Genomic DNA, 104,776 nt, shown 5'->3' with positions numbered 1-104,776 from the left:
TTATGCCTGGTTTGTGGTCTGGTCCCATGTTTAGAACATACCTTACACCCCAAAAGTGTTTCAAGGAGTCAATGATCCATAGCATTAGTTTGCTTGAAAGAATTACTTTGCACTGTTTTGGGGGTTATATGGAATTCTGCTGCCTGGTGTGTATGTTGTTGTTGTTATTTGTTTATTTTTGTTTTCTGAGTCAGAGGGTTTGTTTGTTTTGCTCTTCTTCCCTTCCTTCCCCCCTTCCTCTTTCTTCCTTCTTCCCTTCCTTCCTTCCTTCCTTCCTTCCTTCCTTCCTTCCTTCCTTTCTTTTTCTGTCTTGTTTCTCTGTGTAGCCTTGGCTGTCCTGGAACTTAGATAAGCCTGGCCTCACAGAGATCCTCCTGCCTCTGCCTCCTGAGTGCTGGGATTAAAGGCGTGCGCCACCACACCTGGCTTCTGAGACAGCTTTTTGTAACTCGGGCTGGCCTGGAACTTGCTGTGTAGCTAAGAATGACCACACACTTCTGACCCTCCTGCTTCTGCCTCCCAAGCAGGTTTAGGTATTTTCTGTTGCTGGGATAAAAGCACCATGACCAAGGCAACTTATAGAAGGAAGAGTTTATTTGGCTTTAAGGCTCCAGAGAGTTAAGGGTCAACCAGGGGACTCATGAAGACACGGCAGCAGGGGAGGAGGCCTGAATCACCAGCGTGAAGCAGAGAGGAGCGGCCAGGGCGGGGTGCTAGTAACAAACCCCTTCCTGCAAGACCTTCTGCCCCCACCCCAGACAAACAGTGCCACCAGCTGGGGACCAAGCATTCAGTGCCCACCTGTGGGGGGCACTTCTCACTCAAACCAGCGCAGCGTGCCCCACCGGGCCTGGCTGGAGTCTACCTTTGGAGTGTCCCAGACGTTCTACAGGCTGTCACTGCCACTGCACGAGGTGCTGAGTCAGCCCCGCAGAGGTCACACCCTGCAGGAGAACGGGGTGTGGGCAGGGGTAGGCCAGGGAGGACGGGATGGACTGACTGTGTGTCCAGGAGAGCAGGGTGTGGGCAGGGGTAGGCCAGGGAGGACGGGACACTGACTGTGTGTCCCACTACAGATCCAATGAAGAAGGAGAGTCACAATCTGAGCAGAGCCCCCAAGGAAGGGCTTAAGGGGAACTGTACTGTAGCGGCTGGGTAAAAACATCACCCCTGATGCTTTTACTAGACATCGGCCACATCTGGAGTCTCCCGGGATAGCCCACTTGGGAGAACTGAGGAAGAGGGAATTGAAGATCTGTAGAGGTCAGGCAAACCTCTTAGCCCTATGCCTTTGAGCTTTCACCCTGTCCTATGGAAGAAAATGTACCCTTAACCCCAAAGGCCACAGAGCTGTCAGTCTCTGTGACTGTGACAACCAGGGCTGCATCTACACGAAGCCTAAGACTTGGCAACCCCACAGTCTTTGCATAAGGTGTGTGTGAGTGGGTGGGACTGCCCAGCAGGAAGCGTCCTCCGACACTCAGTGCCCACTCCTGGGCCCTTCCCATGTCCGGTCTCCCTGTGGGGGCCCTGTAGCAGCTCTTCCCTGTAGCTCTGGGGAGACGTTCATTCAGGACCGGGCTCCCCCCGCCCCCAGGGTCCATTTCTAGTGAGCGCCTTTTTGTGCAATGTTTTTAACAAGGGCTATTAAGAGTGCCTCCCTGAAATTCCTAGGTTTTGTACAAGATGCCCTTGCTTCACTAGCAGAACCTTCACAGTCCCCTGGTGGTTGAGGCTGAGCATCTTTGCTGGGGTGGGGTAGGGAGGGCTGGTGGGGGAGGGGCAGCCTCAGCCTAAATCCTGCAGTCCATCGGGACTGTGACATGATATGACTGTGCTCCCTGAAGGAAGCATTCCTTTCTTGGACCTTAGCCCAAGGTCACAGGAAGGAAAGCTGTGTGTTAGCTGGTGTTGGGAGGGAGGGCTTCCTCCGAGGCTTGGTTCCGGACTCATCATATGCTGGACTCTCGGGGCATGGCACCTTGAGAAGCCTTCTGGGGAAGGGATAGATCACACCCTGCAGGATGGGCCTGACGGTGAGGCATGTGGTAGTCAGGGGATTTCACAGGCATGAGCCCTCTACCAAACTTCCTTCTCCATAAAATGGATCCTACTGCTCCCGGTGATGTTGTTTGAGTTGCTATGGTGACCGATAAATAAAGCATTCTCAAAGCCCAAAAATGGTGGTGCTGGTAGAAGTGAGTTGTCTGGGGAAGCCTTTCCTTGCCCGCTGTGTTGGAAGCAGGGTAATGTCGTGCCCTGGAGAGGGCATCAGATGGACAGCACCACCTGGGCCCCTGTTGTGAAGTGTGGGCTATGTGCCATGAGTAAAGCCCATCCAGTCTGGGTGAGGGGGGTGTGTGGTCCTTTGAACCAGCGCTGGGGCAGGGAGCAGGGGAGGAACAAGCTGGCATCTTCAGAAGGGTCACCTGTCTGTGTGACTTCTGAGAGCCTCCCCTCCCCACCCCCACAACCTTGCTGGGTGAATCTTCACTCTCAGGCTGGCGTGTTATGCCTATCCTGAGAAGTACACGCAGATCGCCACCCACTCCCGAGGGGTGCACCTTTCAAAGCCTGCGGTTGGCCTTTCACCTGGGAGAATTCCTCTTCAGTGTTGTCTTTTAGGAACTCGCCTCACTGGGCCCAACCACCACTAACTGAAGCCATCATCCCCTCCCTGGAAGCAGTCTTTACTCCAGCCCCGCCCTGTACTGACCGAGGTGAGGTCACAGCTGTGGGTAAGAAGAGTTTGCAGACAGTAGGAGCAAATCCATGGGCCGTGCTACCCTCTCCCTTCTCCTACAGATATCGTGGTCCAGTGTCATGTTACCACGGAATGCTGTTTGTTGTGCATACTTGGTTTTGTGGTATCGTGGATGACATCGACGTTTTGATGAACAGATAAATTGGGTTGAATAGTTTCTTGGTATCCATGGCCAAGCAGTGACCTTTATTAAGCCAGTTCTAAGTAAGCCAGTAGGAGCCCTTGAAATGGAGAACAGTCATTGGGAGAAGAAATGGATTTATTCCACCGCCTGGAGTGTCCGTCCAGTGTAATGGTTCTCCTACCAGGACTGGCTATACTCTGACTGCCCTACACATATGTACACATACACACGTGTGTATTGCACATGCGTGCACATGTGAACATATACGTGGAGACCAGAGGAAATTTGGGTCCTTGAGTGTCATTTCTCAGGAATTGTCCACCTTTTTTTTTTTTTTTTAACCACACTAGTCCAATTCTTGGTCCATTGTGACACAGAGCCCACCTCACCTTTTTTCTGTTAAAGACGTGGTCTCTGCTGGAACTCACAGAAGCAGGCTGGGCTGGGTGGCTGTCTTTTGAGTCCAGGAATCCTCCCGTCTCTGCTTCCCCAGTGGAGATTGCAAGGGCCACTTTTGCTCATGAGAGTTCTGGGAACCAACACATGTCCCTGTGTCTGTGAGCACTTTACCAACGGAGCTATATGCATAATCTCACAGTTCCAAAGCTTGCTGGGTCATCAGGCTGAAGCAGCAGGTGACCTTCACGGAACCTGCACCTGGCCACCCCCTGGCGTTGCTCTGGTTTCCACCCAAAGCTGGCAGCCTTCAAAGATGCCCAGCAAATGAACCAGGGAAGACCATGCAAGGAAGTGACTGTTACCTGGAAAATGTCAGCATGCGTTACCCCAAGCCAAAGAGCCTTCATCTCTCTTTTCCATGGTGGGGTTTTATGTACCTGAAATATTTCCCCTTCTGTCTTGGAAAGATGTTCTAGCTGAGTATAAAATGTTAGGTCAGAATTCTCTTTCCTTCTGGTGCTTTAAAGTGTTGCTTCAAAGCTGGGCAGTGGTGGCGCATGCCTTTAATCCCAGCACTCAGGAGGCAGAGGCAGGTGGATCTCTGTGAGTTCGAGGCCAGCCTGGTCTACAGAGTGAGTTCCAGGACAGCCACAGCTACACAGAGAAATCCTGTCTCAAAAACAAAAAAAGCAAACCAACAACAAAAAAAATATTCCTTTTGCTTTTTGAGGTTGTAATTGTACCATTTCCCTTTTTCCTTTCTCCTCCTAGAATCCTTCTATATACCCCTCCTCTCTCCCTTTCAAACTCATGCTTTTTCATTCATTGTCATTACATACACATATGTATGTCTATATACATATATGTTTTTAAATACATAAATACATAAATACAACCTGCTCCGTCTATAGGATGTGATTTGTGTGTGTTTCTGCAGGGCTTACAATTGGTATAGGATAACCAATTGGTGTGCTCCTCTCTGGGGAAGGCCACGCCTCCTGCTCTCCACATCCCTTAGTTGCCTGTGGTTCTGTTAAGTCTGGAGCTTGGTGGGCTTGATGTCCTGGTTCAGATCACATTTGGGCAGTCACGTTGGTGAGACTGTATGGGTGTAGCTTCTGATATTGCAGCAGAATTCCTGGTCCTCTGGCTTTTACAGCCTTTCTGTCCCCTCTCAGTGACCGCTGGGTTTAGGAGTTGCTTTTACAGTTGTATCTGTTGTGATTGGGCTCCACAACTCTCCGTTTTGATTGCTTGTGGTTTCCCTTAATGGTCTCTGTCTATTGTGAAGAGGAGTTCCCGTGACGAGGGTTGAGATCCCCACTTACCATGGCTGAAGACTGGGAACTATAGAAGCCTCAGGTGAGAGAGAGCCTGTGACATGTCTCTCTGTTCTGGGTTGCCTCACTCAGAATGATCTTTTCTAGTTCCATTTCACTGCAAAGTTCATGATCCCAGTTTTCTTTACAACTGAAGAGTATTTCATAGTGTATGTTGTCATGTTTTCATTATTCACTCATTGGCTAAAGCACATTGACGTTGTTTCCATTTTCTGGCCATTAGTTCATCACCTGCTGTTGTCCCAGAGTTCACAAGTGCTCCATTCGTGTGTGTGTGTGTGTGTGTGTGTGTGTGTGTGTGTGTGTGTGTGTGCATGTGTGGGTAGAGGTCAGAGGACCTACTTTTGGGAGTTACTACTCTGCTCACATGGACGACCCTAGGGGTCAAACTGAGGTTCCCGGGCTGGGTGGCAAGCCCCCTTATCAGCTGATCTACCTCACTGTCTCCCCTGAATCATTCTATTTTTAAGCTTTTAATTTCCTGAACTGTAAGTAATATCTAATCTGTTATTAGTTACATATAGCACATTTTCACTGGGCGGGGCTGTAGCTTTCATCATTCAGTGTTAAACTAAAAATTAAAAGGACTTTGTTAACTTTTGGACACAGGGAAGGTAGTTCCAATTGCTGCTTTGAATCCTTCTGCCGAGTCTCCTGTGGTGTAAACTGTAGGCTGTGTTTGACTCAGTCTCTTCACTGGGCTGTGCTTTCCCGCGGGCTCCTTTGAAAGCTTGGTTTACCCTGGACAGGACGCCAGGCATTGTGATGTTGCCATTTGGGATGTTGGGTATTTTTGTCTCCAGTAAATGTTTTGTAGCTTTGTTCTGGGATGTGGTTGAATTACTTGTAAAGAGTTTGATATTACTGCCTTGTTTTGAGGGTTTACTTGGCTGACCGGAAGCATGCTCAGTCGAGAGCCCCCCCCCCCCCTTTTGGACTGAACTCAGGGACTCACATTTGCTAGACCAGAGTTCTACAGGAACCCAAACCCCAAATCTTCAGCCTGAGACTTTAATCTAGGAGGTCTAGCAGTGCTGAACCCACCACTACTGTTTGCCATTTGGGCCTGAAGATTCCCCCCAAGGCCCGGATGTTGAATGCCTGCTCCCCAGCTGGTGTCACTAGTGGGGGGTGACAGAACCCTTAGCAATCGGGGCCTAGTTAGTACAAGTAGGTCAGGGTGGCCATGCTCACGGAGGGTATCCTGGGAACCTGCTCCTTCCTCTCCTCCTCTCTGCTTCCTGGTTGCCATGGTTAAAGATCTGTTCTCTGCTATATGCTCCTTCCCATAATACTCTGCTTCACCTTGGGCCTAGAAACAATAGTCCCGTGGCCACAGAATCAACAGCGAACGCTTCTCCCCTTAAGCTATCTTTTTTCCTTAGCCATTTCCCCCCCACAATGACAGAAGGCTGCCGAACACAGCAATCTTCCTGAGAATTCTATCCAGTGTCTGCGAATTATGGCGTTTTCTGGTCTGGCTCGTGGGAAACATTTATCTTTTTGTCTGTTAGTGCGCCAGATACTATTCCTCCTCTAATCTTTTGGAAGGCTCTTTTCCTGGCGCTGGATGTTTTCTTCCCTGTGAGCACTGGTAAGTAGGCCGCTGGATTCCTGAGGGCACCTTGAAGCTCTTCGGAGTGTCCTTGCCCCTCAGTGCCATCCTGAGTGTCATCCTTGGCCCCAACCATCTTGAAGCCTCAGGCAGCTCGCAGGGCTCCGCCCCAGTTCCCTGTGGCTGGAAGGGTCAGAACATTCATCTCTGGTTAAGTATATCCCAAGGATAGGGAGGGATCTTTCACTGTCACAGAATTCCTTATTTCATGCACCCTGTGTGTACTTGTTATGTAGAAGAATAATTGTGATCTCTGTCGCCCCTTGGTTTTTTAGGACAGGGTCTCACATATTCTGTCTTTGAACTTGAAATAGCCAAGGAGAGCCTTGAACTTCTGACCCTATTGTCTTCACCTCTAGAAGGTTGGGATTATGGGATTGCAGGCTTGTCTGGTTACACAGTGCCATGGACAGAGCCCCGGAATGGGCACATGCTAAGCAAACACTCCATCAACTAAACCACATCACCCTTCCCCAGAGCCCTTGAGACAGGATCTTACTCTGTAGTCCAAGCTGGCCTCCCAGTCATCTTGGCTCCCTCTCTTGAGTGCTGGAATTAAGGCAGGAACCACCACAGCCCATTCCATCTTGCCTGGAAGCAGAAGTTTGGGGCTTTTTTTTTTTTTTTTTTTTTTTTTTTAATAAATAAACACTAGATGAAGCAAATGCTCATCTGTCTATTGATTCTTTGTGTTTTCTTCCTGCATAATTAATTATTCCTATTGTTTGTTCCTTTCTGTTTGGGATTATCTCCTGTTGTTCTTTGTGATCTGGAAGGATACTTTCAGGCACAAACTAAAATCCCTTTCTCACACAGATTTAAAGAGAAAAGGAAACTTTGTTGCCTGTATTCAGAGCCCTCATTCTCAAACAAGGGTTGCATCTCTGGATCTGAAATCCTGCTGGTGCTATGAAGCAGGAGTCAGCAAACTACAGCCCCACAAACCACTGGCACAGAGCCACCCTCACCTACAAGGATGTGGAACTCTCAAGATCTGAGAGTTAATCCTCCAGATTGCCTATGTAGATTATCAAGGGAAATGCTTGGGGACCTTTTCCTTTTTCTGGACCAAGTCTTTGTTTGTGGCTTGAGGTTACTACATTGTGTACATTTTGAGGTGCTGGGACGGGCTAGGTTGGAGTAGAGTTGGTGTGTTGATCTAAAAGCTCACAAATACGTCAGCAAGTCCAGTTTACTGGTAAGTGTGTTCTCATGGATGCCAGAAAAGATATATGTAGGCTTCCTCCGTCTAGGGGCCAAGAGCCAGTGCCCAAGACTGTTTCAGCCATCAGCTGGTCACAGACCTTGTTTTCTAAAGTATTAACCCTACAGCTCAATAGCAGCCGCCAAAGAAAGAGTAGCAATGAACTGGGCAAAGTGCTCCCTGGATCACTCAGAGTCCCTTCCCAAACTGGCTGAAACGCACAGGAGATAACTCATTCTTTTTACATCCGAGGAACAGAAATATTCAGAGGAAGTCTACAGAGCACACACTGGAGTTAGCTGGGAGAGGCACCGCACACTGGCATGGGGGAGACGGGCAGGTACAAAGTTCTAATCTGGAGTGATTAAATACTCCAGAGGCAAGCAACCAGAGGGTGGACTCAGGGACTCCAGTGGGAGGGTCTGTCTGGAAGGCTGAAAGGGGGCCAGCCAGAGAAGACACTCTGTAAAGGGGACACTTATGGTCACACTCTATTGGGTCTTTGCCGTACAAACATTGCTCAGGTTTTAGTTTTGTGTAGGGCGACCTTAGTAATTGGGCATCACACACAAGCAGTAACTAGTACACATTCCCTCGCAGTAATACTGCCCTGAAGAGGGTTCGCTCTCTACCCAACCTACTATATCGGGCCATTTTGCCTACGTTTAAAAAACTAAGACTAGATACACACACGTATGTATGCTTGTGTAACCACAACCAAGTCATACATCATCCCCAGCAGCCCAGAAGGCTCCGGGGACCCTCCCTTCGGTTGCTTCCTGCGCTGGAATCGCCATTCGCCGTCGTCTTTCCAGCCAGCCTTTAGCCTCGGACTCCACTCCTTGCGGCTTGCAGACCCCGCCTGGCCCCGCTGAACCCTAAGCCCTCACTGTTGAAGCAATCCTGGGGTCCACAAAGGGCTCGTCCTCTGCGGAGGCCGGGCGTCTGCCGCAAGGGACGTCCTCCATCAACCGTTTCAGCGGCCGAGGCCACTGAGAGCGGCGCGTCGCCTGGAGACAGGCGTCTTCCCCGCCCCAGGCCGACTCCCTAGCACTCAGTCGGGGGCTTTGGAATCACAACCGCCGAGGCCGGACGCTGCGCATCCAGCGCACCCCGGAGTCTTCCGGCAGGTGCCCCGCCCGCGCCTCGCGTGCGCACTCGTGCACGGGGCTCGGACGGAGCCGCTCCAGGGCCGGCGCCAGGCAGCCGCCTCGCCGGGCCTCGAGGGTCGGTCCCGAGGCCGGGGACAGAGCCGCGCGAGCGGCGGGGTCCAGGGCGCACCCGGCGCCCCGCCCGGGCCCCTGTGCGCCTGCGCCACCCGCAATCTCGGTGTCGCACTTGGCTCCCCGCCCCGCACCGTTGCTACGGCGAACCGCGAGGCCCAAAGAGCCGCGGGCCGAGGGCGGGGCGTCGCGCTGAGGTCAGCGCGGCGGCGGTCGGCCCCGCGGTGGTTGGCTGCGCGGTGCTGGCCGCGCCCTGGTTGGCTTGCGGGTCGCGGGCTGGGGCGGCCGGCCGGGCTGAGGTCGGGGCTCGGGCGCCGGCCCGGTTTGCGCTGCGCTCGGCTCCGCCGCGGTCCAGGTCGGCGCCGGCGCCGGCGCGCGCGAGGGCGCGGCCAGGCGACTGAGGGCGGGGACGGCGTGCGGGCGTGCGGGCGGCGCCTAGGGGAGGAGACCGGCCCATGGACCCGCGGGGCCCGGCGCCCCAGACTCGGTGCCGCCGGGACGGAGCCCAAGATGTCGGCCTAGGCCCGGCTGCGGCGACAAGGACTTTGCGGCTCCCGGACGCCGGCGCGCGCGGCCGCTGGGCCGGGGGGTGCTGGCCCTGACGCCGGGGCGCACGGGCGGCGAGAGGCCGGCGCGTGGGGAGCGGGCCGCGCGGCACCATGTCGGCCAAGGTGCGGCTCAAGAAGCTGGAGCAGCTGCTCCTGGACGGGCCGTGGCGCAACGAGAGCGCCCTGAGCGTGGAGACGCTGCTGGACGTGCTGGTGTGCCTCTACACCGAGTGCAGCCACTCGGCGCTGCGCCGCGACAAGTATGTGGCCGAGTTCCTCGACTGGGGTGAGTACGGCGCCGCTCGCCCCTCGGCGCTCCTCGCTCCGCGCACCCGCGCCGGGCCTCTCTGGTCCTGCGCTCCGGAGCCACATCCTCCGCTCGCGCTCCCCCCACTCCCGGCCATCGCCCTGGCTGCTTCCTAGACCCACCCTCCGAGTCTGGATATCATTTCCTGCAGCGCTCCCTGGGACATCCGCCCTGCCGCCGCCCGGGACTAGCCTTTGGGGTCCAGAGTCGGGCCTGGAGTTACCCCTCCAGCCCCGTGCTCTGCCGGGTGGGAGGCCGCCCCGGTGCCTTTTGCATCTCCTCAGCCCCCGCCTCCGCCCGGTGGGCCTAAGAGTGCATCGCCCCACCGGCCAGCCCCGAGGGCTCCTCCCAGGTGACAGCCTGGCCGCATCCCCTTGATGTCCAGGGCCTGAGCCTCCTCTCTGCTGTAGTACCTCCAAGCGAATTTTAACGCTGAAGGCTTTATTTCAAACACACCGTGCAGGAGCAAATGGATACTCCCTCGTCCCCGAATTAAAGTCGTGTCAGGCCCTTGTGATGTTGGTGGTGGTGGTGGTGGGGGGCAGCTGGAACTTTTCTTCATCTGACCTTGCTGCTGTTCGGTTCATTTAGGGGTCGGATGCAGCAATCATAGGTCGGATAACCTATTGTGCTCCCTTAGGACGCACGCTTGCTTAAGTCATTTGTTGATAGGCGTTCCCAGGACAGGTTAGAGACACTTGCTTCAGACCTCCCTCACAGACATTGCCCCTCAAGACCCCCAGTTCCCTCCCAAGGACTGGCTGAGTAGGAGGAAGTGAGGCTTAGCTCAGGTCATACTCGTAAATCTTAGCCTGGGGTTGCTGTCGTCATTGGGCTAGCACTGCAGTTCGAACCAGTCATTTCTAATCTTTGGGGCTGATAAGGCTGATAGCTACACGAGGGAACGCATGTGTTCCACACGGAGGCCTCCTACTCTCACAGCGGTCACTGGGATCTAGAGCTCTGTTAGAACGTAAACTGCAATAATCATCTTTGGAGGGCTTCCGTCTGGATGCTGTTCAGGGAGGTGTTGCTGCCAGTGCGTGAGCAGCTGGAGGAGGAACCCTGCCCCAGGAAACTCGGGGGCTTTGTTTTGTGGGGCCTCTGCTCTTGGTTACATAGAGGCTTGAGCCCTTACTCCAGCGCACTGGCTTTCCGGGGACCTTTATCAGTGACATGATTTCCAGTTGGATAATTAACTGACTTCAGAGTTGTTTTGAAAGAGAGGTCTCTAGTGCATGCTGCAGTCTGAGACTTCTCCATACTGTATTTGCCGTTCTTTTCCGAACTCCGGATCTTGAAATCCAGGCAATTCCACAGTCAGGTTCAACTGGGTGCATAGCTTATGAGTAATGTGATGACGAGAGGAAGCAGCAAAGGAAGGCTTATTTCAATGATGAGGTGTGGTCCAGGTGTCCCGGGGACTCGCACAGTACCTGGTGGGGATGGGCCGGAAGGCTGGGTGCACACTGCTAGGTGCTCCGGACTTCCCCGGAGGAAGCTCTCCTTGGCCTGTGAAGGGGGAGGGTTGTGTAAGATCTGACCATTCCAAATCTAAACAGAAGCTGTGTGCTATAATGTAAGCATAGTTTAAAAATTATGTTTTGGTCCTTGGAAATTGTGATTACAAATGAATTACCCTCTTAGCTCAGTTCCTGCAGCTTTAATTAGGAGCAGACCTTGGGTGTGATGGCACACCGGTAATCCCAGCATTTGGGAAGCAGAGACAGGAGGATGAGGACTTGAAGGTCAGCCTTAGCTACATTGTGAGTTTGAAGCCTATTAAATGCGAGGTAGACTTTTAATGAAGTAACATTGAAATGGTGATGTACCAGTAAAAGTACACGTGCAGTCATTGTTTGGTGTGCTGGTGACAAGGCAAAGACGGCTTTCCTAATAAGACTGTTCTAGAATTCCGGTAGGTCTCCTGACTTCACAGTGAGGGGCTTCGGCTCAGGAAGCATCAGGCATGTTGGGATTTGGGGTTCCTCCTTCTGCCTCTTTGGAGGTCTCTGATACCTTGAAAATGCAAAGAGCCAAGCCAGTCTCTCCTTACCACACAAGAGCATCTAGTGACAAGTATAGGACTCTTGAGACTCAGGAAACAGCCACTCCGCCCTTAAGAAACTTAAGGGAAACCTTTGAGGAAATTTGGGAAATAAAAGTAATAAAAAGCTTTTAAAATTTAAAGCTTATCCCTGGCTTTTCGTGGCCACTGTGTTTGTGTTGGATGGGTCGCTGCTGCTTTTACTGTGGGGGTGCTGTGTGACTTTACTTTTCCTCTGATTATGTTTATCGTTTGATTGGTTTCCTCTGTGAAATTCCGGACCGTAATTAAAAGTTGGAAATAACTGTGTTGTGTGTGTGTGTGTGTGTGTGTGTGTGTGTGTGTGTGTGTGTGTCTTTTTTGTCTTTCAAGTCAGGGTTTCTCTGTGTAGTTTTGGAACCTGTTCTGGCACTAGCTCTGTAGTCCAGGCTGGCCTGTAACTCACAGAGATCTGCCTGTCTCTGCCTCCTGAGTGCTGGGATTAAAGGCATGTGCCGTCAACACCCGGCTGTTTGTGTTTCTTAAAAAGGTAAAGAGAAACCATTTGAAGGACAGCATATGAAACACCTTAGCGTTCCCACTGGTAAATAGTACCTAATACAAGTGTCCCAGTGTGAGGTCTTTCCTCTTTGTTACACAGTCCGGGTGGTTTTGAAGGAGCTGTTGTTGGAAGCTCAGCTTGCCTCGCTGTACAGGCCGCTGTGTGGCTTGTAGACCAGGAGACAGGTATCATGGCTTCCCAGTTTCCTGTCAGGCATCTTTTGCTATGTGCTACCTCCTAATAAATAGAGCTAATCTTTTTACCCTCTGAGTAGGTAATTCCTTGTGGTTTTCCCCTTTTTTCTTTTGGTTTTACAAGACGAGGATTTTCTGTGCAGATCAGGCTGACCTTGAACTCACAGAGATCCCCCTGCCTCTGCCTCTTGAGCACTGGGATTAAAGGTGAGCGCCACCACACCCAGAAAGCAGCTGCTCTTGTCTTTAATTCCCCCCTTCTTAATGTGTGTTCACGATGTATGGGTGCTCGATTCAGGCATGCATGCATGTATGTGCACCATGGCCGTGCCCTCCAGTCAGAAGAGGCTGTCAGAAACCCTGGACTTATAGACGGTTGTGAGCTGTCCTGTGGGTACTCTGGAAGAGTAAGTAGCCAGCGCTCTTAACCTTCGAGTCATCTCTCCAGCCCCTTTAAAATTAAAAACAATCTTTTTTTTTAAATCTTGTGTGCACAGAGGCATATTTACCTTAGTATGCGTGTGGAGGTCAGAGGTCGTCTAGCTGGCATCAGCTCACTCCACGGTGAGGGTCCTGGGGATGGAACTCAGGTAGCCAAGCTTGATGGCAATGACTTTTGAGACACTCACTTCATCCTTCCCTCCCTCCCTCCATCCCTCCCCCCTCCTCTGCCCCAAGTCCCTGCTTTGCTATTGACTGTTCAGGTTTCTACTGCATCAATCACAGCAATACATTTTCACACAGTGTACAATATCCTACAACAGTAGAACACGAAATTTTTTTTCTAGACAGGGCCTCTCTGTGTAGCCCCAGCTGTCCTATAACTCACTCTGTAGACCAGGCTGGCCTCGAACTCACAGAGATCCTTCTGCCTCTGCCTCCGCCTCTCAAGTACTGGGATTAAAGGCATGCACCACCACTGCCTAGCTAAAATTGCAGTGTTTCTGTCTTTTTGTTTGTTTCATCCAGCAAAAATACTTTTTAAAATAAGAGTTTAAGAAATTCTTTAATAAGATCTAAATTGGAAGAAAATGCTGGAATTGCATGATTTAAAAAAAAAAGGCTAGCATAATTTCGATTTTATAAATAGCTTTCAACCTGAAGTGCATATTGACACTGAGTTCAAGTCGTGAGATAGGACAGTGGAAACCATTAAACATTAACAGGGCTGGTCCTGGCTGTCCCCCTCACACTTCAGACAGTTGGCAACGTCTGTTAACTCCTCAAACACAGTCAGAGTTGAGGATTGTCCGTGGGAGCCACTGTCAGGGAACCACTGTGGGCCCCTCACCTGTTGGAAGTTGTGCTGTGTGGGGAAGTGCCCTTTGGCACAGTCCTCAAGTGTGAGTGTGTGAGTGAGCTGCGCCTACGGCGGCCTGCTGGACAGGCCCTCGCCTGCCTCCTGCTTCTCATCAGTCTCTTGTTGGGGAACCAGGAGCTCAGGTTGCTTATCTGGACAACAGAGATAATGTCATTAGCTGGCAATACTGCTCTAACAAATAGTGCAAAAAGGCTAAGAAGATGCAGTGTATTTCTTATTAAAGAGAAGAAGGTGGGCTGGGCGGCGGTGGGCATACCTTTAGACCCAGCACTCGGGAGGCAGAGGCAGGGGGATCCCTGTGAGTTCAAGGCCAGCCTGGTCTACAGAGTGAGTTCCAGGACAGCCAGGGCTACACAAAGAAACCTTGTCTTGAAGAAAAAGGAGAAGGTATTTTTAAATTTAAAAATTTTTATATATTTTGTGCATATATAATATATATACATACATATATACACACACATATACATATACATACATGCATACATACATACATACATATGTGCCACCATGTGTGGAGGTCAGCGTACAGCATGTGGGGGTAAGCTCTCTCCTTTCACTGCCGAGTTCTGGGGTCTCCTAGGGAGCCTCTGCACTAGCTGAGCCAGCCATCTCAACTGGCCCCAGGAAGTACTTTTTGAGACTGATAACATGAACGAACAGGTTCTTGTGACATGAGACCAAATGTACACTTTACCTTTTTTTTTAAAGAATTTGAAAACTGGGTAGGGACTTGTCTTAGTTGGTAGAGTATTTGCCTAGCATGTACGAAATCCTGGCTTCTGTTGCTAATATTGCATATAAACTTGGCATGGTGGTACCTGCCTGTGAGCCTAGTGTTGAGGAGGTGGAGAAAGGAAGGTCAGAATTCAGGGTCATCCTTAACTGCATAGTGAGTTCAAGATGAGCCAGGGCTATGCGAGACCCTGTCAAACAAAGAAAAAGACAAAAACAGAACTTTTAAGCACTAAAATAACACAACCACATAGTTTTACCTGAACTTGTGACAAGACACACCTTGGGAATTCTCTCTTTGCTTTTATTACTTACTTTTAAAAATGTTATTTTGGTCGGGTGGTGGTGGTGCATGCCTTTAGTCCCAGCACTCAGGAGACAGAGGCAGGCGGATCTCTGTGAGTTCGAGACCAGCCTGGTCTACAAGAGCTAGTTCCAGGACAGCCTCCAAAGCCACAGAGAAACTGTCTCGAAAAAAAAAAAAAACCAAAAAAAAAAGTTATTTTGTGTGTAGCTGGATTGGGTGTACCAGGACCACAGTGCTTGTGTGCGGAAGTCAAAGGGTGACCTATGAACTCTGTTTCTCTCCCCACAGAAGGGCCCTGGGGATTAAATGTAAGATCATCAGGTTTGGTGGCAAGTACCTTTACCTACCCTGTGAGCCCCTCAGATAGCCCAAGCTTCACAACTGCCTCCCACATATGGAGGGCCTGGCTCAGCCCCCAGGACTCCCCACAGCTGCTGGTCTAGAGTTCATTAGTTTCCACGAGCTTGGTTCAGCTGTCTGTCGATTTCTCTATCAAGATCTTGACCTCCCTCATTCACGTATTTTCTCCTCCCTCTCTCCGACTAGATTCCCGGAGCTCGGCCTGGTCCTTGGTTGTGGATCCTGCATCTGGTTCCATCAGTTACTGGTTGAAGGTTCTATGGTGACAGCTAGGGTAATCACCAATCTGAGTATAGGGTAGGCCAGTTCAGGCACCCTCTCCACTATTGCTAGGAGTCTTAGCTTAGCTGGGGTCATCATTGTGGATCCTTGGGAGTTTCCCTAGCATCAGGTTTCTCCCTAACCCCATAGTGGCTCCTCCATTAAGATATCTCTTTCATTGACCCCCTCCCCCCATCCTGTGTTGCCTTTTTAAATGGTCTGGAACCCACTCCAGTGGTTGAGTTTAAAATGGACTTAGACAGTCCTGTGTAACCCTTGTTTTAAAATTAGGGTTAACATTCCTGTTGAAACACCTGGAGTGATTTTCTTCACACTTAAACTTACCTGTATTCGTATGGCCCCTTTATATAAAGCGGGGCAGAGCTGTGGAATTGAACCTCGGACCAGCAGCCTCAGATTCGCGTGTCTCCTGTTTCTGTGTGTAAGTTAGGGTCTCGCCACACTGCTAGCCGAGGGGAGGAACACTGAGAAACATAAATGCTTTGATCACTGTCACCTACAACTGGGATGTCATAGTTCAGGGCTAATGGGACACCTTGTTCTTAGAAGAGATGGCTACACAGTTAAGAGCGCTGGCTGCTTTCCCAGAGGACCTAAGTTCCATTCCTGGCATCCAAGGTGGGCCATAACTACCTGTGCTTGCCGTTCCAGAGGATCTGATGCCCTCTTCTGGCCTCTGAGGGTACCACCACCACATTTGATATGGAAAAACACATGCACTCACATGTTTAAAAAGAAAAAAAAAAGTGTCAGGATTTGGGCCTCTCTTGATTGCAGTACCTGTCAGGCGGTGGCCAGCATTCCCAATCTCAGGCAGTAGGGTGGGTTACTATGAAAACACCTTGGCTGTCTGCTGCAGCTTTCACTGGTCCCTGGCGCACTCCTGCCGAGCTCCCTTTGAGCATCACCTGCTTGCTGCTTGCTGCATCCCTTTCCTCCACTGCCCTGGAGGACAGGCTTTCCAAACACTGCTACTTACTTGGGCTCAGGTTGATACTCTGTTGCCATTCTTACCAACAGACGTGCATGCTCTCACAGCTAACCTATAAAGAGTAGGGTTAATTTGGGTGTCTAAGACAGGGAAGTTTTTGTGTGAATAGTGTGAATTATCTGCTCTTTAGCTTGAATTTTATACTAGGTTTTTATTTTATTTTATTTTATTTACTAGAAATAGGGTCCCACTATGTAGTCCTGGCTGGCCTTGAGCTGGCTGTGGAGACCAGGCTGGCTTTGAACTTACAGAGATCCTGCTGTCTCTGCCTCCTGAGTGCTGGGAGGAAAGGTGCTGGCTGCCATGCCTGGTTCCATGTTAGGGTTATAAATGTGACATCAGTGTAGTCACATGCTCTCCTAGTCTTATTTCTTCTAGAGCCTTCCAGGTTTTCTGCTGTATTCTATGCTGTATTGTAGGTCGTTGCTGAGCTGCTGTCCATCTTTTAATTTTAATTGGACTTTTCTCTTTTGGGGATGGGGTGGGGGAGGGTCTGAGATTGGCCTGGAAGTTGATACATCTGCCCAGACTGGCCTCAGACTTGCGCTGTCTCCTGTGGTCGCCTCCTGAGTGCTCTGCCTCGCCTGGCTTTAGTGGGGTTGCTGTCTGCATTCTGTCCTCCCCCTTTGTTGTTTTTTTCTAGTAGCTTCCTGAGAGGTAAATGTTTGAAGCCGGGTCTGCCTAAAGATGCCTCTCCCTCCCCACTAGGGTGACCGTTTGCCTGGGCATGGGGTGCTAGGTTGGAAAGGATTTCCCTGAGCTGTTTTAGGAATTGTGTTGCTGCTCCTGTTGCTGGTAACCAGCACTGAGGACCACTGAGGCTCTGTGGCCTTCATGTGACGGTTGGATCTGGAGGCTTCTGTCTGTGCTGTCGGGTGGGAACCTGGGGTCCTAGGACTCTGTCAGTCAGGGGCTCTCTGCTCATGGGGTCCCCATCGCGTGCTGCTTGAGCTGCAGTCACTCGGACGGCAGTGAGGCCGTTCGGTTGCATCTTCGAGACTGTTTCTGTGGTGCCGGTGGCTGTCACATGTAGGCGCTCAAGCTCACCAGTATACTTCTCTCAGAACATCTTGTTTTTGTTTTGTGAAGGCAATATCTTTTAAACACTTTTGTGTTTTTATTGATGTGTCTACACATTTGTGTTGCACAGGCATTTTCTTTATTCGTCCTTGTTTCTCTTTGTGTGGTAAGTGTATGCGTGTGTTCCTGTGTGTGCATGTATGTATGTGGGTATGCATGTGTGAGCACATCCCTGTGTAGAGGCCACAGAGACATTGGGCGTCTTTTTCTGTTGTTTTTACCTTATTTTTTGAAACTGACTTTTTACTAGCCCTGGAGCTCACAGACTGCTCGGCTAGTTGGCCAAGTAGACCAGGGGACACATCCGTCCCCGCTTCCCCAGGGTAGTTCCACGTGGGTGCTGGGGGGACACAGCCGTCCCCGCTTCCCCAGGCTAGTTCCACGTGGGTGCTGGGCTCTGAACAAGGGTCCTCACTCTTCATTCTTGCACAGTGTGCACTTACCCACTGAGCCCTCCCCACCCCTGTCCCCCGTCTCCTCCTAATACGGGCTGCCCATGGGCTGCTGGTTCTCTCCACAGCTCTGGGGTAGGTAGCACTCCCAACCCTCCAATTTCCACCTCCCAGCTCTGAGATGTGCATCACCCCACCAGCTGCAGGGGGAGGGGGGAGAGAGAGAGAGAGAGAGGAGAGAGAGAGAGAGATCCAGCCTAGGTGCACAATGAGACCCTACTTCAAACACATATATGCATGAACATATGTACATGCGTATACACACACAGATGAAGGAAAGGAAGATATCTTTCCCACTAAAATGAACAATCAGCCATATATAACTCAATTTAAAATTCTCTCATTTGTAATAGGCTTCCAGTTTTAATTGAACATACTTTTAAAATATTTCGAAGAGCTATTTAAGCTTCATGAACTTATAAACCTTGTTAAATAAACAAGTAAATAAATAAATGTGATGAAGGGACTGTATCTGGGTTTATCATTTTGGTCACATAAAGCTGTGCTGGTGCCTGGTTTGAGAACACCATCTATATGTGTAGTAAAATGCTCTCCTGGTGCCTGAACTAACAACCAGCAAAGCTGAAGGCGAACACCCAGCAACACGTCCACCTGCCATTCACACAGCGGTTTTTGTGTTTCCTCGAGGCTGCCCACACCAATTTTAACTGTACACTAGAAAGCTGCTGTTAATACTCTTAAAAGACTCAACAGTTTGACGTCAAATACTTAGGGTTAAAAGGCATACACATGTGACTGAGCTGAAAAGTACTTTAAGCAGGCGTGGTGGTTCTTAAATCCCAGCACTGGGAGGCAGAAGCAGGTGGATATCTGTGAGTTAGAGGCAAGGACTATATGGTGAGTTCCAGGCCAGTCAAGGATATACAGTGAGACCCTGTCTTAAAAAAATGAAATAACTTTAAGGATTGCTATCCATCCACCAGTTATAAAATCAGCATCTTTCTCAATAGCAAACAATCAGTACAAAATGGTCTTTGGAATTAAAGAAATGGCATCTATTAAACAGAGCTGCGGAGCTCATTTACTTCAGCTCACTTCTTGTGCTATCCAGGCACCAGAGGAATGGCCTTGCAACAGCCATGGCTGAAGGTAAGGGAGGTCTATTTACCTTTGACTTCACTTCTGTTGTTCTGTGTTTTAAAAAGTTTCTTGTTGCCCCCTTGTTTATTTCCAAGTGATCTCTCCTACAGACCAGAAGCTCAGGCAATAGACAAACTCAGCTCCACGTGTCTCGACAGCTTACACACACGTGCTGTGCCACAGACGGCACCCTTGAGTCCCGTACTTGTTTTTCTGGCCACCCCAGGAAACAGGAACTGTCAGGTACATCTTTTACCTGCAGTCACACACGCGTGCGTACACACACACACACACACACACACACACACACACACACACACACACGAGTGTTTTTCCTGCTCTGCAGAAGAGGGCAGTGGATCCCCAGGACTGGAGTTGCAGTCAGTTGTGAGCTGCTGTTGGGGTGCTGGGAACTGAACTCCAGTTCTTTAGAAGAACAATTTGTGCTTTTAACCACCAAGCCATCTCTCTAGCCTCCAATGCTGAGAATTTTTAATCTGTAAAATGAGGCCGGGTGTGGTGGAGCACGCTCTGGGCCAGCTTGGTCTACACAGTGAAACCTTTGTTGAGAAGCAAGACAAAGCAGCCCAGCAGCTCTCTCCTGAAGTCTGCCAATTCACAACTTGGGTCCAGCTTGTTTCTTCATTTGTCCTGGCTGGGGACTGGGTTCACTATGAAGCAAGTAGCAAGAATAGTCCCTGTCCTTGTTGGACTGTAGAGCATCCGCGTGTGATGACAGTGTTGTGTTTCTACCTTGCACGTTTTCTGCATCTGTGCAATCACTGTTGGTTACATATCACATTGTAAGTAGAGCCGGGTAAGCTCACGGGTGTGGTCCTCATGCTCTGGGTTGGTGGCGTGTTGTTGGTGCTGTGTTTTGTTCAGGAGTTTTACATCTGCATTCATAAGAGATAATGGGTCTAGTTCCCACATTTCATCTTTGGTTTGTATGGGGGCAGTGTTGGACCTGAACACAACTAAGGAAGCATTTCCTTTTTGATGAGTTGGAAGAATTGCTACTCTTTTTTAACTTAGCTAACATTATTTATTTATCCGTGTGCATGCGTGTGTATTTATGGGTGTACGTGTGCAATGGCTGACCCGTGGAGGTCAGAGGACAGCTTGTGGGAGCGGGTTCTTTCCTTCCACCGTGGGCGTCCTGGCGCTTGAACTCGAGTCATCAGTCCTGGGGGCAAGTGCACAGCTTTGTCCACTAGAGCCCTGGTGCGATGCTTTAAACATTTGCGGGCTGCACCTGTGATGTGATTGGGCCTGGCCTTCCGTGGTAATTTTTTGATTGCTCACTCAATCTTTGTATTTATATTCACATTTCCGTTTCTTCTTTGGTCACTTTTGGCAGTGCCTTTTAAGGAGCCTGTGCCTTTCAACTGGTGTTTGCAGCGTTTCTTAGTTCTCTTTCTCTCTGCCTTCCCTGTGCTGGGGATAGAATCCAGGGTCTTATGCATGAGTGCTTTGCCCTCCGCCTACCCCATCCTCTTCATTTCTGTAACGGCAGGGTCCCTTTATTGCCACCCTAGCCGTGGATGTTCCTGCTCTTTTTTCTTAGTTAACCTTAAAAGTGGTTGACTAGCATGTTCCATAAATAGGTTTTTGGAGATGGGGACAGGGTCTCACAGTATAGCCCAGGCTTGCCTGGAGCCCTCCATCCTTCTCCTTAGCCTCCCAATGCTATGAGTAGGGTTTCCATCACCTGGCCTGGTAGATACATTTACCACAAAAAAAGTAATGGCAGAGCTGGCATTCATGTCTGTCCGTCCGTCCATCCGTCTGTCTCCTCTCTGTCTCTGCCCCCCCCCCACAGAGTTTTAAGTTTTAAAGCTAAAGATGGCTCAGTAGTGATTAAGAATACTCACTGCACTTACAGAGGACCAGGGTTCAATCTCTGACACCCACACAGTGGCCCACAACCATTTGTGACACCAGTTCCAGGGGATCCAATCCCCTGCTCAAACTCATGTGGTGTACAGTCAAGCAGGCAGACAAAATACTCAAAGATAATAATACATTAAGCTGGGTGGTGGTAGCACACACTTTTAATTGCAGCGCTTGGGAGTCAGGGGCAGTGGAGCTCTGAGTTCAAGGCCAGCCTGGTCTACAGAGCGAGTTCCAGGACAACCAGGGATGCACAGAGAAACCCTGTCTTGAAAATCCATAATAATAGCAACACAACAACAATAAATATATTTTTGAAAGTAATTGTAGTCGGGTGTGGGTGCCATGGTGAGCCTTCCCCTAAAGACAAAGCCAAACAAAACGGAAGTGATTGTAAGTAAAAGTGGCTGAGTGCGCTCTGCCGGTGCTGTTGAGTGAAGCCATGACGGTCCCTTCTGCTGCTGGGCAATGTCGCTCTGTCTGCTAACCCATCCCCGCTGTTTGCTCCTGGTCTGGATCTCCCGGTGGGTTCAGAAATGAACAGCGCGGTGGTCACAGATTGTTCTGGTATTTAAAATTTGCCAGAAAGCTAGCAGTGTCTGTAAATTCAAATTCAATCTGTCCTGTTGTTAGTAGGTTTTTGTTGTTGTTTTAATTTCTCTTCAGATCTTTCTCACCACCCCCCCCCTTGGTATTTTGGGTTTTTTTTTTTTTGTGTGTGTGTGTGTGTGTGTTTTTTTTTTTTTTTTGGAAACAGGGTTTCTTTTTCTTTTATTGGGTTTTGGAGACAGGGTTTCTTTGTGTATCCCTGGCTGTCCTGGAACTGTAGACCAGGCTGGCCTTGAACTCAGAGATCCACTGCCTCTGCCTCCTGAGTTGGTAGGTTTCGCAGATGGTCCAGTCACCAGTTTGATTTAGGGCTGCCTCCTTCCAAGCATCACAGTATTGGAATATAGGACATAGAAACTGCATTAGGCAAGTACTGTTTCAAAAGGGCTGCTAATTTTTGTGGCAAGGAGAATGGGGACTTGCTTTTTTGTTCACACTGGTCTTGAACTTGGGGATGGAAGTGATCCTGCTATCTCAGCCTTCCAAGTGTCTGGGACTATAGTTACCTGTTGCTGTGCCTACCTTTACGTGTGTGTGCGCGTGTGCGTGTGTGTGTCACACCTCAGTGTGTGTGTGGAGGTCAGAGGACAACTTGCTGAAGTTGCTCCTCTCCTCTCCTTTTCTCATGCACATAGCTCATGGGGACTCTACCCCAGGTCCTCAGGCCTAGTGACAGGTCCCTTTGCCACTGAGCTGTCTCATTATTTATTATGTACAGTGTTCTGCCTGCATGTATCCCTGCAAGCCAGAAGAAGGCACCAGATCTCATTACAGATGGTTGCTAGGAATTGAACTCAGGACCTTGGAAAAGCAGCCTGTGCTGTTAACCTCTGAGCCATCTCTCCAGCCCCTGCTTTATTTTTTAAATAAATTATGGAAATAACTTGAACTCATAGCTACATAAATTTAAATAATACAAAATGATAATTCATAAAAGCATCTCTTTCCTCACCTGCATTACTGTAATGGTTTACCTTTTAGATGTTAAACATATTCTAAGTAGTTTCTCTTAGAGGTGAATATTCTTTTGGAATATTTGAAATATTAAAATGTACTTAAATGTCTTTAGAGATGTCTAATATCTTTCTATTCATAGTTAAGACTTTTTACGAGAAGTTGGTGTCAGCATTTAGAGGGTTTGGTTTTTGCTTGTGACTACTTTTATTGTTACGTTATCATGCGTAGTGTCGCTGTCTGACTCCCAGGGTCAGACCCTACAGTGCCATTTTATACTCTGATAATGTAGTGAGCCTGTATGTTTATGCTTTTAGAATAGGATTTAAAGTTTATTGTACTGTTCCTTAAAAACTTTTATGTGTGTGTGTTTTGCCGGTATGTATCTGGTGCCTGCAGAAGCTGGACTGGTGTTACAAACAATTGTGAACTTCCATGTGGATGCTGAACTCAGGGCCTCTAGAAGAGCAGCCCGTGCTTAACCACCGTCGTGTGTGTGTGTGTGTGTGTGTGTGTGTGTGCGTGCGCGCGCGCGTGCGTGCGTGCATGTGTGTGTTGCAAGTTTGTCCAGGGGCAGAGCCATCTCTCCACTCCTGATTTGTGTGTGTTTGGGGGGGAGGGATGATTCTCCTCCTGACCCTCTCCTCCCCGTTCTCCTGTTTTTTGTTTTTTTAAGGCAGGTTTCTCTGTGAATGAGTTTTGGGACTCCTGGCACTCAGTCTGTAGACCAGGCTGGCCTGGAACTCTCGGAGATCCGCCTGCCTCTGCCTCCCAAGGGCTGGGGTTACAGCAGTGTGCCACCACGACCCAGCTCCTCTTCATTTTTATTTTCATATTTATTTATTTATTTTTTTAAAATTTGAGACAGGATCTCACTATATAACCCTGGCCGTCCTGGAACTTGGTAGTAGACCAGGCTTGCCTCTGCCTCTGGAATGGTGGGGTTAAAAAGCTGATTTTGATTAATAATTTTCTCTTAGAACCATATCAACTTTTTCAGTAATTTCTGGTATTAACATGAATTGTCTAAAATGTATTAGATTTGATCTTTATACCTTTAGTTTATATTTGAGTTAGAGACTCAGTTGATGACATCCATGTTGTGTAACTACAGTGGTTCAAAGGTGGGGATGTCAGGGAAGTACTCTACCATAGCTGAAGCCTGAGCTATGAAGTCTCTACGTTGAATCAAAGAAGTGACAGCCAGTGAGAACTTTTCTGGCAGCCACAGTGACAAAGTTTCCGTTATAAAGCCGTTGTCCTATGACTGCGTCCCGTGTGTGTGAGGCCGCTAGCCATCCGCTCTGACGAGCACCTCCCTCTGGCCCTGGCTTTCTTCCGTCGGCTGAGCCCACTCGGCGGCTGCTGTCTTGTGTTCCCCTTTTTCTTGGATTCCGTTTTTGATATTTTTATATATGTGTGTATGTGTGTCTTTATACGGTCTATGCATACATTGCACATGTGTGTGTATGTATAACTGATACTGGGCGTTTGCCTCTGGGGATTGAGGGTGTCTTCTGTTCTCAGTTGACTTTGAGCAAATGGATCTAGAGTAGAAGTACCTCTAGAGAGCCTGCTTGGCGCTCACGTGGTTGCCGGGGTGGGTGAAGAATGCTGTAAACGCCTCTCTCTGAGGGTAATGATTCGAATTTCGTTATTTTCTTCTCTGATGTTCAGTCTCCTCTAGACACAGCTCTTTGTTGCCACTGGGACGTCAAAGGGTGCCAGTGCTTGTGGTGTGGCCAGCGGTGGCCCCTCTTGGTGCTGCTCTGCAGTACTGTGACCCGCCAGGGCTAGTCTTTCTCCAGGAGCATTGTGACGGCAGTGGGCTGTAATGTAGCTTAAAATGCACGCTGCTGTCCATTACTGTCGACTCATGTCGACCATAGCAGCTCTTGCTGATAGCCTGAAGATTCCCGTAAAGTATTGCATTTACACTCTTAGAGAAAAATTCTCAGTACAGTAAGCTTACATTTTCTTTTAAGCTGGTGTGGAGGATTTTTATGGTTGCTTCTCATTTCATAAAGAAGTCTGCATGTTGAACAGTAGGAGAATCTGCACAGACGTTGAAATCAAGTTCAGCATGTGGCTGAGCTGCATTGACCAAGTTTGGGAAGTGTAGATGCTCTATGCGGAGTACCGAGACCATCCATCACGTTCGCTCTGCAGGATCTGCACGCAAGTTTTACCAGCTCGTAAAGGTTTTATGTCCCAGAAGGAATGCTAGCAATAAACAAACCGAATTCATAGCAGCTCAGGTGGGCATGGAGCTGGCTGTCCTGATGTGCTTCCATTGGAGATGTCCTGATGTGCTTCTATTGGAGATGCTGTCCCTTGAGCTATGGGGCTGGCAGCCATGGGGTTCAGGCCTGGAGAATGTGTGCAGTTAGTGTTGTGCCCTGCAGAACCCTGTCTGTCTCCCTTTACACCATGACGTCTGAGTGGACCTTCCCAGACACCTGATCTGGTTAGTTGGGGCCCTCCTCCATGTGATGGGAAATTTGGAGTACAAGGGGGCTGTCTGGGAGGGTGTACTCCACCTTCCCTGGCCCGACCACCACCCAAGAGCTATAGGGCAGCTTCCTTGGGACCTCCTGTCTATGGAACCACGGACTGTTCCTTGCTGTCCCCAGCCAGAGCACTCTGTCCCTCCTTCCCCTGGGTTAAGGGTGGTGGCTGCCCCCTTTGCCAGGGGTGACTGGCAGACCTGCTCTGGGGGAGCAGAGAGAACAGAAGTGTATGGTATTTTCTAGCACCCCTCTCCCCTGCCAACGTTAGAAGTGTGTCAGCTGAACACATGGGCTCACGCCATGCCCTGCGCTCCTGCTCGGGGTTGCACTGCAGGCTGGAGACTCCCTTGCTGAAGGGAGGGAGGGCTCTGATTGCTTTGAAAAAGGATCTCATGTTCACACCCCTCTTCTCACCTCAGCCACCGTGCCCAGCAGGACTTGGCTTTGTGGTTTTAGCTGAGTCTAGGAACACAAGTTGGCACTTGCCCGTCTCTAGGGTGTTCAGCCTCCTCTGCTGTGTTTCCCTGTGCCTAGCTCTTCCGGTTTAGATCCTCCAGATGCTTGTTTGCAGATGAGTCCAGACGGCAGGGCTGCAGCCTGGAGCCAGGAGCAGTGCGGCCCAGAGGTGCGGGTCCAGCACACTGCATCCCGTGTGCCTTTTCCTGTTGACTGCTCTGCGTTGCTTTGGAGACGTTATTCTGAAGCTTCGCACTGTTTTAAACTGGGGTTCAGTATTTTCCTTTTAGTCAACCATGAAAGTCTCTTTTCCATATTCTAAAAAGATTTAAATCCCTTATCAGGTATACGATTTACAAATGTTTTTTGACTCTGGGATGTCATTTCCTTCCCTCCTTCCCAGTTTTTGGCATTTGCCACCGTACCCCCGACCCCACCACGGGACATTATCGTGGGTGTGTTACCCAGCCTGGGTTAACCAGGCTCTTCCCTCAGCCTTGCAAGTGTCTGGGACTGCAAGTACCCCACTGCCCCCCTCCCCTGCCCCCTCCCTCCCCTGCCCCCCCTCCCCTGCCCCCTCCCTCCCCTGCCCCCTCCCTCCCCTGCCCCCTCCCTCCCCTGCCCCCTCCCCTGCCCCCCTCCCCTGCATCCCTCCTCCCCTGCGTCCCTCCCCTGCGTCCCTCCCTCCTCTCCCCTGCCCCCTCCCTCCCCTGCCCCCCTCCCCTGCGTCCCTCCTCCCCTGCGTCCCTCCCTCCCTCCCCTGCGTCCCTCCCTCCCTCCCCTGCCCCCTCCCCTGCCTCCCTCCCCTCCCCTGCCCCCTCCCCTGCCCCCCTCCCCTGCATTACTCCTCTTCTTCCTCTTCCTCCTTTTGCTTTTTTGAGATAGAGTCTGTGTAGCCCAGGCTGGCCTCAAACTTGTGGTCTCTTGCCTCAGCCTTTCCAATGCTGGTATTATAGATGTGCGCCACCATTTGTCTTAATGATGTCTTTTGACTCTCCTATAATCTGGATCCGTTCTCCAGCACTGGGAGAAATAGCTCACCGTCAGCTGGTTTCTGGCTGAATAGTTTTAAATACGTTTTTATGCTTATAGTCCAAATATACAACTGTTAGTTTTTTTGTTTGTTTGGATTTTGTGTTTTGGCTTTTTGAGACAGGGTCTTAATAAGCAGTCTTGGCCACTCTAGACCAGGCTGGCCTTGAACTCACAGATCTGCCTGTCTCTGCCTCCGGCTGTTCATGGTGTCTGCTACTATGCCTTGCATTCTGTTTTGATGACGTCCAGTTTGTCTGTTTTTGCTTGTGTTTTTGGTTTCATATCTAAAATTGTCACCAAACTCAAGGTTGCCAAGATTGGGACTGGCCAGTGTTTGTTCTAAGTGTTTTATAGTTTTAACTCTTGGAGGAGATTGCCCTCCTTTATGTACTGAAGAGGCCATTGTTTCCTCTTGGACTCATGGAGTCACGTGCCTGGTTTCGTGTGGATGTTGATGCATGGCCATTCCACCCTAGCTTCAGAGGTGTGGAGTTGTGTGAACCTGGTGTTTACCGATGGAGCCGGATTGGCTGGCCACAAGTCTGAGGAATCCTCCTGTCTGGTCTCTTTTAGTTTTTTCTTTTTGAGACAGGTTGTAGCCCAACCTGGCATTGAACCCATGATTTCTGCCTCAGCCACTCCAACGCTAGGAGCTACATGAGCTCCTATGCCCAACTTTAGCTTCACACGGTGTTCCCCAGATACTCGAGTCTGTCTAGCAGTAACCCAGTCCCTGGTGAAGTGTAGTGATAGTATTTATTATATGGACAGATAGCCCTTTCACCTGTTAGGGAATGTCTGGATACCCTTGTATTTTGATAGTTACAAATAAAGGCGCTGTGAACATTGATAGATACTCCCCTGGTTTCCCTTGGAGTTACCTAATCTAGAATTCAGGTTTTGGGCTGCACCTGTGTTAGCCAAAGAGCTTCCTGCCCAGGTTTTCAATGGTGGCAGTCAGATATGCTTAGAGTGAGAGAATCTCCTGAAGTCAAACTTCCCTCTTAAACTAAGGCGTGCCCCCCTCTGATGGGCGGTGCTAGGACAGGGCTCATCATACCTGAAAGCTGTTGTCAGAGCACAGGGTATTTGATAATGTGCTGTTTATTAAATGATTGTGTTAAAAAATAACAAAGAACTACACTCCCTTAACATAGGTGACAATGGTGTGACTGGGACAATGTATGAGGTCACTGGCAGCGGGTCCAATATCTAACTCTAATGCACAAACTGACTTCGTGGAGCCCATTCTGTGTGGAGAGACGCCTTGTCCCACCTTGACACAGGGGTGTGGGGGTAGAGATGTGCCATGGTCCTGCCTCAACTAGATGATGGGACAGACTTAGTAGACTTCCTAGGGGAGGCCTTACCCTCTCTGAGGGTGTGGGGGGGGCAGGAAGGGAGGGGAAACTGGGATTGAATGTAAAAGATAAATTAATAAGTTTTTTAAAATGTAAAAAAAAAATTAAGCAGAAAAAATAAGGAGATAATTTCTTCCCTGGCTTTTAAAATAGAAGTGTTTTAGTGTTACAGGAAATATAAGACTTGGATGTGGGAGATGAAAACAAATGATAGCAGATATAAATACCAAGTGTCACCATGAACTTGGACCTCACATTTCCTCAGTTTGCTTAGATAGTACCCTGCAGGTTTCCAGTGTGACATCCCTGACACTTAAATGTTCAGAAAACAATAGCTGCTGCCAGCTAATACTTACCTAATAATTGGGATTCAGCAAGCAAACGGTTTTTAGAGTATTAGATGAGTCCTGCCTTAGGTGTCTAAGTTTAGATAGAAAAGACGGATTCCGAATGAGTCTTTGCAGGCTGGTAGTACTTAGTGGCGCCTGGAGAAATGTTCCTGTGGGCGAGGGCTAGGATCTTGTCTGGATCAGACCCTTGGGTGCCAGAAAAACCTTGGCTGCATGAGAAGGACCTGTTGACAGCCTCTGAATGGACCTGCACACCCCTTATTCACACATTTTCCAGATTATGAAGTTTAGCCGCCTGCATTTCACTTCTAATTTGTTGGCGCCTACAGACTGGCCTTCCTGGTTAATCTCCCTACTTCCTTTCTGGTGCAGTTTCTGCTTTAAGTGCCAGTTTAGCAAATGCACTCTGTCCTAGCCTGTGGCTGCTGTCGCTGGAAGCATGTTAGAGAGTCACTTGGACTCTTGGACTGGAGCTGGAAGACTTGAGTTGTATTCTGTCAGAGATCCCTAGCAGCCAAAGTCTTTCAGTAGAGAACTCGTGAGCGTCACCCTGGAAGGAAAGAGAGCAGACAGTTCCTTCCTCAGAGTCATTGTCCTTCCTGCCATAGCTGGTCCCAGCCCATTGTGGCACAGGGAGCATCACTGTGTATATTTAGAGTGGCTCAACCCAGCGCTGGGAAGAGGGGGAGTTTGTAGTTAGGCTCATGTCCCATGTTGCTGCCCTGGAGACAGGCATCGTCCTAGGTTCTGTCTGTGTGCTAAATCCAGTCCATTTGAATGAGGGACCACTCTGTAAGGGTGATTTTTGACTGTAAAGTAATTGCATGGAACCCAAGGGTAGGAGTCAGTAACCATAATTTCAGATATTTAGTTCATAAGTAAGATTGGAATTAGAAACCTGGCTGCAATTCTCCTGCTGTTCTGTCTTGCTCAGCTATGGAGAGATTGCATCCCATGGTACAAGATCCAAAATGACTCTGTTTGGCATGCTGTGGGATCTTTGACTACCAGATAATCCCAGGGTCTGGCTTTGAAAACCTGTATGTGCTGTACATCACCTTTGTTGCTAACCTGGGAGGGCTTAGCCTATAAAGTCCGCCAAGGGCTCTGCTCAATAAATATGGCCAGAGTTAAATCTAGACTGGATGCCTTTATTTTTCAGATCAGATGTTAAGGGGGATAATTGAATTGGGTCAAAACCAGGGACCTTTGTCTCTGTGTCCCTATTAGAATACACTGTTTGAGTAGAAGTGATTTTCCGGTTAGCTGGTGCCTGCAGACAGAAGGGCTCTGGGTGGATGCCACAGAAGATGTGAGGCTCTCTCAGCCTGCAGAGCTGGCCCTTGTACTCTGACCTCGAGGGGATAATTCCAGATAGTGAATGAAACTCTTTGGAATTGTTGTTTTTGAGGAGCGGTAGAGATGAAGAGTTTGGGGAATTACTGAATGAAATTTGGAGTGGGCTTCCGTCACAGGACAACAGAAACAAGACTTTCCCCCGAATCTTGCCTGTTGAACTCCAGAGCAGGAAGGTGGCTGTGGGGATTGAGAAGCAGCTGGAAATGCCCTTGCGGCAGGGATGACAGGGATGTGACACCATCTAAGCCTTCACCTCTGCATGTACTGCCCTAGCTTGTCCCCTGGAAGAAGGTGACCCTCGGGGAATTCGGATCTTTGATTTAGCCTTGACCTGGGGTCAAGAAGCTCTGCTATTTCCTGTTGGTGTGATGTGGCCACAGCCTTTAGTATCTACCTGTCAGCCTTTAGTATCTACCTGTCGGGCTTGGATGCCGCTGCATAGCCACATTGCCGGTGGATGGGGCGGTAGCAAAGTCTGATTCACACCTGCTCGGAGGCTGTGTGTCATCTCAATGGAAGGTTGCTCTACACATGTGTGATGCTGTTTACTTTCCCTGCTCAGCTTAAGTTTTCCCCCATGTCTGTCTTTGTAAAACAAGGTTAAATAAAACAATATTAGAGCTCTTACATTAAAGATTCTACTTGAGCTGGGTGTTGGTGGCACTTGGGAGGTAGAGGCAGGAGGACCTGTGTGAGTTCAAGGCCAGCCTGGTCTACAGAGTGAGTTCCAAGACAGCCAGGGCTACATAGAGAAACTCTTGCCTTGAAAAACGAAAACAAACAGGCAAATAAATAAAAATTATACTTGCTACAGGAAAAAGAACATATTTTTTTTTTTTCAAGTGATTTTTGTCCTCTTATCCACAAAGCAGCAGGGCACTGGACCTTACTCTGCCCTTGGGTACCTCTCTCGTTGTTGGGGTTTTTGGGAGGGCTCCACCCCCCACCCAGTGAGTGTCCATTGGCCAACACTGACAGTCTCTTAAAACAAGGTGCATGAAATACTTTGCTGCAGTGTGAGGACCCGTAAAGAGCAGGTGTGGTGACACACGCCCATAATTGCGGTGCTGGTGGCAGACAGGTGGATGCCTTAGCTCGTCCAGACAGAGTGTGTGTGTTTGTGCGTGTGTGTATGTGTTTGTGTGTGTATGTGTTTGTGTGTGTGTATGTGTGTGTTTGCGTGTGTGTATGTGTGTGTATGTGTTTGTGTGTGTATGTGTTTGCGCATGTGTGTATGTGTTTGTGTGTGTGTGTTTGTGTTTGTGTGTGTATGTGTTTGCACATGTGTGTATGTGTTTGTGTGTGTGTGCGCGCGCGTGTGTGTGCCTGCGCGCGCGCATGCGCGCGCGCACAGGCACACACAAGCACCCGCGCGCTTGTACGCACAGGTTGGGGAGCTAAAGCACTCTAAGTCACAAGTTGCTCAGTGCTGCCACCCCTGCTGCTCCTGACTTGAACATCCCACTTCTAAAACCACCAGTGTCGTGGTTTAACATTCATTTAAAACCGCCAGTGTTGTGGTTTAACATTCATTTACTTATTTGTGCGTGTTTGGCTGGGGACTGGCAATGGTGCAGACCACAGACTGCACGTGGAGGTCAGAGGGCGGGCTGTGAGAATTGGTTCTTTTTCTGTGTGGGTTATTTCCCATCTTAAGTTTTTGGGGCAGAGAGGCAGTGCTGGATAGGGAACCAGCTTCATACAGCTGGGCAAGGCTCTGTACTGAACACATCCCGGCCCTGGCATTTTAAATTACATCTGTTTAAGCAGGACTAGCCTTAGCCTTACTGTGAAGTTACTCATTCAGCAGAGGGTCTTCTCTTTGTCGAAGGACCGCTACAGGACAGTGCTGCACGTCACTGGGATCGCTGCCTCCTTGGGTTCAAGTGGGAAGCACCGTCCGTGGGCAGGAAGTCGGGACACTGCAGGGCGGTGCACAGTGAGGCGATGAGGCTTGTTTCTGTAATAACAAAGCAGCTTCAGCCGAGTGTCTGAGTGGAGAAAACGGAGCCGGCAGACACCGAGTGCAGGTTAGCGAGGGAGGGAGATAGGTGTGCATGGCTTCGTCTAGGGGCATGGGCGGCTCCTCCATGACTGTATTCTGCTGGAATGAAGGCTTCCCATCTGGTGTTGACTCAGCCCTCCCTACCCCAGTGGACTTTCACTGCCCAAGCCTGTAGCTGGCGTGACTCCTGACTCACTTTAAAAGCTTCCTCTTTGCTGCGAAGTCTCATGTGGAGCATAGTTCAATTCACTGTTCACTATGGGTGTTGCAGCCTGGGCGGGAGGGTTCTGGGGCAGGGAGGTGGAGGTGGAGCCAGTTGCCACTGGGACTTGGAAGAGGCAGTTCAGTTCCCTCCAGCTCATGGGTCATGGGATTTGCTTGTCTGGGAGGTAGACTGCTGTCATTTTACAAATACCCAGTTATCTGTACAAGTGAGTGCGATTTTTATAATTTGAGCACATTTTTTTCGGAACCCTTATGGTGAATATTAATCTTTTGTGCCCTCACTAGAAGCAGGTGACTTCAGGGAGCTGCCCACGCGCCCGGCGGCCACCCTGTGTCTCATGAAGGGCCTTTAGAAAGGAGAGGCCTGTCAGAAGCAGAGAGCCTGCAGGTGGCGTTCACGTCTATCTTGTGTGCTCACATATGTGAGCCCCTGCTTCCCTGTGATAGCATGCTAGATGATCTCCAAGATGGTTTCACTCGCAGACATAATGGTACAGCCACAGCCACAGAGACAGAAGACCAGACACTGACTGACGCCAGGCACTGTGGGTAGAGCAGCTCGATGGGGCGAGGGAAACGTGCCTGCCTTCTGTGGGCTGTGACTTTGACCATGGCACTGGCTCCCTCTCCCTGCTATATGCTCGCTCGCTTCATTTAATCTGACCTTACTTCCTCTCTTGGTGAACAAGCCAGGGTAGGCGGCACCAGTCTCTCAGTTGGATCTTCGCTGTACTTCCTCTAGCTCTTCCTGGCAAGCCTGCCTGTTGAGAGGAACTCTAGGCTTCAGTTTCTCTCACAGTTTGCATCTCATATTTATCGGTACTTTCTTTCTGTGCTTGTGTGTGGTGTGTGGCATGTTCTCATGTGAATGTGCTGCTGTGAGAGCATACAAAGGCCAGAGGAGGGTGTCAGGTGTCTTTCTGCTGTTCTTTGCCTTTTTTTTCTAGAGACTGGCTAGGTTGGCTGTCTGGCCATTGAGCTCCTGGGATCTGCCTGTCTCTGCCCCATCTGCCTGGGCACACAGAGCCGGGCCTGCCCAGAAGCAGTCTTACTTTTAATGAGCCATCTTCTCAGCCATAGTTGTTATCTTGATTGATGAATTCATTACTTTTTGGGCAACAAGAGAGGTTCAGGGTCCAACAGAGATCTACAGCTCAGTGTAGAACACTTGCATGGGACTCTAGGTTTGACCTCTAGCTCTGCAAAAAGAGGAAAAGTTCAGTCGGGTCTGGAGAAGTAGGAAGTTTAGCTGTCGAGTAGACAGCGGTGTAAGCCTTCCATATGGAGAAGGTAAATCTTTTTGATGGCTTGTCAGAGTGACCATCCGTCATCACAAGTTTGTGGCTGTGCTAGGGAGAAAGCGGGGGTTAACCCATGGGACACAGACCTAGGCTTCAACCCCGCTGTGTGGGGTGGCGCTTGGTATGCCGGAGTGTTTCAGGGCTCCCAGAGTCTAAGGCTGAGTGCTGGTACTGGAGTGAACCATCGTGGGCTCTACTCCAGGTGGAAGTTAAAGCCGTAAGTGCCCACCCCGGTCCTCTGCACTTGCAGGTTCCCTGTGGGCATTTCCTGCCCTGGTAGCATTTAGTGTTTAGATACAGATAGGTATTAACAGACTACTATGCAAAAAAGTTCTGTTGTAGTGTGTTTTTTAAGACGGTCTGTCTTTGTGTAACCCATCCATCTGCTTCTGCCTCTGCCTCCTGAGTCTGGCATCACAGGTGTTAGTCCCCTCGCAGCTCTACTCTCTTAGACTGAGGGTTGTTCACGTGGTCGGTCTTCCTGCTCTACTTGTGCACAGCACCTTGAGAGTCAGCATCATCACCGGCTGTAGCTGACTGACCATACGTCTTCCTTTTAAAAGTGTGTTGTGTGAGTGTTGTATGAGCTGGACAGATGGCTGGAGGAAGGTCAGGAGCACTGGCTGCTCTTCAGAGAACCTGGGCTTTATTCATTCACCAATAAGAGAAACATATTTACAGAGTGACATCTCCCATCAATACCCATTTATGTCTGTGTTCATGTTCATCTGTGTTCCCCTCAGTGTGTGTATTTGACACAGGATCTCACTGCCCTCTCTGTATGATGGAAGCCGGGAGTTCATACTGACCCTGTTAGAGTCCCCACATATTCTCACTTCCTTCCCACCCTTCCTACGCCTGCGCCATCCCACCCCTCCATCCTCAGCCTGCTCCCAAGCACAGACACCTTTGTTCTGTCACCACAGCGTGTGAGCTCTGATTCCTTTATTCTTTGGCCTAGAGAAAGTGCTAGATAAACCTCCAGGGCTTTCTTCCCAGGCTGCCCTTGTCTCACTGGTTAAACTGACTTCCTGGCTTTACGCTGGTAGTTCTTTTGCCTTGTCAAGCTCTCCCCGTAGGTTTGTTTCTGTAGTTATCCAGTACTGACCCTGATAACTCCACTTGAGCCTTTGAGGACACCTGAACAAGACTGTTGAAGTGCACAAGCAACAAGAAAGGTTTGGTCGAAGAGTAGAAGGAAAGCCTGACAAGGGCGGCTAGGTCACCTTACTGCAGCTGGCGTGCAAGGGTCACCTGGAAACAGGGACCTGGAGGTGACAGCCTGGGTGTGGGCTCCCGTGTGTCTGATAGCCGAACCCTTGAAAGAGCTTTGTGTTGCAGAAAGAAGAAATCTGTTCCTGAAGTGGAGGGCGGCCGCTAAGATGGCGCAGCCATCGGGTTATCACTGGGTGTCCCTATGACCTGAGTCTGATGGAGGCCAGAGCTTTTCTCTAGGACCCCACAGTAGAGGTGGCTTCTTCCTGCCTGAGGAGGGATATTTGAGCAGAATTAGGCAAACCATTTTCAGACTACTTAAATACGTGAAGGTGATTAAAACCAAGCATTAAAATCTGCATTTCATGCCTGCTAAGAGACGATCAAATAGTAGGTGGCATAAAGGGTTAAGTGTTTTTGAAAGCCATTTAACAGAAAATGGGATTAAATAGGATCTTCACAGGGTTAGTTTGTTAAACCTTAATACAATGATAGGAGAAAAAAGAACCAATTAAAATTGGTTAAGATAATTTTCTACCCTGTCTCAAAACCAAAATAAATAAATACATAGATATATTTTTCCTAGTGGGTGTTGGTGGCACACGCCTTTAGCCCCAGCCAGCACTTGGAAAGCAGAGGCAGGCAGATCTCTGTGAGTTTGAGGACAGCCTGGTCTGTAAAGTTCCAGGACAGGTTTCAAAGCTACACAGAAAAATTTTGTCTCAAAAATCAAAAACAAAACAAAAAAGTTTTTTTTTTTTAAACTAATTTTTATAAAATGGAAAATAGTGTAATTCATTAAAAAAAAAAGCCATTTCATTTTCAGCTGTTACATCTTGACAGAGCATACCAGTACGCAGTGAGCGCAGAGCACAGCAGTGAGCAGTGAGCACAGCAGTGAGCGGTGAGCACAGCAGTGAGCACAGCAGTGAGCAGTGAGCACAGCAGTGAGCGGTGAGCACAGCAGTGAGCAGTGAGCATAGCAGTGAGCAGTGAGCACAGCAGTGAGCAGTGAGCGCAGAGCACAGCAGTGAGCAGTGAGCACAGCAGTGAGCAGTGAGCGCAGTGCACAGCAGTGAGCAGTGAGCACTGCTGTGAGCAGTGAGCACTGCAGTGAGCAGTGAGTGCAGTGCACAGCAGTGAGCAGTGAGCACTGCTGTGAGCAGTGAGCGCAGAGCACAGCAGTGAGCGGTGAGCACAGCAGTGAGCACAGCAGTGAGCAGTGAGCACAGCAGTGAGCAGTGAGCACAGCAGTGAGCAGTGAGCGCAGAGCACAGCAGTGAGCAGTGAGCGCAGAGCACAGCAGTGAGCGCAGAGCACAGCAGTGAGCAGTGAGCGCAGAGCACAGCAGTGAGCACAGCAGTGAGCAGTGAGCACAGCAGTGAGCAGTGAGCGCAGTGCACAGGAGGAGGAGGAGGTTTCCCTCTCCCAGTGGCATTGAGAGCTGTGGTACTGAGCGTGTGATACAGCTGGGTTAGGTTTGCTTGGGAAGGCATCTTAGGAGGTAGAAAACATTTCTGAGAGTCCAGGGATTTCATCCTGAACATTAATTAAAACAATACAAAGTTAGTATGTATGCAAATGATCATTGTAAATTTATTCACTCTATGAAAATAATGTTTATTACAATTAACATATTCAATAAACTCATCTGTTAGTGTGATCTTTGATATAAAACACGAAAATCACAAGTAAACTAAAAATGGAACCAGTGGGGTTATAGCAATCAGGTATGTCCCGGGACAAGAATTGAAATGACGACATGGGCAGTTCAGTGCACGCGTGAGACTTACAGGTGGATCCCCCCCCCAGTGTCTCAGTGTGAGACTTACAGGTGGATCCCCCCCAGTGTCTCAGTGTGAGACTTACAGGTGGATCCCCTTCCCGAGTGTCTCAGTGTGAGACTTACAGGTGGATCCCCTTCCCGAGTGTCTCAGTGTGAGACTTACAGGTGGATCCCCCCCCCAGTGTCTCAGTGTGAGACTTACAGGTGGATCCCCCCCCAGTGTCTCAGTGTGAGACTTACAGGTGGATCCCCCCCCCAGTGTCTCTGTGTGAGACTTACAGGTGGATCCCCCCCCCAGTGTCTCAGTGTGAGACTTACAGGTGGATCCCCTTCCCGAGTGTCTCAGTGTGAGACTTACAGGTGGATCCCCCCCAGTGTCTCTGTGTGAGACTTACAGGTGGATCCTCCCCAGTGCCTCAGTGTGGCCCCATGGCTGACTTGATGGCTGGAGTTCTGTGGGGTCCAGAAAGCCCGACTGCTGGTCCGTGTGCTCTCCAATGGCTGTGGTGTAGTTGCCGGCACGCTCCCTTCCCAAACACCCATTTCTCCTGGTCTATACAGAAGTTCGGTCCCCTCACAGTAGAGTGGAAGGAGCTGTGTGGTTCCCCTGAAAGACACCAAGAGCTGGTACCCAGTCAGTGGCTGTCTAAAAGACCCGTTTCCTTCAGGGTTTTAAGAGTGGTTATTTTTGGTGATATTTGAAAGAAACAAGCATGAACTGTAGGTGACCCTTTAGTTCTACCTCGAGGCTTTCCTGTTAGACAGCCCTTAAAATCCGGGCTTTGTGCCTTCAGCTTTCTGAGCTCTGTGCTGCTGTTACAGCCATGGGCCAGAGTCCACTGCTCAGCCTCTGAAGAGAGCCAAGAATCTTCTGTTGCTTCCAGTATTGCTGAGAACAGCAAGTAATAGTGAACCTTAATAGTACTGAGAAATACGGAACAATATGGCCGTCAATGTAAACCCTTTAAAATACATGCTACACATTTCGGCAGAGCTAGTTTTAGATATTAATACAAATGCAGTGATAAGAAGCAATACATTTGCCTAACTGCCTAACATTCTAGAAACCTCGGGGAGCCGGCAGTGGTGGTGCCGCCTTTAATCCCAGCACTGCAGAGGCAATGGCAGAGGCAGGTGGATCTCTGTGAGTTCAAGGCCAGCCTGGTCTACAAATCCAGGACAGTCAGGACTACACAGAGAAACCCTGTTTCAAACAAAGAAGAAAGAAACCTCTAGTATTAGGGCAAATGGAAATGTGGGTTTGAGTGTGACGGCGAAAACAGGCAGGCATACAGAGCCAACATATTTATTTGCCAGGTAGGCCAGACTGTGGGCGGGGGAGGGCTGTGAGAGCACACTTTGTCAGAGCCTTGTTCTGGCGCTTACTCTGTCCTGGGGAGAAACGAGCACCCCTCTGTGTGACTTTCTGGGGTAACCTTGCTGGTGGAAGTGGAGGGCAGAGCTTGAGTGACAGCCTGTTTCCCTGAAGACTAGGGAGGAGCTTGTTCTGCGTTTCCAGCTCCTAGTGGCTACCAGCGTTCCGTGGTGTTACCTGGTGTGTGCTCTCCCGCCATCCTCTGTCTTCATGTGGCCTTTCCTCCTTCCTGCTGCTGTGCACACCAGTCTTACTGGCTTTAGGGCCCATCCTGTTACAGTATGTGACCTCATGTTAACTTGGTTATATCTGCGAAGACATTGTTTCCAAGTAAAGTCATGTTTTGGGGGAACTTCATTCCAGTACTACACCTTCTAACAACCTAGCTATTACGTCTGTGGGACGTGGACAGTGATGGAGTTACTCTCAAAGGGTTGCTCTGAAGACTGCACCCTGACACAAAGTGTCTGACTGGCAAATGCCAGCAGAGATGGCCTGCCTACCAGGACCATTTGCAGCTAGCTGTCTGAGAATGCTAAGTATCTTCGCGTCTCACTGTCCAGCACGAGTCTTCTGTCCCCTGGCTGTCTGGGGTCATCAGGCAGGGCTGTCCCTTATGATGATTGGGGACATGCCAGTTGCCACCTCAGTGGACCAGCCTTGGATCTGACCAGGAAATTTACAGTTTTTTGTTTTGTTGTTTTAACCATGAGATTTTCACAGTAGTGGTATTTACTACAGTATATACAGAAGTGTAACTGTTGACAAACGTCCACACTCCGAGAAACCTGTAATGCAGTATGCTGCCTCCATCATGGAGGTTTTAAGAGAGTGTTACTGTGTTGGACTGAATTGGTGTTTTTCTTTCTGCTTGTAGCGAAGCCATTCACACAGCTTGTGAAGGACATGCAGCTTCATCGGGAAGACTTCGAGATCATCAAAGTGATTGGAAGAGGGGCTTTTGGTGAGGTAAGAGGGACCCTCTGCTTGGCACGGCATTGCCGGCCTGGTACTTCCTAGACACCTGTCCATTGGCATCGTCTGGGGAGCTCTGAGTGGGTAAACTCTGAAACAGAAGTAAGAAAACAAAGTTTATTGTTGGTGAATTACCCTGTATATTTTGGGGCCCCCAAAAATAGTTGAAGATAATATAAATAAGTTTTCAATTGGTTGGTTGAAATTTCTTTTTGGAATTCTCCCTCTCCCCTTTTCTGTTCTTTATTGCCGTGAAGGGGCTCAAGATCTCATACAGCCCAGGCTGTCCTTGAACTGCGCAGTTGAACTTTTGATCATTTCGTTTTTGCCTCCCCAAGTGCCGGGATTCCTGGCTCTTGACATTTTCCAAAAACTGTAGAAGGGGCTGAGTCAGATTTACTCTGGGGCATCAGTGCCTGTCCTGTATGTCTGTCTGTCCTGTCCTGTCTGTTCTGTCTGTCCTGTCTGTCTGTCTGTCCTGTCCTGTCTGTTCTGTCTGTCCTGTCTGTCTGTCTGTCTGTCCTGTCCTGTCCTGTCCTGTCCTGTCCTGTCCTGTCCTGTCCTGTCTGTCCTGTCCTGTCTGTTCTGTCTGTCCTGTCCTGTCTGTCTGTCCTGTCTGTTCTGTCTGTCCTGTCTTGTCCTGTCCTGTCTGTCTGTCCGTCCTGTCTGTCTGTTCTGTCCTGTCTGTCCTGTGCTGTCTGTCCTGTCCTGTCTGTCCTGTGCTGTCTGTCCTGTGCTGTCTGTCCTGTCCTGTCATCCTGTCTGTCCTGTCCTGTCATCCTGTCTGTCTGCCTGTCTGTCCTGTCCTGTCATCCTGTCTGTCTGTCTGTCCTGTCCGTCCTGTCTGTCCTGTCTGTCTTGTCCTGTCCTGGAGGAACTTTTTATTTGAAGGAGCCACAAGTAAAACCTGAATTCCACATGAAGTCAGATTCTTGATGGTGTGAGTGAGTGTGTGTGTTTGTAGTGAGGTGCAGAGAAAGTCTGGTAGAGTCACCCAGCTTCCACCCAGCTTACGTCCGCCTGCAGAGGTGAGGAGCCCACCAGGGCCAGCTGCACCGTAGCCACAGCACCCCTGCCTGAGGGAGGAAGCATCAGGTGGGAACAGGATTGATAGGTAAATGAAAGAAGGAAAATTCCTTTGCCAAAATAGTTATCATGTATGCCCTTGGCAGGGGGTGCTGAGAATTTGTTGCAAAACTGAGAGTTTTTAACGCGTTTCAGAGACGACACGTAGCAGTATAGGCTCCTTCCAGGCGAAGAGAATCAGACATCCCAGGCTGGGCCCTGTCCTTTGTCTTCTCCATTCTCTCCCTTTCGTGTTGTGATGCTGGGCTCAGCGCAGGGCCTCACAACTTTTTTTCTTCTTTTGCATTTCTGGTGTTTGAGGCAGGGCAGGGTGTCTCTCTATGTAGCCCTTGCTGTCCTGGAAATCTCAGAGATCCTCTTGCCTCTGTCTCTGAATGCTGGGATTAAAGACGTATACCACCATGTCTGGCTATTTGTTGTTGTTGTTGTTGTTTTAAAGGTTTATCTCTTTGGTTTTGTGTGTGTGTGAGTAAGGCTATATGAATTTATGCACACTGTGTATATACAGGTGCCCCTGGGGGCAGATCTTCTCAAGAATTTGGGCCACCTGGTATGGGTGCTGGGAACTGAATCTGGGTCCTCTATGAGAACAGTTTTTAACTGCTGAGCCTTCTCTTCAGCCCCTTGGCCTTATAACTTTTACCACCTCCACCCCACTCCCATAAGGTGTAGTAGCCCATGCCTGTAATGCAGCGTTGGGAGACTAAGGCAGGAGGATTGCCATGAGTTTATGTCCAGCCTGGGCCAGATAATCCTATCTCAAAAAACAACAAAAAACAAACAAACCCCTCTTCTCTTTGTGTACTCCTGGTTGTCTGTTGGTGGCCTATCTTTCCAGGTCCCTGTGGCCGGGGAGCTGAGCCCAGCCCCCTTTCTCAGCCTCCCAGCCAATCTGCTTGTTTTCCTGTGCCCATACACTCTTAGGCTCCCCTGCCATAAACTAAACGTTTGGCTTCTGGCTGAGGTTGCCCAGCCTTATGTCCCTGCAGTGTGCCAATCTTTGTACCTGTCTCTGTAAGCACTGAGCAAGTCACAGAAGGTGTGGACAGCTGCCAGCCATTGTTGGGAGAAATATGTTCTTCCTATGATCCGTTTGTTTATGGGTGTTTATGTGTGTTTATGGGTGGAAGAGCACAGGGTGCTGGTCATCCTGAGTCTTTGATGTGTTCCCATCAAATTGGAGGCCTTGGCATGTCCTTGTCTGTCATTTGTGATCACAGCCCTCAACTCCTCTCTTCAGCTCCCCGGAAAGTACATTCTGGGTCAGGCTGTTACTTGCCACCAATCTGCCTGTCTGCTTTGCAGCACCGCCTGAGACCCTGTCCTCAGGCAAGAACACACAGATCCAGTGTCCTAGTCAGGGTCGCCATTGCTGTGATGAGACCATGAGCAAAGCAAAATGGGGAGGAACAGGTTTATTCGGCTTAGACTTCGCATCATAGTCCATCATTGAGAGATGTCAGGACAGGAGCTCACACAGGGCGGGGACCTGGAGGCAGGAGCTGATGCAGAGGTCATGGACGGTGCTGCTCACTGGCTTGCTCCCCATGACTTGCTCAGCCTGCTTTCTTATAGAACCCAGGTCCTTCCTACATCATTCACTAATTAAGAAAATGGCATATAGGCTACCTACAGTCAGATCTTATGGAGGCAGTTTTCTTAATTGTGTTTTCTCCTCAGATGGCTTTAACTTGTGTCAAGCTGACATAGAACTCTCCAGCACCTGTGTGCAGAGGGGTCTCTGGGTAATGACTGTTGTGGGGTCAGGGCGTGCTTATCTGCTGCCCCCTCTCCCTCACAGGAGCAGCCTTGTATAGGGGACTCTGTGACAGGAACTCTGTCCCCTGCCCAGAAGCCGGCTTGGGACACGTGCCTGAGGGGTTATGGAGCCAACAGCTGACTTGGCCCTGGGCAGCCCTGGGATCTCACAGAAACCTCCCACTGCTGGCCACAGTAGTGTGGCACCTGTTGTCTGGGATGGATCAGAGTGGGAGCCAGGCTTGAACCTGTGAGCCCAGCTCTCTGTGCCTTCCTGGAGTCACATTAAAACCAGATGAACACAATTGTAAGAAACCACTTCACTCTAACTATGCTGCAAGCAGCACGGCCCTGGTAGCCCCTTCTCCCAGAGTCTTGTGTGCGTGTGTGTGCGTGTGTGGGCATGTGGGTGGTGGTGCTGGAGAGAGGATCCAGGGCCTTGCAAGTGAGTTAAGTGAAGGGCCCCTTAGCCACTTCCCAGCCCGAGTGACTGTTTGTCAAAGGGACCGTGTTTTCCACTCACAGTAGAACATACATACAGTCCATGCAGTTCATTTAAAACAGGGGTTTGTTTTTTATTTTATTTTTGTCTCCTTTTTTTCTTCCGGCACAGAACTAGCATGAAATCTTAACTTTGTTCTCATGTTCCACGGTTAATCTTTAATACTTCATCAAATTCCTCTGCTGACATGTCTAATTTCAGACATAGTTTTAGAATGGTAACCGTGTGTGGGGTTGGGGGATAGTACAGGCCAAAGGTTGACATCACCTGTTTTCTACGTGTTCTTAACAGGCGTTTTGTTCTGACAAACATGTCCTTCCATGCATTTCACTGACTGTTTTGTATGTCCCCAAACATTAGTTTGTGCAGGATGGGCATCTTGTGGGCCTGGGGTCTGTCCGGCAAGAGTCCTGATGCCATGGGTCTTGTTCTCGTCATCTTCACAGTGTCGGGTTTTTCTGAAGGAGCTGCTCTGCCGCCTCTGCAGCAGGACAGTTTCTGTAGTGAAGCCCTGGCTTCCAATGGCAGTGCCTCATCACCAGCAGTGGGCCTGCCCCCCCAGCTGCCCCCACAGGAACTCACTGCAGGCACTGTTTTCTGTTTGCTCAGATTGCAGCAAGCGTGGCTGTTGGTTTCTAAGCTGTAGCTACAGAGCACAGGAAAGACCATCATGAGGGGCCACCGGTGCTGATACTGTGGGGAGCATTGCAGTGCAGGGAGTGTGTCCTTGACTCAGACGGCCTGGGGTCCGCTCAGGGTATGCTCATCGTGGAAGAGCCATTGTCACCCAGGGAAGACATTGAATTTGGCTGTAGGCTTTATGTTTTAATGTAGGCTTTGAAAGCTTGTGCCCGAGAGTGAGACCCCACCATCTCTTGGGCTGTCATTCAGACCCTCCCAGCATCCTAACCACTGACCAAGTGTTTATAGTGCTCAGCATCGTTCCCAGCACATGACACATGTTGGGACGCATGCGTTCTCATGGTCTCTTGGTGGCATTGTGATGTGGGCGCTATTTAAGAAAGTAGGGAAGTAGGTGGTTTCATCAAAGAACTTTTTTTCCATGGCTGTTATGTTCAAAGAGACGCTTGCCAGAGGGTAGCTCACAGTGCCTTGAAGGAGATGTAGATTGGTGGACGAGGAGGCATCTGTAGAACGTGTAAATCAGTGGCACATCTTGATGCTACTCATCATGATGCAGTTCGTTCAGGATGCGGCAGAGCCTGGAAGGCCGGGAAGACTCCTGAAGGAGGTGGCGGTACAGTCATGCCTGAAGTGTGCTCTTAGCCTTTTTGTTGTAGAGTATGAGACCCAAAGAGTGAATCGTTTGTGATACTCTAGCCCCCACATGCCGCCTGACTCTGTGGAGCACAGATTCTGATGAGTGACTGTAGGGGCTGACAGGGAAGGTGTTCATGGGCAGGTGGCGGAGGCGGAGGCGGAGGCGGAGGGGGAGGCGGGAGGAGACCCTAAGTGCAGGGAGAAAGGGCCGTTTCTTTTCACTGAAAATCTTCAAACGTTGCCCCAGTGGAAGGCGGTGAACTCCGGTTCCCATCGCTTAGTGCTGAAGTGTTTTTTACAACTGAGCCAGGTGGTCCCATCCAAGCTACAGTGTAAAGCCAAGTTTTGTTGTTTAAAAGGCAAATGTTTCTTTATATAGACGACTTCTCTGTTTTTGACTTCTCGTTTCTCGGAGTTCCCAGGCAGTTAGGATTGCCATTTAAATGTCCAAGGCTTTTGAACCATTAACTAAATTTTTGTTAAATTCAAATTTATATTCTAGGTTGCTGTTGTCAAAATGAAGAGCACCGAACGAATTTATGCAATGAAAATTCTCAACAAGTGGGAGATGCTGAAGAGAGCAGAGGTATGTGTGGCGTGCAGTGAGTGGGGTGTGTACACCTGGCTGGCCGCACTGGTCACTGCAGCCACCCGAGACGCTCCAGCCACCACCACTGTCCTCTTCCATGTGCACATGAAACCAGCCCTTGGTTGGGAGCCTTCATGTCCGCATAGTGCAGATACCTCTGTTCCCTCTTTGGGGTGGTAGAAACGAAGGATCAGGTAAAGGGTCTGGTGGAAGGAACTGCTTGGCCCCCTTGACATCCTTCCTTTCGTCCCTGAATCCCCACGCCCGGCCTCCGGTTCAGCCCTCCTAAGTGCCAGGTCATCTCCTCTGGGCTCCGGTCCATCCAGCATGCTCACTCCTCTCCTCTCCTTACTCTGCCAGGCTCCCTTGGCTCCCCCTCTTTGCAGATCCCACCTCTGGCCAGGCGCCTTAACTTGCCCAGGGCAGGCAGCTGGGCTTCAGTGGGGCTGCAGCCAGTGGCCGTGCTCTGCCTGTGCTGTGGGAAACTTCCTGATGGACACACACACACCCCCTTTGGAAGACCTTCTGTAGTTTCTAATGTCTCTGCATCTCACTACTCAGACCTTTCCTGTCACTTGTTGCATGTTTTGTCATTGGTAGCTACCACCTGGGGCAGGTAATAATATGCAAAACCCTTGGGGGGGGAGGGGAAGGGAGGGAGGTTGGTTTGGGGAAGAAAGAGTCTTGCTATGTAGCCCTGGCTGGCCCAGAACTCAGCATTATTAGGTCAGCCTCTAAGTCAGAGAGATCTTCCTGCCTCTGCCTCCCAAGTGCCACCACTTGGGCAATGGCTAGGTCTGTCTAGCCTCAGATTTTGTGGACTGGGGAATGTTGGCCATTCTCCCACAGACACTTCATGCTCCTGATGCCTAAACTGTCAATGTGCGGCTCTCCTCCAGTGTTCATCTCCTCTTTGTGACATAGTCCCACACGTTGCTCAAGAAGTGAGTGTAGGTTGCCTGAGTTGTCCCTATTTCTCAGGTACCTGGTGCCCCGTGTGCATCCCCAGCCTCGGAATGATACCCAGTGGCTTCCCTCCATTCTCTCGATGCTTTCTGTCCCCACATATTTTGTGTTGTGTTTGCCTCCTGTTGCTGTGATAAAACACTGACCACAATCAGCTTAGGGAGCGAAGGGTTTGTTTGGCTATCATTTCCCTGTCACGGTCCTTCGTTAAAGTCAGGACAGGAACTGAATTGGAGATGGTGGAGGATCTCTGCTCACTGTCTTGCTCTCCATGGGTTGCTCAGCCTGCTTTCTTACAGAACCCAGGGTCACAGCCCACAGTGAGCAGAGCCTCCCACAGCACTCAGTGATCAAGAAAACTCCCCACAGGTGTGCCCACAGTGAGCAGAGCCTCCCACAGCACTCAGTGATCAAGAAAACTCCCCACAGGTGTGCCCACAGTGAGCAGAGCCTCCCACAGCACTCAGTGATCAAGAAAACTCCCCACAGGTGTGCCCACAGTGAGCAGAGCCTCCCACAGCACTCAGTGATGTGTCCACAGGCCAGTCTGGTTGATGGAGCCAGTTCCTTGGTTGAGGTCCTCCTTCCCAGATGATTCTAGCTGGTGTCAGGTTAACAAAAGCACTAACCGACCGACGTGCTCTGGCAAATATGGGAATTACTGAGGCAGCTGAGGAAAAAGCAGCATCTGGGGATCCATTAGTGTGGGAGTGGTCCAGAGCGTGGTGGGAGAGCCCGTTTAAGACTTGCTACAGCTGATTCAGGTTGTCACACAGCTTCAGTTGAAGTGGCCACTGAGAAGAGGCTGAAATATTGTGTGAGTGTGTGTGTCTGTGTGTTTTTTTATCTATGTGTGCACGCATGTGTCTGTGTGTGTTTGCATGTGTGTGTGTGTGTGTGCTTGTGCTTGCTAACTTACAGGCCAAAAGCCTTTTTACCCGTGTGCTCACAGCCATCAGGGTTGCTATAGAAGTGTCCCCTGGTTGTGGTTGTTAATCAACAGACTGAATAAACAGTCTTTCACATCAGGAAGTGGCCTTGTCCCCATCTTGCCGGCCATGTTCTCAGAGGGAGGTGTGCATTTGGGCACCGTGTGAGCCACACACAGGGCATGTGAAAAGGCTATTAGTAAAGGGTGTGAGGATGTGTTGCAGTGGATGGTGAGGCGTGCAGCTGAGAGCAGCCACTGACTCCGTGTGTGCATCACTTCAGGGTGACCCCAGGTGTGGGCCACAGAGGTGTGGTCATTGGGGAAGGCATTTGTGTTCTCTGTGACCACTGCCCTTACCTTGGGCTGCAGACAGGAAAAGTGCAGATATATTCAGCCTCTTGGCTTCTGCAGAAGTCACTGTGGACAGCGAAGCCATTTGGTTCCAGGTGAGGTAAAAAGATCAGGTTCCAGGCAGTCAGGAGGACTGGGGTACAGTCAGGACAGGGGTACAGTCAGGAGGACAGGGGTACAGTCTACAGTCAGGACAGGGGTACTGTCTACAGTCAGGACAGGGGTACTGTCTACAGTCAGGACAGGGGTACTGTCTACAGTCAGGACAGGGGTACTGTCTACAGTCAGGACAGGGGTACTGTCTACAGTCAGGACAGGGGTACTGTCTACAGTCAGGACAGGGGTACTGTCTACAGTCAGGACGGGTACTGTCTACAGTCAGGAGGACAGGGGTACTGTCTACAGTCAGGAGGACAGGGGTACTGTCTACAGTCAGGACAGGGGTACAGTCTACAGTCAGGACGGGTACTGTCTACAGTCAGGAGGACAGGGGTACTGTCTACAGTCAGGACAGGGGTACTGTCTACAGTCAGGACAGGGGTACTGTCTACAGTCAGGACGGGTACTGTCTACAGTCAGGAGGACAGGGGTACTGTCTATAGTCAGGACAGGGGTACTGTCTACAGTCAGGACTGGGGCACAGTTAGGACAGGGGTACAGTCAGGACTGGGGTACTGTCTGCAGATCATGGTCACAGCAGAGACTACGAGTTTCAGGAATATGTTCTATAGGACATCCCTAGATCAGTGGTTCTCAACCTGTGGGTCCTGACCCCTCTGGGGAGTTAAATGACCCTTTTACAGGGGTCTCCTAAGACCCTCAGAAAACACACTACAATTCACAACAGTAGCAAACTTACTGTTCTGAAGTAAAACAATTTTATGGTTGGGGTCACCATAACGTGAGGAACTATATTTAGGGGTCGCAGCAGTGGACAGTTGGGAACCGCTGCTGTCACGGACACAGACTGACTGTCTGCTCATCCCTCACAGACAGCTTGTTTCCGAGAAGAGCGCGATGTGCTGGTGAACGGTGACTGTCAGTGGATCACTGCGCTGCACTACGCCTTTCAGGATGAGAACTACCTGGTAGGTCTGGGCATGCCGGGCACACCGCTGGGGTCTTTCCCCTTACACTGTTGGCTCCTCCTTGCTGCCACTCGGTGTAAAACTGTGGCGTGGACATCGTCAAGTCAATGCTAACCTACATAAAACAGGGGTTTGTTCAGTTTTATAACCCTCGGGTAGAATTTTTAACACTATAAGCTTTTCAAAGTCTGTACAACATTTTTCTCAAGCCTTTAGTTTACGGCATGACTTGGTTCTTAAAACAGTGTTTTTTGTTTTGTTTTTTTCGTTTTCTATTTTGAATTGTGTATAACAATAAATAACAGTAAGAAACACAGCTGCGAGGTAACGTACCTGTGGTCCCAGCAATACGAAAGCTGAGGCGTTGGATCAGGAGTCTTAGGGAAAAGCAGCATCGTGTGGGGATGTTAGATGTTCCAGCTCTGTGTACGTAACTGTTTCTTCCCTTCTCCTGCGAGGGGACACTCGCTGCCATGCGAGTCTCCAGAGGGCACGAGTCCCTTGGCAGGCTTCTCAGGGTCTCGGGGACTCAGGTACTCCTGAGCCAGCACTCACTCTGACTCGGCGCTCTGTGAGCGCTTTGGAAGTACACCTTCAGTCAGATTTGTTGTCCGCACGCGTGTGGGTTTGAGTGTGGACGGCTGTGAAGCACCTGAAGCACCCAGCTCAGAAGTGACGGCCTTCGGGGCGGCCTTGTTTAGGGTTCCCTCCAGGGTGACTTTGCAGGTGCCCTAAGCTGGCCCTGCTTGGACTCTGGGAAGGAACTTCTGACCAGTGCTTTTGCCTCCGCTGCGGCTGAGCAGGGTGTAATTGCCATTGTCCCCAGCCTCCAAGTGGGGATCTGAGGTCCTTCCGTGTAATGTACCTCCTTTATCTGTTTGCCCTGTGACACTACTTGGTTAAGTGTCCGTTTGCTTACTAATCTTAAGACATCTTAAGACAATCTCTGTTAAACAACAAAAATCCCTGAGATTTGAACACCCAGGATGTGGTAAATGTTTCTGTCATATTTTTTGTTTACAGAGGTGTGTTTTGTCCCGGCAGAGGGCAGCTGGTGCCTGCTGGGTACCCTGTGATACATTAGCTGTGGCCAGCTGTGGCCAGCCTTCTCAGTGACTCGCCTTTGTGAATACCTTCTCCTTAGAAGTGGGTGTCTGGGGCACAGAGGGTGTGGCTGTGTGTTCACAGCCCTCGTACAGATGACAGCAGCCGTGTCAGGGTCCCCGAGCTGGTTTTCGGGGACAGGTGGTTGGTTTGCTCAGTTCCTGATGAGGGGGCATCCCCCAGAGCTCTTCCTCTTCTGGTAGGAACTACTGGAGCTTTGTAGGCAGCATGGGTCTGTCCAAAAGATGACAGTTTTGTTTCAGGGTTCATTCTCACATATCCGTTAGAAATCTCCAGTCACGATGCCAGTTCCCGGGTCAGCTTGTAGGATGTGGCTTTGGTGAGTCAGCGGGCCTGCTGCCTGGGCCAGAGCCTAGAGGAATTGCTGGGTTTGGGAGGGCCCAGGTGCTGGGAGTGGCTGTTGTGGTGCTGATGGCCAGCAGGAAGTCTTGTCAGAGTTAGCCTGTGCACAGACACCAGCTGAAGGAGTCCACTGCCACCCCTGTGTGACAGCAGAGGGTACCAAACTCAGTTTCCTTGGGTCTGTCCTATATCAGCTGTTAGTGTCTTTCAGCAGCTTGTTTTCCAGGAAGCCATCGCTCAGAGCAGCCTTGTTACCGCTGCACTGTAGCTCTCCTTAGACCCCTGGGTAGACGAGAGGCGCCCGGAGCCCACTGTACACAGTGCTGCCTCTCACTCACCCTCTGTTCTACTCGGGGTGCTCTTTCGTTTCTCCTGCTCTCCAAGAGCGTCCTTCGGCAGCCCTGGCTCTCTTCCGGCAGGGTCTCTGGAGTGTCTACCCTCTGTCTTCCGTGTCCACTACTCCCACACAGACTGCCTGCCTGAGTGGCCTCACGGTCTCAGGGATCTCCGCTGTAGCGTTGAGCTTTGGCTACAAGCTCTGCCTTCCCCTCCCTGCCATTGCTCCAGCTACCACACCGCATTTATCTCTTCCCCCCTGGCCTACACACACTCACTCACACTCACACACTCTCATACACTCACACACACTCACACACGCTCACACACATTCACAGTCTCAACTCTCTCACACACACTCATACAGTCTCACACTCACACACACTCACTCACCACTCTCATACACACACACGCTCACACACATTCACAGTCTCAACTCTCTCACACACACTCACACAAGTCTCTCACACTCACACACTCACTCACACTCACACATGCTCACACACATTCACACACGCTCACACATTCACAAGTCTCAACACTCACTCACTCACACTCACACACACTCACTCACACACAGTCTCTCACACAGTCTCTCACACTCACAGTCTCTCACACTCTCACACATTCACACAGTCTCAACTCACACTCACTCACACACTCACTCACACTCACACTCTCATACACACACATGCTCACACACATTCACACAGTCTCAACTCTCTCACACACTCACAGTCTCACACTCACACAGTCTCTCACACACACACACACACACTCACAGTCTCTCACACTCTCTCACATTCACACAGTCTCAACTCACACTCACTCACACACTCACTCACACTCACACTCTCATACACACACATGCTCACACACATTCACACAGTCTCAACTCTCTCACACACTCACAGTCTCACACTCACACAGTCTCTCACACACACACACACACTCACAGTCTCTCACACTCTCTCACACACTCACACTCTCACACACACTCACACACTCTCTCACACTCACACTCTCTCACACACTCACACAGTCTCTCACAGTCTCTCACACTCTCTCACACACTCACACTCTCTCACACAGTCTCACACAGTCTCACACACTCTCACACTCTCTCACTCACTCACACTCTCACACACACTCACACTCTCTCACACACTCACACTCTCTCACACAGTCTCACACACTCTCACACTCTCTCACTCACTCACACTCTCACACACACTCACACTCTCTCACACACTCACACTCTCACACTCTCACACACACTCACAGTCTCTCACACTCTCTCACACACTCACACTCACACACTCTCTCACACTCACACACTCTCACACACACTCACACACTCTCACACACACTCACAGTCTCTCACAGTCTCTCACACACTCACACACTCACACGCTTACACACTCTCACACACTCACACAGTCTCTCACACACTCTCACACTCTCTCACACTCTCACACTCTCTCACTCACTCACACTCTCACACACACTCACACTCTCTCACACACTCACACTCACACACTCACACACTCACACACACTCCCTCTGCCCCACAGGTGTGTTTTCTGCCCTTCCATTGCTCCTCTGCTGTGGTCTCCTTAGTAATACGAACCCTGCTGAGCCAGGACTTTGCCATTTCCTCCGCTCCCAGCCCCACCTCCCAAGGGTATTAACAGGCTAAGTGTAGAGGCGGGGTGTGATGCCAACAGGTAGTTTAGCGCATGCTCCCTCGGGGTTTGTGCGGCAGAGGTTGAGCAGGGTGTGAGGAGCCAGGACTTGCCGTGGGAAGCAGGCTGAGGTGGCCTTCACAGGGTGGGGACACAGGAGGAAGAAGGGCTCTGTGGAGGAGAGGGGACACCTGTGGAAACAGGGTGAGCGTTGTTGGCTGCACTCTAAGACGGGGTGCCCTGGCTTGCTCACCCCCGGCAGGCCACTCTGTGACGGTGGGTTAGTGTCACTTGACTTTGGTAGGGCGGACACCCTGTGTCCTATGCAGACTGTGGGCCCTGAGTGGAGGAGAGGACTGTGTTGAGGACTGGCTCAGGCAGCTGAAGGCTCAGAGTGCAGTTGTCACACAGAGTAGATGTTTCACTGTATTAGATCTCCATGCTAGCTTGCTGAATGTGGTTTCCCTGGCTGGGTTACCCAGGCTGTGTAATTCCTTATATGGCAGTGATTTAAAGTTAGGTTGACATGGAGATGGAGCTGCCTTCTCTGTGTGTCCCAGGCTGAATAGTCCCCAGGAGTGGAGCTGTGGACGGCCACCCTCACTGTGGCCTGCAGTGACCCTCCCGTCCCAGACCTCTCTGCTGGAATGAGACGCTTCCATTGCAGCCTCTGCTGTTCCGGGATTCCCCGGCATGAGCCTCTCAGTGGTCCATGGGAGAGGCTGTCGTTAAGCAGCCTGTCTGTGCAGGCCCACTGTGTTCCTGACAGACACACTGTTTGTGACAGACAGACACACTGTTCCTGACAGACAGACACTCTGTGTTCCTGACAGACAGACACACTGTTCCTGACAGACACACTGTTCCTGACAGACAGACACTCTGTGTTCCTGACAGACACACTGTTCCTGACAGACACACTGTTCCTGACAGACAGACACACTGTGTTCCTGACTGACAGGCACACTGCGTTCCTGACACTGTGTTCCTGACAGACAGACACACCGTTCCTGACAGACAGACACACTGTTCCTGACAGACAGACACACTGTTCCTGACAGACACACTGTTCGTGACAGACAGACACACTGTTCCTGACAGACAGACACTCTGTGTTCCTGACAGACACACTGTTCCTGACACACTGTTCCTGACAGACAGACACACTGTTCCTGACAGACAGACACACTGTGTTCCTGACTGACAGACACACTGTGTTCCTGACTGACAGGCACACTGTGTTCCTGACTGACAGGCACACTGCGTTCCTGACACTGTGTTCCTGACAGACAGACACACTGTGTTCCTGACTGACAGACGCACTGTTCCTGACAGACAGACACACTGGGTGCCTGACTGACAGACACACTGCGTTCCTGACTGATAGACACACTGTGTTCCTGACTGACAGACACACTGGGTGCCTGACTGACAGACACACTAGGTGCCTGACTGACAGACACACTGTTCCTGACAGACAGACACACTGTGTTCCTGACTGACAGACGCACTGTTCCTGACTGACAGACACACTGGGTGCCTGACTGACAGACACACTGCGTTCTTGACACTGTGTTCCTGACAGGCACACTGCGTTCCTGACACTGTGTTCCTGACAGACAGACACACTGGGTGCCTGACACACCGGTCTTGGGCCTAACGAGTGACGGGAAGCACTCCACTCACTAGCAGATGACACTTCTCACCGTTAGGGGAACTGTCTGACTTGCTGTGTCCAAGCATGAGGACCTCCCTTCCTGCATTTGATGACATTCTCTTCTCAGCAGGAGCTCTTGGTGGCGGTGGGTTTAGATTGCCCTCTTCCCTCTGATCAGGGTCCTCCTGTGACTCAAGGACCTGGAGGACTAAACCCTACCGAGCTGGAGAGTCTGTTTAGGAACTGAGCTCCTGCTTCAGCTCCTGGCTCTAAATGGGCTCTCTGTGAGCAATGCCGTCAGCCCTTCTCCATGGACTAGCTGTGCTGCTCAGTGAACTCTGCTCTCTGCCGTGTGTGCATTTGGATTGCAGCAACACCACAGCGTCAGAAAGAGAGGGCGTATGCTTGCACTGGGGCCTGGGGCGGGATGCCAGCCTGCCTGCACGTCAGACTCAGCCTTGGCCGCACAGCTCCCATGTAGTTAGGGTCAGGGTTGATGATGTAGTTAGCTGTCAGGGTTGATGATGTAGTTAGCTGTCAGGGTTGATGATGTAGTTAGCTGTCAGGGTTGATGATGTAGTTGGCTGTCAGGGTTGATGATGTCGTTAGCTGTCAGGGTTGATGATGTAGTTGGCTGTCAGGGTTGATGATGTAGTTAGCTGTCAGGGTTGATGATGTAGTTGGCTGTCAGGGTTGATGATGTAGTTAGCTGTCAGGGTTGATGATGTAGTTGGCTGTCAGGGTTGATGATGTAGTTAGCTGTCAGGGTTGATGATGTAGTTGGCTGTCAGGGTTGATGATGTGGTTAGCTGTCAGGGTTGATGATGTTGTTAGCTGTCAGGGTTGATGATGTAGTTAGCTGTCAGGGTTGATGATGTAGTTAGCTGTCAGGGTTGATGATGTAGTTAGCTGTCAGGGTTGATGATGTAGGTAGCTGTCAGGGTTGATGATGTGGTTAGCTGTCAGGGTTGATGATGTAGTTAGGGTCAGGGTTGATGATGTAGTTAGGGTCAGGGTTGATGATGTAGTTGGCTGTCAGGGTTGATGATGTGGTTGGCTGTCAGGGTTGATGATGTAGTTAGCTGTCAGGGTTGATGATGTAGTTGGCTGTCAGGGTTGATGATGTGGTTAGCTGTCAGGGTTGATGATGTAGTTGGCTGTCAGGGTTGATGATGTAGTTAGCTGTCAGGGTTGATGATGTAGTTGGCTGTCAGGGTTGATGATGTAGTTGGCTGTCAGGGTTGATGATGTAGTTAGGGTCAGGGTTGATGATGTAGTTGGCTGTCAGGGTTGATGATGTAGTTGGCTGTCAGGGTTGATGATGTAGTTGGCTGTCAGGGTTGATGATGTAGTTGGCTGTCAGGGTTGATGATGTAGTTAGCTGTCAGGGTTGATGATGTAGTTGGCTGTCAGGGTTGATGATGTAGTTAGCTGTCAGGTTGATGATGTAGTTGGCTGTCAGGTTGATGAAGAACTCTCTCTCTATTTTGTAGTACTTGGTAATGGATTACTATGTGGGCGGTGACTTGCTGACACTACTGAGTAAATTTGAAGACAAGCTTCCAGAAGACATGGCAAGGTTCTACATTGGCGAAATGGTGTTGGCCATTGATTCGATCCATCAGCTTCACTATGTGCACAGGTAACCACCTTTTTATGAAATTCATAAATACATTAAACATTGAAGTTCGCCTTTAACCTAGGAGTGCCTAGTCTTGGGCCTCAGGTTCCCGGTCACCTGAAGAACCCTGCAGGTGACAAGTCCTCACTGAGTGACTAAGCGCAAGCATAGGGCGATTTGTCCGCATCCCGTCTTGAGCCCCAGAACACCCAGAATGTTTGGGCTTCTGTTGCTCCAAGTGCATTGGTCTGTCCCAACAGCTGAGCCATCCTGATAGAGCCCACCCCTACCTGCCCACCCTCACTGGCAGCCAGTAGTCCTGTCCCACTGCACCCCATGGTCTCCTCGGGCCACACTGGCCCATGAAGCCCCCAGGGGAGAAGGGGTTGAAGCATAGGCATTCCGTCACAGCAGTGGCAAGGGCCAGAAGAACAGCGCTTCGGCTGCAGGAACGCTCCCTTCGGCCACCCTGCCTTCCTCACATTGCTCAGTTAGTAAAATAGAATCTGTGCAATGGCTAGTGACTGTTACAGCTAAGCCTTGTGATGTATGAAAGTGGACATTTTTAAAGAGCATTTGTGTGTGTGTGCATGCTGTGCCTGGAAAATCCAGAAGGGGGGTGTCACATTGCTGGAGTTGCAAGCAGTCGTGGGCTGCCTAAAGTGGGTGCTGGGAGCTAAACTTCTGCTGTCTGCAGAGCCGCAGGTGCTTAACTGCTGAGCTCTATCTTCAGTCCCTAAACCTTTTTGTTGTGTTTTATTTACTCTGTGTGTGTGTGTGTGTGTGTGTGTGTGTGTGTGTGTGTGTGTGTGTGTGCGCGCGCGCGTGTGCGCGCGCCTGTGTCCATACCCCATTGCCTTGAGACAGGGGCTCTTGCCATTTGCTCTCATCTAGGCTGGCCAACCAGCAAGCTCTCAGGATCCTCCTGTCTGTCCCCGTTGTTGGGGTTACAGACACCGATAGCTACACCCAGCTTTCTACATGGGTCCTGGGGATTTGAACTCATGCCCTCAGGCTTACAGAGCAGGTACTCTTAACCACTGAGCCATCTCTCTCACCCAAAATATACATCTTACAATTTTGTTTTGTTGTTAGATTTGTTTGTTTGTTTCAGGGAGGTTGCACATATGTGGCTGTCAAAAGATAATCTGTCAAGCAGTGTCTTCTCCTTCCTCTGTTCACGGGTTAAACTCAGGTCATTGAGCTCGGCAACAAGCGACTTTACCCACTGAGCTGGAGCATATGTTTTCCTCCATAGACTTTTCTGAGAGTCTGTATGAATCCCATAGGCCAATACCCATGTTACAAAGCTCTTGCACTCATGACCATCCTTCCTCAGTCTTGCCCCTGGGCTCATCCCTGGAGTGTGTTGAGTGGAGACATGCTCTCACATCCCTGGAATCAGAGCTCTGATTTGCTAAGCTTCTGTCTTCCTTTTGGGGCATCTCCCTTGCTGTGGTGATCTCTGGAGAGGGGACTTGTGAGCTGATCCTACATTGGTGCCTCATTCCGCCCAGCTCTTCTTGGCTTGAAGTACTTGTTAAGGCCTCAGGCTCCACAAGGGAGCACAGCACCCACTGTGGAAGGGAGGACTTTTCCATCCCACGGCGTGAGAGGCATTGGCCCATTGGGGAGCACATGGTGCTCCCTGTAGCTCAGAGAGCTTTGATCACTGCACCCCCCCCCCCGTGCTCTTTACTGGGGTATGCCTGCTTCTGTAGGTTATTGCAGTTCTTAGATTACTGCTAGCATTTTCACTACTGGGGATCAGACCTAGAGCTCCACATCCTGCCACTGAGCTGCTCCACACAGCCCTTCTGTCATGGGACAGTTCCCACCAGGTGCCCAGGCAGGGCCTTGTACTGGTACATAAGTGTGCATGCTACCAGGCCTGGCTATTGCAGTTCAGGTTCTTCTTTTTAGAAGTGTTTTTATGTGCATGTATCTGTATGTGCACACCGTGCGTGTATGGAAGCCTGCAGAGGCCAGGTGCTATGAGCTGCCCAGAGGTTGCATATCAGATACCCTGCGAATCAAATGTTTACATTATAATTCACAACAAAATTACAGCAATGAAATACCGTCACGGTGGGGGGGTCACCCCAACATGAGGAACTGTTACAGGGTTACAGCACCAGGAAAGTTGAGACCCCTGCTCTGTGGGTATGACAACCCTGTGCACTGCCCCTCTCCTCACAGCTGCTCTCTTGCAGACTTCACACGCCCGCCCGGCACTCAAGGGAACTGTCAACACTGGGACCCAGGAGCACCCATGTAGCAGCCCTTCCTAAGATGTCAGCTCCCAGGGATCTGGAAAGGCAGAGTCAGTCGGTGACAGGTTTGCACAGGAGTACAGCAAGAACAGTGTATGTGCCAGAGACAGAGACGGCCGAGACGTGTCATACAGGCACGTTGGCGCAGATGCTGCACGTTAGTAAGTGGGCACCCAGAGGGCACAAGGAGCCTAGGAAAACAGATGAGGAGGACAGAGAGCAGGCAGGAGAGGAAGCAGAAGGGACTGGAGGTGCCAGTCGGCTTCCTGTGCAGCTACATTATCTTGACTGCCGCTTGGGGAGAGGAAAGGCTTGCGGAATACTGGGGTTTCGTCAAAATAGTTTATAGTTTGTAGACCGGTAGGTAGCACCATACAACTAAGGAGAGGAGACAATACAGCAGTGACTAACCAGTCTCCTTCTGTAGCAAGGGAGTGAGGCCTTGGGATTAATGGTGACATTTGTCTCAGCAGGTACTGTATCCAGCATGTAATAAATACTTGGTCCTAGCCAAGACATTCCTTAAGCCATCGGTATAATTATATATGTAATTTGTATGTGTGTGTGTTGGTGTGCATGTAGGCTCGTGCACGCATGGATGTTAGAGGACAAAATGCAGGGCTCATTTCTCTACCATGAGGTCTCAGGTTCAAACTTACGTTCTCTGGCTTGATGGCCATTACATTTACCCACGGAAACGCCTCTCTGGCTCCTGGGTTCTTAATTAGTTAATATATGTGGCAAGAGACTATTATATTAGATAAAGGAACCTTGGAAATATAAATTAGCTTTGCCTGTTTGTAATTATATATTGTGAGCCGTATGATATCTAAGTTGTTTTTGAGGTGAGGTCTGGCCGGTTTGCTACAGCCTCCCTAACCCTGGGCCTAGAGCGTGTGGATGGTCTTGGGCTCCGGTTCAGTTGGGAGCGGTGTTTTATGGCCCGGTTCCCCTGCTGTGGCTCTGGTTTGTTTTCTGGGTTCCCCCTCGGTGCTTTCGTTAGGTTTGGTTTAACTTTCCCTGTCTTCATTTGAGGTTACAGTTCCCTGGTTTTGGTTTTTCCTAGTGTTTTCCGCTAAGGCGTTTGATTCCCCTTCTTTGTCATACCTTTCCTGCCTTTTTCTTTTTTAACCCCCTTCCCTTCTTTCTAGTTTCACACTGTAGCCCAGGCTGGCCTCGAACTCATAACCCTCCAGCTTTGCCTTTCTGAGTGTGTTATACCTGACCTCTTTCTTTCCCTTTCAGGTCTGTGTGAAGGTGTTTATTTCGGGGTCAAGTGTTTTCTCCTGCTTTGTGGCTGTTTCTAGTTTTGTGACAGAACCCCCATTGCCCTGCAGGGCTCCCCCGTGTGGCTGCATCCCGATCTGCACACGTGCTCCTGCAGCGGCTGCTGAACACGTTTTGTTTGTTCTGTGTGGTGCTGCTGGAAACAGACCTAAGCATGACTTTGGTGGGCATGTTCTCTTGCTGTCAGAATAGCCCATAATGGTTTTGTCCTCAGGGTTGTGAATATGCTTCAGCTCAGCGTATGGGCATAGAGATCACATGGGTTGTGAGCGGCATACCTTAGCTGTGTGAGTGCGGCAGTGCCATTTGCTGGGGAAGCCAGCTGTGAAGAGGCTACTCAGCAGCTTCAGGGCACAGAGTGGATTGTTAGCCTGCGACAGAGGCCCTCTTCCCGGTCTCCAGTCCTTCTGTTACTGACGCCTCGTGGTAGCTTGTCCTTGTCTCCTCCATGCCGCAGGTCCCTTGATCTCTGTGCATTTCTCCTTAGCACTCTCCACAGGCCACAGTGTGTGATGCCATCTGAGGAGAGAGAGAGAGAGAGAGAGAGAGAGAGAGAGAGAGAGGGAGAGGGAGAGAGAGAGCACAGAGGTCAGAAGAGGGCATCAGACCCCTCAGAGCTGGATTTACAGACATCCGTGGGCACCTTAACTGCTGAACCGTCCCCCAACTCTTAAATGTTATTTCCTGACTCTGGCTGAGCCTCCTCAGGAGGGCAGCAGAACTCAGGGAGCCTTAGCCGGCGGCGACAGGAGTTCACATACTCTGATTTCTCCAACAGAGACATTAAGCCTGACAATGTCCTTCTGGATGTGAATGGTCATATCCGCCTGGCTGACTTTGGATCGTGTTTGAAGATGAACGATGATGGAACTGTAGGTATTTTTTTTTCTTTTGAGTTTGACTTGTACTTAAATAGGATTAAGTGTTCAGTTTAACATAAAATTAAGGAAACCAGGTTTTTAAAATGTAAATTAAGAAAATGGCTCTGTTTAAAGTTTGAAAATCGTGTGTGTGTGTGCAGATGTTTATGTGTGAGTGTACAGGTTTACATGCATGTATTTGTGTACAGGTATACATGCAGGTATGTGTGCAGATGTGTGTGTGTGTGTGTGAATGTACAGGTGTGAATGCATGGTGTGTACAGGTGTACATGCATGTGTTTGTGCAGGTGTACATGCATGTGTGCAGGTGTGCATGTGTGCAGGTATGTATGCATGTGAGTGTACAGGTGTGTGTGCATGTGTGTGTGCAGGTGTGCATGCGTGTGTGTGCAGGTACACATGCATGCGTGTACAGGTATGCATGTGTGCGTGGGTATGCATGCACATGAGTGTACAGGTGTGCATGTGTGTGCAGGTGTGCATGCGTGTGTGTGCAGGTGTGCATGCGTGTGTGTGCAGGTGTGCTTGCGTACAAGTGTGCATGTGTGTGTACAGGTGTGCATGCATCTGTGAGTATACAGGTGTGCATGCATGCAGGTGTGCATGCATGTGTGTGCATGTTGAGGTCAAAGTACAGCTGTTGGTGTCATTCCTCAGAAGCTGCCTACCTTTTCTTTGGGAGACAGCATCCGTCCCTCACTGGCCTGGAACTCAGAGTGTACTCTGTTATTAGCCAGTGGCCCAGGACCCACCTGTCCTCCATCCCAGCACAGGGCTGTGCTGTCGTGCACCAGTCACTGCCCAGCTTCTTTTAACAGAGGGGATTTGTCAGGTTCCTCAGACCCACTCTGCAGCAAGCAAAGCGAGCCCTTTCCTCCTTTTAAAAGCCCTACCCCTCTGGAAGGGGCCAGGTCCCTGCTGCTCTAGGTAGCTTTCTGCCAGGTGAACTTTATCTAGTAGTTATTGCAGGCCTAAAAACTGGGCTTCTTGGTAGAGTGCTGTCAGCCCCAGCTGAGGGGCGGGAGGGTGCCTGGAGGGTCTCAGGCCAGAAGAGCACTGCGCCGTGAGCGGCTGGCCTGTCTCACCACGCTGGCCAGCTCCCCACCCGGTTCTACTGCACTGTGTGTCACTGCATTCTTCCGTGAGCACTGCAGGCCCATATAGGAGGCTCTGCTCCTTTAACGCCTACACTTAAGTGCAGTGGCCCAGACATTTCCTACCAGGGTTTTCAAGCATCTGTGTGCAGACTCCAGCTGGCCGTGCTGCAGGCCATGGACCTGTTTGCTCTCTCCTCCACTGTCCTGCTCCACCAGCCCCCACACGAACTTGTTGGTAGGTTGGTGCTGTGGTGAAACCCACTCTCCTGGTGATGAGAGAGCAGTGTCCTTGGTGACATTTACATTGTCACCCTACCATGGTGGACATTTGTTTACCCTCACCATCCTTGCTGCTTGCAGCCTGTATATGACCTCGTGTGCTGAAAGTGCTGGACAGACTTCCTGCTGTCTGTCCACCCTTGAGCACTCCCGGCACTGCTCAGCCCTGGCGTGTTCTTTCTAAAAGGGACCCTAGAGAGTCTGGTCCTTCTCAGATGGGCCACGACCACTACCCCATCCCTGCCCAAGCCCCACTCTTAGACTCAGCCACTACAATGGCCAGTGCCCTTCTATTGTCCCATCTGCTTATCTAGCCCTCTCTTGCTTTCCTGTGATGATTGACCCTCACTGCAGATGTGGGCATCAGGGAACCGATCTCGGGATGGGTACCATCCTCTCAGGCCCCTGAGCGGACTCCTGGGAACCCAGTTTGTGCTGGACCAACTTACTACCTGTTTTCCATCTAGGTGCTCAGGGTGGGCCGTGCTAGGAAGCCACAGTCCCTGCGAGCTCGTTAGAAGCCATCATATGCTTTTCCTAAGCTTTGTGTTGAATAGGAAAGGGAAGGACGGCCTGGACACGGGGCCCTAGACCACGCTGGGAGCATGGGCGGCAGTGTGCAGCTGCTGCCTCTGGGGACGTAGACCCGCTGAGAACCTCACAAAGTCGAATGCTACACGAGTACTTGTGTGTGTTGAGTTTCGAATTATCTGGTCTTTGAATCCTGATCTATCACGGCTTTTATTTCACGATTGCTGTGTTTCTGTAGCTGCTAGACCCTGAGGAAAGTGGGTCGATGCACGTGCTAAGCGTGTTCTTAGAGCTCCCTCCCTCACCCCTCTCCCTCCAAGGTTCAGTCCTCTGTGGCTGTGGGCACACCTGACTACATCTCACCGGAGATCCTGCAGGCCATGGAGGATGGCATGGGCAAATATGGGCCTGAGTGTGACTGGTGGTCACTGGGCGTCTGCATGTATGAGATGCTGTATGGAGAAACACCGTTTTATGCAGAGTCGCTGGTGGAGACGTATGGGAAAATCATGAACCATGAGGTGAGATGCTGCACGCTGTTCTAGTGCCTGCACGGGGTGGGGTGGGGTGGGGTGGGGTGGGGTGGGGTGGGGTGGGGAGGGGACACTATTCCAGTAGAAACTGTATTTAGAATAATTTCAGGGTGAGGAGACAGCTCCATCAGTGAAGTGTGTGCTGTGCACTCGCAGGACCCGAGCAAAAGGCAGGTGTGGCGGTGCTTTCCCCGAGGAGGGGGAAGCAGACCCTGCAGCCAGCCAGTCCAGACAGATCAGGGAGGTCAGGGAGGTCAGGGGGGGAGGCCTGAGCTCCGTGGATCAAGTACTTCTAGAAAAAAGACTTCACACAGTGCATGCTTGCGTCAGGTAGATGGCCCAGCTCTCAGCCCTGCGATGTGCCTCATGTTATGTGAATAGTATGTTTTCTGTAACACAGGTACAATGTTTCTCATTGTTGGTATGTGTTCTATCGTTTTTTTTTTTTTAACAAACCCCTTCCTCGGGAATTTAACTGAACATTTGTTCTCTTGGGCAGGGTGCAGAGGTGAGGTATGGGAAGTTGTAATCTTTGCTCCTGACAGTTAAGGAATGTGTGGTTTGTAGTTTTTCTGGACACTTGAGGCTATTTTTTTGTTTCTTTTTGTAAGGTGCAGTGTTAGCCAATCACTGAGAAGCTGTGCTGCATGCTTGTCTACATTCTTTGCTACTTGGAGAGGCAGAAACCTTTTCTGTCATTGTCACTTGTGATTAGTAGTTAACAAGTCAGCTACAATTATTTATTTTAATTAATTTATTATGTGTGTATAATGTACATATGTGGATGCATGTGCCACAGCACACGTTAGAAGCCAGAGGACAACTTTGTGGAGTTCTGTCCTCCCTTCACATGGGATCAAACACCATTTGCCAGGCTGCAAGGCAAGTGAGTGCCATTTACCTACTGAGCGTCTCACGAGCCCAAGGGAATGGTTTTCTTGCTTGCCTTTGCAGAATTAAATTCCACAGCTTCAGATCACATTTGGTTAATTGTAAGATAAGGGTTGTTTCCTGTGCGGTCTGCACGTCTGCACTTCTGTGTCCCTGACTGTCCTCTGCCGTCCCTTCCTCCCCAGGAGCGATTTCAGTTCCCCTCCCATGTCACCGACGTCTCCGAAGAAGCCAAGGACCTTATTCAGAGACTGATTTGCAGTAGAGAACGCCGGCTCGGGCAGAATGGGATAGAGGACTTTAAAAAACATGCATTCTTTGAAGGTCTAAATTGGGAAAATATACGAAACCTAGAAGCACCGTACATCCCCGATGTGAGCAGTCCTTCTGACACGTCCAACTTCGATGTGGACGATGACATGCTGAGAAACACTGTGAGTGCCCAGGCCCCTTCCTCCCTGGCCCTTCCTCCCTGGCCCTTCCTCCCTGGCCCTTCCTCCCTGGCCCCTTCCTCCCTGGCCCTTCCTCCCTGGCCCTTCCTCCCTGGGCCTTCCTCCCTGGCCCTTCCTCCCTGGCCCTTCCTCCCTGGCCCCTTCCTCCCTGGCCCTTCCTCCCTGGCCCTTCCTCCCTGGCCCTTCCTCCCTGGCCCTTCCTCCCTGGCCCCTTCCTCCCTGGCCCCTTCCTCCCTGGCCCCTTCCTCCCTGGCCCTTCCTCCCTGGCCCCTTCCTCCCTGGCCCTTCCTCCCTGGCCTTTCCTCCCTGGCCCCTTCCTCCCTGGCCCCTTCCTCCCTGGCCCCTTCCTCCCTGGCCCAGCTCATGTGGGCCTAGGTGTCAGCAATCTCAAGCTTCTGTTTGCTTAACAAGTGGCAGAACTGTTCTAATCTTTAAAAATATTTGACCTGAGCTGGAGAGATGGCTCAGTAGTCAGGAGTACCTGGTGTTCTTGCAGAGGGACCCAGATTCAGTTCCCAGCACCATATGAGGCAGCTCACAACTGCCTGCCACTCCAGCTCTAGGAGACCTAACACCTTCCTCTGGTCTGTGCATGTACACATGGGACACAGGCAGACACACGCATAAAAAAAGAATTAAAGTAGCTGGGTGTGGTCGCACACACCTTTAATCCCAGCACTCTTGTGGCAGTAGAGGCAAGTAGGTCTCTCTGAGTTCAAGGCCAGCTAATCTACATAGTGAGTTCCAGGCCTGCCAGATGTACATAGTAACTTGTCTGAAAACACAATTGTTGCTGGGCGGTGGTCACCTTTGGTCCCAGCACTCAGGAGGCAGAGGCAGAGGCAGGCGAATCTCTGTGAGTTGGAGGCCAGCCTGGACTACAGAGTGAGTTCCAGGACAGCCAGAGCTGTTCCACAGAGAAACCCAGTCTTGGATTAAAAAAAAAATGTTTTTTAATTTCGCAATTATTTTAGAGTCTTCAGCTTGGTCCTAGTGTTCTCTTTAAAAGACAATGGGTTACTCTTTTGACAAAAATTCTGAAATCCTTTTGCTTTTATTTTTCCCATATTTTGTACCTTTTTATTCAATGTCATTCATTATTGTATGACAGGCTCGGTGTTACCATGGCTACTTCAGGTGTTTATAACAACTTCAGATACCCAGGAAGCCTGGACGATAGGCCTCTCCCTGGTAGTCGTCTTGCTAGCCCATATTAATGCCACTTTATGCAGCTGGAGCTCAGAATAGGGACCACAATAGTAGGGTATGTGTGTGTTGAGTGAGAGAGAGAGAGAGAGAGAGAGAGAGAGAGAGGGTGGGAGGGAGGGAGGAGGGGGGCATGTTGCATATTTGAAGGGAAATTTGCTTCATTTTTGTTATATGTATTCTCATACAGGAAATATTACCTCCCGGGTCTCACACAGGCTTCTCTGGCTTGCATTTGCCATTCATCGGTTTTACGTTCACGACAGAAAGGTATGTCTGGGCGCCTCCCGTCAGTCTGCACTAGTAGGCACAGTCTGAGAGTGTGCTCTCAAGTGTCTGCTCATGCATGCCATAAGGAGAGAGCGACGTAGAGGCTCTTCTGTCCTCTGACTCCAGGCGTGCATCAGACTTTCCTGCGAAGAGAGAATTAGTACACACTGTCATGTACCACATGGCAGTGTTTGGTCAACAACAGACCGCACACACAATGGTGGCGTGAAATATTCCCATTGCCTAATGGTGCGAGTGTGTCAGCCATTTATGGTGGTGCATTACCATTGTCCATACATGTGTTCAGTGGACATGCTTCACACTGGTAACATGACTCAGCTTCCAGCTGTAGCACATCTGCTGTGTTGTTTAGTTCTGCAGAAAAGGCTCACTGCACAGCATCTCACCGTGCTAGCAACGGCTCAAGTCACACGGCTCTGCACTTGTGATTACATCTCTGTTGCATCTCTGTCTTGCACATGATTTACTCTCATGTTGTATGAGTACACTTCAGGCTTTGGCACCAGATCACCGAGGAGCACTTGCCTGGAACGTGTCCTGTTTAAGCGATGGGTTACTAATACATGTCTTCTGTTCTCCGTTACACAGTTGTTTTCTTCTGCAACCCTTTAAATGCATAAACACCGAGGCTAAAGGAAAGAGAGCTCAACAATTAAGAGCCTGGCTGTCCTCTAGAGGACTGGGCCTCCATTCCAGCACCCACAGGGCAGCTCCCATCCCAGGGCTTTGGACGCCCATATGTGCAGGCATGACATTTACATACATACAATTCAATGAAAGAGATGGGGAAACTTGTGGGAATGTCGCTCAATGCAGTGCTCGGCTAGCATGCATGAGGTCCTGGGCTCCATCCCTGGTGAGAGGTGGAGAGAGAGAATGGAACCAGACATGTAGAAAACATTCTTAAAGGCTCATGGAAGGCATGGGCACGGGATTTGGTTCATAGGCAATAGTTGCTTGATTCCTGTATACAGGCTGTCAGATACTAGGCTTTATTCTGGTGGAAGCAGTGATGGCCACAACAGTTTCTGCTCACACTCAGTCAAGAGACCTTTAGAGCACACTGCTTGCTTTCATCGGTCCTGCAACCAGCTCCTAGTCCCCAACAGGGGAGCTGGAATTCCGTCCCTCCAGCTCCCAGTTCCCATTGGGGAGCTGGAATTCCGTCCCTCCAGCTCCCAGTTCCCATTGGGGAGCTGGAATTCCGTCCCTCCAGCTCCCAGTTCCCATCCGGGGAGCTGGAATTCAGTTCCTCCAGTGATGCCCATCCATGTGTGGTGTTTGTGTCTGTCATTTCTGTCCACAGTGAGCCTGTCTGTTGGCTAAGATGTGTGGTACAGATGCTCTGCCTCAGTTTTAGAAACCAAACCAGCCGAGGGCCAAGGAAAAGGAGGGTGAGATGAAAGCGATTCACTCCCTCTCCCTGAGGAAAGTTTCAGAGCTGGGTTCCTGCTGCTCTGCAGGCTCACACTTCCGAGGTGTGTGCTTGTGCTGGAAGGGCACCTTTGCTCAGGCTGGTATGGAGCCTCAGGATGTGACACGTGCATCTCCTGTCTCCGATGCCACAGTGATTTCTGGCATCGCAGAAGGGTTTGGGTGTTTTCAGTGACTCAGGGCCCAGAGTGAGTTCTATCTCACAGGGCACTGGTTTGTAAGGATGGGCTTAGAACACTCCTTTTGTGGTAGACTGACTTCAGAAATGGCTGGTTGACTTATAGTCTGTAACAGGAGCGGATGTGCCCGGTACCTGCTCTCGGGGTCATAGTAGGAATGAGACAAGCTAAGCAGACCTGAGAATCTCATGGCTTCTCCTGAGCAGGGAGGGGCTCACACAACATGAGTGTGGTCATGAGTCAGCTGGTCCTTCACGGCTAAGCCACTTGGCCAGACCCCTGCCGTGTGCTGTTGAGTCTCTAAGGCAAAAAAAAGATTAGCCCTAAATTGTTAGCATGGCACAGCCTCCAAGAGGCAGAACCAGTGAGCCTTTGGCCACTTAGCAGTGGGCTGTGCTGCCCTGGAAGGAAACTTGTTAGGAAAATACCTTAGTTTTGCTTTTCCTCTTGAATATGAGCAGCGATTTCCAAGTGAGCATCCATTCGCTGCTGCGTCCTGTCCAGGCCCCGCTCCCCACCCACCCACCCAGTCACCTGTGGTAAGGAGGGTCTTGCCTGACTTTGTTGCCACCATTGGGTCTCAGTGGAGTAGAAAGCCCGTCGCTCTTTTGCAGCTGTTTTTCTGACCGAGGCTCTCTGAAGAGCATGATGCAGTCCAGCACGCTAACAAGAGATGCAGACGTGCAGCGGGATTTGGAGAACAGCTTGCAGGTGGAGGCCTATGAGCGAAGGATCCGGAGACTGGAACAGGAGAAGCTCGAGCTGAGCCGGAAGCTGCAGGGTGAGTAGCTGCAGTGACCCACGTGGGCTGGGGCCCTGCCTCGCACACATGGCTGGCGGTCCTCAATACTGTGTCTCCCTTAGAGTCCACTCAGACCGTGCAATCCCTTCATGGTTCCACACGGGCCCTGGGCAACTCAAACCGAGACAAAGAAATCAAGAGGCTGAATGAAGAAATTGAACGTTTGAAGAATAAAATGGCAGGTAAGTGCTCCATGTGGTTGCCCCTTAATCTTTACTGAATATGAATTTCCTGCTTTCAGAATCCTTTTTCTAGAGTTGTGCAAGCTTATGCACAGTTGCTATGTGCTGCTGGATTTGAAATTATTTTCCTGCCTCGCGTGTTCTGACGATGCAGTACTCTCCCCGAACTTGCTCTTCCGCTCTACCTAACTTGCCTGGCTATTGTCTCACAACGATAAGGGTTCGGCCTGCACCTCTACTTTCTTTTCATCGTTTTTAGGGTTATTTTTCTTATTTTGTAAATGCTTTGTCTGCGTGTACGTATTGTTCTATGTGCATGCCTGGTACAGTGGAGTCAGAAGAGGTACAGATTCCCTGTAACTGGAGTTACATGTACTTGTGTGGTGCCAGGAGCCAAAACAGAACCAAACCAAGTCCTCTGCCAGAACAGCCAGTTCTGTTAGCGGCTGAGCTGTCTCCAGTACCATCCATGTTCTGTCTATAGCCTTGGTCGTCAGAACTTCCGAGGACTCGGATCGCTTCTGAACCCTATCCCTTAGCCACACGCGTGCGGGCGGGCTCTTCACCAGCCCCTATCTCCAGGTCACACTGGAGTCTGTCCTCTCCGCTTCTGATCAGACCCACCATCCTGATCAAGAATACCAGTTTGCAGTGAGACTATTATTCCCTTAATAATCGTCACTGCCGCACCCTGAGATGGGCCAGTGCCCTGCTGGATGACAGAGGGACCGATGGTCTTTGAAGTGGGGTCTCCAGCATGATCATGAGCAGAGTACAAGTGGTCAGGATGAGCACTAGCAGGCTGCAGCGTGGGCGTATGTGACACCACGTATGTGGAGAGAAACTTCCGAACAAAGACGCTGTGAGGCTAATAAGAGGGTGCTTGCCATGAAGCCTGACAATTTACCTTCAGTCCCTAAGGCCCACGGTTGGCCTCTGACCTCGGCACACTCCCTGTGGCAGGCACACCACACACACATACATGTAGAATTAGTAAAGGGGAACTATGAAAAAAATTGAAGAAAAAAAGAGTAATCTGTGAATTACCAGACAGTTTCAAGTCAGTAAGTCAGCTGACATAAAGTCACTGTGCACAGAGGAACACAGTTCGTTTCTCTTCTGTCCAGACTCGAACAGGCTGGAACGACAGCTCGAAGATACAGTGACACTTCGCCAGGAGCATGAGGACTCCACACACCGGCTGAAAGGCCTGGAGAAGCAGTACCGCCTCGTGCGGCAAGAGAAAGAGGAACTGCACAAGGTAGCACAGCCTGCGCCAGGGGGACCGTGTGTGCGTGCGTGTGCGTGTGCGTGTGTGTGTGCGAGGACTGTGTGTGTGTGTGTGTGCGAGGACTGTGTGTGCGTGTGTGTGTGCGAGGACTGTGTGCGTGTGTGTGTGTGTGCGAGGACTGTGTGTGTGTGAGGACTGTGTGTGTGTGTGAGGACTGTGTGTGTGTGAGGACTCGTGTGTGTGTGTGTGTGTGAGGACTGTGTGTGTGTGAGGATTGTGTGTGTGTGTGTGTGTGAGGATTGTGTGTGTGTGTGTGTGTGTGTGTGAGGACTGTGTGTGTGTGTGTGAGGACTCGTGTGTGTGAGGATTGTGTGTGTGTGTGTGTGTGTGTGAGGACTGTGTGTGTGTGTGTGTGTGGATGCCCTTGCTCTGCCTTTCCTTCCGTATGTGCAGTTTGAAGGAATTGCATGGCTCAGGTGCTGAGCGCCCACATCTGTCAGCCCCACCCCATGTGAGCAGCCTGTTCCCAGGGGCACTTTCCAAACCCCCGCCTGTAATCTGACCAGCATTGAATCACGTTTACCTTTAATACCACAAAACATGGCTCTGGTTTCCCAGGTCTGTGTTAAGCAAACGTAAAACTTAGACAATTCTTGTCATTCAGCAATTGGTGGAAGCTTCAGAGCGACTGAAATCCCAGACCAAAGAACTCAAAGATGCCCATCAGCAGCGCAAGCGGGCCCTGCAGGAGTTTTCCGACCTCAATGAGCGCATGGCAGAGCTCAGGTCCCAGAAGCAGAAGGTGTCCCGTCAGCTCCGTGACAAAGAGGAGGAGATGGAGGTGGCCATGCAGAAGATAGACTCCATGCGGCAGGATATCCGCAGATCTGAGAAGTTCAGGAAAGAGGTGCCTGGTTCTTCGTGGGTTGTATTTGCTGGGTGTGGGTGTGGGTGCACCTGGCGGTCGGAGGACAGCTTGGAGAAGCCCGTGCTCTCCTTCCACCGTGGGTTCCCGGGATTGAAATCAAGTCACCAGGCTTGGGGACCGGTGCCTTCCGGTTTTTAAGAATTTGAGTAAAACCCATAAAAACTGCTAATGCTAGTGCGTGAGAATGGAGGGACACTGGTCTTGTGACGGCGTCTTGGGCTCGGTGTCCTGCTCAGTCCTCACGTTGTTCATTGCCACCCTGGGTAGCTGCTGCTCCACTGTTTACAGGCGATGGACTGAACAGTGCTGGGTTGTAGCTGTTAGATGTGTTTGATGGATCGTTGAGCATAGACAGCCTAGCAGTGCGTGATCTAATTTCTTCCCTTCGAGGCTGCTTATCAGGCCCCAGATATTTATTTGTTTCTCCAGTTTATTTTATAACTCAGGTATGTTTGTATATTAGTCAGTTAACTTCTAAGGATCAAGGATGAAATGTTTTAGAGCAACCCAAGAATGGACATACAGGCAAAGCAAGCTTGGTTCTTAGCTGATTGTCACCGGTCAGAGCTGGATCTGGGGCATCTGGGGTTTTCTCTCCTTTCGAGGATGTTTGAATTTTTCATTAAAAACCAAAGTGTAAGTGTAATTTTTTTTAAGACAGAAAAAGAACACTTTATTAGGTGGTGTGAAATGTCTTTGGTCAAGAGGGATCAGAGTTTATTCTCTGATCAAATGAAAGGCATGGAAATGTTACATTCGGGGCTGGAGAGATGGCTCAGTGGTTAAGAGCACTGGCTACTCTTCCAGAGGACCTGAGTTCAATTCCCAGCACCCACATGGCAGCTCACAACTGTCTATAACTCCAGTTCCAGGGGATCCGACACCTTCACACAGAGTACACACAGGCAAGACACCTCTGCACATTGAATAAATAACTAATTTTCTAAAGCATTTTTGAAAATCGGTACATTTCTCCCCTTTCTTTTTGTTGTTTTCTCTCATGTTACATCCTGAACAGTCTCCCTCCCCCAGGCCCTCCCCCAGGCCCTCCCCCAGGCCCACCCCTCCATCTCCACCTCCAGTTACGCCTTCCGCGTGTCAGGGCTGCTTCCATAAACGCACTCAAATCAGTCTATTTAACTAACGTGCAGGCTTCTTTGATTACCAATGGTCATGGCTGGCCATTCCAGTTAAAGTGTTCCTTGGCTTCGACTCTTGGTGAATGTGATGAGGGGAACCATGCAAAGCCCCTCGCTGGCTGTTCTATAAAAAGCAGATCTACCTTTTCCGTAGCTGGAAGCTCAGCTTGAGGACGCCACTGCTGATGCCTCCAAAGAGCGAAAGCTGCGGGAACACAGTGAGAGCTTCTGCAAGCAGATGGAGAGCGAGCTGGAGGCCCTCAAGGTAGCGCTTCTCCCTGGTGGGCCGCTGGGGCGCGGGCTGCCACAGGCAGATTGCAAAGAGGTAACAGGTATGGGAGAAAGCGGAGGATGTGGCCACTGCTTGTGACAGCTTTCATTATAAAAGCCAAGTTCATTTCTTTGGTGTATAAAAGTCTTAGGTGTTTATAGTCGGTATCGCAGAGTTAGTAGATGACACCTCCTTCCCATCCTGACTTCTACACTTGAGTATGTTCAGTTCTGGAAAAGCTAAGTCCTTGTCCTGTTGTTGATGTGGCAGAGGCAAGCTGCTCCTTCCTTACCTAGGACCAGCTGGACCAGCTGGTGGGATCAGAGGGCAGAAAAGGGCTAAGAGAAGGAAGAGTCATGAGTGGCTGCTTCTCAGTTGGTGTGGTCTGGATAAGTGGGTTCCCTGTTTGGAGCCTGAGCCTCCATATCCTTCTTGTGGCTGTGATGGCCCAGGGGGGTTTGCTACCACCCGATCCAGCTCTTAGCAGCACTTTTTTCTAGATTGCTTGCTTGTGACTAACTCTGCCTGCCTGCCTGCCCGCCCCGTGCCTCTCTGTAGGTGCCCTGCCCCAAGGACAGCCATTGAGTTTAGCAGAACTGTCAGGGGCATCTCTGCACTCCGTGTGCAGCCTGACGGAGCTCAGCCTGAGTCAGAGCTCCTCCCAGGCCCTCTCCACAGCCCTTCCTTCCTAGTAGACCCAGCTCAGCTTCATCCCAGCATGCCCATCATCTGTCCCCTCTGCTGCCAAGGGGGCCTGTGCCCATCCTGTGCCGCCAACTTAGTCTTCCCTTGCTTAATGGTTTGCCCTTGGGAGCAGGGACCTCAGTGTCATCCCAGTCATCAGAAGATTGCTGACAAGCAGCCCGCCCTCAAAGGAGTGCTGTTGGTCAGTGAATAAACAGCACAGCGCTGTGACAGCCCGTGCATGTCCCTGTAAGGCAGGTGCTGCCTCCCTCCCTGGTGCAGCCCTAGATGGCGGGTCCCTGCTAGAGGGGAGAATGGAACCGTCATGACCCATGAGTGAGGACATAGGTCTGTCAGTTTATTTCAACCTTTATCTAAAGGTAAAGCAAGGAGGCCGGGGACCGGGCAGCATGTTAGAACACCAGCAGGAAATCTCCAAAATCAAGTCGGAGCTTGAGAAGAAAGTCCTGTTCTATGAAGAGGAGTTGGTCCGCAGAGAGGCCTCCCATGTGCTGGAAGTAAAGAACGTGAAGAAGGAGGTGCACGATTCCGAAAGCCACCAGTTGGCCCTGCAGAAAGAGATCTTAATGCTGAAAGATAAACTAGAAAAATCAAAGCGAGAACGGTAAGTTAGGACCTCCGGGCGAGGAACGGGAGCTTGCTGCGTGCCGAGGCTTGTTAGTGAGGCGCCCTCTCCTTCACCGCTGCAGGCATAATGAGATGGAGGAGGCAATAGGCACAGTAAAAGATAAGTACGAGCGAGAAAGAGCAATGCTGCTGGATGAAAACAAGAAGCTGACAGCCGAGAATGAACAGGTGACAGTCCTCACTGCCGCCGAGGGAGGGGCCTCTCAGCGGCACGCTCTCCTTTGTTGACAAGCTGCTCATCCTTGGCTCTGTCGCTCTCGGGTTCGAGTTTAACTGAGACGTGGGCTCAGGACACTGGAAGCCCCACAATGCTGATGAGCCACAGCGCCTCTGGTGTCACCATGCTGGGTAGTGATGTAGTGACATTGTTTAATTTCAGCTTTGTTCCTTTGTGGATAAACTCACAGCCCAAAATAGACAGCTGGAAGATGAGCTGCAGGATCTGGCATCCAAGAAGGAGTCGGTTGCGCACTGGGAAGCACAGATTGCGGAGATCATTCAGTGGTACGTGCCCGCGGCGTGTGAAAAGCCGCACTGCTTCCGGTAGGCTGAGTGCATCTCGCTGCTGCTTTCCTGAGTCCCTGCCTCTGGGAAGCAGTGGTCTTCACGGAGGACTAAGGGTGGGAGACCCCTTAGGAGTTGGGTGAGCTGTTGATGCTCCTCATTGGGCGGTACACATGGGCGGAGAGCTTCCTTGGCCAATAGACACAGCTAGGGAGACCCTAAGGGGCCAGAGCCAGTGTCTCCTCTGCTCAGCAGGGGCACCTGGTGCTCTGGCCACAGTGACATTGTCCTAAGCAAGGCAGAGCTGCTCATCTTATAAGACAAACGCCTGTTCCCTGTGTAGGGTCAGCGATGAGAAAGACGCTAGGGGCTACCTCCAAGCCCTCGCTTCTAAGATGACCGAAGAGCTTGAGGCTTTGAGAACTTCTAGTTTGGGATCAAGAACTCTGGTAAGGCGCTCTCTCCACTCCATTCCCTCCCCTCCAGAGCTCCCTGGTGCTTTGGTATAAGTGAATGTGCAGCTTAAGTGCCGGCCGCTGATTCCAGGGAAGAGGCCTGTGTGCCTGGCAGGACACGGCAGCTAAGGCCGAGCTTCTCGTGCGTTCATTTCCTCAGTTGTTAACTTGACCAGGGGCCCTAAAGTATGACCTCAAAGTACCAGGACGGGCCCTGCTCAGGGCACTCCATTGACTCCATCCTCCCTGCACTCGCTTGCGGATGGGTTTTGAACTTGAGGGTGTAGGGGGCTCTCTGGGACCGACCCCACCCCACCCCACACTCTGGCGCTGCCCTTGCCCCTGTGAGGAGGCAGCCTTGCCGTGGGGGCTTCTCATCACCGAGGTCTTGGGACCAGTTGGCACCGTTTTGTTTTGTTTTTTTTTTTTTTTTTTGAGACAGGATTTCTCTGGCTGTCCTGTCTTGTCGTTCTGTGGACCAGGCTGGCCTCAAACTCACAGAGCTCCTCCTGCCTCTGCCTTCCCAGTGCTGGGATTAAAGGCGTATGTCACCGCCCAGCAATGAATTTTATTTAGAATGTAAAATTCCATGTCTTCCTGGTTGAAGGGATATTTGCTTGGGTGTGGAAGGCCAGGGTTGGCAGGGTGAACATCTCTGCACACACAAGCCTGCAGTCCTCCACCCTGAGAACTCAATGCTAGATGCCAAGACCCTGTACTGACAGGAGCTAGCTTTGGTCATTCCCCACTTTTCTCCATGTTTTGAGAACACCGAACTTGCCTTGTAGACCAGGCTGGCCTCGAACTCAGAGTCGCCTGCCTCTGCCTCCCAAGTGCTGGGATCAAAGGCGTGTGTGTCAGCATTGCCATACATAGCTGAGAACATTGGTAATTCTTATTTCTCCAGAACGGCAGGAAGCAGCCATGTGTTTTGCTCTATGGTGAAAAATATTTTTGGTTTTAGGTTTTAGATTAAGAAAAACCAATCGGGACTGGAGAGATGGTTCAGTGGTTAAGAGCACTGGCAGCTCTTGTAGGGGATCTGGTTCAGTTCCTAGCAAGCCACAACTGTCTGTAATTCCAGTCCTAGGGGACCTCACACAGAGTATATATACAGAGGCAAACACCAGTTCACACAGCGGGAGGGCGGTAGGGAGGAAGTAAGAAAGCAAGGAAGGACAAGCCTCATAAAAGATGGAAGTATATTGGGGGAGGGGGGGACTCACACCTTTAATCCCAGCACTCGTGAAACACAGGCAGGTGGATCTCTGTGAGTTCGAGGCTAGCCTGGTCTACAGAGTGAGTTCTAGGACAGCATCCAAAGCTGAAACCCTATCTCGAAAAAACAAACAACAACAACAAAAAACCTTCCCGTTGAAAGCCAGCTGAATGAGGATGCTTCCCTTTTTGCTCTAAGAGAAGTGTTTTGTTTGCCTATCGGTTCTTTAGAAAATCATCCAGTGTGTGGTGTGCTGAAGATGAGGAGCCCCAGGGCTCCTCACATAGTTCACCCCATCCTTAACATCCATGGTCCCCTCCATCCTTAGCATCCATAGTCCACCTCCATCCTTAACATCCATAGTCCACCTCCATCCTTAACATCCATAGTCCACCTCCATCCTTAGCATCCATAGTCCCCTCCATCCTTAACATCCATAGTCCCCTCCATCCTTAGCATCCATAATCCCCTCCATCCTTAACATCCATAGTCCACCTCCATCCTTAACATCCATAGTCCCCTCCATCCTTAGCATCCATAATCCCCTCCATCCTTAACATCCATAGTCCACCTCCATCCTTAACATCCATAGTCCACCTCCATCCTTAACATCCATGGTCCACCTCCATCCTTAACATCCATAGTCCCCTCCATCCTTAACATCCATAGTCCCCTCCATCCTTAACATCCATAGTCCACCTCCATCCTTAACATCCATAGTCCCCTCCATCCTTAACATCCATAGTCCCCTCCATCCTTAACATCCATAGTCCACCTCCATCCTTAGCATCCATAGTCCACCTCCATCCTTAACATCCATAGTCCACCTCCATCCTTAACATCCATAGTCCACCTCCATCCTTAACATCCATAGTCCCCTCCATCCTTAACATCCATAGTCCCCTCCATCCTTAACATCCATAGTCCCCTCCATCCTTAACATCCATAGTCCCCTCCATCCTTAGCATCCATAGTCCACCTCCATCATTAACATCCATAGTCCCCCTCCATCCTTAACATCCATAGTCCACCTCCATCCTTAGCATCCATAGTCTACCTCCATCCTTAACATCCATAGTCCCCTCCATCCTTAACATCCATAGTCCCCTCCATCCTTAACATCCATAGTCCCCTCCATCCTTAACATCCATGGTCCACCTCCATCCTTACCATCCATAGTCCCCTCCATCCTTAATATCCATAGTCCCCTCCATCCTTACCATCCATAGTCCACCTCCATCCTTAACATCCATAGTCCACCCCCATCCTTAGCATCCATAGTCCACCTCCATCCTTAGCATCCATAGTCCACCTCCATCCTTAACATCCATAGTCCACCTCCATCCTTAACATCCATAGTCCACCTCCATCCTTAACATCCATAGTCCACCTCCATCCTTAACATCCATAGTCCCCTCCATCCTTAACATCCATAGTCCACCTCCATCCTTAACATCCATAGTCCACCTCCATCCTTAGCATCCATAGTCCACCTCCATCCTTAACATCCATAGTCCACCTCCATCCTTAACATCCATAGTCCCCTCCATCCTTAGCATCCATAGTCCCCTCCATCCTTAACATCCATAGTCCCCTCCATCCTTAACATCCATAGTCCACCTCCATCCTTAATATCCATAGTCCCCTCCATCCTTAACATCCATAGTCCCCTCCATCCTTAACATCCATAGTCCCCTCCATCCTTAACATCCATAGTCCCCTCCATCCTTAACATCCATAGTCCACCTCCATCCTTAACATCCATAGTCCACCTCCATCCTTAACATCCATAGTCCACCTCCATCCTTAATATCCATAGTCCCCTCCATCCTTAACATCCATAGTCCCCTCCATCCTTACCATCCATAGTCCCCTCCATCCTTAACATCCATAGTCCACCTCCATCCTTAACATCCATAGTCCACCTCCATCCTTAACATCCATAGTCCACCTCCATCCTTAACATCCATAGTCCCCTCCATCCTTAACATCCATAGTCCCCTCCATCCTTAACATCCATGGTCCACCTCCATCCTTACCATCCATAGTCCACCTCCATCCTTAATCTCCATAGTCCCCTCCATCCTTAACATCCATAGTCCCCTCCATCCTTAACATCCATAGTCCACCTCCATCCTTAGCATCCATAGTCCCCTCCATCCTTAACATCCATGGTCCACCTCCATCCTTAACATCCATGGTCCACCTCCATCCTTAACATCCGTAGTCCACCTCCATCCTTAACATCCATAGTCCACCTCCATCCTTAACATCCATAGTCCACCTCCATCCTTAACATCCATAGTCCACCTCCATCCTTAGCATCCATAGTCCACCTCCATCCTTAACATCCATAGTCCACCTCCATCCTTAACATCCATAGTCCACCTCCATCCTTAACATCCATAGTCCCCTCCATCCTTAACATCCATAGTCCCCCTCCATCCTTACCATCCATAGTCCCCTCCATCCTTAGCATCCATAGTCCACCTCCATCCTTAACATCCATAGTCCACCTCCATCCTTAGCATCCATAGTCCACCTCCATCCTTAACATCCATAGTCCACCTCCATCCTTAACATCCATAGTCCACCTCCATCCTTAACATCCATAGTCCACCTCCATCCTTACCATCCATAGTCCCCTCCATCCTTAGCATCCATAGTCCACCTCCATCCTTAACATCCATAGTCCACCTCCATCCTTACCATCCATAGTCCACCTCCATCCTTAGCATCCATAGTCCACCTCCATCCTTAACATCTCCCTAGGGCGCCACCCTCCCCAACCCTGGTCCCTTGACTGAATCTTGAAAAACTCTTCCTTGGATCAATTTTCTTCTCTTGACTGTTAACAGTGGAAAAATTAAAGACTCCTCTGTTCAATGAAAGCTTTTTAAGTAAAAGTTCAGCAGTGTGGTATTTTGAGCCTTTTTAAGAATAAGTCATCAAGCTGGTTTGCTCTATCATCGTGGCTCCATTCTAGTAGGTTATTCCTTCATTCCTCCTCGTCTTTATAGTAATGTTAGCCTTTTACTGTAATTAGGAATTGGTAAAGACAGTCCACTAGGGTGGAGAAGTAGTAAAGTGTTTGAGGATATAGGAAACACTAATAGACCCCATGTGTCATATGAGTGGCCAGTGAATTGTGCCACAAAAGTTAGATTTATTCTTTGTTTAAAATTATGATCCCAGCATCTGAGAGGCAGAGGTCGGAGGATCTCTATGAGTTCAAGGCCACCTTGATATACAAAGACATTTCTAGGCTAGCCAAAGCTATATAGTGAGACCCTATCTCAAAAAACAAAAACCTAAGCAGAGGCTCTGGAGCAGTGGCTGGTACCAGATAGCAAGTAAGGGCCCTTTGTTGCCAAGCCTAGCAGTCTGTGTTCAAGCTACAGAACCCACGTAGTAGAAAGTACTGTCTCCTGAAGTTGCCCTCTGACCTCTGAGTGCATGCCGTGGCATGTCCACACACAAAATAAGGACAACTTTAAAATTATTTTTTAGGTTTATTTTAAAATGGATGTTTTGTCTGCATGTATGTATGTATACTACATGTTTGCTTGGTGCTAGCCAAGATCAGTTCCTGTGGAACTGGAGTTGGAGATGGTTGTTAGCTTGGCAACTGGGTGGGTACTGGGAACTGAGCCTAGGAGCTCTGGAAGGGTAACAAGTATTCTTCACGGCAGAGCCATCTCTCTAGCTCAAAGTGAAAATTGGGGGTTGTGTATGGCACCAGGCATATTGGTACACACCTGTAATCTCAGAACTGGAGGCCAGCGCAGGGGCTGGGACTCAAGGCCAGCTGCTGGTCTATATCATGAGACTCTCTAAAGAGAGTTTTTAGTTTGTTGTTTTGAGTCAGAGTCTCACTATGTGACTGTGGCTGGCCTGGAACTCACAGAGATCTCCTGCCTCTGCAGCTCCTGGACTAAGGGTGTGCGCCCTCCCCTATTTCCCCCACCCCCACTAGAGTTTGTTTTTAAAGGACTGGAGATATGGTAGTTAACAGATACACTAGTCGTCCATGGGACCTGACCTTGGTTCCCAGTGCCCATGCCTGGCCCACAAGCAGCTGTAACTCCAGCTCCAAGGGATCTAACACCTCTGGACACGTCTCACATGACCATACAGACACACATACACACAGTACACATAAGTAAAAGTTATAAAGGTAATTTTAAAAAGACTCCTAAGAGAATAAAAAGTTACAGAATGTTGGCTTGGAGACTTATCTCAGTTATAGGACGCTTACCAGCTTCATTCCCCAGCACTACAGAAAGAAAAAAAAAATTACTGATACTAAAACTAAAAGCAGGACTGGTAATTTGTAAATATACTAAAGGTATTAGACTGAAAATGGTTAATTACTTATTTGCATTTGTTTTATTAAGTAATTTTAAATGTATTTTTATTCTTTTAATTAATCAAAGGATCCCCTCTGGAAAGTTCGCCGAAGTCAGAAGCTGGACATGTCTGCACGGTTAGAACTGCAGTCGGCTCTTGAGGCAGAGATCCGCGCCAAGCAGCTGGTTCAGGAGGAGCTGAGGAAGATCAAAGACACAAGCCTGTCCTTTGAAAGGTTGGTTTGTCCTGGAGCTGGCTGAGGCCCCATGACCTGCAGTGAGGTCCTGAAGCCGGGTGGGTAACTGGAAACATGCACTTAGGTGTAGCTTATACAAGCCAGGCGGTAGGTCATGCCTTTCCCAGAGGGTGCCACTTAGTGTTCTCAAAACGTAATGAGGAGCCTGGGTGCTATACTCCTGGCCCTCGGGCTGAGACAGATCTTGAGGTCAAGGCCAGCCTGGACTACCCAGCCAGACCATTTAAAAAAAGCCGTGAAGGCTGGTGTGCTGTTCCGTGGTAGAGAACCTGCCTAGAGTTTACAATAGCCAGAATTGTGTGACCCCAATACATTCCGGTGGAGTAGACATTATTATCCCCATTCTACAGGTGTGTGGAAGTTAATGTCATCTGTTGACTAGTGGCCATGCCTGTGCTGGGTCCTGCCCTCCTGACCAGGTTTTACCTGCTAGCCCTATCCCGGTCGGTCATTGGGAAGCATTTTTTCCAGGGTACAGCCAGGGTATCTGGACTGCGTGCTTACCCTGAGATGGCAGTTTTGTTGGTGTGGTGTGGCCAGACTGGCCTTGACTCCTGATTCTCGTGACTAAAATCTGTGTTTGAATTTGTAATTGTGAACTTTTTTTGTAATATGCTGAGCGGGAAGGCCTTCCATGTCCCTGGCCATTCTCAGGAAGCCAAGAAAGCTCTGCCCTCACCCTCCATCCAGCGCACAGGAAAACAGTGAGCATGGCCTCTGTTCCTGCACTTACAGATGCTTACTCTCATTTCAGTAAACTTAAAGAATCTGAAGCCAAAAACAGGGAGTTACTGGAAGAAATGCAAATTCTGAAGAAAAAGATGGAAGAAAAATTTAGAGCAGATACAGGTAAATTAAAACCTAATGATTTGAATTACTAAATACCAGCTTTTTCTAATGAGTGGTTTTCTTCTTAATAGCTATTTTTAGTTGTATAAAAATACTTTCAAAGTTCAAAATTATTATGTTCAAAACTGCCTCACCACTTAGCCTTAAATTGTGGTCACTTCTTCCTTTGAAAATCAAAGCAAACACACACACACACACATCACGTACACCCCACATATCACACACACACACACACAGAAGGTACTCTATTCTGAGGAGAGGTGCCTAGACCACAGCCCATGAGAACATCTAGAGCCCTTTACAGCTGCTTTGTGCCCTCTGGACTGGGCTATTTCCTACCCTTTGCTCACCTGGGAAGTGCTGTGGTGTGGTATTGATCAGCTGTAACCCCAGCACTCAGGAGACTGAGGCAGGAGGATCCCAAGTTTGAGGCCAGATTGGAGTCTGAAGATCCTCTCCCCCACATGCCTTAGTGGGTAGCCCTGTGCATAAAACAGCCGATATTTGGGGATAGAGTTTTAGAAGTGAGAATTTGTCCACATCAAAAGGCAAAGCATCACATCTGTCAGTCTGGGACATGAGGGTTTGTCCCCAGACCACACTCAAGTAGGTGGATCTCAGTCTGTTTCTTAAATTTGGGTTGTCTTACACTGCAGAAGCTTTTTATATGCTGAGGGGGAAATCCTTTTGTGATGTAAATTGTTGATATCATTCTCCTACTTTGACTTTTGCTAAAAAAGCCTTTCTAGGGCTAGGATTGTAGCCTAATGATAGATATTTGCCTGACACACACAAACGCCACAGAAACCTGGAAAGGTGACCACAAACCTGTAAGCTCTGCACTCAGGAGGTAGAAGAGAGGTAGAAGAGGCCCAGAAGTCCAAGGTGGCCCTGGTCTACATGAGACCCTGTCCCAGGAAAAGGGGAGCTTTCCCTATTCTTTGTGTTGAGTTTATTAATCTTGTCCTCCCTTGGAAAGGAAAGTGTTCTCAGCTACAGCCTCTTCAAGGGACATAAGTACATTTTCCTGATTATTATTTTATGTGCATTGCTGTTTTTGCTGGTATGTGTGTCTGTGTATCATTTGCATGTCTGGCGCCTTCAAAGGCCAGATTCTCTGGGAGTGGGACTTGGTTACAGATGGTTGTGAGCAGCTGGGAATCCAGCCTGGGTCCTCTGGCAGCGTGGCCAGTGCTCCTGACCATCGAGTCACCTTCCTAGCCCCCCAACCCCCGCCCCCATTTCTTTAAGCAAGACACAGTCTCACTGTGCTGATCAGACTGTCCTCAAACCCTGATCTCCACTGCAGCCCTGTAAGTGCCGAGGTCACTGCAGTCTGCCTAATGTGGCTTCAGCTATTCATGTGGGGCGATTAGTTGATTTGGAACCCACTCTGGCCTGTACCTCAGGGTGTCTTCCCACATAATGCTCATGTTCAAGTCCTTTGTCTCGTGATTCCATGTGGTTTCTGGGGTCTCTGCTGTATCCTGTGTTTCCCATCACCCCTCTAAACCTTTTCTGAGGGATGTGTCAACTCCGCTGACACTGGAGACCCATCAAGCTGACAGCGAGGACTGCTGTCTGTCTGTACAGCTTTTCCTTAATTTTCCTTTCTTTCTTGCAGGACTCAAGCTTCCAGATTTCCAGGACTCCATCTTTGAGTATTTCAACACTGCGCCTCTTGCCCATGACTTGGCATTTAGGGTGAGTGTTACCTTTTCACCGTAACAAGTGCATGTGAGTTAGAAACCAGAGACTGTGACGAGACTACCTGTGGGCCCCAAACACCCCAGGGGACAGAGGTCTGACATTTATGAGAGTTGTGCCAGTGTCGTGGTAGGCAGGAACACGTGTTCAGGTGTTGGAACTGTTCTTGGAGACTATGGGAGACTGAGAAGATGCCTAGCCTTGCTTTTGCAGAAGTCTACACTGGCCTCTGGCTGTGTAGTGAGTGTTTGGGGTAAAATTTAAAATATAAATCGTAATAGTCATGTTGCCATTTCTAGGATTTTTATGTGAATTTATAGCTTGGACTTGGTGATTAATGGGGAAATGGTTGTGAGTGATTCAGTACCAAGCAATTTACCAAGACCCTGCCTGGTCCTGCTGGTCTCTGAGCCAGTAAGCTTCCAGGTGCCCAGTGTGTGATTGCTGTTGTGCTTGGAATGTCTGCAGCGCAGAAGAGCCAGCCCCCTTCACATGCGGCAAATGCGCTGATGGGCGCTCCAGGACCACTTGCCTTTTCTGGAGCAGTGGAGTGAACTTGCTGTCCTAGCTCCTTGCTGCATGTGGGAAGGATGAAGCCTGGGACACAGCTCAGTAACACGGCACTCGCCTAGCCCCAGGGTTGACCCCCAGCCCTGCAGGGAACAGCTGGAAAAACAAACACGTTTTTCCTGTCATGAATGAAGCTTCTGGTGAGGCACCATTGTTTCCTGTTGCCCCTCCAAAAGTCGGAAGTGAACACAGTGATTGCTCACGCCCTCTCATGGCGTGTGCTAAGCGAATGTACTGGGTTTCTCTCTGCCTGTCTTCCTCACCCACACACACACAGGGCTCTTGTCTAAACTCGTTACAGTGGTTTGAAGACAGCAGTGACCACGGAAACCTGGCTAAGACTGCACAGCAGAGTTTCAGCTCTGTGCAGACTCGCTGTGGTCCTGGCTGTGTCCTGCACAGTTCAGGACCCGCCAGAGGTCACTGATGGCGTTTAGTCATCAGACTCTATCTACACAGTGCCATGTCTTCCACTGAGGAGATGGTAAAATGTCTGCACTCTGGGTTTGTATCATGTCCCTCTTTATGCCCATGGGAGGGGGCTGCTGGCACTCATGCTGCACAGGAGACAGGTTTTTTTCTGTGCAGGGGCCACTGTGCAGTTGCAGCACCAGGTTGGAAGTGCCTCCCTTGTAAACAGGGAGCAGTCACAGGTGACCACATGGCATAGTGTGACACTCCCAGGGTGATGAACCGTCCTTGGCACTCAGCTGTTTACCTTCACCCACCACAGTATGTGTGGTTTCTTTCCAAAAGGCAAGCTGCCTTTTCGTGTGTGTGTGTGTGTGTGTGTGTGTGTGTGTGTGTGTGTGTGTGTGTGTGAGTGAGCTAGCGTGAGCGAGCTGTCCTGGAAGTAGCTCTATAGACCAGGCTGGCCTCGAACTCAGAGATCCTCTTGAGTGCCTCTGCCTCCTGAGTGCTGGTTTTAAAAGGCTTGCGCCACCGCCACCCACCAAGTCCTTAGTTCTTAAGCAAATGTATTACAGCAGTAAAAGCTCACCTTGCCCATGGGGTGCATAGAGAGCTAAGTGGCCAATGGGTTTCACAGTACCGTCCTCCAGTGTGGAATCCAGTGTGGAATCCAGTGTGGAGTGAGTCTAACATGGAGGTGAAGCAGTCGTCCGTATACCACTGTCGCGGCCTGCCATTTTTAGACCTTCTTCAGCACTTTGTCACTTGAGTGTGAAGTGTGCTTCCTTTTAAAGAAAACCCTCGGCTGGATTGGGGTCCGTGTTAAAGTTCCCAGTCTTGAGAACTACCTGGGAGATCTTGTACTTTGCTAGATTAAGCCTATTGCTGAGTGCTAGAACTGGGTCTGGACAGTAAGTGTCCTAGCCAGGCTTACTGGGGAAATGACCATTTGTGTCCCTCCTGTCTGTTACACCAAGGACTCGCTCTCCTCCTCGTCTGCATCTTCTCTGCTAGCCTTGTGGGAGGACGTAAGTGACTGCAAATGGCCTTCTGTGGGTCGCTTTCAGAGGCAGCGTCCTAAATGTTCTGACTGCTAAATCTGCATCCTTTGATTAACAACTAAGGAAGCTGGGATCTTAAACTGCTAAAATCTACTTGACTGGCTTGCTCTTCACTTACCAGTGGATGGGATAACTAGTTTAACTTGCCTTGTGGGTGATGCTCACATTTACTAGCCCTGCTCATTAGCTAATTGATGCTTCCGTCCACAGGGACTGTTTGCAAACTCCAGCCTGGGAGTGTGTAGTTATACTGTGTGTGTGTGTGACTCCCCAGTACTCCCTGCCCTTTGAACATGGAGCCTTGCGGTCTCCCATGCTGGCACCACTGCACGCTCCCGCGTACCTACTGTGCGCTGGGAATAGCGGTAGCCTGTGTCCATGTGCTGTTGACCCAGGGCTACACCAGCAGATGATGCAGAGTGCCTGTGAGCGCTGGCGCTGTTAGAGGAAGACGCCGCTTTCAGGGACGTGTGACCTCTAGCTGTCAGGGCTGTGTGTGTGTGGTAGAACTGTCTCTTGCTCTCTGGAAGGAGATTAAGTATCTGGGCTGTCTAGGGCTGTTGGTAGTCTCAACTCCTTTTCTGAGAGCTAACTGAGGTTGATTTTCCCAGTTCTTTAAAAATAAAAATAAGACAGGTATTTATTTACCACATGGCCTTAGCTGGCTTAGAACTCACTATTTAGACCAGGGTGGCCTCAAACTCACAGAATTCTGCCTATGGAGGACTGGGATTAAAGGTGTACACTAACATGTCCAGGCCCTAGCCCCTACTTTTAAATGGTTGGAGGAGAGAAGGTTCATGTTAGGGGAGGTGGCCAACAACATCTTTTTGTTGGCAGTAGTAGTGACTTGCCACTGCCTGGGAAAGTCAAGATAGTGGTGAGTAAGCAGGTTCATGGTGAGGCCTGGAAGCCTAGACCCTGACTGAATACACTTTCCAGGAAAAAAATACCTTTTTTCTTCTCACAGACCAGCTCAGCCAGTGATCAGGAAACACAGGCTTCAAAACCAGACTTGTCCCCGCCAGGGTCTGTGGCCACGAGCGCAGAGCAGCAGGAGGTAAGACTGCATTGCCCTGGGGTGCTCTGTGGGCCCTGGGGTGCTCTGTGGGCCCTGGGGGTGCTCTGTGGGCCCTGGGGTGCTCTGTGGGCCCTGGGGTGCTCTGTGGGCCCTGAGGGTCTACTGTGCAGCTTGTAGCTAGGCCCCTTTGTAGGTTCCCTTCCTCTTCAGAATACTGTCATACCATCAGCTAAATGAGGGAAACCTTGACAGGTGTCTGAACAATGTAGTGAATTAGAAATTCAGAATGTTAATAATTTATAAATAGGCCCTGGCAGCGAAGCGGAGTCTCACCTGTCTACACTTTTCTCCTAGGATGTGACTAGGCCCCAGCAGAGGCCGCCTACTGTGCCACTGCCCACACACAACACACAGGCCCTCCCCATGGCTGGACCAAAGGTAGGCCCTGGAGCATGGCTTTGTAGGAGAATTTCCCCCCACGAACAGCCTTGCCTTTCGTGAGTGTTGCCGAGCCTGGTCCCTCGGTGCTGTGTCTGTCTTCCCCTTGTTTTCTCTACTAGCCTTGAAGTTTGACCGGGTTCTGAGTTTTCTATGTCCGATTCTGGATTGGCTGCATTTTGTTGTTGTTTTAATGCAGACCTAGTCTGTTGAGGTCTTCTGCAGAGACCGGAGAGAATTCATACTTTGGCTTCTGGGCTCAGGCTTTTGTAGAATTAAGAACCCGAGCACCAGGCTGCTTGTTCAGTCTCTTGTGCTGCACAGAGAAGGAACTGTAAAAGGTTGTCTTACCTTGGTGCTGACTGCATCCTTGCCTCCTCCAGTCGCTCCTGGGGCTGTGCTAACCCCCCTGCCCCTGCCCCTGCCCCTGCCCCTGCCCCACTCCTCGAGAGATGCATTTCTTGTCTGTGTCTTCCTGAGCAGTTTGTCACTACATGTAGGCTTTCTAGGCAAGCTGTCATAGCCGGTCCTTGTCTTTCCAGCTAGCCTCACAGTTCTTCCCTGTTTGTTGTATTCTAATTTTTCTGTCCTCCTAGCTGGAGGACAATGGGTCTTTCCAAGATTTTGCTATTCATGTTTCTTGTAAATTAAAAGTGCTGTCTTGTTCATGCACCCGAGAAGAGCCAGACCTAGACAGGGTTCCAGGCCAACTCCCCAAGTCCAGTTGGTCCTGATCCCTGGAAGATGCTCCTAATCCAAGTAGGATATTAGTTAGGAAAGATAACACCATGAGTTAGCCCAGCTGTCTGTAACAAAACCAACTGAAGGAAGTAGGGGTGGCTTTGAGCTCTGGCTTGGGACCTTAGGCTTAGGCGCCACCGATGAAGAAACCATAGCTAGAAGATACCCGCATGAGGCAGGCAGGTTGTGTGTAACTCCGTCAGCAGCAGCCTGGCCCGCTGCTCCGTGACTCTGTCATCTGGTTGCGTTTGCTTATTTTTTTCCTGCAGCCCAAAGCACACCAGTTCAGCATCAAGTCCTTCTCCAGTCCCACCCAGTGCAGCCACTGTACCTCCTTGATGGTTGGACTGATCCGACAGGGCTATGCCTGCGAAGGTAAGTGGTGGCCAGAACAGAGACCAACCCACATGAGATGGACACACTGCCGCTCTTGGTGGAGTGCTTACACCAGCGGAGCTAGAAGAGGGAGGTGCACCTGTTAGCAGCTTGGGGCAGGCCTGCTCTTCATAGATATCCAGTCAGGGCCTGTATCAGTGCTACAGAGCATGTAGATCCAGACTATAAAGCAGAGCACACCTCCACCTGAGGGCCCTGTAGATCACACCTCCACCCCGGGCTCCTGTAGATCACACCTCCACCTCAGGCTCCTGTAGATCACACCTCCACCCGAGGGCCCTGTAGATCACACCTCCACCTCAGGCTCCTGTAGATCACACCTCCACCCCGGGACCCTGTAGATCACACCTCCACCCCGGGACCCTGTGGATCACACCTCCACCCCGGGCTCCTGTGGATCACACCTCCACCTGAGGCTCCTGTAGATCACACCTCCACCTCAGGCTCCTGTAGATCACACCTCCACCCCAGGACCCTGTGGATCACACCTCCACCCCGGGCTCCTGTGGATCACACCTCCACCCCGGGCTCCTGTGGATCACACCTCCACCCCGGGCTCCTGTGGATCACACCTCCACCCCGGGCTCCTGTGGATCACACCTCCACCACGGGACCCTGTAGATCACACCTCCACCACGGGACCCTGTAGATCACACCTCCACCCCGGGCTCCTGTAGATCACACCTCCACCCCGGGCTCCTGTAGATCACACCTCCACCTCAGGCTCCTGTAGATCACACCTCCACCCGAGGGCCCTGTAGATCACACCTCCACCTCAGGCTCCTGTAGATCACACCTCCACCCCGGGACCCTGTAGATCACACCTCCACCCCGGGACCCTGTGGATCACACCTCCACCCCGGGCTCCTGTGGATCACACCTCCACCTGAGGCTCCTGTAGATCACACCTCCACCTCAGGCTCCTGTAGATCACACCTCCACCCCAGGACCCTGTGGATCACACCTCCACCCCGGGCTCCTGTGGATCACACCTCCACCCCGGGCTCCTGTGGATCACACCTCCACCCCGGGCTCCTGTGGATCACACCTCCACCCCGGGCTCCTGTGGATCACACCTCCACCACGGGACCCTGTAGATCACACCTCCACCACGGGACCCTGTAGATCACACCTCCACCCCGGGCTCCTGTAGATCACACCTCCACCCCGGGCTCCTGTAGATCACACCTCCACCCCGGGCTCCTGTAGATCACACCTCCACCCCGGGACCCTGTGGATCACACCTCCACCCCGGGACCCTGTAGATCACACCTCCACCCCGGGACCCTGTGGATCACACCTCCACCTCAGGATCCTGTGGATCACACCTCCACAGCCATTCTGTCACATCAGGGAACATGGAGGAGCGGCCAAGACTTCCCACTCCCATGTTGTCTGGGGCTTGGTGTTTTTGTCTGTTTGTCTTTATTTTTAGCTCTTCGTTGCATTTACTTATCTGTGTGTGTGACTGGGTGGGCAATTGTGCTGAAGAGAGTTGCTTCTGTTCTCTCCACCTTCGGTCCCAGAGGTCTAGCTCTCGTGTGATTATATTGCGTCTTTTTGACGGTAGTTATTATTTTTAAATCACAAACCCATGCTACTGTCCTGTGCTGTTTTGGCCATGCGCCCCTGAGCCCGTCTGCTGTGACTGTTGCTGCCGTACTTCGTGGGTGGCACATGGCAAGGAGCGAGGTCCCTAGGTCAGAGCCTGCTCTGCATTTCGTCACAGAGACAGTCTTTTTCAGTTGCTACTTTGTTAGTTGTCTTAACCCTTCTCACTGGCTGTACGTGACTGACCACTGCCCTGCAGTGACGCCCAGTTGACTTCGGTGAGCAGAGCTGGAGACTGCCCGTGTGGTTAAAGGCAGGCTCGTGGGTACCTGTGAAGCGGACTTGCCAGGCTGTGCTTGCTCAGGCAGCCCCTCTCCATGTGTGGGCTGCATACATGTTGAACTTTTCTTGTGAAGTCTTTGGAGAAATGTTTTCTATGCAGTCGCCATAGGACACCTAGGCTTCCTGAGCAGTGTGCACAGAGCCTGTGCTCAGCCCCTGCTTCCTCTTTTTCAGTGTGTGCCTTTTCCTGCCATGTGTCCTGCAAAGACAGCGCTCCCCAGGTGTGCCCCATACCTCCTGAGCAGTCCAAGAGGCCTCTCGGTGTGGATGTGCAGAGGGGCATAGGCACAGCCTACAAGGGTTATGTCAAGGTAGGAGGAGCCAGCTTGTGTCCCGCAGCCCAGTGTGGCTCATTAGGTCAGCTCATAATTTCTTTGGTGTAGTGACTAGTCATCATAGTTCATCTGTTCCTGAAGCAGTCCTGGTACCCCGAGGGTCTCAGGCACAACCGCCACCTTTCGTGACCAAGAGCCTGAGTGCCCTGGTCCCTGAAGCTTCTCCTTTTGGGTGTCTGGTCATGAAATTAAAGTCAAGGTTCCAAAGCCAGGTGGTACCTGCAGACCACTGGTACCGGGGCTTTCTCCATGTTCCATCCAGCTGTAGCATCCTGGGTTGTCAGCAGCCCTTGGGCTACCCCGCAGTTCACACGCTTCTCGTCAGATCCTGAGCCAAGACTGGCTGATGCAGACATCTCTACCCTCTACCCACAGACCCTCTACCAGTCTGTGAAGAGGGTTGATGTGGGAGCCGTCCCTGGGGACCAGGACAGTCATACAGCAGTGGATACAGGCTGAGCAAAATGCTACCAGTCTGGTAGTCTGCTGCCCAGGGGAAACGTGGTCACTGTTGGTCTATAGGTCCCAAAGCCCACAGGAGTGAAGAAAGGATGGCAGCGAGCTTATGCAGTGGTTTGTGACTGCAAACTCTTTCTATATGACCTGCCGGAAGGGAAGTCTACGCAGCCCGGCGTCGTTGCCAGTCAGGTCTTGGACCTCAGGTATGTCCATGCAGCAAAACCCTGCCCACGGTGGCAGCCTGTCCTGCCTGTGCCTGCCTGAATGTGTCTGAAGAGGCACACATGCTGTCATGAGGGTTAACCCGGTACCAAGGGCACACTCGGGCAAGGCTGGCAGGTCCCGCTGCGGTCCTCAGCACGTGTGTGAAGGCAGGCATTGTGTCCGTGTGGCCTAGAGACACAGACTCCAGTGTGTTCTTAGCCAAAGGGTCTCCCTGGGAAGCTGGCCCCTTGACATACCTGTAAGGGCACATGTCAATAGGAATCACGCACAGTGGCAGTATCCCTGTCACGTGGTACGTGCTGGTCCCTTGCTGCATACCGCTGTCTGGTCACGGTCCTGTTGCTGTGAAGAGACCATGACCATTATAAAGGAAAACATTTAGTTGGCATGCTCACAGCTTCAGAGGTGTAGCCCATTGTCGTGACAGGGAGCATGGTACCATGTATAGCGTGGTAGTAGCCGGCCAGACACGGTGCTGGAGCAGTAGCTGAGTAGACTTACAGAGCCTGGGAGCCCACCCCCAGTGACACACTTTCTCCAACAAGGCCACACCTCCTAATCCTTTTAATCCTCTCAAACGGTCCCACTCCTTGGTGAGTAAGCACTGGATTATGTGGGCCTATGGGGACCACACCAAAACCATAATAGCCATGTCCTGGCCTGAGCCCAAGGGATTGGGCACCGTTGAGGATAGAAAACAATTCAGCGGGCATTCCCATGTGAACTCAGCACATTCTGCTTCTTGTTGATGAGTAGTTAATGAGCCTTTCCCTGATTGTACTAAGGACAAGCCAGAAACAGCGGAGAGTCAGGCAGGGGCCTCTGTCTCAATATTCCCCTAAGAAGTCAGGACAAGTTGTGAATATGTCGTTGGCAATCTGCAAAGCTTTCCCAGAACTGTGTGTGTGTTTCTTTCTTGACAGAGATGATGAGTTTTCTGTGAGCTCAGTCTTGGCCTCAGACGTCATCCATGCAACACGCCGTGACATCCCGTGTATATTCAGGGTATGAGTTTCTGATTTCATTTCTGTTTGTTAGACAGTTACTTTAAAGATACATCACAGTTAAAATACAGCAACCCTAACAACAACGAAAACCATGGGCGTATGATACCTGCCTTTAATCCCAGCACTTGGGAGCCAGAGGTGATGGACTTACGCATTCTAGGATAGCCATAGCTACATGGTGAGGCCCTCCCTCCCTATACTCCCTGAGCGTCTCGCTGTGTTGTAGCAAGCTCTAGGAGATATCCTGGGTGACTCCTTTACCACCTGCCTGGCATAGCTGACCCTCACTGAGCACAGCACCCTCCCCACCTGGTGTCCCTCCCACCTTGGCACAGTCTACTCTGAGAGATACGTCTTGTGTTGCTTTAGGTTCCCTCCCAGGCATACGTACTCACTGAATAAGTCGGAAAACATTTTAAAGTGGCTGCATCTGGTTTGTCTGTGTGTCTGTTCTCCCCGTCAGTGTATACTAAAGCATCGGGAAGCTCCTGGAAGAGTGTTGATTGGAGAGATACACACTCCTTCAAGTAGCAATTTTTGTGTCACATCTGGTTGAGCAGAAAGCTGTCTCTAGAGTTGTTTTTACTGAATCAACTTTTATTCAGAAACAACCTTTTATATAAACTCCAGAAAATCACTGCCATCTGTGCCCAGAGTGACAGTTGTTCCGTAACTGTGAAGCCTCCGGGGTTCCTAACGGTGCTTAGCTTAGTCCCTGTCTTCCCTGTCCAGTCCTGAATGTCCCGGAACTTGCTGTGTACTTCCATATGTATGTGGCCAGTATGTGGCAGGCTGGCCTTGAACTCACAGAGCTGCCTGTCTCTGCCTCCACAGTGCTGGGATCAAAAGCCTGTACCACCAGGCTGGACAAGAAGTCAATTTTTTTTTTCTTTTTTTTTGGGGGGGGTTGTTTGTTTGTTTTTTGAGACAGGGTTTCTCTGTGTATCTTTGGAGCCTGTCCTGGAACTAGCTCTGTAGACCAGGCTGTCCTCGAACTCAGAGATCAGCCTGCCTCTGCCTCCCGAGTGCTGGCATGCACTACCACCACCTGGCCAAGAGAGCAGCAATTTTAGAATGTGCAATTATGTGATAGTATTGACAAGAGCGGACTGAGCTGAAATCTGCCCAGGAAGGGGACTTGTGTTTGCAGAGCTGTCCTGCCAGCACCGACTGGCAGCTCAGGAGATTGGTGGTCTTTGGAGCAATGCAGGGACATGGACTTGAGCCTCTTACTGTCCTGTTTGTGACCTCTGTGGCTGGGCTTCCAGCACAGTCCCTGCTCTGATCTGGCTGGCAGCTCATGGCTTTTCTGTTTTGTTTCTCTCATGAAGGTGACGGCCTCTCTCTTAGGTTCGCCTTCTAAGACCAGCTCACTGCTCATCCTGACAGAGAATGAGAATGAAAAGAGGAAATGGGTTGGGATCCTGGAAGGACTGCAGGCTATCCTCCATAAGAACCGGCTGAAGAGCCAGGTAGTACACGTCGCCCAGGAGGCCTATGACAGTGCCCTGCCGCTCATCAAGGCCATTCTCGCTGCTGCTGTCGTGGGTACGTCTGCTGGGCCGCTCGGGTGGGAGCTCGGGTGAGAGCTCGGGTGAGGAGCATGGCACGCGTGGGCGGGACGGCCCCTCCTCACTCACAGGACTCGTGTGTTGTTTGTGCAGATGGAGACAGGATTGCAGTCGGCCTGGAAGAGGGGCTCTACGTCATTGAACTCACCCGAGATGGTGAGCAGAAGGGCACCTGGGGTTCTGCTTGTCTGCTCCAGGCACACGGGCCTTGAGAGGGTTCAGTGGTTCCCTTGAACTCTGGGTGGCACCGTGTAAGGGTGTACGCGGCCCTGGGGTACACCTCCAGTGCTGTTAAGAAACAAAACAAAGCAATAGGAAAAGGTCTTGCTGATACTGAGTGACTGTCAGAGGGAAGAGAGTTTTCAGTTGACATGGCTGGTGCTCAGTGCCTAGCCGTGTTGCTGGGCGTCTCCATGCATCTGGAAACACTCTTGTGACTGTTCTTTTATTTTCTTGGGTTTTTGAAACAGGGTTTTTCTGTGTAGCCCTATCCTAGAACTCTCTCTGTAGACCAGGCTGGCCTTGAACTCACAGAGATCCGCCTGCCTCTGCCTCCCGAGTGCTGGGATTACGGGTGTGCTCCGTCATCGTACATTACCTGGCCAGCTGATTTTTTTAAAAAACACATGTATGTGTGCACGCGCATGTGTGTGTGCATGTACACAAGTACAGGGTCAGAAGACAACCTGTTGCAGCTGGCTCTGCCCTTTTGCCATGTGGGTCCTGTTACTCAGCCTCAAGTTTCCCACCTGGGCAGCCAAGCACCTCTACCACAGAGCTGTGCTGTTAGCTCTCTCTGTTAAATTCTTTTTTGTTTTGTTTTGTTTTTATTTGTTCTTGAGACAGACATGACCCTGACCGTCTTGGAATTCAAACCTGGAAATCACAGAGGTGGCCTGCCTCTGCTTCCCATGTTAGGGTTACAGGTGTGCACCACCACATCCGGCCTCTGTTGACAGTGAGCCAGAGCCTACAGTAGCCAGAGCATGTGAACAGCTGAGCCCTTCAGGCTCCACCCCAGGGAAGGCAGCACTCCTAAGCCAGCTAGTATGCTAGTTTAGTGAGATGAGGTTTGGAGTGCAGACTCAGCTCCCAGGGCCTTTGTGTTTGTCAGCTAGAACGTGGCACACTGAGCGCAGGACAGGGTTGTCCGGAAACAGACAAGGTGCTGCTCTGTCTCTGTTGGGGATGGCTGTGGCGGGGGAGGGTTGATTGCTAAGGGACCCGAGGGTTTTGCCAGCCAGAGCAAGTCACTTGCATCCTCTGGCCGCAGTGATCGTCCGTGCTGCTGATTGCAAGAAGGTGTACCAGATCGAGCTGGCCCCCAGGGAGAAGGTGATCATCCTCCTCTGCGGCCGGAACCACCACGTGCATCTCTACCCCTGGTCCTCCTTCGATGGAGCAGAAGCAAGCAACTTTGATATCAAGCTTCCAGAAACGAAAGGCTGCCAGCTCATAGCAACAGGGACGCTGAAGAAGAGCTCGTCCACCTGCCTGTTTGTTGCCGTGAAGCGACTGATTCTTTGCTATGAGATTCAGAGAACTAAGCCTTTCCACAGGAAGTTCAATGAGATGGTGGCACCCGGACACGTGCAGTGGATGGCCGTGTTCAAGGACAGGCTCTGTGTTGGCTACCCTTCTGGGTTCTCGCTGTTGAGCATCCAGGGGGACGGGCAGACTCTCGACCTGGTAAATCCCACTGATTCCTCGCTTACGTTCCTCTCGCAGCAGCCTTTCGATGCCCTTTGTGCTGTGGAGCTCAAAAGTGAGGAGTACCTGCTTTGCTTCAGCCACATGGGACTGTACGTGGACCCTCAAGGCCGGAGGTCACGCATGCAGGAGCTCATGTGGCCTGCGGCTCCTGTCGCCTGTAGTATGTATATGTTTTTCTGTTGCCGTATCACTGTTGCTGCTTCTCTCTCACGGACAGTCGGCATGTACTCTGTTCGCTTTGGTCTGCCTCCCCGTCCCTGAGCTGAGAACTAAGAAGCAGAGTGACGAGGGTGGCGTCAGGCAGGCGTGTGCAGGCTAGGTGCTGGGCCAGCAGCCCTTCCTCCCGAGGGCCCTGCTTGTCCCCCGGTGAGTGACAGCAAGTGGCCTCCTGGGCAGAAAGGCAGTGAGTAAGAAAGGGAGTCGTCTTCTAAAAAGGCATCTCATGGAGTACACAATTCACAGGGCAGGGTAAAGTGAAGGGATTCGGTCCACTGTCAGGGCGTGCCCTTGTAGGCCGGAGCCTGTGGTGTGTAGCGCGCTTGCCGTACGAAGTTTGTGTGTGAGCTGGTGCTGTGCAGAGGCCACAGCATCGATCTGCTTGAGAAGTTGGGAGGCTGGGAGAACCAGGCACTCCATTGCTTTTAACAGCCTTGTGCCTTGCCACCCTGACCAAACACCGTGGAAGTGAGGTTAGCAGCAAGTCCTGAAGACTTTGTGGCCAGACAGGCACAGACTAGTTTTGACGTGGGGCTGGGATAGGAGGGGGTGGCAGCCGGGAAGCTGGGGCGGCAGGCCTCAGGCCGAGCCGCAGCAGGACGGCCTTGCCATCCCCTCCTCCCGTCCTGACACGGGCAGTCAGTGCAGGGCCGTGGCCCTACTTCTTCAGTTACTCGGGCCCCTCAGTGCAGTGTCTGTAGCGAGGACACCCAGGGTTCCTGCCTTTCCTCCTTCGTGAGTCCTCTCAGCCCGTGCGGAGGAGCAGAATTGTCGAGCTGAAAGAGGTTGAGGACCGTGAGGGTGGAGAAGCGCTTGCTGAGAGGCTGCCTGCATCCGTGTCCCCGGTGCCGCCCCGTGCACCCCAGGGGACAGGTGCAGACCCCGCAGCCTGCAAGTGTGCCGGCCCTAAAGCACACGCCCTCCACTCAGCTCTCCAGACTGAGTTTGAACACCGTCCTTTGTTGACCGATGAGAAGTGAAGTCCCACACACTCATCAAATGAGGGCACGTGCCTCACCATTCCCGTGTGAGGACTTTTCATCGTAGTGGTAATCCAGGGCCAGCCTCCGCACATGCCATTCAAAATCGGTGGGTGCGCGTGCGTGCGTGCGTGCATGCGTGCGTAACACCGCTGCCGAGCGATTTGATGGCAGTTCCAGCATCTAAACCTTGCCTGGGCTGACTGCAGAGCCATAGCCGCAGCTCCCGGCGCACGTTTCCGGTGAGGGCTCATGGCCTCAGGAGTAGCTGTGTGCAGAGGCACTGCAGCACTCAGCCTGGGATCCAAGGCTCACCGGTCCGTACTCCGCCTTTCATAAAGGACACTGCAGGTTCCCGGTGGTGGCTGGGCCATCTGCAGCAGCACCGCTGAGCAGACACAGACACAGACACACCCCTCCTGTGTCAGGCCTGCCATCCCGGTCCCGGTGGGCTTTGCTGTGCCCCAGACATTAGGGGGTCTCCTCCAGCCTCTCACGCTCAGGTTCAGGCCTGTGTCTGCACTGAAGCAGTTGTCATCACCCCACATTTCTCAGGGTGCTGGGAGAGGAGGGGCTCACGGCACCCTCATTGGAGTGTTCTGAGTAGATCGCTACAGTGAGGTCCTGCTGTCCTTACTGTGCAGTGTGTGCGGCCAAGCCGTGCCCAGGCCAGAGTAGTTAGTTAGTGCGGGTCTTGAGGATGCTCTCCCACGGTTTAGAAGGCTTTGGGGATTGGAGAGGTGGCTCAGTGGTTAGGCCGCTCTCCTAGGCACTAGGGTTCAATTCCCAGCACCCGCGAGGCAGCTCCCAACCATCTGCCAGTGAGGACAGTTTTGGGGGGTCCAGCACCCTGTCACTAGCCTTCACAGACACACAGGGCAGATACCCATATGCGTACAAGAAAGGAAACCCTGGCAGTGTAGGACAGGCCATCCCTGCCTCAACCTCGCGGCTTGAGCCTCCCCAAGCTCATTTCTTTCTAGAGCTGAGTTGCAGAAGTGGGCTTTTGTAAATGAGCTCCAGCGTTGCTGTGCGGTGAGGAGCCAGTGGCTTTGAGGGGACGCGGACTTCTGGCCTGGGAGCCCCAGCGGCCCCGAGGCCGGCGAGGGTGGAGCTGACTCTCACTTGCTGTGCTTGGCCCCACACCAGGTTGCAGCCCCTCCCACGTCACAGTGTACAGCGAGTATGGCGTGGACGTCTTCGATGTGCGCACCATGGAGTGGGTGCAGACTATCGGCCTGCGGAGGGTAAGACAGCATGGTGCCGGGCCAGGGTGGCTGCCCCCTCCCCCACCCCACCCCGCTTCCTGTTAGTATACATGGTGGAACTCCCTGTCTCCTACACAGATACGACCTTTGAACTCCGATGGCACCCTCAACCTGCTTGGCTGTGAGCCCCCTCGCCTCATCTACTTCAAGAACAAGCTCTCAGGTGAGCTCCCCGCCGGAGAAGTCCCCTCACGGCAGCCACAGGCTGCATCTGTCCCCCTCGCCTGCCGGCTGGCCTTGGAGTTGATCATTTTCGACATGACTGCCCCCTCCAGGAGCTGTGCTCAATGTGCCCGACACCTCCGACAACAGCAGGAAGCAGATGCTGCGGACTCGGAGCAAGAGGCGGTTTGTCTTCAAGGTCCCCGAGGAAGAAAGGCTACAGCAGCGACGGTGAGGCCGGTCCCTCTGGCCTGGGCCCCGGCTCAGCCCGTCCCGGGCATGTGCAGGGGAGGGCTGGTTAGAGCTGGGGTGCTTCCAGATTCCTGAATCTCAACTGTTTGCTTTTTGCAGAGAGATGCTCAGAGACCCAGAATTGAGATCCAAAATGATCTCCAACCCAACCAACTTCAACCATGTGGCTCACATGGGCCCCGGGGACGGGATGCAGGTGCTGATGGACCTGCCTCTGGTGCGTGCTCAGCCAGGTGTGGGCGCGGGCTCTGTCCCCGCTGTGCAGAGAGCGCCTGGCAGCCGGGCTGCCGCGTGCGCTTGTCTCTCTTAGGAAACTGCTTTCAAGAAGAGGGTTTCTAGCTCCTTTGTGTGAGGCGATAACAGTTTTTGTGTCTTCATTTTAAACAGCATTTTCTGTAGGATTTTTCTACAAGTGCCATTGCTGTTCTTATCTCAGAGGTGGTGGTGGTGGTGGTGGACACAGCTGCCTTCCGTTCTGAGCTCTAACTGCTCAGGAGCCATGTCCAGGGGCCTGCATCTGGCCGGTTCTTTACCATGCCACTGTGGTCCATGTTCATAGACCTCTCCTGTGCTGCTCTCTTCCTCCAGAGTGCCGCACCCCATGCCCAGGAGGAGAAGCAAGGCCCTGCCCCTCCCGGTCCCCCTCGGCAGCCCCCACCCAGGAGCAAGCCTTACATCTCGTGGCCCTCATCAGGTACCCAGGGGAGGTGGACGCTGGGGCAGGCCGTCCGCGCTCCATCTTCCACTCGGCCTCTCCCTTAGGTCCTGGCTGTCCTTGTCCACAGGTGGGGCTGAGCCTGGAGTGACTGTGCCTCTGAGAAGCATGTCTGATCCCGACCAGGACTTTGACAGAGAGGTATGTGGCTGCACAGGGAGACGGCAGTTCTTGTGTGGGGGAGAGCGCTTCGTTACCTGTGACCCCAGGGCCAGCTGGCGGAGAGCACAGTCGCGCCCCTCTGGAGCCCTGTGCTCCCCGGGATACTGTGGCCTGAGCGGAGACCCCCAGTAGCATTGGGCAGCCCAGGATGGGCAGCTAGCTGCCTGACTTGTGGTCAAGGTTGTGGGGTCACCAGGCACACACCCCACCTAGAGATGAGGATTTCCTGTGAGCTTGGGCAGGGTTCTGCCAGAGGCTCTCTCCTGAACCTCTGCTCTCTGAACTGGTTTCATGTAACTTGGATTGGCCTCAAGCTTACTGTGTAGGTGAGAACCTTGAACTCCTAATTCTCCGTGAGTAGTAAGCCTGTCTTGTGGTGGGTTCCGTACCCTTCCTACCAGACTGTCGCTGAGGCAGGCCCATTTTCTCCCAAGCTCTGAATTTAGAGGCACGCACCGTCCTACCTCGTTGGGTTGTTCTGTGAGGGGTTTCTTGCTTTCATGCAGGGTCTCATCATCCAGCCCGGCCTTAACTGGGCTTGTTTCTAGCCAGCTTTTCTAAAGTATCACACCCGTCTGTTTCATCTGGGCTTTCTTTCATCTGGTCTGTGTACCTTTCTTTACTCCTTCCTCCATGGCTTGCTGAGTGACTGGCCTCTCCTCTCTCTCACTCCATCTTTTTTCCCCAGATTACTATTTATTCTCTGCCCACCAGCCCCGCCTATTTCTCTCTCCTGCCTAGCTATTGGCCATTCAGCTCTTTATTAATCCAGTCAGGTGTTTCAGACAGGCAAAGTAACACAGCTTCACAGTTAAACAAATGCAACACATCTTTGTGTCGTGAAGCAGATGTTATGTTCTACATCTCACACTGATACTCCACAGCAACTGGGCACCAACCCTGGGTCCTCTGCAAGAGCCACATCTCTCCAGCCCTGTGCTTCACACTCTTGGTGATCTGTTTTGACATACAAACGTTACTTATTTGGGCAAGTTTTCATCTTTTTCCTGTTGCACATGCTTTTGATGTTCTGTCTAAACTCACGGCTGGCTGCATTGTTTCTGTCTAGCACCTAAGTTCTCTTGAGACCGTGTGGGGTGCAGCTGCCTCTCACACATACCCCATGCCATCTGCTGCAGGGTGTGTTCCTGCCCGTTGCATGACTTGACAGCCTTGTTGACAGTGATTAGCTGGGACTGTAGACACCTGTGTGTGCCTTGATGTCATCCCGTTGCTTTGTCCTACCCTTTGAAGGGAAGCATGGGAAGTTTGGGTCCTTTAACTTTGTTCGGCACTGGGAATTCTTGTACTAATCCCCAACTCCAGCCCGAATTTTGTTTAAGACACAGGGTGGGAGTTTCCCCTGGTTGCTTTACTTCTGTGGCACAGGCCTTAAACCTGTGCCCCTGTCTCTTTAACCTCCCAAGCAGCTGGGATTATAGGCCAGGCTTTGTTTCTTGAGAATAACTTCCATTTCTGCAAAACACCGGTGAGATTTTCAGGAGACCACGTGGGGATTGACGCCATCTTGACAATACTTCTGCCTGTGAACCTGGGTTCTCCCGAGTGTCTGTGTTGCTAGCATGGGCCTGTCCTGATTTATTATTGTCACATGTAGTATTACGTCCTCTCCCGTTGCTGAACTTTACAGAAGAACAGCAGGTCGTTCTTCTCCCTACCATGAGGGCAGCTGCTTCTCTTGAATATGGTGTCTGTGGGCTTCTATGACTCGATGGAGTTCCCGTCTATTTATTCACAGCATGTGTCTCTTGGGGACAGGGTTCTTCTGCAGTGCTGCTCTCAGGGTGCAGCCAGAGGTCCCGAGCCACTGAGTGCAGGGGCAGTGAGTGACGTGTGCTCTCCTCTGCAGAGTTACGAGCCCTGATGGGGCTGTGCCAGGGCACGAGTATCACCTGCCTCTCTTTGCCTTGGCAGCCTGACTCTGACTCCACCAAACACTCAACTCCATCCAATAGCTCCAACCCTAGCGGCCCTCCAAGCCCCAACTCACCTCATCGGAGCCAGCTCCCTATGGAAGGCCTGGAGCAGCCAGCCTGTGACACCTGAGGTGGCCAGCATAGCAGCACGGGGCCAGGGAGCCCACGTGGCTCCAGCGTCAGTGCCAAGACTGATCTGACCTCCAGTGTTGTCCAAGGAAATGTAGAATCAGCTTGTAGATAGATAAAATAATCTTTATTATAATAATGAGCAGTTTTGTGCCACGTTGTTGGTGGCAATCGACCAGATGTGTTCGTCTGCACAGCCGTAAGGCAACACCGTTCCGTTTGCACATGAAGGACCACCACTCACCTCTCCCACCAGGACCACCCAAGCCCTTCTCTTCCCCTTTGTCCGTAGAAGGCTCGAGTTGTGTGTCACCCCAGTGTCAAGGAGGCAGAGGCTAGTTTGTGGCCTTTTTATTTACTTAGCCCCGACACAATCGCAACAGTCCACACAGATGCCCCTGCTGCAGCGGCGCAGGCAGCTGGGCACCGGCTCCCACGGCTGTTGCAGCCTGCCGAGCTTAGAGGAGGCTGGAGCACGGGAAGCCATGCCCCGGGCCCCGGGCCATCCCCTCCCTCTGCCCTCACCCTGCATGGAGCCTCTGTGCTTAATAGACCAGACACATAGGCTTGCCCGGCACTCAGCACATCGGCCCACACCGCAGGCCCGGGAACACCACACGTATTTAACCTCCCTCCTCCTCCTGTGTCCTGGGCTGAGTGATGGGTCAGTGGCTGCAGGCCTGTCTTGCCCTCCTCCTGGACAGGCCTCCCCTCCCCATTGGCTGTGCCGGGTGTGCACTTGGCCGAGTTGGCACCGAGGGTCGCGGCACTGCCGGCCATGCCTGTGTGTCACACCAGCACCTGCCTGCCCCATCCACCACCCCTACCCCCCCCCCCGCTTTGTGCTGGGCAGGCACCTGCTGGGGGTTCTGGTTTTTACTTTTTTAATGTAAGTCTGAGTCTTTGTAATTATTGAATTGTGAGAACATTTTTGAAAAACTTACCTGTCAATAAAGCGGAAGACGGCAGTTTTACAGTTCTCAGTGGTTTGAGTGTGAGGTGGCCCACTGTGCCCACAGGTAAATCTCCCCAGGGACACACACGGCATGAGATGGCCTGTCAGGGGTGGGGTAGTTGGAGGGGCAGTCGGCACAGGGGCCTTAAGGGACGCTTGTCCTCAGGGAGGCCTGGCCAGCAGGACCTGCCGCCGTCCGTCCGCTTTCCGGAGACCTCCACTGAGGGTAATGTGCAAGGGTGAGGGCCAGGCGCGCAGTGAGCTCATTAATACAAGATTTAACCTTTGAGCCGTCTCTCCAGCCCCCTAATTGTTTAAGAGCACTGGCTGCTCTTCCAAGGGTCCTAAGTTCAATTCCCAGACAACCATATGGTGGCTCACAACCATCTATAGTGGAATCCGATGCCCTCTTCTGGCCTGCACATAATCTTTTTTTTTTTTTTTTTTTTTAAAATTAAACATTTGGGAAAACAGATGACGTAGCCACAAGAAAATCAAAGGTAGCAGTTTCAGAGTAAGAGGGTCCGACCCTGGGCTCTGTTAGAAAGCAGTGTGGGGTGGGGGCATGCCCTTAATCCCAGCACTCAGGAGCCGGAGGCAGGTGGATCTCTGAGTTCCAGGACAGCCTGAGCTACACAGAGCGACCCTGTCTTGGTTACACGAGAAAGGTCGGCGAAGCCATGAGGAGCAGGCGGGTAAGCAGCTCCCTCCATGGCCTCTGTCTGCATTAGCCCTGCCTTTGGCTTCCTTCAGCGAAGAGCAGCAGTTGGAAGCTCTCCAGACAGACCCTCCCCCCCCCCCAGCTGCTGGTGCTGTCAACCCTGGGCCCCAGCTTCAGGCTGGGCTGAGGGTGAGCTGGGTGGATCATGGTGCTCACCACTGCGATGACGCTCTAGCTAGGACAGACCCTGACAGCTGGGAATGTGCTAGATAGACTGGCTGGGGTGTTTCCTGGGTCTCCCGGGTTCTCTCTCCCTGCTGGTCCTTATTCATGATCACGTGTCCTAACTCCTTCAGCGCCAGCTGCTGTCAGGAGTAGTAGTGACCACGCTAGCTGCTTCGTGCTAGGGTGACAGGAGGCAAAGTGTAGGGAGAGCCAGTCCAGCAGCCCGCAGAGCAGGGAAAACTCCACCAACCTGGATCTGACAGACGGCCGATCTCCAAAACACACAAACAACTCAAGAAACCAGACATCAAAAGACCAAACAGTCCAATTAAAAAGTGGGATGCAGAGCTAAACAGAACTATTAAGGAACTGCTCAACATCCTTATTCATCAGGAAAATGCAAATCAAAACAACTCTGAGATACCATCTTACACCTGTCAGAATGGCTAAGATCAAAAATAAGGACAGCTTATGTTGAAGAGACTGTGGAGTCAGGGGAACACTCCTCCACTGCTGGTGGGAGTGCAAACTTATACCCACTTTGGAAATCAGTACTGTGATTTCTAAAAAAATTGGGAATCAATTTACCTCAAGGTCTAGCAATACCCTATACCCAAAGGATGCTCAGTCACACCACAAGAACATTTGCTCAGCTATGTTCACAGCAGCATTATTTGTAATAACCAGAACCTGGAAACAACCTAGATGTCCCTCAACCGAAGAATGGATAAAGAAAGTTGGTACTTTTACACAATGAAGTATTACTACTCAGCTGTAAAAAAAAAAAAAAAAAAAAAAAAAGTTTTTTTTTTTTTGAAATTTGCAGGCAAATAGATGGAACTAGAAAACACGATCCTGAGTGAGGTAACACAGTGTCAGAAAGATAGACACAGTATGTACTCATAAGATGTAAAGGATAAACAGACTTTCAGTCCACAGCTCCAGAGAAGCTGGGTAACAAGGAGGACCCTAAGAGGGTTACCTCTTAGGTCTGGATCACCCTGGGAAGGGAAATTAAATGAGATCTACTGGGTAAACTGGGGGTCGGGGTGGCGGGAGAGGGGAGAGAAGATGAAGGATGGGATGGTAAGCTTGGGAGAGGGACCGAGCGGGAGAGGGATGAAAGATATCTAGACAGAGAGCCACTATGGGTTGGGGGGAAACCTGAAGCTAGGGAAACTCCGAGAATCCACAAGGACGACCCCAGCTAAGACTCCTAGCCATAGTGGTTAGGGTACCTGAACTGGCCTTCCCCTGTAATCAGATTGATGAACACCCAACTATCATCATAGAGCCTTCATCCAGTAACTGATGGAAGCAGAATCCCGCTGAGAGGGAGGAGGGAGGTCAAGGTCATGATGGAGAGATCTACAGAGACAGCCGAACCAAGCTCGTGGGAACCCATGAACCAGACTTACAATTGCGAAGACCCCAGGCCTGCTGTATGTGGGAAACTGTTGAGAAGCTTGGACTAGCTGAGGTGCCTCTCACCACAGAACCAGATCTATCCCCCGTCCCCCTGCATGAATTAGCTTGTTGGAGCTCACTCCTAGCTTGGGATGCCATGCTCAGCTTCAATGCAGGGAGGAAGGCTGGTGTTTGATCCTGTCCTGTGTCAATGGGCCAGGCTTTGTCAGAACATCCCCTCCCACCCCACCACACCATGGGGGGGTTTGGGGGGATGGGCTGAGGGGGAAGGTGAGGGGAAAGGAAAGCTGGCTGGAATGCAAAGTGAGATTTTAAAAAAGTAATAATAAAAAGGGGCTCTTCTGAGGCAGGCTCCTGGGGCCCCTTGGCAGGCTGGGGCCCACATCCTGAGCTGCCGTGTGAGGTTCATTCGGAGCTCAGGTTGAACCTCTCCTCCAGTGTCAGTCCCCCAGTGTGTGACTTAAGAACAGCCACGGTGATGGTTACTTCTATCAGGTCCTGGGCCAAGGCCAGTCCAGATAAAATTAGCTTTCTCTAAATCCTCGTGGGTAGGACAACCACCATTTTACTCTTGGGTTATGCTTTTCTGGTAGGTGTTTGAGACCAGGCAGGTAGCCAAAATCACTAACTTTTTTCCTTGTACTTTCAAGGCCAGTTGAGGCTCTGGTCTTCAGGGGTCGCTTGAGTTTAAAGGGACCTCTGGCCCCTCCTGGCTTTTGGCAGTAATTCCATCCATGTGGGGATCAGTCAAAGGCCACACGTGCACAGAAAGAAGCCTGGGGGAAATGACCCCTCTGCGCTGACCCTCCTGTTTCTACGTTGACCCCGTGAGAACTCGACAGCTGGAGTCTCCCCCAGTCATGCCCCCCAGCCCCAGGGACTTAGTTGACCTTGGTCACACTGGGACACCGGGAAAGTCCAGTACACCTGTGTTTAACTACGCAGGAATATTTAGATAAAGCTTAAGCAAATACCAAGCACTGAAAGAGACTTGGATTAGACGTTCATTTTGTGCCTTAATCCAGTGATTCCATTGCTCTCAGCAGGTTTGACATCTGCACTACCTTCTTACACCTTCTTACATCTGCGTAGACCTTCTTACACGCCTCATGTAGCGCCCACAGGCCTCTGTAACCCGCCTAAGCTTTCTTTTGTGTCTTTGTTAGGGACCCCAGGGAGGAAAGGGTTTATCTGGCTCACACTTCCACAGCACTGTTCATCACAGGAACACACACAGGGCAGGGACCTGGAGGCAGGAGCTGATGCAAAGGCCATGGAGGGAGCTGCTTCCTGGCTTGCCCCCCCCCCTTGCTCAACCTTTTCTTTATGGAACCCAGGACCACCAGCCCAGGAATGGCCCCACCCACAATGGGCTGGTCCCTCCCCATCAATCACTGATTAAGAACATGCCCCCACAGGTTTGCCTACATCCTGATCTTACAGAGGCATCGTCTCAATCGAGGTTCCTTCCTTTCAGATGACTCTAGCTTGTGTCAAGTTGACATAAAATAGCCAGCTTATTTTTCAGTTTGGAAAAGCATCCAGCTGCCTTGCATCAGAATTTAAAACATTAGCAAATCAACAAGCCCACCATGCTGGTCTATGCTGATGTCATGGAAGTTGTCTAGCGTGCAAGACTGCTTTGTAACCCACCTTAACAAGACAAAGTTGAAGCCGGGCAATGGTGGTGCACACCTTTAACCCCAGCACTCGGGAGGCAGAGGCGGGTGGATCTCTGCGAGTTCAAGACCAGCCTGGTACAGAGTGAGTTCCAGGACAGGCTCCAGAGCTACACAGAGAAACCCTGTCTCAAAAACCAAAACAAAGTTGATTCTAGCCTGCATACATGTACATCAAGCTGTTAAGCCATGGGGCTTGGTGAGTTCCCGGGTAAACCTTGCAGAAACACGAGAGTGTCTCTCACAGCAGAATGATCAGCCATAACCTTGGCTTTGGTCTTGAGGGTTAGGGTAAGGAGGACTGTAGAGCTACAGAGTTAGGATTCAGAGTTTCTCTTTATGAGATAAATAACAGCACAATAGAGTTTCTGTCTTGCCCATGGCCCAGCCCCTGCCAGTTCATGGTTCCCTCTAGAGTTGGGTCTGTGTCACCCTCTTATCCTTCCCCACAGGGACCAGGGCTCAGGCCCTTATAGCTACCCAAGACATTTGATGTCATCGCTCCTCAAAACACTTATTGTCACTTAAGCCACGTGAGCTCAGGGGGACCAGAGCCCCATTCACAAGTTCCCTCAGCACACGCTACAAGATGGGGCCTGCCCTTCTCCATCCTCACACCAGCCCAAACCCATGGGTAAGGCATTTGGGCGATCAGGAGCTCACCCGAGTTCACAGAGCTACAGTAGGAGCTAACTGTGGATAGGCTGCCAGTAATTTCAGCCCACCAGTGAGTCGGACAAATAGCCAAAGCAGAGCCCAGGGAGCCAGAGTCACCACGAGTCCAGAATTTGGGACCTCCCTCCTTCTGGGATCCAGCCACACAACAATTAAGAGATGCTCAAGTGTTAGCCATTTGCAGAAATACCATAGCAATCGCAGTACAGTCCCTCATCAGCCACAGCTGCCAGGCAGGCTTGGTACCCCCTCATAGCTCTTCCTCAGTGTCCGTCACAGTCCTATCTGGTCTGGAAACCCGGCCAGCAATATTTCAGACACACACAAGCCTGCATTCGGACCGTTGCTACTAGCTAGTTTTTCACCAGGAACTGGCTGTTCATTTCCGCCTTCCTGTTGCAGCTCACTACCCAGCTGAGGTCGTGCACGCTTCAAGGCCTCAGCAAGTAGCACCTGTAACCGGAGTAGTCCAAGAAGGCGACTCCTCAGTGCCACCCCCGTGACCCCGCCCCCGGTGACCCCGCCCCTAGAGGGGCAGGGGATCTAACATTAAAAACATTGGCCATACTGCCAAGGACCATCAGACTAGAAGGGTCCACGGTGCAAGGACGCTGCTGGGCACTGGACGGCAGCACCCTACACAGTGACCCCTACCAGGCGCAGCTCCGGGGCTGTGAGGCCAAAGCGGAGCAGCAGCGTCAGAAGCAGGGACACCAGATGCTGCAAACACCTAACCATGGGAAGCCCAAACATGGGAGTCACCCCAAGTGCTCAGAACACGTGTGCCGTCAGAGCCCCAGACCCTAACCCTTATTCCTGCTGCACCTCACAACCCCTGCGGCCTCCGGGAACTTCCCTAAAGGTCCTTCCCTTGTTGACACTTGGCAGAAACCCTCGGGGCAGGAACAGCCGATACCCACCACCCCCCCCAGCAAGAGCCAGTTCTAGCGTGCTCAGCCCGCACTGGGGTCAGTTGTGGGCACTTCCTGCCCTGTTGGTCTTAACATACCCTGTCTTTCCCATTGGAAGCCACTTCTCAGTCCTCCGGTGTGTATTTAGGTGCCGCCTATGTGTGGAAAACTAGCACTGTTCCTTTAAGACGTGGATTCGAGTTACTAATGGATAAAGACACAGCCTAGAGAGCCTCTGCTAATGACCATGCATTTGTAGGCAGCATCTAGGTCTTTGTCTCAGGCTCCAGAGTCTTCTGGAGTTTTAAAGATTATTTATTATGTACTTAGCGACCTGCCTGCATGTCTGTTTCCATACCAGA

At 50.9% G+C, this 104,776-nt stretch overlaps 1 protein-coding gene across 2 annotated transcripts; it reads left to right on the top strand.

The window, feature by feature from the left end:
• Window positions 1-9,071: 9,071 nt before the first annotated feature.
• On the top strand, window positions 9,072-97,909 carry Cdc42bpb (CDC42 binding protein kinase beta). 2 transcript variants are annotated; one of them, XM_051196643.1, is made up of 38 exons: window positions 9,072-9,503; window positions 38,244-38,335; window positions 43,471-43,554; window positions 46,798-46,893; window positions 53,532-53,680; window positions 57,998-58,091; window positions 60,328-60,528; window positions 61,617-61,865; window positions 63,280-63,359; window positions 65,608-65,774; window positions 65,858-65,977; window positions 67,105-67,238; window positions 67,873-68,115; window positions 69,430-69,540; window positions 70,611-70,855; window positions 70,941-71,046; window positions 71,258-71,382; window positions 71,726-71,831; window positions 77,493-77,641; window positions 78,417-78,511; window positions 80,136-80,215; window positions 82,177-82,227; window positions 83,231-83,320; window positions 83,636-83,719; window positions 84,730-84,835; window positions 86,924-87,060; window positions 87,607-87,746; window positions 88,692-88,773; window positions 90,107-90,323; window positions 90,440-90,502; window positions 91,620-92,219; window positions 94,405-94,502; window positions 94,602-94,686; window positions 94,799-94,916; window positions 95,037-95,154; window positions 95,526-95,631; window positions 95,723-95,793; window positions 97,750-97,909. In XM_051196643.1, the coding sequence occupies exons 1-38, from the start codon at window positions 9,329-9,331 to the stop codon at window positions 97,879-97,881; spliced, it is 5,199 nt and encodes a 1,732-aa protein (XP_051052600.1). In that variant the 5' UTR covers window positions 9,072-9,328; the 3' UTR covers window positions 97,882-97,909. The 2 variants fall into 2 exon arrangements, with proteins under 2 accessions (XP_051052600.1, XP_051052601.1); XM_051196644.1 differs by lacking the exon at window positions 82,177-82,227.
• The last annotated feature ends 6,867 nt before the right edge of the window (window positions 97,910-104,776 follow it).

The sequence above is a fragment of the Phodopus roborovskii genome, unplaced genomic scaffold (assembly GCF_943737965.1).
Source record: "Phodopus roborovskii unplaced genomic scaffold, PHOROB, whole genome shotgun sequence".
Classification (NCBI taxonomy): domain Eukaryota; kingdom Metazoa; phylum Chordata; class Mammalia; order Rodentia; family Cricetidae; genus Phodopus; species Phodopus roborovskii.
The sequence above is the reverse complement of the archived record's forward strand: the minus strand, read 5'-3'. Positions and strand labels throughout refer to the sequence as shown.

What these genes read in the sequence shown, in the direction of transcription:
- Cdc42bpb (XM_051196643.1), top strand. Translation starts at nt 9,329, where the DNA reads ATGTCGGCCAAGGTGCGGCTCAAGAAGCTGGAGCAGCTGCTCCTGGAC. An exon ending in GCGAGCTGGAGGCCCTCAAG is followed by an intron (nt 69,541 to 70,610) that starts GTAGCGCTTCTC and finishes CTTTATCTAAAG; the next exon opens with GTAAAGCAAGGAGGCCGGGG. An exon ending in TGACAGCCGAGAATGAACAG is followed by an intron (nt 71,047 to 71,257) that starts GTGACAGTCCTC and finishes GTTTAATTTCAG; the next exon opens with CTTTGTTCCTTTGTGGATAA.